Source organism: Amphibalanus amphitrite, unplaced genomic scaffold, assembly GCF_019059575.1.
Source record: "Amphibalanus amphitrite isolate SeventyFive unplaced genomic scaffold, NRLGWU_Aamphi_draft 001701F_arrow, whole genome shotgun sequence".
In the NCBI taxonomy this organism is placed as follows: Eukaryota; Metazoa; Arthropoda; class Thecostraca; order Balanomorpha; family Balanidae; genus Amphibalanus; species Amphibalanus amphitrite.
This window is the reverse complement of record NW_024883194.1, coordinates 1-122,320: the sequence shown is the minus strand read 5'-3', so window position 1 is coordinate 122,320 and position 122,320 is coordinate 1. Positions and strand designations below refer to the sequence as shown.

The 122,320-nt window shown below is 54.1% G+C and overlaps 3 protein-coding genes across 8 annotated transcripts; 2 read left to right on the top strand and 1 right to left on the bottom strand.

The window, feature by feature from the left end:
* The first annotated feature begins 4,376 nt into the window (after positions 1–4,376).
* Positions 4,377–5,790, top strand: LOC122374721. The gene is made up of 3 exons (XM_043353645.1): positions 4,377–4,534; positions 4,758–4,847; positions 5,166–5,790. Exons 1-3 carry the CDS (start codon positions 4,472–4,474, stop codon positions 5,613–5,615), a joined length of 603 nt encoding a protein of 200 aa, XP_043209580.1. The 5' UTR covers positions 4,377–4,471; the 3' UTR covers positions 5,616–5,790.
* A 15,027-nt stretch (positions 5,791–20,817) lies between these two features.
* Positions 20,818–80,469, top strand: LOC122374719 (semaphorin-1A-like). Of its 3 annotated transcripts, XM_043353642.1 has the most exons (17): positions 20,867–21,089; positions 32,489–32,661; positions 60,822–60,918; positions 63,744–63,858; positions 65,526–65,636; positions 66,188–66,278; positions 67,164–67,268; positions 71,670–71,758; positions 72,704–72,845; positions 74,216–74,647; positions 75,300–75,668; positions 76,601–76,645; positions 76,938–77,129; positions 77,443–77,544; positions 78,042–78,264; positions 78,438–78,900; positions 79,125–80,469. In XM_043353642.1, exons 2-16 carry the CDS (start codon positions 32,547–32,549, stop codon positions 78,604–78,606), a joined length of 2,397 nt encoding a protein of 798 aa, XP_043209577.1. In that variant the 5' UTR covers positions 20,867–21,089; positions 32,489–32,546; the 3' UTR covers positions 78,607–78,900; positions 79,125–80,469. The 3 variants fall into 3 exon arrangements, with proteins under 3 accessions (XP_043209578.1, XP_043209577.1, XP_043209579.1); XM_043353643.1 differs by lacking the exon at positions 76,938–77,129 and having other exon boundaries at positions 20,818–21,089; XM_043353644.1 differs by lacking the exons at positions 76,938–77,129; positions 77,443–77,544 and having other exon boundaries at positions 20,868–21,089.
* A 401-nt stretch (positions 80,470–80,870) lies between these two features.
* On the bottom strand, positions 80,871–116,973 carry LOC122374718 (semaphorin-1A-like). 4 transcript variants are annotated; one of them, XM_043353638.1, is made up of 15 exons: positions 116,804–116,973; positions 102,075–102,171; positions 99,801–99,915; positions 93,393–93,503; positions 92,859–92,949; positions 90,806–90,916; positions 86,228–86,316; positions 85,602–85,743; positions 84,790–85,221; positions 84,238–84,606; positions 83,798–83,839; positions 83,468–83,581; positions 83,037–83,120; positions 82,324–82,558; positions 80,871–82,102 (listed from the first exon to the last, which is right to left on the bottom strand). In XM_043353638.1, exons 1-15 carry the CDS (start codon positions 116,904–116,906, stop codon positions 81,946–81,948), a joined length of 2,292 nt encoding a protein of 763 aa, XP_043209573.1. In that variant the 5' UTR covers positions 116,907–116,973; the 3' UTR covers positions 80,871–81,945. The 4 variants fall into 4 exon arrangements, with proteins under 4 accessions (XP_043209573.1, XP_043209574.1, XP_043209575.1 ...); XM_043353639.1 differs by lacking the exon at positions 83,037–83,120; XM_043353640.1 differs by lacking the exon at positions 83,468–83,581.
* Between the last annotated feature and the right edge of the window lie 5,347 nt (positions 116,974–122,320).

The window sequence follows — 122,320 nt, the reverse complement described above, 5'->3', positions numbered from 1 at the left end:
GGGGGGGGGCAAAAAATAGCCCCCCCCCCCCACCAGGTCGCGTTATAAACAGACCCCACCAGGGCGCGGGTTAAAGGGTCAATGCCGTATAGAAATATACAAACAATGATGTTGAAATCATTCGATTAACTAATTATATCTGATATTGCATAATAAAACATTTATGGAGAAACACAGGCTCCAGGGCTCTTACAAAATTTCGTCAAACAGACGACGCTAATAAAGCGCATTGTTTAAAGTCAAATGCCAGTCCAGTGCAGAGTATGTCCAGTGATCATAATACGACCGCACGTCATATGAAGCCTAACCATTGCATATGTATATGTATAAAGAAATAAGCAACCGACCATTAGCTTTAGCGGTTGGCCCCTTCTTACTCGTAGTCCTGATTGCGCCTTTCAGTGGCCAGCATGCGTACAATTGGGATGGTTGGGGCAGGTTAGGGCCTCAGGCATGTCTAAGTCGTTCATACAATTTGCACATTGGGCAGCCTTATACTGAATGTCAATAACGTCGCTCCTAGAACAAGAATGTGAGCTCTAACAAGCGTTAAAATTTGTAAGAAGGTGTCCCTGCGATGTAAATGTAAACGGCGTCGGGCACTGGCGTCACGGCCCGACCCGGCCCTCCCGGCCCCGAGAGCGGCGTGTCGCCGAGGCCGGTCCTATCCTCACCTCTGTCCTGTTAGTCCGCGTGACCCCGTGAACCCGGCCTCTGTGACCGAGCAGCAGTGTGCCATCATCGCTGCGACTCGGAGTGCTCATCCCAGCACGACCGGCGCGTGAATCTACCTCTACCACAGTCGCGATCGGAGGCCCGGCAGTGTCCGGCCCGGCTCTGTCAGTGTGCCATGACCGTGACCGTGACCGGTCTGGGTCAGGGGCCTCTCGATCCGTCCCCGCTGACATCAGGGGCGCTAACTGGCCGGGCCGGTGACAGCGGCGCCGGATGGGCGGCGCCTCTCAGTGCAGCCGGCGACTCCTTAGCGGGCGCCGGCGCCCGCGGCCGTCACTCAGGGGCGCCGCACCTGTGCCGATCTCGGGGCGCCGTGCGGTCAGGGCTGACCGGTGCTGCCTGGTTGACCGCGCGGGGGCACCCATGGGGCGGCGCCGCGCCGAGGGGCCAACGAGACACGACGGAGCGCCGTGAGGAGGCGTGGGACCGAATGGGGCTGAGTGGACGGGCTTTGTGAGTGGATTGCAGGGAACCATAGTGGGTCAACGGGCGCTGTGTCGCGTATATCTACCAGCAGGGTTCCTTTAACGAGCAATACATTGGCACGTGCCCCAGTTCTCATGCTTATCTTGGGGATCGATTTCCTACATCATGAAGCCCTTCATGGCATTATCATAAAAACTAGTTTCTTTTGATTGGATCGCAAAAGCCGAGATTCATTCTATAACTAGGACATGGGTCAAAATACCGAGCGAGAGGATGGTCAGCCGAGCCAGGTGGTGACATGTTGGTGCGACCTGACGCTACTGAACGCCTCGGTGCAGTGGTTGTGACTTGTGAGCGGTCCCCAAACCGGCTCGCTCCCGTCCGTGTCCGCGCCGTATCTGTTTTTTCGTCTTCTCAGTAATGATCGGTGCAGCTCGTGTGCCGCCTGCCTGCTCCGCTCAACGCCGAGCTGGCAGGACTGGCTGACGGTGGACGACGGTGTAGAAGGCAGTAGGCACAGAACACCACATCGGTAGGTATGATATCGGGTAAACTCCCTTCCATTCCACATCATTTCAATGTGTGCGGTAGAGCGCTGCAACACAGTAACAACTGATGATTAAAAATTGAACATAAATCACAAAAGATGAGCTTTAATGCAAAAGTGTGCACAAGCAGATTGTGGTTTAATTAAGGTAACAAATGCGGTACAACGATCGGACTTGGCCTCCTATCAGTACCGACGGCGTGCGGGCGCCTAACTGGTAGACTGTGCCGCAGGTAACTGAATAACCGGGCTGGAACAGTGGCGACACGAGGCTTTATCAGAGCTATTGGCACCGGTTCCTTTAAAGGGAGATTATGACCTTTTTCCACAAAATCTGAGTTAGGACCATTTTCTGACAAAACACAACAAGTTATAATGTAAATTAAAACCATTTTGCTCAATTCGGTACCTTGCCGCAAATATCTCAACTTGAAGTCACGTTAGCGGGGAGCGCTGAAAATGACCGTTGAATAAGTACTTACATCACTTTTTGGTACTTGCATGTAATTTTGTAAAATGAGCGTATTCCTCACATTTGATCTTCATCACATCTAGTTAGTTAATGGTCGTCTATAGTGCCTTCAAAAGATATTAATGGTTTGGGGGTGGTTTATGTCTAAATTTACGCAACTATTTTTCCTGTTCATCATCTGTCGCCATATGCTGCTATTTTAGTAGCAACGACTCAATTTTGAATCGGTCCCGCCGACTGCACAATAAAAGAAGATAGATACAACACTTTTGCGGCATCACTGAAAAACTTATGCTGTACTGTTATCAAAATTCTCATAACACCGTTCGACAAACCTGAAGTATTTTTGAAATAAATATGCTTGTATTTTTCGCTTCAGGCTCTGAGGCCAAAATAATGAATTTCGTAGTCGCAATCGCAAGATTTGGCTGCGTTTCTGGCGCATGCCGTTCATTTGTGGCGCTTGGAAACAAAGAAGAGTAGGCACTATGTACCCCCGAATTAGAATCTAATTAATTCTAAACCGAATTAACTCTAATTCAAATTAGAATCCTTACAACCAAGCAACGACAAGGCGATAACATAAACAAAAACCCAAGCGTCGCTGTTTGAAACAAAAGCGCCATATACTGCGACTTTTTTATAGAGAAGGACAACGCATTTCAGTGGGTGTTACAAGTACTGCAAGTACTGCTTCTTTTTTGCAAAAATAAAAACCTTTTTCACATACGAAAATGTGCTGGGAAATTTTCATATTTTATAGAAACTACAGTAGAAATAGTATAGATGTCGAGTAATTTTTATTTAAGAAACAAGAAAGCTCATTATCTCCCTTTAATACATGTTTTCTTATAAGTGCTTTGGTGTTAGACTGTGCCCCAGAGGCTTATCGGACGAGTACCTTCATGGTATCGAGCCGTGCCACAGACTACATACGGGGCGTTATGTGTATGTACCGGGTGGCCCAAAAAAAAAACGTTCCGAACTTTGGAGGCCTATATCTCAAATTTGAGTGCAAATAACGAGCCAAAATTTTCATCAAGTTTGCGTCACTTCTTTGCGCATTGGTATGCCAAATTATAACACTGTACCATCATTTTCAAGCCAGCAATCTTATGTTGAATCAAGTAAGACGTTTTTGCTTTTTTTGCCGTTGTTGAACGGAAGTAATGATTGGCTTAGACGTACCCTGTTAAAAAAAAATACAAAAAATATAAATAGAACGGCTTGAATGATACCAGCACGTTTGTTGCTATTTTATATATTTTTGTCACACTTATGTGCCAAATATTCAAATACTAAGCCAAAGTTGTGTTAATGGATGCCATTCGTTTCACCACAAGTCCTGTTTCGAGGCGAAGGAGTGGCACGGTGCATGGGTTACTGCTGATCGCCCTCCTTCAAGAAGATCAAATAGTAAATCGACCGAATAAGGAAAAAAGCTAGAGGGAATGTGTTACCCTGAGGCCTGAACCACCAATGAGACTAGTTGCCAGTAGCAGTCATGGCTGTAGGCCGTGGTGCCGAGATGGAAGTGGCCCATTCACTCACATTTTTGGTAAACATCAGAGCAAAAAAGTGATTTTTACATGGCATGCTAGAAACACGAACCATTTAAAAAGTAATTGACCGAATAACATAAAAATCATACCATTCACTGCAAATATATTTCGCATTGCCTATTGGAAGTTTCAATGTTGCATCTTTATCACTTTCTGAGAAATATTGATTTAAAATTGGGAACGTTTTTTCTGGGCCACCCGGTATGTACATGCATGGAACGGGCGTCTATGGATACAAACGCTGTACCTTTACATCTTGAAGTCTGAAGATGGGACTGGCCCTAAACTGTTTTCTGGCTTTCTTTTGGATTAGTTTAGGCAGTCTATGTTCAGGCGTAAGTCCAGGTTTATCTTTATGAGACACGATCGTATTTCACTTATTTCTATTTTTATCAAATAGATGCTCAGTCGATTATCCCAAGCGGCTCACATTATAAGATAAGTTTGATTTCATGTCTTTTTAGGCTGAGGCCCAAACATATATCCTACCAATAAAACAATGCCGCATCGTAAAATCAGCAAACCTGTCGTCTTGTAGCCACACAGTCTCGTTTATTGCACAACAAAGAAAACGTAGGCGTGGAAACTGCCACGCCTCTGCAAAACAAACATTGTCAACCAACAGGACTGGTTTCTTATCTTGCATTTTCGAACTCGTCTCCAGAAGTGACCACGTTTCGGATTGGTGGATGCGTTGGGTGTGCCTCTAGTCTGTTCATATAAAACGAGATGGGAAGAGAAACGCATCATCGTGAAGGCAAGCGCATCGCAACAAGCAAGATGAAGTGCGTGGTAAGTACAGCCAACATCGGCTTCTTTACTCTTCGTCTCACCTCAGTCTAAAAAATTTCAACAGCAATTATAGTTTTGATTGCAGAAGCTGCATCGCATAAGGAAGGTAAAAACATTATAAATGTAAGAGTGCTCCTTCAATTTGCTTCCCGTGAGGTAGGTCAATGGCCAATGTCAATGCATTTCACTCATTTTGACGCATCCGTTCGTTTCCTCTTTCCAGGTTCTGTTGCTAGCTGTGGTTTCGTGCGCTTCGGCGTACGTTATCCTCAACCCATACTCCTACTACAGCGGCGTCAGCCCCTACATCTGGGTAAGCATGTCGCATCCAGCCTATAAAAGTACCTACTCGCATATTATTTATTGTGTCATGGGGATCTTTACGGCGCTTCATAGCCGTAGTTCTACTGCTATCACAAAAGAGGATAATAGGGTAATAGTGTTGCACACAATTATTGATAAACATTCAATGAATAAACTTTTTAAGCTGCGTGCTGCAGAATACTAATATTGAGGGGACTTGCACGTTTTCATGGTTCATATACCAAATGTCAGACGTTAGTAAATAAAAGACATTCATTGCATCCAGAGACAAGGCTTATTTAAAGACTAATCTATCTTTCACTTTCAGAGGAAGAAGCGGTCTGCCCCTGAGGCCCCGGCCGAAGACCAGCAGGCTGATCCCGCTCTGTTCTACAAGAGATACGTTGGCTACCCCTACTCTTCGTACATCCACTACCTGAAGAAGCGCGAGGCCCCGGCCGAAGACCAGCAGGCTGATCCTGCTCTGTTCTACAAGAGCTACGTTGGCTACCCCTACTCTTCGTACGTTCATTACCTGAAGAAGCGTGAGGCCCCGGCTGAAGACCAGCAGGCCGATGCAGCCATGTTCTACAGGTCGTACCGCTACCCGGCCTTCGGCTACACCTACCCCGGGGTGCGCATTCTGAAGAAGCGCGCTGCTGATCCCGAGAAGGAGGAGGAGGATGAGAAGAAGAAGGTCGTCTACATCAACGCCATGCCATACAGCTCTCTCGGCTACCCGTTCTACAGCTACGCTCCTTACATCTACAAGAAGTAATCGACAATCACAGGCAGCACCGATCATTGCACGAGCCCATGCCGACAAATGCTGACTTCTTCCGATTGAATTCTGGTCCGAAAGTTGTACGTCATACTGTATGTGGATGTCCATCGGACACAGGATCGTATGATGGTGATGGTGACGGCAACAGCAATACATAATTGCAAGCAAACGTACCTTTTATTCGGCTTCATAGCAGCAGCATATTAGTATTCTGAACTCCGATAGACAATAGCCGATAGACAATAGTGTTTTAATCGATCATACTATCTGATAATATGACAAAGGAGGCATATAAGCAATTAGCGCAACACTAGCTGATAGCTTCTTAGAGATACACTGAACCTAATTTGACCAAATCTGCACCTAATCTGCACCAAATGTGCACTAAATGTGTACCAGATGGCCGTCGTGAAAACGGCTAATAGCCGTTTTCGCCGGATACCCCGTCGTGAAAACGGCTACTATATATCAGTGTTTTGGCTTGTTCACAATTTGGGCTTTGGCCACCGGTTACCAAGTCAAATCAGGCTCATTTTTGTTCATTCTCTCTGGAATAGATGCTTTACATACCCGAGGGTACCAAACTCGTACTTCGATTTTTTCAGATCTAAGGCTTGGGGTTGTCCTGGTCACGGAAATTTTATATCATGCATCGGTCACGTGACACATGTTTTATGGTTCACTTAGGCAATCAACTTCAATATTGGTGTCGCCTGTGTCATTTGAGGCTATTTTCAGCTGAATATGCATAGCTACGGTCAAGTGACGGTCAGGTAAAAATGGTCAAATTTTTAAGCTGAAAATTTTTCAACAAACAAAAAAATGTGTATCACATGCAGCTTGTACTCAGGAACGCTATGGTGTAATTTGTTTTGGTGTACGATGCCGAAACCGCACTGAAAAAGTGGATTTGGAATTTGTCATAAAGGGGAAATACCTATTAACTATACACACAGAAAAATATTAACACCGTTAGCGGTGTAATTGCACAGTACATATCTGAGCACTTGAGGAAAGTTAATTTAGTCCCTTCCCCGCTTAAATTACTCGCGCTTCTAAATGAACACCAGGAAGAAGGTAATAGAACACTGTTAGGAGGGTTGGGTGTTTTGCTACATGTAGTAAAACACCCAACCCTCCTAACAGTGTTCTATTACCTTCTTCCTGGTGTTCATTTAGAAGCGCGAGTAATTTAAGCGGGGAATGGACTAAATTAACTTTCCTCAAGTGCTCAGATATGTACTGTGCAATTACACCGCTAACGGTGTCAATATTTTTATGTGTGTACAAAGCGTATAACTTAGCTATTTTTGAAGATATCGGGGTAAAACTTCCTGTCAGTAGATTATCGGTATGTGTTCATCCATAGACCATGGGTATATAGTGGTCTATGGTTCATCACATATCTTCCGTTTTTTTTTTCTTCGAAGATTCAAACACTTACCCCGCGTTCTGAGTCTCTCGGACGACGAAGATTCTACGTCATCCGGCCAATCCCGTTCCATAACCACATCCAAGATTCTTCAAGTCTCAAGATAACTGCAGCTGACATTGAACGGGATTGGCCGAACGACGTAGAATCTTCGTCGTCCGAGAGACTCCGAGCGCGGGGTTAGAGGGGAAAAAATAAAAATGTACTTTTTTAGTTCTTTTATTTATAAGTTTCAAAATTTTCAAAACTTAATGACTTCGTGACGGCAGCTTCATAGCACTGTGTATTCGGAATCCTCTCATGACAAGAAATTAGATCTAGCGTAAAAACTGAGTTCTTGAGAGCGATTGCCGTAGTTCAATGTTTCACATCAAAATCGGCCAAACCTGACATAACTCTGACATCATTTCCAGCCGACGTTTGGTAGCTACGAAGTTTTCATTGAGACAAAAGGTGTGGAATGGATCCAGCCAAAGGTACTGCAAGTTTCTTTCGTGTTGATACGTGCAGGGGCTTAGAAGATATTGGAGAAAAACGGGAGTTGGGCTTTGGATAGTCCCCCCTTTCCCAGTGGGCGCAGGTCAAGAGCAAAAGAACTTTGCTGACAATATTTTCGTACCTACGGATATTCATTATACCCATAATGGTCAGGAAAAGCACTGTTTGTGGCTATCACGATACGATCGTGACATATTTAAAGGGAGTGTGCCACCTTCCAATGATTTCCCATTTTATTTTTCCTAGGATAAGAAGCTTCTGTTTTTACCTAATATCGCAAAAAAAAAATCAAAAATGGGCCTGGAATAGTGCTTCTTTCGCCTAAAAGTTCATCGGTTTTTCGATATGTATAACAACAGTAGTGGGCTGACCTGCAAACAGGCGTCGGCAACAATCGCGAATGCGGCGCACATGTGACAATAAGCAAAGGTCATTATAGAGTTACGACGTACGGGAATGAGTTATCAGCTGTCTTATCGTAGACAACACAATGTCGAACTTAAACTGTAAGCCTGCATTGGTATTGTTTCTTTAATTTGGCTGTCGAACATTAATCTATGGTTTGAAATATGATTTTATGTAAAATAATTTACATGAAACAGCCGTCTCTTACAGGGTGGGGCAGCATAATCGGGAATGCTTTTTGGTCTCTGATCATGAGTAGGCATGGCATTATTTTTATAAATTATATTATGGCAATGAAACGCCCAAAAGTTGTGCATCATCTGACATGACTACATCCATGAGCATGCAACTTCCTGGAAAAGAGCAGCAAAATAGTTCGACGGTGCTCCAAGTGCTTTGCGCGCGCCCATAGACACTAATGTTAAACAAGTAAAACAAGAACATTTTGTTTAAAACCCTGCAATTCCACGTAAAGGTTGCTGGGCAGGTCAACGTGTTATCACGGACGATAAGGATTGTGTGGGGATACTTAGGACAACAGGTTAACGTAATCGTCGTAAAATAACTCTTAGCAGAGGACATACAAGATGACTCACTTGAATATAAGGAAGAAGCACTTGAGCATATTAAAAAGAAACAATGTTCAAAACTTCAGCGACAAAAAATCTTATCACCGACTGGAATACGATAAAAAAGAATGGCATGCCATATAGGGGATTGTATCGAGAATATTCCAGCGGTCATGCAAAGTAAACATCCTGTTGGGGTGATGGACCTATGGGTGGTCTTCAAGGGAGGTGCACGTGGTGCACCCTACTTCATCGAGCCCGGATAAAATGAGCACCTCTGGTAAATACAACCGCACTCTGGCAGACTCACGTGGAGCCGTCGGAAGAGAGGATCACTGACGGTCCAAATCACGTCTTACGAGGACTCTGTCCGTGCTGGTACTGCAGTGAGGACGACATGTTATTGTGTAGGGCACCTCCACCTGAGATGAACCAAAAACTTCTGGTCCTTCAACTCCGCCGATTTAAATCCGACCAAATTCTTTACATGGAGCGTTTTTTGGTAGAAGTTTAATGAACAACTTATCATTAGTAAAAACAGTCTTCAGTGCAAGGTACGAAGCTGATGGGCGATCATGGACAAGCAGGAGGTTGCACGTGCATGCGCGTGCTTTTGGACCCGCCTTGAGAAGGTCATCGACGCCGAGGGCGGTCAAATAGGATGAGGGATAGGTAAAAGGTGACCGATTGATAGGATGTTGCTAAAATAGTGCTTGGAGCTATATTTTTAGATTCATGACCAAATAATCCCGTTTGATATTTATTCCCGATTATGCTGCCCCACCCTGTAAGTTATGACCTCATCTCACCACACGAAAGTGGCAGAAATGACAATGATCAGCTGACGCATTTTTCTTGGCCGAAGTCAGAGCGCGCGGCCCGACGCACCACCACCGCACCACAAAGTACGAGCAGAAGCCACCTAACAGGCGTGTTCGAAACCGCAGGAGATGATGATGAACGGGTTTATCGAAACTTGATTGGATGAGCCTATCGGTAATAGCGATTTTAGTGTGTGCACTGTGCATTTATTGTTCATAACTTCATAGTGGTGTGAAATGTGGTTGGGGTACGACCGACAACCCGTCGGGCAAATTTCGCACTGGGGTACTCAAAATTTGAAGAATTTAAGACGTTTCCATGAGTTTTGAAGGTATGGATAAGTTCTAAAAATTCGGTTCTCATTATCCGGGTCATTAACTCCATATGGCCCAGGAAAGCTGGCACACTACCTTTAATGATCGTTGACGGGAAGGGAATATGTAATGAAATATAACTGAACTTCTCGCGAGTACCACTATCAAAATATAAAAAAAATTGCAGAAAATGAACACGACTTCACGTTGTGTCAGTTGGTCATGCAGATCATCAAGGGCCTTCGAGCTATTTTTGTTGAAAATCATATGACATGCATGCACGTCGTAGGCTACTGCAGTAAGACAAGGGCCGTGCACTGTATACTTACAGAGTAGGTACACTGGTCATTTCATAGGTAAGTTCGCCAGAGCTCATCAAGTGTCAAATGCTCTCTATATCGACATTTTTGTCTGTGATGACTCACAACTTATTAACAGCTGTAACATCGAGAAATCAACTGCTGATTGCTTCTTAGCCCAACGGTTGTTTTCAACAGCTAAAACACTATTTGTTACAATTGTTTCTTTGGAAAAATTGATGCTTTTTCGAAAGTTACTCAACCCAGCAGCTGAGAAGACCTTGAAGTTGAATCTTGAGGTCACAGGTAGGGTCAAGGTCAGGTGGAGCATCCGAAATTGGACTTTCAGCATTATGGGCTTTAGGACCTCGTGCTGACTGCTCGGCATCTCTCGTCATTAACTCTATCAAAATCGTGCGGAATCCTTCATCACAGTGCTACTCGAGTGTCAGGCTCATCTAAAATCAACTAAGCGTATGTCAGGTAAAACAGGTAAGGGATCTTTCCCCGTAAAGACATCATCCGTTCCTTCTTATAACTGCCCTATTATAAAACCGAAGAATATGTTTGCTTGCAATTATGTATTGCCGTCACCATCACCATCATACGATCCTGTGTCCGATGGACATCCACATACAGTATGACGTACAACTTTCGGATCAGAATTCAATCGGAAGAAGTCAGCATCTGTAGGTATGGGTTCGCGCAATGATCGGTGCTACTTGTGATCGTCGATTACTTCTTGTAGATGTAGGGAGCGTAGCTGTAGAACGGGTAGCCGAGAGAGCTGTAGGGCATGGCGTTGATGTAGACGACCTTCTTCTTCTCATCCTCCTCCTCCTTCTCGGGATCAGCAGCGCGCTTCTTTAGAATGCGCACCCCGGGGTAGGTGAAGCCGAAGGCCGGGTAGCGGTACGACCTGTACAACATGGCTGCATCGGCCTGCTGGTCTTCAGCCGGGGCCTCACGTTTCTTCAGGTAATGAACGTACGAAGAGTAGGGGTAGCCAACGTAGCTCTTGTAGAACAGAGCGGGATCAGCCTGCTGGTCTTCGGCCGGGGCCTCGCGCTTCTTCAGGTAGTGGATGTACGAAGAGTAGGGGTAGCCAAAGTAGCTCTTGTAGAGCAGGGCGGGGTCCGCCTGCTGGTCTTCGGCCGGGGCCTCGGGGGCAGACCGCTTCTTCCTCTGAAAGTGAAAGAAAGCATTGCATGGATAAACTTTGCCTGTGGATGCATTGAATCATTGGTGTTTACGAAATGCATCTTAGGAACATTTGGTAAAAACCAGAAAAAAACGCACAAATTATCTCAAAAGTAGTATCCTGCATTACGCAGCCTACGTTACAGAACGATTAAACAATATGTATTTACTTGTTATGCAGCACTTGTTACGAAATTTATTTTGTGAGACCAGTAGCATAACGGCTATAATTACAACGTGATAGGTAGGTAACCAGATATGTTTAAATAATTTGCAAGTCTCTTATAGACTGAAGGCGTCATGCTTACCCAGATGTAGGGGCTGACGCCGCTGTAGTAGGAGTATGGGTTGAGGATGACGTATGCCGAAGCGCACGAAACCACAGCCAGCAACAGAACCTGGAAAGGGGAAACGAACAGATGCGTCAAAATTAGGGAACTTCGCATTTATATAGCGCACGGAAAACAAAATGGAGGAGCAGTTAAGCTTAGCTTATGCCTTTATACTCTCGATGCAAAGCAACTTCTTCAATTGAAACTAAAAACACTGAAAATTAATAAAGGCTAAGCTTGGACAAAGAGCATCAAAGAGGCCGATGTTGGCTGTACTTACCACGCACTTCATCCTGCTTGTTGCGATGTGCTTGCCTTCACGATGATGCGTTTCTATTCTCATCTCGTTATATATGAATGCAAGAGAGGCACACCCAACGCATCCACCAATCCGAAACGTGGTCTCTCCTGGAGACGAGTTCGAAAATGCAAGATAAGAAACCAGTCCTGTTGGTAGACACTGTTTGTTTTGCAGAGGCGTGGCAGTTTCCACGCATATGTCTTCTTCGTTGCGCAATAGGCGAGATTGTTTCGGCGTGAGATGACGGGTTTGCTGATTTTACGATTGATTGTCTTATTGGTGTTATATTCGGCCGGGGAATACATATGCAATGCGCGGCCTCGACTTTGGACATGAAAGCAAACTAATCATGTGTTGATCGCTTGGCACCATCAACAGAAGCCGGCGCTATCCCACACCCAGACTCTGACTCTACTGACGCCTCCCACACCCAGACTCTGACTCTACTGACGCCTCCCACACCCAGACTCTGACTCTACTGACGCCTCCCACAACCAGAGTCTGACTCTACCGACACCTCCCACACCCAGACTCTGACTATACCGACACCTCCCACACCCAGACTCTGACTCTACCGACACCTCACACACCCAGACTGGCTGTTGGTACGGACAACTCTGTGCTGCAGTCCGGCTGTTGGTACGGACATCTCTGTGCTGTGGTCCGGCTGTTGGTACAGACAGCTCTGTGCTGTGGTCCGGCTGTTGGTACGGACAACTCTGTGCTGTGGTCCGGCTGTTGGTTACAGACAGCTCTGTGCTGTGGTCAGACTGGTCTGACAGCGAGCGCTGACCACTGCCCGCCTTACTGGCTCGTGCACACCGGGGATTGAGGCCCGATTGCGGCACGGCGGTTCGCTGTATAAGGCGTGGTGCAACCGCCATTGTGCATTGAATCGAGTAAGTGTTCCTGATAACTACAACACCGCCAACATGCTATGTCTAGAAGTAAACAATCTGCTGAGGAGAAAAGTGCCACCTGTGCCTGGCACGGAGCGGTGATCACGTCAAATACATGTGACTCCTAGCTCGAACGTATTTTTCTTGTTTTGTCCATTGCCACTTATAGGTCAGCTCGCCTTACATAAAGCATATCATGATTATATAATTATATGTATTCATACGCAGTCTGGAAGGATACAACAGATGCGGATACGACAGCAGAGCCCTTGTGTGTCATGAACTGATGCCTATCTTATACGGTCTCTGTAAGTGTCTGCAACATTGCAAGGAGTCATGTGTGACTGTCTCCTTACTGTATTCCGTGCTTAGCTCCTCCGGCTGTCAGCACTTTAACAGATTCACTTGCCATTGCGCTTTTTGCTTATTTCCATCGCGTCCCGAGCAGTCTGAATCCTTTTCTGGTCCACCTGTCACACCGTGTGCCTGTTTCCGGTGACTGTGTGTCTGTGTGTCAGGGTCAGAGTCGGGGCGGATCCTATAGTCGGTCTCCTTATCAGTGGTGCCGCCGTCACGACTGGGCACGGTCTGATGAATGACTGTAGGTGCTGCACTGCTGTGGATAACAAGGCATCACCACCTCCTTCCGATTCTGTCTGTGTGTCTGTCTGCGTGTCTGTGTGTCTGTCTGTCTGTGTGTCTGTGTGTCTGTCTGTCTGTGTCTGTCTGTCTGTCTGTCTGTCTGTCTGTCTGTCTGTCTGTCTGTCTGTCTGTCTGTCTGTCTGTCTGTCTGTCTGTCTGTCTGTCTGTCTGGTGTAGGCTCGTGCTGAACTACAGGGCAGTTGAAAAAAAACAGCAAAGGTCTAAACAACACAAAACAAAGGCTTTTGGTTTGGGACAGGTAACGCTATCCCATTGTCCTTTCAAATTTTCAGATATAGTGTAGCTGTGCCATATTGGGCATCTGGTATGCATGTGCAAACACGTATCTTTTCCTCTTGCTTCAGTATTTTGATGGTTAATGAGAATGCTGGTAGCATTTGTCCATTGCCAGAACGATGCTTAACCCGCGACCGCCTGGGGGGGTCGGATCCGACCCCCCCTCCGTTTTTCTTGAATAACTCATAAACCGCTTGCGCTATCAACTTGAAACTTCGCATACCTTCTCCCCCATCAATTTGACGTCTCCTGTGCAATTTTTAAGAAAAAAATTTCACAAATTTTTGAGATATATTGATTTTAGTGATGTAACTACATGGCGTTTTCAGTCAAAAAATGGTAAATGTTTAAAAAATCGCCAAAAATCGAGGTTTTAAGCAAATTGCAAATTAAGGATATGAAAAAACGCAGCTCAACGAGTTCTTTAAAATGGCTATCTCGGATTTTCCATAAAATGCGTTTTTCACCCCTAAAAATTCAAAAAACTATATTTTTTGGAAAACAGCTAATAAAATCCAAAATTTTGGGATTTTCCAAAAAACCGGAATATATGTTATAGAGCTCTATTAGAACATTAGATGTCCCAAATTTCAACTTTCTATCTTGATTTTTTACCCCCAAATTGTAAAAAATAGCTCCAACATGCATAGGGCATGGTGACGTCATAAGCATTTTCGCGAATTAGAGGCACTTCTGAACATCGCATGTGAAAACAAATGGCACCACTAGATTCCTGGGACAAAGCTCGTCTAGAAAAGTGCATTTTTATGTCAAAAATAAAAAGTTGAAAAATTGACTTTTTTCTTAGCCCTCGTTTAGTTATGTATGGAATAAACGATTTTTTATGCCTTCAATGCACACTTATCACCAGCACAGTGACTTGGGGTCACATATAACCATTACCATCGGATTTGGCGTGAAAAATAAGCCATAAAACATGTGTCGCACGCCCATGTAGCAGAAAGTGAAAACCGTGACCTTTCGTGACCTGACCTGACCTTGACCCGTACTTAGTATGACCCCTATACGCACATGGTACCTTCACTAGGTCTTTGAGGTCATTTGTGGTGAGTTTCGAGCAGCAGCTATCGATTCCGCTGTCCGTAAGCCTAATCATGCAAAACCCCTGAATTGGACCTTTGACCTGACCTTGACCCGAAAGTTGACCTCAATCTTAAAATCTTAAGAGTGCTTTGGGAAGGTCTCGTAGAAACCTTTCGAACGCCGCCTCGCGGGGCTCGATACGACCATTGGTTCTCGAGATAACAGGGGGGGGGGGTCGGATCCGACCCCCCCCCCAGGCTGATGTGGGTACGGAAATAGCCCAGGCGGTGCCGGGTTAAAAAAGCAAGCGATGTGCTAAGCGACAACAGCAACCTTTAAGGCCCAACTTTTCTACCGGCGCCTAATGATTCGAAAAAAAGAGTTGATTTCAGTTCGCCTTTAAAAAGAAGAAAAAGTAATCAACAATTATTTGACTTTATGTGCTTACAAATGAGACAGATGGAGATTTGGTTACCATAGTGTTGTACATACTTCACAGTTCTTCATCGTATCACTTTGAAACGTATATAGGTACGCGCAAACACGACACGTGTCGCGTCCGCAATGTGTATTTTGCTATAGCATTCAAGTATAAATAAATGACATAAGTGTAGGAGCCGAGGAGGGAGAAGTCACCGCTTCCCTTTTTTTTATTAGAACACTATAGTTATTTCAAAACATTCCCGTTTCCTAAAAAGAAAAAGAAAACACTGCCTACTCGTATATGCAGAGTCAGCACTGAGAGCTAAGCATAAGACTGCAAATATGCTTAGCCGAGATGAGTTTTATTTATACAAAATAATACTTTTGAACGGCCTCCTCACTTTTCCCGATGCCGGTGTTGGATAGCCCGATCAGGGAACTACCTTGTGACCCAATTTTATTGACCTAGGTCAAACCGATGACGTCACAGGTCAGGTCAAAGGTCTCACCGTTTACAGGCATTTCAAGAAATGCGTTGTAACATCGAGTAAAATGCATTTCATTGAAAATCATCGATGGGGAAATGTTCTTCAAACACATATTTTGCTATTTGAGGTCACTGATTCCAGGTCAGGTCACAGAGGTCAGGTCACTGAGGGGTACAATATGAAAATATCATGTGATGCATGTATTATGGTCCATTTTATGTCAAATACGATTATGTGGGTCAGGCAGCCTTTGGGGTCAGTTTAGATTATGTTCTGGTGAAGGTCAGGTCAAGGTCAGGTCAAGGTCAGGTCAAGGTCAGGTCAAGGTCAGGTCAAGGTCAGGGCAAGGTCAGGTCAAGGTCAGGTCAAGGTCAGGTCAAATTAGGTCAAATTTCAAAGTTGATATTTTTGCATAAAATGGGTATTGATTCGATGCAGCTCGTCACGGGGAGTTCAATGGTGGTCTTTGTTTTGCCCTACGTGGTCTAGAATCGCTAAAAATTGAGTTAAAAAATTTAACGTCATCATTTTGAACAATTTGTTCGCTATAACATGGCCAAAAAACGAGATATCGATCTAAAATTTGGTATGTATATAGAAGAGCGCAGGGACTATCACATATATTCTGTTTTTTGTTTTTCAAAATTCGGTAGTTTTGTTGGATGGTTTGAGTTTTTCTAAAAAAATCAATTTTTTGAATTTTGGGGGTCAAAAATGCAAAATTTTGAAATAAGATAGCAGTTTTGTAGCGCCGCTTTTTGTCTACTACACCATATTAAGAACTTTGAAATTGCTTGGTAACTGTAGATTTGGTGAGCGTTTCAAGATTGCATGTTTTTTGCTCATTTTTGCTCGAACATGACCTCAGTTTGACCTCAATAACTCCTGACCTAAAGTGACCTAAGACTTGAAATTTGGTATAAAGGTGTCAAATTGATGCCCGGGAAGGTACTGAAAATTTGGCGGCGCTGCGCGTTGCCGTTTTCTTGATATGCAGGAAAAACCACAAGGGCGAGAGTTAAGTGTGAAGACGCAAGTACGATATTTAGTAATTGGTATCTTATTTTTATACAATTTTGAGTCATGTGGAATACGGTCATGTCATAGGCCTCTGTTCTGTCAGTTCGTCATCGTCCGTATTATCTTTATTTGCTTATTTACTCATGCATCTTCTTGTGCATGCATCTCCAAACATTACAACCGGCTGAATCACATTGATAAATGTTCAGTATTAGAGCACTTTGCATGGCTTTGATTTGTAAATCGTCTTGAATCGGACCTGTTAAATCGTTGTTAGTTTACATTGCAAATTTACATGAATAAGTAGTTCCCTAATCAAGAACGCTGCAAAGCATGCTGAATCTGATTGCTGATCTATGCTGAATAATGTTTGACGTCGTATCTCCAAATTGCATTTAAATATTGACGAAGCGCCACAACAACAGCAGACAATTCCAAGATCTCTCAATATATAGTTTCAAGGACGCGGTGGCAGAAGTGAAACCCGGCATCGTTTTCAGATGCGATCATCGTGCTATATACAACGGGCCTCGGCTGGAGATCGGCGTGAAACCGCCTGGGGCAAAATCTCAGCTGGTAAGGTGGGCTGGTTGGGGTGGTCTGTTGTGTTGGATAGTGGCTATACCGTATAGATAACTTTGAAGTTTGAGGCTCTGGTGTCCTACTTATTCATCACTACCTACTATAACTGCAGTTAAAAAGTGCAAGGCAAGTGGTGCACTTTGTAAGAACTGAAGTTTTTTTTTGTCAGCCAACCGATAACCATTGGTCGTAAAATGAGAGCGCAATGACTGCCAGGGATCATCGCGATAATTTGGGCGTTCCACGGCGACATGCGTTTGATGCAGTAGCGGGACATGGAACTGTGGTAAATGGTGATCACCGACACTTCGTGTGAAAGAGCCAAAACGCGTCGTCATTCTGTAAGGGCAGTCGTAGTTGTCTGTTTGGAACAGTGTCGCTGAATGACCAGTGAAATGTCAGCAACCAAGGTGGCCGACTGATGGTAGATGACCAATCACTGCAAAGATCACCAGATGTAGTGACGAAGTGACATCCCCGACAGAACGTGTGACATATTTGAGCGACGAAATGACGTTACTTAGTGACCCTGAGTGACGCCAATGTCTGATGGACCGGTTGAGACTGATGTCGGAAAGTGGCCCTATGTTTTGAATGAAATGATAAGCGCATTCATGGCCATTTAGGAAGATAAAAATTCATTTACGTCCCTCAATGGTGTGCCACCGGTCTGAGGACACTCTTTTTCCATACAATACCACAGCGTGCCATGCACTGAAGCTGTGTTATTTACAATTTGCATGAAAAAACACAAAAACACTGACCATTTGCACACTACCTAAGTTTCCTGCTAATTAGCGGAGGAGTTACGGGGTGCCAACATGAGCGGCCAGCTCCGGACACTGGCAAATGAAATAGACTACTTAGTAGTTCCTTTACAGCGACATTGTGCATATGTACAGAAAAGGACAGACAGGACGGGACTGGGGCAGGACGGGACTGGGACAGGACGGGACTGGGACAGGACGGGACTGGGACAGGACGGGACTGGGACAGGACGGGACTGGGACAGGACGGCGCTTATAGCGTGACATCCACCCGAAGGGGAGGGGTGGTGAACGGCAGTGCAGTTCTGCGGGACACTGTAGTTGGCGTGAGCGAGGCCGCCGCAGTGTCTATTGATACCGCCTCCTCGTGACAGTGACACCGTTCCCCGTACAGACCGCTGTCCGAATCGAAACAAATATTTCCTGGACGGCTCGACATCGTACCAGGTAAATAGAGATGTTCTGTCATTTTTATTGCTGCGTTGCTAGCCGCCGTGTATCGTTCTTCCCTGTATAGTTGTACGTCTTTCCTTCCTGAAGAAGTGGCGAAGAGTGTCACCGATTGCAGTGCTGAACTAGAGTGTCAAATAATGATGCATTATTGATTAAGTCATAATTCCGTTAATTAGTGATTGTTCCCAGCTGTCGGAGCAATCTATCAGTCACCGAAGTTGGAAAAGTCACTATTGGCTAATTTCGGAGGGTGGATTGACCGCCATGCTGTCTGACGTTGGTGGATGATGCTCTTTCGCCGACATGCCTATAACAAAGAATCGTTTGTGGCTAGAGGGACATCCAGTGCTGGTCAGAACTCCGGTGACGTGTTTTATCACTTATTCCCGAGGATAATGGTCTAGTCACATCCGTGAGTGCTGCATCAGAGCACTGTAGCGGGACTGACGCTCTGACGCCCCTGGACTGACGCAACTGATGCCGCCGTCCGTTCCGGTAGTCAAGTGGCTTCTCTCCGTACTGACTTGTGGGCAACAGCCACACAGCATGCAGGGATATCCGTGACGTCATCAGTGGGACTGACCGCGAGTGTATGAAAGAAGATGAAAAGTTCGATGCTATCTACCATACAATACAATTATGCAGTATATGCCATTACTCTAGCATGTTATACTATCATTATTGTTGAAAAATTGCCGCTCATGACCTAACATGACCGAAGCGGTAGGAAGTTGAATATTGAACGCAATCCAAAATAGGAAAAATAGAATTGAAAATTAGAAATTGTTTAGTATAAGGAGGTGACGAATGAAGATACCGAAGTAAGCATGAACAAGCTGTGTTGACTGTTGATGCCTCAAATTCTTATTTTTGCTATCATTTAAGGACGACGTCATGATAGCATACTGGCCGACCTAGTTTTCCGGGTAAACATTTTAACGTCGGCTCTACTTTTCTTCACATCACGCCACATAGTTCATCATCACGCAATTGTGCAGTAGAGCCTGGTGATATTTCGATTTTGTAGGCCTTTCGTGTCATGGTGCTTAACATGCGCCTGCAACGAGGCACATTCCTGTAGTTATCTTTTAGGCAATAAAAAGTAATCACTAAAGGGCATTATTGTTTAAAATGAACGTCTAAATGATGACAAAAGCAAAAATGTAATTCAGAGTGTGTGATATTAAGAATGTAAAGTAAACATCAATACTCATTGTTCATCAAGCGCACCTACCTATTATAGTTATACCTATACTTTTGACCCGCGCCTCTAACAATTGGCGCCCCCGTGCACGAAGAGCATATGATAAATAAAACAGCTCGATCACCGATGATGGGGATGTTTCCGCTGGCCTCGTGTCCGAATAGCTAGCGGCAAAACAGCTAGTGCCATTTAAGCTAGTACGTTTGAGCTAGTGCTACAAAAGAGCTAGTGATCTAAAAGCTATTGTTAAAATAGCTAGTAACTTATAAGAGGTAGTCCCAAGGAGAGCTAGTGGTACAAAGAGTTAGAGCACATTTTCTCACAGAAGACATCATAGGCAGGCAGGAGTTTCTTCGCGGAGTTGGATACAACATTTCGATGAACTTTTGAAATCCGAACGTTTGAAATCTGAATAAAATCTGAGTCGTGTGTTTCTGTCTTTTTTAGTATTACGGCCTTTTTAGTGACCGATCTGATCTGAACTGAACTTTGCTTATAAAATCCCGAAGAGGTGCAGTGTGAGCCGATCTACTAGCCCTTTACAACACTAGTCATTTTGCTCCTAGCTGTTTTGTAGGACTAGTTACAATCGCACTAGCTATTTTGTGGCACTAGCCCAAATGAGCTAGCTCAAACAACACTAGCTCTTTTGTGGGTATGTATAAACATAAACAATCTTTTTTTTTCAAAAACGAAAAATAATATTGAATTTATGCTACCGCATAAGTCGTTTTTTGTTTGTGTTCATTATCAGTTTGCATTTCGTTTTTATTCATCTCATTCATTTTTTAGTATCCTCAAGGTTCGGCTAGCAAGACTGAACCTTGAAAGGAAAAAAAATGATGTACGAAGCAAATGCATGAACTTAGCGAATTGAAGAATGCGAGTGTGAGCACGGATTATTCGAAACGATGGAACATCATCACATCCATGAAACTCATGTCTCAGTGCGTGATCAAATCGCCCAGAAGCACTCATGTTCCATGCTCTAGTAGACGACGGTGTTCCCGGCCTGTCTGATATCCATGAATCTCTGCGTCATATAGCTAGTGCTGTAGCTTTGGTTATTGCTCTTTTAGTGAGCGCTTAAGTCTAGTGGCCGGTCCCGGTGTTAAGAGTAAATACTCGTCAGTCCCCACGCTGAAGTAACTACCGTGGTCCGTAATGCAGCCCTGGGAGAGGGCGGGACCGTCGCTCGGCGCCGGCCCGGCGGCGCTGCGGACCGCGGCCGGTCGGCGGCTCGCGTGCGGACTCCAGTGCCGATCCGGCTGTCCGTGGGGGAGGGTTGTGCATGTGACGGACCGGTGAGTTTCGCGACTCGAGGGACTGGTGATTGCGCAGTGAAGGATCAGAGGCCTAGGAGAGAACTCTGCTCGTACGGACTTTGGTGTTGTTATTTGCAACGTAGTAGAGAGACGTTTTTAGTTAAGAATCGTCTTGAGAACACAAGTTTGTCATCTACAAGGAGCCTCATCAGGTGGGTTTTTGGCGCCTATGCCTGTTGCAGAAATGCTGCGGCATGTAATTATATCTCGTTGTTTATAATGTAGTGCATGATTTAAGTATTGCCCCCCCCAAAAAAAAACTCATCTTGCATAAATTTGCATGCCAGTTGCTCATAAACTTCTATGCTGCAAACCATGGCATATACGGAGGTCTATGGAATGATGGACGGAGAAGATAACGTTATTTGAGTTTGTGGTCAACGTTGTTATCAACGGTGCATTATCAAATATATGTTTGCTGTTGGTTAAGTGTTAGTCATTCATATGCACTATGCATGTGCTGCTACTTTTGATAAAGCTGGTGAAATTACAACTCATATCTGCGTAATGTCTTCCACGATTAATGTGCTGCAACTCGTTGGTCGTAACAATAAATAAATAAACTTGCACCTAATTAAGTAAAGCGCACGAGCCCATACTTAAATGTCAGCGTTTCATAAAATGGCGAAATTCTATTGCATCTTTGCAGTCTGTGCTATTCAATGTCGCCGACCTATTCAGCTCTGGTCCGTGCCCAGAGCTAGTGGGCGGGGTCTGCCGCTATCTTGCACAAGCCGGGCTTGCCCTGGCGCCGATAGGGGCGACCCACGGGAGCTGGGGAGGGATGGGGGAGGACTCAGCGCCACCCTGTCTGTATCTGCTTCCCTGATCCCCTGCTGAGCCGAGAGGAGGGGCCGAGTTTCAAGTATTATGACGGGACAGCAATCTTCTGCAGGCACGTGAGCCGTGATAGACAATCTCCTACGATATAAGGATGGATGCACCGTGATTGTGCCAATCAACGACCATGGCATGAAGGTGATCCGACAGAGCAACCTATCGACACGAGTCATGTGCATTATGCACTTTAAGTGCATGATGTGTCTAAAATTCCGAAAATATGATGCATGGATAACTGCAATATGGTATCGCTAGGTTATTTGATACTGTCAATGACGCATTATTCACAGACTCGATGATCACATGGCCCTTATGATACAGGACCATATGATAAGTGTGCCTTTAAATGTCCTTTGTAGAGACTGCTTTGCGGTTCTGCTCCGAACGTTAGAAGATTTATATGTGCAATTGTCTACCTCATTAATTATGGACACATTTGTCACTTATGTAATGGACTGGTGGTTATCGCAATTGAAGCGCAGTGATCCATCAAGCAGCGCTATCAATCTTGATGAACCCGGAGAAATTGAATGTTACGCAAGATACTCTTGCATGTGCAACAGCTCGTATTGAAATTCACAAAAATATAATTGCTAAGAAGTGTAGTAGTAGTACCTCTAATGGGTTCCGTTTCTCAACAATCGCGTGTCTTCTCCAAAGTGGCAGTATGTTCTATGATTGTGGGGGATTTTATCTGTGCTCGGCACACCACAATGGTCCGCAAGCCAGCACAATGGCCGCTGGAATTCCAAAAGTACATCCGCGATAGAAGTGCCCGATAGAAGTGCGATAGAAGTGCACCCGCCCGGATCGTGCAGTGATGAGAAACAGGTCTCAGCATATGATCTCCTCTACGAAAATCCTCTCCATTCAATTTATTTCGTTTTAAAATCTAATTTGAGTCTCGTTCCTATTCAGCATGGATTACAAAATGCATGCCCGCGGAAATAATGAAACATCGCTACCCATTGCCTTACCGCGGCAAATTCTGTCCGTTCCACTGTCCCTTCTGCGCAGATGGGTCTCCTCTCTATATACATTATGCAGTCCATCCCACCCCGCCCATGGACAGATGGGTTTCCCGTCAGTCCCACCTCCTCCATTGCTTGGTAGACGGGTCCTCTGCCCACCAGTTAAAGCTGATCACGTCGCCTCGGATGGGGTCAAACTGATCGGCGCTGGCGTCTGTCTGGGAGCCGCTACACAATGCATACGCCGGTCCGGAGAGGCTGCTGAATACGGTGCGTCCTCACTAACCAACGGAATCCCGCGACCCGTGCCACCCGCGCCGTGCCAGCCCACACCGAGCCAACCTTTCTGGGAGCCAGTGGCCGCGCGCGCTGACACAATCCATTATTGATGACAATAAATCACCGCGATCGGGCGATCTTGCGCCGACGGCAATCGGTGACAATATGCACGTGGAACGCTCCCGATTTGGCCACATATATGCTGCAGCAGCTTCGCGCGATGTGTGCTTCTACATGGAACCGGCTCCGGTGGTTTTGTCGAACACTGGATGGGTTTTATGCTTCGTCGAAGGTTATCGTTTTTTTTTTTTTGGTATTCAGAGTATGATGTCCCAATGGTTTTCCGGGCACCCCCAATGGTTTTGTCCCTCAATAACTCTGCTTGAGGAAAATAATTGTTCTGCAGTAGTTCACTACTAAAACTAAAACAATTACGCAATTTACAAGGCATGAAATAAAGATGTAAAGAAAAGAAAATTTAGATTTAAGAAGAAGGGCGAAAAAAAAAACGTTAAGTTGCAAAGATGGTGTGGGTCCGTCGTACACGGGTGTCGGACCCTTAGAGCTGCTGGCGCGTACCCTTTACAAGCCGGCAGGGGGCTCCAGAGACCGGCGACGGGCCCTCAGAGGCCGGCAAAGGGTCATCAGAGGCCGGTGGTATGTACCTTCAGAAACCCTGTGGGGTCATCTTTAGAGACCGGAACGGGCTCAGGCGCTGATGGGGCCCTCAGAGTCGCCGGTGTGGGGCCTTCAAATGTCACCGGTGGCAGGGTGGCCGTCACATGCGCACTTGTGGGGCCTTCAGAAGCTACGATGTTGGGCCCTCAGAGCCGCCGATATAGGGCCTTAAGAGGCACTAGTGTGGGGCCCTCAGATATGGCAATGTGGGGCCCTCGGACTGGAGGCGCCGGTGTGGGGGCTCTCAGAGACACTGGTTTAGGGCCATCACAGGCGCGCGTTGGGCCCTCAGAACTGCTGTTACGGAACGGATCCTTCATAGGCCGACAAGAAGATATCAAGAGGTCACCGGTGCCTTCAGGAGCCTTGTGGGGTTCTCAGAGACTGGCATGGTGCGCTCAGACGCCGCTGGGACCCTCCGTGTCACCTGTGTGGGGCCGTCAGGGTCGCTGGTAACTGTCAAGGGCCCTCAGAACCGCCCATGTAGGGTTTTTAAAGGCATTGGTATAGGGCCTCAGAGTTAGGGGTGTGGGGCCCTCAGAGACGCCGGTGTGGCGCTCAGGGGCGCCGGTGAGGGCCCTCACAGTCGCCGTTATAGGGGCCCTCAGAGAAATGGGTGTGGGGCCATTACAGGCGGGTGTGCAGCTCCTAGAGCTGGCCCCCTAGAGGCCGGTTAAGACCCCCAGAGGCCGGCAAGTGGCCCTCAGAGGCTGGCTTGGGGCCCTTATGGAGATCTTAACCCTTGCATGTGTAGGGGGGGAGGTCGGATGGACCCCCCCCATGGTTTTTCGCGAATAACTCGCGAAAAAAGCGGCCGATCGCGACGAAACTTTCAGTACCCTCTCATTGATCAATTTTACACCTACCCTGAAAATTTCATGACCCTGACCCAAATGACCTTTGACCTGTGACCTCTTTTCTGAGACCATGTTTGGCCGGAATCGCGATTTCGCGTATGTCGGCTCGCACTAGCCGCGTGTTTGCAAGCTTTTCGTGGTTTCAAACGTTCAAACATGTGATTTGATGTTACTCCCGTGTGTGTCAAGGTCACCTGAAGGTCAGGTCAGGTCATTGACCTTTGGTGACCTCGGGTGACCTCGGGTCACTTTTTCGAGTTTTACATGTTTCTAGGCTAGTTTTTGGAGCTGAATTCGAATTTAGCAACCATTTGAACATTTACGAAGTAGTTTTGGTGACTTCGTAACATGTTACGAAGCTGTCAGAGGCGGTTGACACGTACTACGAATACCCGTCACGACGCCTTCTGGTTGACCTGACCTGACCTGAACCGACCTGGTCTAAATGCTTCAAGACATCATCTGTGATCAAAACTAACACGATATTCGTGATCAGCACCCCGAAAAACCCCTTAGCGGCCACACTTTACGACTTTCTAACAGGTCCCGATTTTCCCGACTTTGGGTCATTGACCTGACCTGGAAGGTCAACCAATGACCTAGGACCTTAAAATTGGGTATCATCGGCTTCCTCTCGTCACGGGCAACACGCTCGTTTTTTCCGCGAAGCTCTAGCTCGATCAGGGGCCAAACGGCAAGGGGGGGGTCCAACCGACCCCCCCCCCCCTACACATTAGAAGCTGGCAAACGCCGCACACATGCGAGGGTTAATGTTAGTACTTTTGGGCCCATGAGGTGTTCTTACGAGCCCTGTGGGGCCCTTCTGAGTCCAAATATAGCCAACGTGGACCCTCAGTGGCCAATTGGCACCGCAGTGCCCCTCAGGCCCGAATAATCCGATGGGCCCCTGATCCTGATGGGGCGGGGGGGGGGGGGGGGCTCACGGGCCCACCTGGGTACGCCACTGAGGAAAATCGTAAACCCATAAATATCGAATTGCAATCACCTGTTATTTTTTTCAGCGATTATTGTGATCGTCTGATAAACGCCAGAGCCTCGTAGCTATACCGTTGCCTCCCGCGCAATGTCCGCCCCTGCGGACCGCAGGGGCTGCTGCACCGGTGCTAATCGCGGTCATCGGTTTCTATCACCTTATTACAGAGGTGTCGGGGCTGCTGCCGAGCTGCCGGCAAATGTACGCGTTTTTTTCGGAAAGATGTTTAGGTATGTAATGAGGTAGCCAAGTACTAGGACGAGCAGAATGATTTTGAAGAACGTTCAACCTTTGGGAAATATTAGTGGAAATCCCGGGATTATCAGTACCTTATGGGGATACACAACCATGCCTTGTAGGTACGGTTGTGCCCCATGGCAAAGCTACAATCTTTCACCCGGTGCAGGGGTTGAGCACCCCCAACCATTTTGAAAAATCGACACCCCTGATGTGAACGGTTATCTCCCAATTAAAAGAGTCCTCGTGCGTCACTGTGGCCAGCTGGCTTGACCACTGCTGACGTCACATGTATGTAACGGTGGTTTAGTTTGAGTTATTATATAGTAACTGCGCGTATATCTGCATAGACTAGGAACAGCGGTGGACGGTCTCTCGAAGGCCCCTCGCCTTGGAGGACATAGGCGGCGGAACGGGGAGGACACCGGGGCACCGTGCCCCCCTTTGATTTAGGCATTTTAACACCAGTAAAACGCCTTTTGGGCGAAGAACGAGCGAGCGAGATAGTGAGCCCTGCACGTGCGGAAGGGCGAGAGGGTGCTTCCAACGGGCTTGCGCAAAGCACCCTTCTAACCGGTCGCTAGCGGTGTGCCAAATTTGAACGCAATCGGCCCAGCCGTTCCTGATATCTGGAAGCGGCATTCTGCACGTGCGCACGTGCAAACGGGGTCCAAAATGACTTTTGCACGGCACCCTACTCACTGGTCCCCAACCGTGTACCAAATTTGAGCGCAATCGGCCCAGCCGTTCTCGAGATCTGGAAACGCCCCCTGCACGTGCGCACGTGCAGTAGCACCCTAATCGCAACACATGGGAATGCATTGCCTGGTAGGTGCCTACCTGTATGCCAAGTTTCAGCGAAATCGCCCCAGTAATTACCGAGTTACTGAAATGGGAACAAATTTGTCACCTCTTATTGTTGTATTTTGCACGTGCACTGGGGGTGACCCACATGCATCGAGAGTATCCTGTTTTGGGTAGAAGGGATGCTGCTACCCTACAAAAATTACCGCAAGTCAATCGCCCAAGCGGCTGCTGAGATATGAGCCTCTCAAAATCACTACTTTTGCAAAACAGCTTGAACACCCTTGACTTTTCACGTGGCACGTGCCACGACCGTCACTGAGATGCATCAAAAGTAGTCAATTACGGGGTAGAAGGGATGGGGCTACCCAACAAAAAAGACCGCAGGCCAATCGGTCCAGCGGTTGCTGAGATATAAGCCTCTCAAAAGCGTTACAGGCCGGGCCGGGCCGGGCCGGGCCGGGCCGCTCATACTGAGATTTTTCCGTTATATTGAAAAGACTCACTTCGCTCGCTGCGCTCGCTCGCTCGTAATTAGCCCTATGGGCGTTGCAGGGAAAGAATGGAACCAAATGTCGGCAGTGCCCCCCCTTAACTGAAGGTGTTCCGCCACTACTAATGGAGGACCGGCGGACGGGATAACAGGGGATGGGGGGAGGGGGGGGGGGCTGTAAGAGAGCCGTGATTGTTGCCGACACCGCCAGTAGCTAGATTAGGCAGCTGGCTGCTCGGCTGCCACTAACCGTGTTTACATAGGGTTCCCTTAATCTTCCCCTATTTGTCTCTTAAATGTCCCTTATAAAGGAATCCTCTGTCTCCTTTACCTCGCTTCACTACAAATATGGCGCAACTAAGTCATTCTAGAAGCAGTTTGCAATTTTTACTTACCTTTAGGGCTCTCCCAAATAGCTTCCAGACTAGACACTGAGGTAAAAGTGATAGCACATGAAAGCTCAAAGCAAGAAAAATCAGAAAACTATCTGGCATTTATCATACTTTAAACGGCTGAGCTATTATTCAAGTAGGTGTAATCACATCCACGGCAATATCAGAACACCGCACCTGTCGAATTTCTGCCTTGACTTTCTGCAGTTTATGCGTTAATGCCACTTAAAAATCCTCAGTCGGCGCACGTGCGCTTGTCGAGTCGGGGACCACCAGTCGGACGATTCGGAACTGCCGGCCAATCAGCACGCCGCTTTTGTGATGTGGTAGTTTGAGAACCACTGGATATGGTAGCGTAGCAGCTTTTGGAAAGGCGCTACGCTACCAAATCCTCCCCTATTTGTCGCTTAAAGAGGGAATTGAAGGGCAGGATAAAAATACTTCAAAATATGAATTGTTGAATTTCGAGTATTAAATAAGCCCAATTTATATTGTTTACAGCATAAACGATGCTTTGTATGCTTCTAACAACAATAGCGCCCATAGCAACGTTACACGCGATCGCTATGATGCCTAAAATTCGATCTGAAAATAAGGGAGAAATAGGGGAAGATTAAGGGAACCCTATGTAAACACGGCTACTGTCGACGATGAGTCGGTGGTTTTGTGTGACACGTGCCTGAGTTAACGTCCAGAGGCCGTGCTACCTCCTGGCCTTCGAGGCCGCTGGTTACCGTGCTAAGTAACCGTGAGTGCGGGCCAGCTCAGCGAGGGTTGACCAAGAGATGAGGCAACTACTGCCTGCTGCCGATACTGGGTCTGTTCATCGTCGTGTTCATAGTAGATGGGTACGAGCAAGGCAAACAAGCGACTGGTTAACAGAGAGCAGGGCCCGTCAGCGGTGTGCGAGCAGAATATTCATGCTCTGGGCGGGGGAGGGGAGAGGCGCTGGCGTGTGCTGCTGTGTGTATGCAGCTCCCGTAGCCGGCGAGCTCTGCCGCGGATGGCTCGGGCCGTGTCCGGTAGCCGGTCGGACCTTCACTGCAGACAAACACGCAAACAATTACACCGCGGGCAGCGCGCGCCAACAAGGCTCAGTGGCGCCCGGCTAAGCACGGGATCGATGCCCTTATCGACCCAGCGGGTGCAGCCGGCACTCATGGCAGACAAATTTAAACAGCCCTCCGGCCGGCTTCAACCTGGCCTGTCTTTAATTAACCGCCAGGGGTAGATTTACGATAATGTATTGGGGAATGGTCGACACGAAATGCAGACTGTACAGCGGCGGCGAGTCATCCGATCAACAATGCGCCGCTCCCTCCCCCGCCGGCCGGCCGGGCGGACGCCGCCACTCGACTGGCCGTGAGCGAGTAACCGCCGGTCCACGGCCCACCAACGGGCACGTTGGACAACCACGGCACACCTGTGCAACCGTTTCCTGTTTTTGGTCTCTACAGACCGTAACGAGGCATTGTCATTTGTTGAACAGTGCCGGGCAAGCAGCGGGCACGGCAGTTGTGACTCACTATTTGCAGCTGTCTTTTGGCGCCGGCACATGCTCTGCTATTCGCCCTCCCCTCGATAGGCATCGGACGCAAACAACAATGAAACCGCCAGCAGAACAAACCTATCGGCCTGCCAGATCGGACTAACGGCGGAAGGAACAATAACCAACTGGCCACGGGTCTGTAGATAGGTGCACCATCCGTCCATTCATGTTTCAGCTCCGTCAGCAGGCACCCTTTCGCTAGGCAAAAGCAGATACTTTTGCTGAAATTTCGGAATCGAGATCTTCACAGGAAGGAGGCATCGTTGGTTGTCAAGAGCGGTACCTGCATACCATGGTTCTGTGATAATACCGTGGCAGGAACTGGATGGAATGTCATGAACGGGCGCGCCCCTTTCGTGCAAAGCAGAGGCAGAGCGCTATTTATATCCCTGCCGAAAGTAGCGTCAATTTTCACCGTAAGTATGTGTTCGTGCTTAGCTTACTGGCCTCCTGGCAGATACATCTTTCCACTGCAAGGTGCTTTCGAGTTTTATATGTAAATACCACTGTTTCCTGTTCTCTGCAAAAAGTATCATTTTCGTTTCTCCGAACGCCGAAGATCCACCTTTGCTTCCGTTCGTGATCGACGCCCCGTTGTCGTGAACGGCGGCTTAGTAGCCGTCGTCATGGGGGCTGTCCCCCCATACCTCACCCGTGGCGCATGCCCAGACTCCTGACACTGTGCGGATCTGCGCAGAGCGCCAAAATTATCCGGGACATCAGTGTTTGGTGTCGCATCAGAGCCCCGTTTACCTGGCTGTCTGCAGTGGCGTCGCAGCGTTGTCGCTCGTCCAAAAACCGATTACCGTGTCGCAACTGAGCGGGCAGAACAAATGGCGTGCAGCCTTGGCCATGTATCTGATGTATAGTGCAGCTCCAGGTATAGCAGCCAACGTTAGCACATTCCATGGGTCTTTTTCACAGAAGTTGGTTGGTAATCCTTTTGTTGTTATCGCCCGGCTGAGCGCAGGAATGTTTCCATTGTAAGCGTCGTGCGCTGTTAAGCTATCCACTTGGATCACTGGGCAGAAGTACACGGGTCGGGACCGGAAACGGTGTTCGCGAGGTGTCGCTAACCGGAAAACGCGTCCAGCACGCCATGGACAGCGCTGGTCACAACGGAGGACGATCATTTCTCGAAGAACGGCAGCACATCAAGGACGGCAATCAGGTTCGAGGTCCATCACAGACACCGTGGTTAATGACGCATCCCTGTGCGCTGGTCACCTCACTCATCAACGGCGTCTTCAAGGCGAACGGGCTAATTAAAGACTATTTGTTTTCGTTCGCTCTTCGAATCTCAAAACCTGATCAGTGGATGCGCCATTTCATATTCCTGGATCAGGTTTTTAAGAATCGTCTGTTTGTAAACATGTATCGCAACGTTAAGCAGATACAAAACATGACAGCAGTTTGCTTAGAACGTTCAAATAGTTTGTTGTTTCCTGCATCGAGAGAAGGAGCTTTCCTCCAATAAGACTTCATGGCTAAGTTAGCTTACCAGACCTGTTGTGTGACAGACGGCAGCAATGCGACGTCCGAGCCTCGGTGATCCGGGTGATGTTGGTACTTGGTTGGTACTACTGCGGTGCTGCGATTCCGAATAGTCCTTTCTTGTCTACAGTCGGGTCTCCGCAGCGTGGGTGAACGCAATCGACATCCCGACAAACTTGGAATGAGGACATCCACCAGCATAGTTGCTCTCTTCTAAACCGCCAGGGGCCGGCAGAACTTTGAGATGTATGTGTGCGTTGGCCAAGATCGCCAACTATTTTCCGCGGCTGTCTCCGTCAATATATGAGATTGGCTTGGGAGCTGCGAGCTACCAGCCGCCAGCGTCGTCCTTGTGGAGTGGAGGCCCTGCTCAAACGGTATGCGCCTGCTCACGGTAATTACGCGCACGTCCAAACTGTCCGATCGACAATGACTGAGAGGATATAAAGGAATTCGCCCAGGAGCGTCCATTGTCCAATGGCCATATCGCCGGCGCAGTCACCAGACCAGTGATTAGAGTTGTATGTGGTCTCTCCGTAGCCTTTGTCAGATGATATCCATCCAGTTCGCTGAAGGCCATCCAGTTGGGCCGGCCCGGCCACTCGGCTCCGACCAGCCCCGTATATTATTGATATTTACCGACAGGCCGCTCGGAGCGGCCACAGGTGGTATCATTAGACGCCGGTCGGCCGTTCAGAACCAATCACCCACTCGATCGGTGTCGGGCGGTTTCCGCTATTGTAGCGTCGGACGCGGCCCGCCGCACCGGCCGGTCAGCGGCAGAGGTCCAGGGCTGTGGCGGGCCGACGGGTCCGCCACGAGGTCACCCCGTCCGGCACGGCAGCAGAGGCGCGGACTCCACTTTCACCGCTCGGACCTTCGCGGGCACCACAAGTGCTGGTGTGGACCGAGGACCAGGGACGAACACGGGAGATGGCAAGCGGTAGCGACACGTAGGCCTCCACTGCAACGGCGACTGGAGGTAATAGGCTGAGGCTAGGTTTTCGTCGGACACCGCTTCCATTGACGCATCAACAAGATGGTTCTTGTGATGATGGAATTGCTAAAATACTTAAGAGGGTTATTGCAATAATGTAAATAATATGACAATTAGTACAAATCAAATGCGTTCAAAAACACACAAAGCTTTCGGTTTCAGCAGTCTTGTTCACTGTGACATAATGTGTAATCGGTACAAATATTCGCCGTAACCGTCTAGAGCTCTTGAAAATAACAATCAAGCAGAAGATCGAGCTTACTTCTTGGAGCAAACCGTTCTAAATGTGTAGCATCTTTTCAATGATATCGCAGTTCAAACTTAATGGGATTGAGTTAGCTGAATGGGGTGGGCAAATGCGTGAAGGAGTCGTCTCAATGATGGCCATCAGCTCAGAACAATGCTCTGCAGATGACTTGGGGAATAGGTAGCTCAACACTATTCCTCAGCCGTGGAGCTGAAAGATATTTAGCAATTTATATGGAGAGAAACGAACTGTATTCAGTAACGGGGAACAATCTACTGTCTAATGGCTACCAACACAATGTGCAAACTGCAAGAACTTTATTTTACAGAGGCTGATTCAAATGGATTCAATTACCTGGTTGATATAAATAACATGTAAACAGATTGCTGTCGAGATAAAAGATTTAGGCCAGGTGCCCGATGGATATCTGGGGCACTGATATCAACGTCTCGGGATTTTAAATGCTCTGAAGTAGAACGACTAAACGATAGCTATCATTGAAATGTTTGGCTTTCAATAAAGTGGGACACACAATCTGACAATAGATCGTATTTCCAAAGTGCTTTTAAACGTTTCTCCTTCTGACCGTTCGCGAGAAATGGTTATGGTCTTTGACCTGCATACTAAAGTGTCAGCAGCATTATTTTGTTGGCGCCGATGTCGTGTAGTTAGGTAATTAGACGACAGTGACCTAATGTTTATGTTTGTCTGTGTTCCAGGGCATGTCTCGCTGGTCGGCGGAGTCTCGCCAGTCCAGCGTCCGCTCCCTCCTGAACCATGGCCGACCTTCTGCGCGCCCGTCTGCCTCCCCTGCTGCTGGTGGTCTGCCTGCTGTCCTCCGCTGCTGCCTGGCAGGAGGACCTGGTGGCGCGCAACCCCAACACCACTCTAGGTGAGTACAGGACAATCCCATCTCTGCCGCCCTCGAGTTAGCTCCGCCCGCACCTTCAGAGTGGAGCCCGGACCTTTGCCATGGCACGCCCGGACTGGGACATGGGCAGCTATAGAGTGGACATGGCGGACACGGGCGGACACGGGTGGACACGGGCGGACACGGGTGGAGTCCCGACCCAGGTCACGTGCGGCCAGTCCTCTGAGCGAGACAGACCTGAGACCACCCGGCCAGTGACGGGCTCGGTCATCGCCAGCGTTCCGCCGCCGACTGACCGAGCTTCGAGGCCCAGCTCTATACCTCTGCGGAATAAAAGTGACCCATAATAGAAGGCCTGCTCGAAGTCGCCGTCCGTTAGGCCATAAATGTGCCGCGGAAAGTGGATTATTTAATGTCAACCGAAGCGATGAGGAAGAACGGCTGCATCTTTTCCGGTGATGTAGACAAAGTGTCTTTCCTTGTTGATCAGACACTAGTTGTAATGTGCAAATAAGGATGAAGCTCGTATTCCAGTAGAGTGTAGTATGGCGGTCGTGTCGGACATTGTATGGGTGCACTGTCCTGTACGACAGACAGAACAGGGCTGAGTGAGCATTCGGTATCGCCCCGGTACAGGTGGTGTCGACTTTCCGGGGCTGGTAAACAACGCGGCAACAAACACAAAAACAACACGTGCCGCACCAATTCGCAAAACTACCCAGCACCACGACATTGTCCGCGATGGTCATGCACATCCATCAGGATCGTGCCATGATTGTCGCAGCGTTCGTGCAGCGTCACATTAAGCCTAATCTCCACGGGCCCGATCATCAGGTGCCGACCGGTTTGCCAAGGTTCAGCTGGACTCTGGCTCCTGGCTCCGCCTGGCCAGGTGGCTCCTCGGAGTGGTTCGATGGGTGGCCGCGCTCCGTCACCCCGCCGTCGGGCGTGCCCTCATGTTTAGTGCATACGACCTGTCACGGGCGGCAATTCCCGGACCATGTTCTGATCGAGTCTGTGGACAGTTCCCGCAGCCAGCCGACGGTAAAAGCCTTGCTGATGTTGATCGGCCTGTCCGGTGGGTGGCTGTGACTTACCCTTCGGCTGGGCACTCCCCGTTCGCTGAAAGACTCCGCCACGGTGAGGTGGCTATCGACTATCGAGGCGTCCCCGTAAGATGTGCAGTCTGAACTACCTGGGACGTCCACTGCTACGCTCATCGATCCACAGCACGTCTGCCCATCGGCGGCCGGTTGGGACGCTTGAGATTGTGGGTAACGTCACGGGAACCGTCAAGCAGTGCCTCCGTCTGGGACCGTAGCGCCGCCTCGGGCCTCACAGGCGATCAACGTCTCTGAACAGTCGCATTACTGCCAATCAGTCATTGAGACGGACGGGCGGGCGGCGGACAGCGTGGCTACTGCGAGTGGCCAATCAAAACGGGATGTGACAGCTGAACATGTGACCGGACACGGTGCGCACAGACAGCAGAGTGATCACACTCGGCCAGGGCCGCTGTAAGAGGAGGTATGTGGGTCAGTCCTCAGCGGCTGAATCACCTGCCGGGGGCAGTTTGACAGGTCGCCGCGCCGGTCAGCTTCGAGCGATCGACAGACTGACGCGGCAGCATATCGGAGAAATCCGGACTTACCCAGACCTGCTGAAGGCATGCTGAGTATTCCCCCTATCAGTAAATATTTATTCCGACCCTCTAGAGCTAGGGGCGCCGGGTATTTCACCCACCACCTGTATGTGATAAACACTGAGATAATTATGATAATAGCATCGGTGACTCAAGCAATGCACCATGAGCGCGCTGTATGTAGATGTTGAACGTAATGCCGATCGCCTTGCAATGACAGTTTTGCTGATCATTTCGCCACTCTCCCTTCGCCTCATGCCCTGCATCATCCAGCGCTGTGTGTCGTATGCAACCATTAAGAGCATTATGGGTTGAAGGTCATGTTTGCCCATTCTCTGGTGTGGGAAAGTGCTGACCTTCGATTCGCCATTAAACACACCGCCTTGCAGCCCACGGCGTATGACATAATCTCTGCCGAACATATATCTTCTTGTAAGGAGAATCAAAGCGGTCGTGTCGCCGCCAATGACTCACAGTCGATTGCCCACTCCCCTCTCGTTCTGTTACGTCATAGGTCCATTGGTGAGAGCCATCAGCGGGGGAGCACTCTGGCGCCGTGCATGCTAATGGCCGCGGAGCGTGGCACGTAAAAAGTGCTCTAAGGAGTCGTGTCCATACTCCAGCGAACGAAGACGTCAGCCTTCCTGGAATAGCGGCTCGGTCATCTCCAGTGAATGGTCTGAACCGGCCTCCCGGTACGGATCGCGTTCACCTGTGTCTGGAGCGGTAACTCCTGGCCATCTCCCTCTGCTGAGCTACGTACTCCTTGCAGCCCTCACAGTCCCTCGCTGGGCCTAACGTTCCCGCTGACCCTTTAGTGCTCCCTTCCAGATCCCCCAAGGTATCTCAGGAGGGGAGCGTTCAGGGTGCTCTGCTGGTGCTCCCAGACCCGCTCTGGGACACGAATTCTCGGACCTGGGTGCGGCGCTCCCTCCCGCCCTTCCCTTCAATTGAAACGTGTCCTCACTCCATGCCCCATCCTGAGCTGTTCTTCACTCTCCAGTGTAAGACAGCTCGTATAAGTTGACCTCCACATCGTCCCACCAAGATGGGTCATCAGATCTTTATCTACGTTGCCTCAGGAGAGCTATCAAGGTCGATAATATTCGGTAAGAAAGGGTTCCCAATCCTTTTGCATTGCCGCTAGGTGATGGTGGGGTGCCCCTAAAACTCGATGCAAAACCGTTTGACATCGAACCCCGTGACACAATTTCCATGATGTAGCACCTCCTGCCCTCCCCTCCAGGCTCCAACACCTACTCGCCATTCATCTGCGCAACAATTGTCGGCGCGGCCTAAATTTGGCGCGGCCGGCGCCGCGCTGGCAGCAGTGTCGCGGCGGTGATGGGGCCACTCCGCCCCCTGCAGTGGCTTCAGTGATTCTGCAGGATAGCCTTACGCTCCACACCGACAGAGGCAGAGGTCCCCTGTTCGGAGATGTTCCGGGGCGCCGCTTCAAGCGGCGGGTAGTGGTCTACAACAGTGTCGCGCCGCCTCTTACTAACAACGCCGGAGCATCAGATGCAGGGGCGAGGTGGTTAGCAGGAGGGCCGCCCCGATGGCCGCTGATTGCAGGGAGGTTTGTGTGCTCGCCCTGCACAGGTGCTGTGCATAATGAGCTGCTCATACCACCCACCCAGGCGTGTTATCAGTTCGGCCGGCCATCCCGATGCATACATTACACCAGCGCGAGCAACAGCAGCCAGTCGTTCCGGGACGACTTCATTTGCAGTAGAGCACGGGCCTTCGGGCGCGGTTTGATCTACCTAGCGGACGAGCCACTATACCGGCCCATTAACCCAGTGCCGCTGGTTTCCGGGCACCGGGGCCGGGGCCGACCGGAGCGCTCGTGCCCAGAGCTCCGGCCTCGACCGAGATCGCGGCGCCGCTCGGCGAGCGCCCGAGTGTCGGCGGACCCCGCGGTCCCCGGCGGAGGCGACCCCGCCCGACCGAGCTGGTCTGGATGCCTCTGAGCACCTCTGAGCACCTCTGAGCACCCCTGAGCGCCCCTGAGCGCCCCCGGTCGTCTTTGGAACGCCGGTGGATCCCGTCGGACGCTGCAGACGGCGGGCCGTCCTCCGGGCGCTGATCGTGGCCAGATAGACCGGCCAGGGGACACCATCTCGTCGTGGCGGCGGCGGCGGCTGACAGGGTAGAGCCGATAGCCCGACGGGTGCCAGAAGGATGAAGTCAGCGGTGATGCCGCTCTACACGCCAAACTGATGAGATTGAGTGATAGTGACGATAAGTTACCGCCTTCATCAGAGTTCAATGGAGTTAGGTGCCTTCCGTAAAGGGCGATGATTTTGGACACGAGGGAGCCGATGGTTTGTCTCGTAATATGTTTCTGAAGACGGCATGACCTAACGTTTGTTCCGCGATGTTTCCTCTGTCAAATGTAATCCCCTATCTCCAAGCAACGTTAAATAATGGTTCACTGCATTAACCCGCGCCCGGCTGGGGGTCCTGGATTTCCACGCCCTGCTGGGGGGGGGGGGTGTTTGAACACCCCCCTTCTAACTCGGCTCCTGGGCCACGTAGCGATACGCGGAAGGCGGCGTTCGAAAGAGCGTCAAAAATAATGACGAAATCACTTCGGTCAATTTTTTGGTCAGGTCAAAGGTCAGGTCACCAGAGGTCATTGAAGGCAAAATTTCGCCGATTTCCAGGTCGAATGTCGAAAATTTCCAAGAAGCCAACGCATAACTCGGGAACCAATAGAGCTACAGCGCTGCGGAAAAGCGCATTGGATAGCCCTATTAACGCCCTTTCTGATTAATTCTCTCAGATTTGACCTAGCGTCAACGGTTTTGCCTGCAGGGGGCAAAAACTGCAAAAATAGCCGAATTTTTCGGAAACAGTTTTTCTGCAATAACTTTTGACCCAAGCCTTGTACGAGTTTACTTTTACCTGCATCGTGTTCCTCTCGTCAAGACGCATCGAATGAACTATAACTTGACCTTGAAAGGTCAACTTGAAAATTTGACCTCAGGTCAAGGTCATGACCTGACCTGAAAGGGTCATGTTGCATATCAGTCGATCCGTATCGTCGAGCTGAACACATCTAAGGCGTTTTCATCGCTCTAGCATGCCTCTATCAAAAGTTATTTGCGAAAAACTGTTCGATACCATTCGTGACCTAAGATGACCTCAGGGCATGAACAGGGGTCACGGACACCAATTTCATGTTCAGTGTGTCTAAACCACTTGTAATTCAGTGTTTGGGAGTGTTTATAATGTCTTTCGTCCAAAAGAGGCGCATTTCAATTTTCTCCCATTGACTTATAATGGGGAGGTCGCAAAATTGACCTGACCTTAGGTCATCGATATCAAAATTCTGAGATATACATTTTGTACATGCTATTGCTCTTAGCAATCGCTGAAAGTTTCAAAGCGATCGGTCACTCGGTGTAGCTATGACAGACATTGAAACTTTTTATGAGGTGAGGTCACTTCAAGTGACCTGGTGACCTGACCTTGAATGACCTTGGTCTGAAATTTTCACAACACGTGTAGAATTGATGTATGATAAGGTGTACCAAAAACGGCGGCGCTCCGCGCCGCCGTTTTTGAGATATTCGCGAAAAACCACAAGGGGGGGGGGGGTGTTCAAACACCCCCCCCCCAGCAGGGCGCGGGTTAACAATGAACCTGTTCCATGAAACGTATGCCGAGCGTAAACCATTTTCCGTAGCTCGTTATGCCAAGTTAAGCCCATTTTTGTTAAGTCCGTGTTGTCGTCGATGCATGTTGATTGTACCCGTCAGACGATATTTGGCCAGCGCCATTTTGTTGAACAGACACGGTGCTGCTGATACTGTTCGTGTTCATGTATTGTGTTCTTGCTCGTGTTCATGTCCAGTTTTATGCAGCCTGTACTCGATATCGTGGTCGGCTTTTTATGGTCACCATATAGGGACAGCAAAAAGTTTTCGTTATGAAGTTCTCGTGTCCGTCGCATGACCACACATCGCTGCCCCCCATTGTTTAACAGTGTCCTCACGTTACTTTGCATGAGACCCTATCAAGATCAGCGCTCGAATACCCCATGCGCTTTGTCCTGATTCATCGAAGAAGGTATGGGCATGATCTGCTAAATGCTAATGCAAAAAATAGCACCGAACCATTTTTGGACGGTAATGAATTCATAAACGTCGCGTTACAAGTCAACAGTGCGGCTGGCGGCAACTCAATCACGAAACCAATCGGAATCAATCACTTCAGCTGTTTTCCTGAAGGAAATTTAATGACGTCTGATTTAAAGACATCAATTAATTCAAGTCGTAATCAATTGCAAAACGAATGACACTGTCTCCATAAGATCATTTTAACAAAGCCTGTCAGGTAGTCGTTGCTGTAGCGATTTTACATTCGGGCAACTGGACCCGTTTGAATAGTATCGGAGCGATCAAAAAGAGAGCACAAACAGGAAAACACCTCGACGCACATAACCTTTCGGCCTTGTGACGTCACTGGCCGTCTGAGCCTTGTGACAGCAGTGGACCGCAGTGGACGGCCGGCGCGTCCGACCGTCCATTCATCCAGAGGGAGCGGCGACACGCAGCGTCGCGGCACTGACCTTGCAGCCGCCAGAGACGGCAGAGATAAGGACGCCGCAGGAGCGCCAGGAATGGCACTGGTTCCGGCGCGGTCGGCGCACGCAGCTCGCCGGCCCCAAATGAGACAGCCGTCGACGCTAACCGCAAATCTTTGAACGCTTTTAAGTGAAAAGTCGCACTCTTTGTGTTTTTCTTGAGAGGCCTTTGTAGCGAGTTATTTCATGGCAGTAATTTTCCTCATGGTTATACTGCGTATAACTGTGAGTCAATAGCACATAAGTAGTTCACGACACGCGGAGCGCTCAACGAGAGGTGAATCAACTGCGTGCCGTCCGGGAAATTTTCGATTTTTTGCGCTCTTTGTAGTTTGTAGATGCCGCTCGGACTTGCTTTATCGAGGAATGAGCAGCTGCCTGCATTCGATCACCAGACAGAACTCGAATCAATGCGCAGTGAGCACAGAATAGCTTTTGCTTGCAGCGCCTGTTCATGTTGAAAACGCATTGTACTTTTTTTCATGAATCCCCAAAAGCCAGCCCTCTTTGCAAACGCTATGTCGGAGTCCCGTCACAGTCCGATTGAGCGTGATCTGTATTAAGCTTGCGCGGATTTCATGGCTTCGATGACCTCGGTGATCTCTGCTCACTGGGTCGGGTCGTCTCTGGTTCCTGTTCCGGGCCGGGGTCAAGGGTCACGTTACAGTGCACCCGCTGCCGGGGCCACGAGGGCAGCTGTCGGTCTCAGCACTCAGCAGTCGGGCGCTCGCACGGCGCTATATTTAGACGGTAAGCACTAGAAATTACGTGCGATATTCATAATAGGTATAATGTCGCAATCGTTTGGTCCCTTTTTGCAGCTTGGTAAAAAAGCACTGTCATTATATTTTTATTTTGCCATTTACCACAAAATTACGTTTTTAATGGTTTCAGCTACGTTATATGTATGTGATGCACACCTTCTATGCAAATCCTGGCTGACAAATCCCATTGATTCTACTTCCGACTCCTGTAAAGCGAATTCCGACAAATGTGCATACACTTACATGTGCAAATTCGTTCCGAGCAGTGGTTTCCAATTCAAATCCAATCCAATCCGAGGGTGTCACAAGGTTACCCTCATGAATGCACAGCGCAGTGCATGATCATGATTGTGCTCAAGGTTTCTGGCGCTCATTCTGACGCAACAAGACAGTCAGTAGACGTCTCGCAAACGCAATTGATAACCTGACGGGGTGACCGCTCGTTGCGCCGGGCCGGCCCTCTTCACTGGGATTTCTACACGACTGCGGAAATGTGACGCAATGTCTCTGACAGCCCAGACCTTGGCACACCCGAGCCGGCGAGCAGTGTTGCAAGGCCCAACACGATCTAGCGGCATACGGTGAGAGACACATTGACACTTATTTGTGCCGCTTTTGCATAATCTGCAGTGATTCGGTAGATCTCTAAAACCCAGGTGGGTATAAGCATTTCTAAGAAGCCTGTTCCAATGCACAGATGGACCTTTGTGGGGATCCGTCATAGAAGATACACATCATCTGGTGGAAGCGCTGCAAGTGGAATACTGAATGGATGACACTGCCGTCTATCCGACACCTTACATAACCTCTGCCCATCTGCAGTCTCCACGCCTGTCGCGTCTGCTGCCTGTCGTTTGTGGAGCCTTCATCGTCAATTGTATGTTGGCTGTGCTGTTTTACAGATGACTTCCTCTGTAATTATACCACCCACAATACCGCTCCGTCAGGACGCATGGAGCCTAGTCAAGAGATCTGTTGCCCCGTGCACCTCCCTTGTGTGGCGGCAGCACGACGACTGGTCACTGGTCCTGTCACTGGTCCTGATCATCAGTGACCAGCGGACCATCCTGGCTAGATGGGTAGGGGTGCAGGGTTGTGAGTGAGCCGATATCTCTTAGAACCGATCACTGCGACCCTGGATCTCTGACGAATGTACTGCAGAGGCGGCTCTGGCCGGACCAAGAAGCTCTGAGGGTCGCGCTGGCGACAGAGGACAGGAGTCTGCTGTGCAGGACCTCCGTAATGAACCGTGTTATCGCTGATCGAGAGTGCGTGTCCTTCTGCGCGCGCAGTTACTCTGATAACCGCACCGCGGAGCAGTGTGTAATGTTCGCCGTTCGGCGTTCACGCATAAACACTGCGAGTGCTCAGAGCAGTCACACGGCTCACAAACTCTGTACACTCGCCACCTCCTGCAAACAAAACGACAGGCGGCAGGATTGCAGCGGCAGCCGTCACAGGTTGCGAGAGCGGCTGTAAATCGTGCGCGGCCGATTGGTGTGTCAGATGAGATGGACCGCGCGAGACGGTGCGCAGCGAGTCCTGTGTGTTGGCCGTCATTGCTGCGCGGTCAGCCGGCGACCGACCTGTTCTTGCAGAGACGGTCCGGCAACCGGCCGACACTCTGCTCCGATTCAGCTCGATAGGCCGTGCACTGCAGTGTGCACTGCAGTGTGCACTGAGACGGTATCCGTCCGGAAATGACCCGCACGCGGCCGCCGTCACCGTGAGATAGTCTGTTGGTTTTTGGCAGTAGCGTCTGTTCTGGCTGTAGTAACTCGCCGACGTGATCGGAGCATCGCTGGTAGTCACGTCCTCTCTGTTGGGATGACGAGAGTGAGGCTGCAGTGCCATGATGACGCCCTCGAGAACCGGTTGGAGTGCCGCCGCGCTGCAAATGAAAGGGAGAATGGCCGCGCCAGGAGAATGCACGATGACCTAACACTAACGGATGGCAGACTCCGTTATGCCCGCAAGGCAGTCATGCATTGCGGCACAGTATCGAAACAGGCGCCGTGCGCTCCGGCACAGTATCGGTACGGACGTCTTCTACGCATCGCTTTGATGAAACCTACCATCAGACTGTTTGCTCGTGATAGGGCTATAAAAAGTTTTAGTCGCTGAATCTCGCAGGTCAGCTGATGTTTGTTCTGCAGATATGCTGGGGTGGTTTTTCAAGATGTGCAATTGACTTTATCGTGCAATTGACTCATAAAGCTCACCCACTTGCTCGTGTTTTTAGGAGGCCTCACTGCGATATGATAGTTAGATTGCAAAGAGTACTCGATGCATTTCGTCACCTTTGTGGACACGCTAACACGAAGAGGAAAATTATGACGGAGAAATATTTCTATTTGTTGGAACATTTATCTATAAGCATATGCACAACCATGGCACAATGTTTTTGGTCCACACCACGAATGCATGCACCCGGTCACTGAATACGTAAACAGGAAAAGAGGATATTAAGATCAGGATTCTATCTAAAAATAGCAGAATATTTTTTAACTCCGAGTATATGAATGATGCTGTCACGCGATGTTACGATAACAAAGCGTGCATTGTCTAAGAAAACATCGGATCCTGACTTCCTGAACTGTAGTCCTGTAAGTGACACAATAAGGAGGTGTTAGTCTGGCTGGGTACCGGTCACCTTGGTGTTGTGAGTCGTCACGAGCTGCCGTGAGCCGTGACCACCGGGCTTAGGCCACTGCCGGCAGTCGCCCGCTCGGCAAGGTCCGCTTGGTGAGGTCCGCTTGGCAGGATCGCTCGGCAGTCTGTTGACGTGCGTCCCTGACAAGCGCTGTCGGGAACAGCCAAGCGCCGCAGCTCAGGTGCTGAGCACTGCAGCTCGCGCCGAAAACAAAGCCGTCAGACGGAGCGCCGCCCACGTCGCTGCCGGGGAGAGGTCAGCAGCCGTGACCTCGGGCTGGTGACACGGTGGTGCAGCTCTACCGCCGCCGGTCAGACGGTCAGACGGACAGACGGACCGCGCGTCGGGTGGGACACGGCGGCGCTGCCCGCGGCCATCAAGGCCATCGGGCTAAGCGCCTGATGGATCTGCCCCACACTTGTGACGGCTCTTCATGCATGTATAGTGAGGATGATTAATGACATCGGATGACATCCTCTCCCTAGCAGCCGCCGCCATACCACAGCTCGGAGACGCGCGGATAAACAGAGCCCACTAATGGACGTCTGCAGAGGCTCCGGAACGTCCCCCGAGAGGAACAGGGCCTTATTGTTCATGGAAGGGCATTAGCCAGCCCAACAGACCCTCATTAAATGTAAGCTGAAACCTGTTGGTGCAAAGAAACGACGTTGTCTTATGGAGAATGCATGCCAGTAAACACGCGAAAGTGTATGAGAGCTTGTTGCACAGCCCTCTGACAGCCGTAATTTCCATCAGCCCCTTGACAAGAGCTAATTAACTCGGAAATATCGTTCAGTTGACACATCTCGTATCGAATGTTTGGTTAGCAGGAGCGTTCCGTCAATGGATAAATTGTTTGCAGATGTTGCAACCAGGGTTCAGTGCTCCGCTGGGTCTGTCAAGTGTCCCATTCATCGCTGAGTGACAGTCACAGTGACAGTACGCTGACTCCATTCTCTGGGGGCAGCGGACGGGGTCGTCAGTTCAACAGTCTGCCCGCGCCGCGGTCAACAGGGTTCTGAGAAAGACACAGACCTGGGTTCGGGAGGTGGTAGGTGTCCGGTCCGGCCCCGACCAACCGACCAACCGACCGCCCACCGACCCACCAACCAACAGACCGACCCAGGTAGTCACAGAACGGCCCCGGTCGGTGCGTCGGACCGGCAAAGAGACGGTGCGTCACGTGCGACGCACCACAACAATCCGGCTCCAATTGTTACTTAATTATTCATTACTAGCGACCCCACTGATCGCAGTAATCGCTGACAATGAGAAAATGACTCATAATGCAGTAGGGGAACAGGACCTAATCGGGCGTGTTACCCCCAGGACGTTTAGCCCGCAGCTAAGCGTGGAGCCATCGTCGGCAGTAGGTCATGTCCTTGCATAGAAGATGGCCTGCTCAGCTCATTCAGAAGCCTTGCGAATTTATCGTCCTTAATGGGCTGTGTTGATGGGTTGATGAAGCGACTGCCAGTCCTTCTGTTGCGTTGGGCAATATTGTAGCCCAAATATGGTGCTTTTGTCATGACCAGGCATTATGTATGATCACTATGCAGTCAGCCTGTTACAATGAAATACGAGCATGTACTCTGCTGGTAATTGCTGTTCGATTCATTCGAGGCTCGGGAGTGAATCAGCCAAAAAGCATTTGGTAATCATGGTTAGAGCACGGTGGCGCCGGCAGACCGCGTCGGACGGCTCAGGACTGGACAGTGAACTGGACAGACTGGACAGTGAACTGGACAGTGGACTGGACAGTGGACTGGACAGTGACCCCTCCCCGGTCCCGGCTCCGCCCCTCGTCACCCGGCTACTTACCGGGCCTTGTCGGCCGCGTCTCGCTCCTGATTACAGCGGCCCGCTGAAAAATGATCCCTTTTAGGTTCTCTAGCCTGGCAGGGTTTTTACCTGGCCTTTTTCGGCGGCTCCATCAGCTCATAGGTGTGTAATTGGGCAGGGTGGCGAGGTTTGAGTGGCGCCAGGCCGCTGTCCTATAACGGCGTCTCTCTCAGGAGACTGGTCAGAACGGCGCCCACTATCTCAGCGAATAGCCACAGGACGGTCGTGGTGACGGCACTAGTGGAGACACATTACCGCGGAGCATCAAACAAACGAGAACGGGAAGAATCACTTTAACGCCGCTATTGGCATTTGTCACCATCATTTCCTCATCTGATCTAGTCTTTTCCTCGCGACTAAATGTTTTCCTTTATCAGCGAGCATGAGTGTGTGAGTCGCAGTACAAATACAGGTGCTACTTCTGCGTCTATCATTCCTGCACTACGAAGCCCATACTTATGTCACTGCCTCGAAGACCTCAGAGCTGCTATCGACATCTCACTTATTTCCGCTGATATGTGATACATGAGGACTTAGGAGCGTCCTTGATGTCGTGTGCCCATTGCACAGCATGGCTCCGCCGTATCTGCATCCTATAGATAGCGTATCGTGTTCTTATAGGTGCCTTAGTCACTTTGTCCTGCCCGTTTACACAACCCTCCTGTGGCACAATCGAGGTCTTTACGTCTATCAAGTGTTTGTTGAATAGGCCTGACTGTTTTATAGATGACCCTCGATGGTGCATCATCCATGTCGACTGTCGAGTGCGTCGCTCCTGTCATCATTGCTCTTTTTATCAATTAATATGTTCTCCACGTATCTCTGATACCTACGTTTAAAGCTCGTGACTGTCATGGTCGGCTTATCGAACCCTCTCAGTGACTCACAGTCATGCCTATAGGCACTAAGAAATGAACTGTCATTTCTAGCAATCCATAGCTGGGAGGCAGTGTGGATTATGGAGCCCTTTTATTCCTTTAACACCTCCTCCGGTACTGCATTTTTGCATTTGTCCTCTCTCCGGAAAGAAGCTGCCCAGGATCACGAGGCGGTTCTTCGGGCCTGGCCGCGGCTGTCGAAGGCGTGCAGCGGTCCGAAGTCAGTAACCCCTTCTGGCCCCTGCTCCGTGTTCGAACACCGGTATCCGTTCTGCTCGTTACGGCACAAATCAACCGGCCGGCGCCGCGGTCGGGTACAAAAAGTGGCCCCGGTGGCGGCGGCGGCGACAGCCTCTGTCCTCAGGCCATCCGTCACATGGCACTGGAATGTCCGGGGAGCGATTCCCTTTGGACCTCCGGTGAACAGGCAAACAACAGAAACATGACAAGCTTCAGCTCATGTTGCTGGTTTGACATGATGCTGGGCGCAGGTAAAACAACTTACAGGTTACTATGACAAAGCACTGATCATTTCATACACATAGCTATTCAGCGAAAGCATAAACATTGTTTGTTCTAATTACTTTTATTTCTTAAAAATCACAACTTGCAGAAAATGAAGAATTTCCTCGCAAGAGTCTTGTGATGTAGCTATGGTAACCCCGTTCATTTATTTGAATATATCTCTTTTTTCTTTCCGGATATGCCGTCTGGACGCTGACATTTGGGGCCGCTATTGGGTTGGACTTGGGACGCATTTATCCGAGCCATATATACTGACAGAGACAGCCAATTCCGTCTCGCAGTCCCGGCCTAAGGCCCCCTAAGCCTCGCTCATATACGTTATTATATCGCGATCTCCGTATAATTTTGTCGACTGGAACCTTTCCAGGGTGACATCCTGGTCCGTTCGGCGATGGGTCGCTGGCGGCTGGGCCGGGGACTGCAGCGAGTTTGATGGACGTATTTGTTGATCAGTCGATGGAGGTAGAGGGGGTGTGATGGGCAGGGAGAGGGGAGAGACCACCAGCAGCTGCCGCTGCTCGTCAGGGATCCGTCCATATGGGGAACTGACGGGTGTGTCGCTCCCCTTTCCATCGGGAATAATTGTGCCTCTCAGGCGAGGGGGCGGTTCGAGCACCAGACATCACGGCACAGCTGCACTCATGGTGTGCAAAAGCCGTTGGTGCCTTTAATTACCTCGTTTGTTAATTCATTTTTGTGATAGCTGGCTTTTGCATTGCACTCCTAAGTTCAACCACTGAAAACCCTTTTCAATTAAAAGGATTCATTCAAGACTGACAAATTTTGCGAAAAGCAATTAGATAACAAGCTAATTTGGTATGAAACCACGAGAAGGACGATGGTACTGAAGTGAACGCTAGCGTTTCCCCAGAAGCTGCCCGGCGTTTTGTCCTTGCCGAGTGCCCGATCTGCCACGGACGGTGGTCAGTTGACCGATGAACACCACTCTCAGCGCTGACTTTAACTCGGCGTGTCGCCGGTCAGGGTCACGCGGAGCTCCGTACCGGCGGTGGCGGCGCCTCCAGCTGCGGCCTCTCGGCGCGCACCTCTTCTCGTTCGTCCCGCACCGAAAGTGGCGCGGCTGTTGCGCCATAAGTGGCGCAGCATCCATCAGCAGCTCGCGCGGCCTGTCGGCGGCGCGGCTGTCGGGAGCAGCGGCCGACACCTCCCGACATGTGCCGACACCAAGGCCGCGGCAGCCGAGACGGACGGTAGCCGCCGACCGTGGTAATTAACCTGATGAAACGGTCGTCATCGATCCCCAGACAGAAAGACCACTGATTATGGTGTAGATTAGTATGGTGCGCGGGAAGTTTGGTGCCGACGTGATCCGGGCTTGTAAGCTGACCCTGTGTCCGCGGATGCAACACATCCTATACGAAGGCGGTTGGACGCGCGGCCTAACCGCGCTGTTGAGATGGAGACTGCACGGCTGTCTCAGTTCTCAGGACTTGCCTGACAACTTGTTCAGCGAGAGAACCCGCTACCGATCGGTTATGTTACCAAACTACTGTGCGGCAGACGTGAAAAAGGCATACCGAACAACGTTGCTATCTGGTTTCTCGGCAGATACACGAAAAGAAGTCACGCTGTGCCAGTTGCCACATTTCTGGACTCGGCTGCGAGTTTTCTGAGAGCGGCGAACGATCAATCACAGTGTATTAGTGGCCGCAGACCAGCAACCGGCTGCAAATGACATAATCCGGTTCCTATTCCGCGCCTCTGAGCGGGTCAGTGCAGCACTGCAGACGCGTGGAGCGTGAGGGGACCGCGTTTTGACGGCAGCCCTGCTGAAGAGCCCAATAACAGGTCGTTAGGTAGCTTCAGCTCGTCACGAGGCCGCTTTTTTCGCCGCCGCCCGGCCGGCCGTGCCCGTCCGTCTGAGCACGTAACGCCGTAAACAGCGCTCCGCTGAGCGGTCCACGACGCGAGCCACGCGCAGATACGGCCGACGACGCGCGCCCCTCCCTCCCCTAGCCAAATACACAGTGCGGTCCATGGCGTGCCCGGCTGATGGACACGCCGACCGCCGCGCTGCAGCGGCGGAACTGCGCGCGCCGGCCGGTCATCGTCAGGGCGTCACTGTCGGTGCTGCAACTCAGAGTGACCTGTGGTGCCGTCAGCAGGCACGCTGCACTGGGTGAGAGACCGGGATCAAACGCCGCGCGGCGCCGCTCTCCGGCCGGGACGCAGCAGAGGGTTTATCGAGTGGCCCTGACGAGCGAGGTCGACCGCCGCTCGCCCATTCAAGCCGGCCAAACACAGACCTGAGCGATGTTCATGTCACGACTGTTGGTTTTAACATTAGTGGTGTGAATGTGATTGTCACTCAGCATAACGAAGCTCGAGTGACACTGACAGGATTGTGACGTGTTCCGACACACGACACACGACACACCTTTAGTGATCTCACCGCACGTCGGGACTGCTCAGCTTCACAACAGAGACGACCACCGCCTTAGCCCTCTCCATTCCGCGGAAACAGCCGCTTCGCACCACGCTCTGACCCAGTAGCCTCTTCAAGTGGGTGTCGCCGGCGGCGCGCCACTGTCTGAGCAGGCGGGTGATTATTGGAACACGGGCCATTAGTGCGCCGTGTGCGTTTTATTAGCGGCGCTAATCTGGGCCGGAGGTGGCCGTCGGGAGAGCGATGGGCGCCGGACGCGCCGCGGCCTCTCGTCCGTCACCGACTGAGCGATGGCCGACGGTGGCATACAATCGCAGCCGCCGCGCCAGGAATGCAGCCTCACGCACCGCGGGCCGCGAATGGCACAAACGCGCCCGGCTTGTATGCAGCCAGCGACACTCAGTAAAACACGCTTTATACAGCCGTGTTGTCGGGACTGCTCAGCTTCACAACAGAGACGACCACGCTGAAAGCACATTCACTAGAGGTCGTTAGTGATTACGAAAGGTGGGCGGTGTCGGGTGGCAGCTTTACGCTCCTGTCGGCCGGCCTCACGCGGCGCCGCGGTGGTGCCCGCCGCCCTGCGGCCCGGCCCGGCGCTGGCCGGGCCCTCGCCCGGTCCAGGGGTGCGGTCTGACAGCCGTGGGGGCGGAACTGACGTTCGATGCCGTTCAGCTATTGTCCGCGCTGGCGGCCGGCAGCCGGCGCGGTCGGTTCCCCCACCGCCGGCGGAGCACCCTCCGACTGACCCGAATCTGTCACTCCGGCTCGGCTCCAATCGGCTGTCCTGGGAACCGGATCGGCCGGGCCGCAATCGACGGTGATCGGAGGCTCCTGTCGATCCCGGCCGCATCCGCGTGCGCCGGCCTGCGCTGTGAGGCGTTGCTGACATTTTTCCTATGCGTTCCTGTCCTGCAATGTTCTCTATGCTATCGACGTCATCCAGAGCCCCTCCCCTTACTGTGCGCGATGTCAATCGTTTTCCCCACCCCACCCGCATCCTCTCTCGGACCACCCTCAGGCCCCGTCCCCCAGGACCCTCGGCGCTCGTTATTCCTCTTCTGATGACCCCCTGTCGAGCCACCTCCGTTGTTTCTAAATCCTTTCTCCGGACGCTCCCCTCTCCCTCCACTTTGGTGATCCGTGCGGCGACTCTCCGGCTTCCAAGAGTGGCTGAAGAGGCCGCGTGCTGAAGGGGACCGCCCCTACATAGTAGCTCGAGGGCCACAGAAGAGGCTCTTCTGAGCCGCAGCGCCCCACCGCCCGCACAGCTGACGGGGCCACAGTCCAAGATAGCCCCAGTCGCAAGCTATACGGCTGTGACACACTCACAGTCCGGGAGGAGGGAGATGAGCGAACTGCTGCATACTCATCTCATCCCTTGCGTGTGGAGAGAGGTCCGAGCGACCACTTCGATATGTCAGTTGAGTGGAGCTCCTTTCTCCTCGCCTCTCCTTCTGCCCTGCGGGTCGGCTAGTTAGAGGGGTCCGAGCGACAGCCCGCTGCGACCGCCGTCGGCCCTGCAGGTATCCTGGCTAGAGGGGTCCGAGAGGCAGTCTGCTGCGGGCTCTCATGCCCTGCAGGTCTGTCAGTGAGAGGGGTTCGAGCTGCCGCCCGCTGCGCCCGCTGTCGGCCGCTGACAGGCCCGACAGGTGGGCTGCGCCCGTGAGCAGCGGCCCAGTTTGTTTTCAGTCTGCGGGGCCTTGATGTCACCCGCACCGCAGACACTAATTGGCCGGCAGCGCGGCGGGATAGCTCGAGACCGGCTGTAACAGCGGTGAGGCAGCGCGCACACGGCTCAAACGAGCTGAGACTGGACTGGACTGGAGTGGACTGGACTGGGATAGGCTGAGCTAAGCTGCTGTGAGTCACCTGGACTGCGCTGCACACCGATGTGCCCAGGCCTCAGTGCGACAAGGGGAGAATTGCGTCTTACGTCGCCGGTCGCCGTTTCCTCTCTGCCTACACGGTAATCGGACCCTTCACCGGGGATTTGCACGCAGATCGGTACTCGTTACAGCTCGCTATCCGATTACGCTCGTGTCACTGCCCTGCACATCGCGCGTACGCCTCAGGGTACGAGTATGTGCTCGCTGACACGAAGCGGCCCGGCTGAGCCAGTCTTTGATGTGTGCTTTGACCGCTGCGCGGTGCGGCGCATTACCTACACTGACTGACTGGCGTGCAAGCTCGAGGTGATCGTGAGGTTCGAGTTTCGTGAGGGAATCTTCACCGACCTGGTGCCATGAAGATGGGAGGACATAAGTGGACACGGTTGTTTGGATTGGTTGCTGCCCAAGTTAGCCGCTTTGAGTTAACCCACGGTGTCAGTTAACCAGTGCCGGTCCACCATGCTCTTCTCGTCCATCAGCAATCTAATAGTCTGGCAGCGCGGTGATTCGCTGTGGTCAGCCGCCGCCGCCGGTGCTCGTTTACTTGTATACCGGGTGCTGAAGGCAGGCTCTGTTTTTACCCATCCGCTGACGGTGCCGGCGTTTTTAGCACGGTGCCGCCGGAGGAGCGGTGATGACGGGACCGCTCGGCCTGTCGGCAATCATCAGCCGACCAGCTACGGCCACTGGGGCTGCGAGGGGTCACCACGGACAGAGGTCATTAGGGGGTAGAGGTCATTACGGGTCAGAGGGTGCCGGGAAAGAAAACCATTGAGAAGGAATGAGGATGCAGATTGCAGAGTTCACCAGTGGACGAAAATCGCGGGGGAAAACAGGGAAGGATATGTATAGTTAATGGGACCGAAGTCAGAGGTCACCAGTGCCCAAGGGGCCTGAAAATCGACGCGTCTTTTGTGAATGCCACGAAGGATAAACATTAATTATAATGCTGGCTGTCACGGCCAAACAAGAACAATTGACCCCGTTGCCCAGCATTTTAAACGTAACCACATAATCGGACAGCTTGGGCAATATGGGTAACGAACATCCCGATTCCCTAATGTTTTAATGTGCTCTGAAATGCCTGCGCTGACGTAGACAATGAGCTAATGACCCTTCAGTAACCTTAAAGGACTCACCTAATGTCACCAGAGTTCAAGTTCACTCACCGCAGAGTAATTGACCTTTGACACTGGATGGAGCATGTCGCGTGGTCGGATCTGGGCCGACGACACCCACGCGCCAAAATGGTTAGCTAGGACTGACCTGCCAATTGCCATGGCAGAGCGGTCCGCCCGTGGGCCAAGCCAAATGTCGGGCCGGAAATCTACGGTCCCCGTGAAAACAGTGCCGTCCAGAACTGTTACCAATTCGTCTAACTCTTACCCTGCTAGTGATGGATTCAGCGGCCGCTTTGTCTCGCCAGACACCGCCGACCTTTAGCAGCCGGCTGACCGCAGTCTGCACGGCGGCAGGGCCGGGGTCGGACACTGCTCGCCTTTACTAGGTTAGGAAAAGAGACACTGGTGACCGGAAGGTCAAACCGACTGGCCCACACCCACACACCCGCCCGAAGTTTGGAGGAGGCTGGGCTGCGACTGCACCCGATGAGGCGCTCTTTCTGCATTTTTAATTTCCCGGGATTAAAGTTTTGTCGATCATCAGTGATCAGTCACCGTCGACCTGAGGATGAACCACAGCTGACAGCGCCGATCTAACCTCACCAGTCACCACCCCGCACCGTCTCCGTCTCCGTCTCTGTCCCTGCCTATCTGTGTCTCTGTCTATCTGTGTCTCTGTCTATCTGTGTCTCCGTCTCCGTCTCCGTCTCTTCTCTGCATATCCCTCTCTGTTTCTGTTCTCCGTCTCCGTCTCCGTCTCCGTCTCCGTCTCCGTCTCCGTCTCCGTCTCCGTCTCCGTCTCCATCTCCGTCTCCGTGTCCGTGTCCGTGTCCGTCTCCATCTCCCCGTGTGGCCGGCCGAGCGGAGGCTGGGCCGGTGCTCTCGGCTCGCACCTCTGACCCTCGCTAACCGCAGCTCTCCTGATGGGCCCATCATTCCCTGCGTGCGGCGGTCGCGGTGCGGCGCAGGGCCTGACTGACCGCCGGGGCGCCGTCTGGGGCGCCCCCGGGCGCCGCGGAGGCCGTGCGCCGTGCCGAGGACACCTGCGGTCGCCTGTCGACCGGTTCACGTGCCGTTCTCACGGCCGGATTACGGGCGCCGCCGGCCAGCGGTTAGACTCCCACGCGCCGCTGGAAATTCTCACGGTGGACGCTCGTGGCCGCCGCTGGGGGGGGGGGGAGGGGGAGAGTGACTGGGAGGGGACAAGGGAGGGGCTGAACTTCGGAGGTTAGGGTGAGTTCGGCAGATAAAGACGAGGGAGTAGTTAAAAACTTGTAAAGTGTGTTGGTAGATTTATGTACAATGCAAGTGTTCCATAGTATGCATAGTGTATGCATAATTAAATACACGTAAATGCGAGTAAACGCTATAAAGTGGCACGACCTTCATAGCAACACGTGCGCTTCTAACCATCTACCGGTGCTTGAGCCGATGGTTGTGACCTTGTCGTTCCAGCGAACCACCTATACGGTATTTGTATGCCCGCTCTGACCCTGATGACTGTTTGTTCAACGGTGCTGTAAACGGGCAGAGGTAAAAGCGACACGGGCGCAGAGGAGACGAGACTGAATCAGACATAGATATTTATCCATCGCGTCGGATTCCGTGCCTGTCACCAGTGTCCATTCCGTCTCTGTCCGTCTCCGTCCGTCTCTGTCCCGTCTCTGTCCGTCTCCGTCCCGTCTTTCATCTGCTTGGCTCTCAGTCACCCTCAGTTTGTGTCGGCCTCTCTACACAGACGCTGTGGTTACCACTGCCATGTTATCCGTCCACAAAGCCGTCCTGGGCGGGCACTGAGCCCCAGCTATCAGTCACCGGCGGTTTTTCCACGGAGGATCAGGTGTGCAGAGCTGACAGGGCGCGGCTGGGGTCTCCGGGGAGTCGGGGACACCGGTCCGACTACCCTCCTCCCTCCCTCCCTCTTCTCACGCCGGACGGTGGGATAGGTGAGCGACGGCGGTATCGACACATGTGCCAAAGGCGCTCTTCAGCGGGCCTCCGCACACTGTGGTGGGCTTATTCAGAGTCTGGGCACCGCTCAGCTCCCGAGCGGGTTCTGGCCCAGCGACATTTAAGGGCCAGCCAGTCGCGGGCCGCCTGTATCCATGTCACAATGGCTGCGCCGACCAGCCGTCCCAGTCGGCTCAGAACGGCCCGCGCCATAAGCCGGTGGAGAGCACCTGCACGCTTTGAAGCCAGCTGCATGGGGAATAAGCGCTAAGGCGCATGATGGATGCCTCATTTTGGATTCAAAGACATGAATATTGGATGCGACCTCTTGCAATACAATTCCAAATGCTTTATGACGCAGTTTGGTGTGGAAAGGTGGCGACTCAGCATAACAACTTTAGAATGAGCTTTTCGGCAGACGTAGCGATTAAGACATGAATCAGGCTTGACACAGACAAACACCTTCAGGTGCCCATGGCTGTCGCGTGTTCCACGGTTTGTGTAAATTTGTGACTCTTTCACCTCTGTTGGTTTGGTGTTGCAGCTGGGGAAAGCACTGCAGGTCTGTTCATCATCCACTCTATGCCAGAAATTACGCCTCCTCTAATTATTTTGCACCCCTGCTGATGGCCATACTACAGCCCCCCCCCCCCCCCCCGTCTCCCATTTTCGGTCATACTTCACCTTGTAGCCATTCGTATCCGACCGTGCTGTGGGATTATACCAGCCCCTTTCCAGCCATACTGCATGGCCGTACCCTCCCCTTCTAGACCATACTGCACGGTCGCACAGCGTGCAGCCGGTGTGGCACCTTCACAAACGGACCGCCGGTCGCCAGCGCGGTCCGCCGCGGCCCAATTATCCTCCGCCGACTTCACGTGCAGGTCACGTTTTCACACGTGCTCGCGTTACTTCGTATGCACGTGCCGGGGCGCAGACCAAACATGATTAGCATGCTGATCTAGTGAGCTGCCTCCAATGCGCCACCGGTCCTGAGACCGGGCAGGGCCAGGGCAGGGCAGGGCAGGGTCAGGAGCCATCCAGACCGGCTAGCTGCGGCGCCCAGCGGCCGGTAAAATACAGACCAGTGCCCGCTGCGCCGGCGGCTGACGGGCGCAGTGCTCCCAGCTCGTTTGTTGGGTAACTTGCAGCGCTCCCGCCTCGTCGGCTGGTGGGTGGCGGATGGAGAGAGAAGACCACCTCCTATCAACGCTCGGATTGCTCGAGGTTGACGCCGGCTAACTACCACGATAGTTAGGAGACTCGGGTTGGGCTGTGTCAGCACCTGCTGAACCAGTGGCCCGTCCAGACTGCCAAAACTCGGGACAGCCAAGTCGGCATCTCGGGGAGGCTGGCTTCTCGCTAACAAAAAAAAAACTTTCTGTTTGTTTCCATGGCGATATGTGACTTTGCATCACACACATTTTATGGCAGCCATGCATGAATTTTAATAGTTCCGCCATTAAGACAACAGCGAAGACCAATGTTCCGGTCACCTCTTGTATAAATCACATCTGATAACAACTTCTATTGACAATTGACCAATAACCGACAACCGATGGCCAATGACCAGCGACCGATGGCTGGTCCCAATCCTCCAATTATAGCCCATCAAAGTGGACCGCAGAACGTGCCGTTGGTGGCCGGAACACCGACCGGTAATTGTCGGGGAGTGGCGCTTTGCGTGGCGGTCCCGGCCACTTAACGCCACGAGGAGGTCTTTGTTGGGCAGCTGACCGGACGGTGGAGCCCAGGTCACGAAGCTGTGCTGTCTGTCCTTGTAAGCGCTCACCCCTGTACTGTAGTCTGTAAGAGTAGAAAAGTGTATAGAAGTGAACACGGTGACAGTTTAGATGCGATCGTCTTGTAACAAACTTCGCTAAAAAGCCCGTTTACGAGATGTAATTTTGCTAAAGCAACTTTTAATTATCACCCTTTAGGCAGCTCTGATTTACTGCATAACGTGAATGTAACTCATTTTAACTCCCGACAGAGGTTCACTGTTCCCGGAAGTTTGTCCATTTGGCTATGTTTAGGGGCGTGTCCGCTATGGAGCCGGTCGATTGGTCCATTTGTCTGCACCCCTCCGTTACGGGAGCGGGGGGGGGGTGCAGTCCAGGGGGTCGTCAGGGGCCCCGCGGGGGTCCCGACACGACCAGTCAACTGCCGCCGCCGGCGCCCGTTCCTATCGATTCGCCGCATGTCGGTAGGGGCGGACCGTGATCCAGTGGGGGTTCGTGCCCTCGTGAGTCTGACTAACCCCTCTGACGGGCCTGCCGCTCGATATGGCTCGTGAGTCAGCCAGCAGCAGCGGGCGGCGGGCACACAACGATCAGAACCTGTCCACCGCCTGTCGGTTCTGCACCGATGTGATCGCCACAATCTGAGGAGCGGTCGCCAGAAACGGACACAGGGAGCTCTAAGGGCGGTACGAGTGGACCCGCTAACGTCTCGACAGGCCATGAGCGAGGCAGAAAACGGACTACTTGTGAGGCTTGCAAATAACAACTGCTTGTGCTAAATAAAGGGATGAACAGTGCGGAGTAATGGGAACCAATCCTATGGACATTTTCGCCGGATTCCCGCTACCACAGCCTCTCTAACCGCTGCTGATTCGGCAGATCGCCACTGCCATAGCAGATTTATCCAAACATAGCCCTTCCGACAAACATAGCCCCGGCGAGAAGCTGCCCACCTGCACTGCCAAGTACCAGATTTCTCAGATTTGCCGATAGCTGACGTAACCCTCGGAGCGGTAGTGATAGTTTTCACTGACGCAACGCGAGTGTTCCTCGCCGAGGGAGCAGTGAGAGGCTGTGTGCGGAGCTCCTGCCGACACCAGGCCACCATTAGACAGATAGGGATCGCGGCCCGGGAGCCCCAGAGGTGTGCCGTGTTCCGGGCCAGGCCGCCGGTACCCGGTACCTCCTGCTGAGACCGCCGTTCTATCTGTCCGTCGCCGCACGTCATCATTAGGCCGTCCCGGTGGGCGCGTTTCGTCATAATTCCTGTCGGCGAGTCTGGTGTGTGGTTGAACACACTGATCTACATTGATTCACCGTCAGACACGTATATTTAGTTATTTCACGTCCATCTTCCTGACAGCTCGACCTCGGCTGTGCTGGTGTAGACAGCTGCACGGCTGATCGGTGCCCGACTGAAGGAGGAAGGTGATTATTTGGACGAACCTGCCGGGACTGGGGCGCGACCCAGATTGCCGCTCAGGCCTGTAAACCCGAACTGCGCTCTATTGCTGCCTGAGTTATACTCTCTTTTGCTACCCGAGTCCCTGACATGGTGATTGAAGTGTAAGATCGTACCTGCTTCAATCCAAAGATCAATCATTTGCCGTTTACTTCCACCGGAGGGAGCCCTGGACTACCGTTCGGCTCAAACACTCTGCATTGATTGAGCCGGTGCTGAATAGGCTGCCCAGCGGCGTACAAACTTTAGTGCGTTCAACTTCAAGGCTTGCTTCGAGGTCACTCGAGGTCAACCGATTGGCTCTTTGAGTTCAGCATGACTGCAGTACCGGCTTCCGATGAATGAAGGACAGTCCGACCTCGCACCACGGCTCCCCCGCAGCCGACACTGCGCCACGACGCTTATTGAGTCATTTCGACGGACCGCAGTCACGCCGCTACGCTGTTAGAGGGTTACTGGGACTCCTCTGGTAGGGTTCTGCGACTCGTCTCGTCGGTCACCGTGCCATGACATGCACGACTCCCCGCTGAGTATCAGTATGTCCAACGTACGGCCCTCTTCCGGAAAACCTCCGGCTGCGGGGCGGCCGGGGCCCACGGGAGGCAATCACTCCGCGCTGATCTGACGTCTGGGGCAAGGTCTGACCCCAGTCCGTGCCCCCGCCCGTGACCTCGCGACCTCGGCTGCCGGCGGAGGCTAATGGAGGTTCGCCCGGCCCGTGCCAACGCAGCCCTCCGCCGTCGGCATCGACTACCCAAATAAACAGACGGGCCGCTTTGACTACGGCGGCGGGCCGCCCGGCCGGCCCCCTGCTCATGGAAGGCACGGTCGGCAACCGGGTCCGACTGGGGCTGACTTGACCGAAACGGCCTGATCAGAGCGAGCCATCCTGATCGAAATGACATTACGGGCTACGCGATTAGGACCCTCTAAAGTCCATCACAGAAAAGGAAACTGCATGCAAAGGAACGGAAAATAAACTAATAAGAGGGAATGGAAGGTGAAACTATTTGCGGCAGCTCGACTACCGCAGAAGCTATTCACAGCTCGGACGATTAAGGTTGTGTGGATGTGTGTCAAGGTCATAACTCGTCCCTTGGCTCTGGTTCATTTATGGTGTATGCCTTTAATTACACCTATTTACGCTACATGACCACCATATGTTGCCAATACATCGATATAGCCACCGGCAGTACAGCAGCTGTGATAGGCGCTGATGGAGTGAAGTGTCCAGCGGCCCATTATTCGATAAAATACTAACCTCGGGAATGGATTTTAACGTGCGTAACTTCAGGCCGCCATCACGTGCAGGTCATTTTTCTCCCGACCAATGTTCCATAACTGTACCATTCTCGCGTTTAAAGATAACCTTATTGGTTTAAGATAGTGGCGCCAGAAACCTTGTTGATACTTGTCCAGATGCTGTCGAGATAACGGGGCCATTAACTTGCTTGTACGGCTTCATTTGAGCGAGTCTTGGTCGTACCATAACTTGTGTGATATTAATGATCTTCCACCGCCTAGCTTGTTAACCCGCGCCCCGTTGGGCTCTGCCGAGCAACGCGCCCGGTGGGGGGGGGGGGCCATTTTGGCCCCCCCCCCCCTAAGATCTCGAGAACCACGCAACATAGCGACAAGCGGTAAACGGCGTTGGATAGCCCCAACGGGGAACTACCTTGTGACCCAATTTTATCGACCTAGGTCAAACCGATGACGTCACAGGTCAGGTCAAAGGTCCAATTTTCACCGTTTACAGGCACTTCAAGAAATGCGTTGTAAAATCGAGTAAAATGCATTTCATTGAAAATCATCGATGGGGAAATGTTCTTCAAACACATATTTTGCTATTTGAGGTCACTGATACCAGGTCAGGTCACAGAGGTCAGGTCACGGGGGGGTCACAATATGAAAGTGTCGTGTGATACATGTTTTATGGTCCATTTTACATGATAAATGCGATTATATGGGTCAGGCAGCCTTTGGGGCCAGCTTAGATCACGTTTTGGTCAAGGTCAGGTCAAGGTCAGGTCAAGGTCAGGTCAAATTAGGTCAAATTTCAAAGTTAATATTTTTGCATAAAATGGGTATCGAATCGATGCAGCTCGTCACGGGGAGTTCAATGGTGGTCTTTGTTTTGCCGTACGTGGTCTAGAATTGCTAAAAATTGAGTTCAAAAATTTGACGTCATTGTTTTTGAACAGTTTTTTCGCTATAACTTGGCCAAAAAACGAGATATCGATCTGAAATTTGGTATGTATATAGAAGGGCGCTGGGACTATCACATATATTCCGGTTTTTTTCGAAATTCGGAAAATTTTTGGATTTTTTCAAAGTTTTTCTAAAAAAATCAATTTTTTGAATTTTTTTGGGTCAAAAACCAAAAATTTTGAAAATCCGAGATAGCAGTTTTGTAGCGCCGCTTTTTGTCTACTAGACCATATAAAGAACTTTGAAATTGCTTGATAACTGTAGATTTGGTGAGCGTTTCAAGATTGCATGTTTTTTGCTCATTTTTGCTCGAACATGACCTCAGTTTGACCTCAATAACTCCTGACCTAAGGTGACCTAAGACTTGAAATTTGGTGTGAAGGTGTCAAATTGATGCCCGGGAAGGTACTGAAAATTTGGCGGCGCTGCGCGCCGCCGTTTTCTTGCTATTCAGGAAAAACTACAGGGGGGGGGGGCCAAAATGGCCCCCCCCCAACGGGGCGAGGGTTAAATGGGTCCAGTCTTAGCCGTGTGTACTTATCAGCTTCAGCCTTATCAATTTCATCGCTCTTATGGGTATCACGGAATTTCATTTAACGAAATGGACAGCCGGAATAGTAGCGGAATTGCAAGACCTGCAAGATGAAACGCCCAAACCCTGCGCTGGCAGTTTTACCCAAGATTAGTTACTTTATTAATAGTTTTACCCACATTTGAGCTGTCAGGAAATAGGTACCTGATGTTTTTATACATACCTACCACTCTGATAATATCTCCACCAGTCCTTCATCAAAGATGACAACGTGTCTAATGAATCGTCTTTGGCTTTGCCACCACGACCTATCCAACCAGCGCGGAGCGGAGTGGAGCGGCACTGCTAGAATGGAGGCTGACTTATAATGATCGAGCTTCTGTCTATCCATCTAATAGAGAGCGCATATAATTTCCTAGATAATTCGTCAGTCTGGTCATGCTGGTCAGTGGTCAGTCATCTTCAGACACCACGCCCTCGACCTGTCCGCAGTTCGGCCATGCATTCAGACGGCCGGCCGCCGCCCGGTGGACCGAGGAAAACTGCCGTCGCCCACGCCAACCGGTGCCCACATCGCGCTCTGATTCTCATGCACAGCGGTACTTACTGCATTCCTGTGGTGGCATGTGCACTGCATGCTTTCTAATACATACACAAAATCGTTCAAACAATCCATTATTCTCGCAATAAAGAAACCGCGGCCATGTCATGGTGCACAAATCAAGGCTTTTGTGTAGCCTGCAAGTGAAAAGTCTCGTGAGAATTCCCCGGATTCGTGGGTAGTGTCCACGTCTGTCGTGGTGTCTATTTTGACACCAGACGCTTTTGGCTGCATGGCGAAGGCGAGCGCTACCAATAAACCTGTTATCAGGGGACACCTGACCGCCCATCAAACCATCCTTTCCTCCTCTATCCTCGGCCCATGAACGGGCCATCAGAGGGCACCTGGGCCGGTCCGTCATTGGCGGCCGAGCGCCAACATAAAAGGTGCCGCGTGGCCACCCCAAACCGGGTCAGGCGGACCCGTTCCCATGGCTGCAACCCGGTCAGGGTCGGAGAGCGGCCGGCGGGACGGGGCGGCCGGTGAGATGGCTGCCCCGCGGGGCTGGTCCTCGGCGGCCCCTCACCCTGCCACTCCCTGTATAGGTGCTCGGTCCGTCCCCGCCTGTTGTGCTGGACAAGAGCCCCCTGCCAGCTCCATGAGCCGTGCGCGGTGAGCGGTGACGTCAGCGCTGTCACAGTGACACACACCTGGTGACAGCTGACATCCCCTCCCCCTCCGGGAGGGGCCGGCCGACGTCAGGGCTCATCTCTCATTCATTGACGGGCTGGTAGACAGCGGGGCGCCTTCTCGGCTAACCAGCAATCTATCCGTCTAGCCTGCAGCTGTATCCAACTGGTAACATACCCACCCATGCATTGAAACCACATTTGTAATGCAAAACAGAACCGGCCCCATTAGTTCTATTCAAAGGCAGGCAGACACCCGTTGATGTGTTCGAGGAAGGCCTCTCTGTGTTAATTTGCCGACGTGTATGAGTTTCAGGGACTAAATTCCACTGTGTAAATATGACCGTGCCGACCTCTTCTGACGGCGTTCTGTCTGGTCCTGCCGCCGGCTGCGATAGGAGGGGCTGGGTCGAGGTCTGCGCCTACCCCCAGGACAGGACCACTCCTGACATCTCGCCGGCCTTTCCGACCTGATTAGCCGGTGTCCGTGGCAGGTGCCCACCGCCGGACACTGCCCGTCCCCGCCGGTAATCACAGTCCTGGCGTCAAATACCGGCGTAAATATACTCCGCTGAACGCAGCCGGCGGCCGCCGAACGCACGCCAGTGTTATGAAACGCGCGCTATTAACGCGATTTATGCCCGGTTTAATGCGTTTTAAATCTGTTAAAGCGTCGATACATTTCGGTAATTGTGCCTATTATGCAAGTTTGACTAATGCGATGATGGTCTGATTTCAGATGAGGAGAGCGTTCTGAAGTTTTCCGGCAATCTCTCGCACAACGATCACTTCAAATTACTGGAGCGGGACGGCAATTCACTTCTAATCGGCGCCAGGTAAGAGGCTTTAGGACGGTGAAGGCGCCGTCTATGGCTGGCTCAGACACTGGATTGTGTAAATATCCCCAGGTGTAACGTTTAAATGCTTAACAACACTCTAATAAAAAGGTGAACCAATATCCACCATGGATGTTACCAAATATTGTAAAATGCATACTAAAGTTTTCTTTAAGTATGGTTCGTGTGAGTTTCGTCATAATCGTTTTACTGACTTTGCCTCATTCACCGTACTGCTATGTTTTCACCACATTTATTTATTTGTTTTGCTTCGGTTTCTTGTATAGCGGCTTAGCAGTCACGAGGTGCCGTGCTGAACGCTTCCCGGATCTGTCGGGCTTCCATCGAACACCTGTTCGGTGTAATCACGCGGCGCTCGTGGAATGTGCGGTCTAGCGGCTCTGTATGACGCGGAATGGCGCCGCGGGAGGCTCCTGATGGCATGGGTCACCGAGAGGTCACCGCCGGACACGCTTCACCGCGTCTGCTGTACCGCGTGTGAACGGCACGTTTCTGAGACAGCTGTCGTCAACTAGCTGTCGTTCTTCGGTTTTCTCGATGAATCGATCGCTTCTTGGGTTATCCTACAGTTTCCCCTCAGTCATACGCGAATTGCTCTCGGTCGAAGCTATATGAATCTGTCGCTTCTTGGTTCTTCCACAGCCGTCACGGGCCGCGGTTGTCCATCGGTTTCATTTTTCGGTCATCGCGCGGGCGGTCTCTCGACTGTCTCTCGGTCTCGGTCTTACTGGGATCAAGTGATGTGTCGCACAACGACAGCCCAAAGGCTGGTCGGGCCGGACTGGTCGGTGCACTCAGCCATCTCGTGCTGACTCCTCTCCGACCAGGATTATCATACACAGCGGCACGCCACGAGCCAGCTTTTAGCGGCGCACCCAGCCCGGGCGCTAAGACTGAGCTTAGCGGGCCAGCCCGAGAAAACACGAGATGAGCCCGCTGTCGGCCGGAGGACCAGCTCGGTGAGCAGCGTCTGGCGTGGGCCTACATTCTGCATTGGTGCTCAGTAGACCGTCCATGGCAGCATGCTCTATGGCATGGGACTCCGTTCCAAAGCCCCACGCGGGCACCGCCGGAGCACCGCAGCATCACCCTGCGTGTCACCATGTGCGTGTGCGTGTGGCGTGTGCACGCACCGTTTGGTGGTGATGATGCAGTCTGGAATGGGGAGAGGAAGGAACAATGGACTGAGAGGTCGTCCGATTGCCCTCTTCCGGTCCGCTCGGTATTGGGCGCGCTGATTGGTGCCACTGATGGACCAGAGCCGCTCCCGTCAGACACGGCGGTGGGAATGGGAAAGGGCGGGATGATGGAGGGAGGGATATAGGGTGGGGATCAAAATCCAAAGAGATATGAAGCCGAAACGGCCGCGCTTAAAAATCCTTGGAAGGGTTGTCGCGCAATCCGGGCAAGTCTATACTAACGCGCGTTTTTGTGTGTTCAACGTCTTTGTTCAGCGTCTCATTCATTTGTCAAGAACCTTGTTACTTAATTTGTTCATGCTGATTTAATTTGAACATAACTTCACATAACACGACTCTTGCCAACGTTCATCATGCATGTTTTGGTTGCAATTTGCATGCATTCTCTGTGCAAGAGTATACGGGGAGCAGAGGCAGAGGACCACGCTTATGTTGTCGACCACCGGGTCAGCGGGTTTACCAGCGTTGACGTGTAATCACTTCTGTATTGAGTGCTTCATCTACTGCAGAACACCGCCGCAGTAATTGCCGGCCTGATGTATTTGTTAATTTTCCTACTGAGTCATTATTGAGATGGGAGCTATAACTCTGCAGCACTGCCGGCCGCCGGACCTGACATATCTCCATCGTTACACGCGGTAATCGCCCGGGGGCGTTCGGGCCAGCTCCAGGGGCGTGTCCCGACCTCGTGGGCGGCGGCCTCTCTCTTCTGGGCCGCCCTTCTACCGACTGGCGCCCGCTACTCATTGCCATTTGGGCGTCCGGTGTAATCAATCAGCTGTCGGACCCCGAATCTCGCCCGGCCGCTGTCAGTCAGTGCCGTCCGAGCGTCTCCGTCGGGTCTCTGGCCAGCTCACCGGTCCCCCAGCCGGAGACCGGTGTGGTCCGGACCAGCGGCGGACCGGTCCAACCGGTCCGGCGGTGCCGCCGCTCAGCGCCCGCTCAATGCTAGCCGGTCGGCTTTTTTCGCGTGGCGACTGGCCGCGCGCGGCGCCGGCCTGAGCAGGCCCCTGGCGCGTGGCGCCGGACTTACATGAAGTAATCTTGACTGGACTTACCCAAGGGTTCCGTGGGGCTGGACTAGCCCAGGGGGCTGAGGTATTGGGATAACTCGGGGTCCAGGATGACTGGATGATTAGAGCGATCTTCTGAGGTGAGAACACGAGGGCAACGTCTAAGTCGGGGCCCTTGGGACTGAATTGAACGGCGTCCGTGCGCGGTCCAGCCTGACCTACGGACCAGTACCCGTCAGTAACCTGACTGCAGTCCCCCAAGACCACATCTTCGGGGACACTAATACCATGCAGAAGCCCAATGCGCATATGCAAGCATTTATTGTTGGCGATGTATAATGAATGAGCCAGTAAATCTGTCCTAACAAATATGGCGCTCGATAGCCTAGTTGAGCTAAAGCGCTCAACTAGAAACCTTGGCTCAGCCAAATAGACATCCTCGGAGCAAGATAGGTATATGCCAGATCGTGTTTCTTTGTTTCCTTCCTGCAGACCCGTGAGTGTTGGACTATCTGTTGCATGTATTTAGTTCCATCAAACGCAAAACAAGCAGTTCTTAAAATGTCTGACACAGCGCCGTCTTCCCCCACAGGAACATCGTGTTCAACATCAGTCTGACGGACCTGACGGAGCGGCGCGACGAGCGACTCGAGTGGCACTCGGATCCACAGGACGTCCAGCTCTGCATCATGAAGGGACTCGACGAGGTAATGCATCACGCGACCCCTAACCTCTACATCTAACTGCGACTCAAAAGTTCACCCGTACGCACTGAATCCCTGCAGTTTGTCATTTTTCTATAAACAATCGATAATGCGTATATGCTCTACCATCTAAACGAGCAGTGACCACTGGAGTTTGAAGTTTGAACTGTATCCTTCTGAGCTCGGAGGTCGGGGTCAGTGTTTCCGCCGATATGCCAATGACCTTTCTCCACAGTCCACGCTCACTGTGACCGATGGTCCGTGAGTCCTCACCCTCTGATCGGTCGGTGTTCCCGGACCATCGCGTCGGTCCCATGGTCCCAGAGCCGGCGGCAGTCCTCTCAGCGCGTCCAGGGGAACCGTCCGCTCGGGCTGCGTCCGCTCATCCTGTGCACAGCGGACGTCCTGTCGGCTGCCCCGGCATGGCTCGGCACCGCGCTCCGCCGATCCGTAGTGCCGCCTGCGAGGTCCTGGAGGTCACCGCCTCACTCCTCGCCATCTCTGGCTTTGTTTGATCCCTCTCAGTATCGGCGTTTTTGCTCGTAACTGGTCCATAGTGCGTTATTTCATTTCCTCGTCGCCAGCGGTGTTTTACAGGGTCGTAAATAACGCCCCTTTACGGAGGGGACGGCCGTGGGCAATGGCCGGGGGAGAGCCGCTTCGCCAGCTCGGTGCGTACCTGCGCCGCTTTACCTGCCGCTTTACTGCCGGTTCTTGTTAGTCTGCAGCCGCCATGGGAGGTCGGCACTGCGCCAGGTCGGGCTCTGGGGCAGGTCGGTCAGTCACTCCGTGCTCTATTGATCAGGTCTGCTGCTGTGTATGCTGCTGCGCCTGCAGTAAAACCTCGTGAAGTCGTCCATCTGAAGGGCCAGGGGTCCAGGTTTGTCGAGATCGTGCCCTGTTGCGGTCTCAGTGTGTCCGGAAATAGCGTCCTGTCTGTTTACCAGCCGGCTATTGGGCCAAGTCTGCGTGTTGAGCGTGCAGTCTTCGAGTGATCGGAGTACTGGCAGGCTCTACTAAAACAGACATACAGATCCTAAACCGAGCTGCCATGGACCCTGGCAGTGACCTTTTGAGCTCCCCAGCTCCCTTTCCTTCCGAATTGGCTCCCTGACCGCATTCTTAATTCTCTGGGCCTCCAGTCTCTTGATCCCTTGCTGGGTCTCCACATTGCATACTGCCCGATTCCTCTGCAGCTCTTATACCCTCTCGTTCAGCCCCGCTCTTCATGACCGCGTGTCAATACTCCTGGCCTGCTGCAGCCACTGACGATATTAGGCACAACACTGCGGCACAGCGGGCGGCCAGTGCCGCAGCAGGCCAGCGTGCGTGTCAGTGTCACTAGCGGCGTGTCAGTGTCGCTGGACAAACGATACCATTCACGGCGACGGCAGGCTTTGTTTCGACACATTGTTGGTTCGCTGCACCACATGGCAGCGGGACATTGAGCCCTGCATTGTACGTCAGCACCTTCTATAGTGTTCGGTTGTGTGCTCGTTTGCCGTATTGTATCGACCACGTCATGTGTGTGGCCTCATGCCGACGTGCCTGATGTATCGCTGACATATAGACACACGAGCTGCTGCTTCTATATGTCTCGTGAATTTTTGAAAGTCCACTTTGCTGTGTATTGTGTTTCACGCTTCTCCGCTCTTGTTTTCACCCTGCAGGAGGCGTGCCACAACTACATCCGTGTGCTGGCCAAGCGGGGAGACGAAGAGCTGTTCGTGTGTGGCACCAACTCCTACAAGCCGCGATGCCGCAACTATAAAAAGAACCCGGTATGTGTTTGGGCTGCTATAGAATATAATGACGTGGCATCATCTCGCTATCGTTTACTACATCCGTCGATCCGCGTTTTGATTATTCAGTATCAATAAATCAGTATTTAGTACTTTTCATATTTACTTTAATGCCCTAGTGTGTCTGGGTGCACGGTTGTCGGTCCACTGGTGACCGCAGTGGGTTGGCTCCATGCGGCCTCCCGCTCGTGGCGCGGCAGCGGAGGCCAATGTCTGACCTCGCAGATAGCACGAGCCGTGTTTACTCTCCCAGCTGCAAACCGCGTCTCTGTGGGCCTCAGTTTGGGGCACTTCTGCGTACGGAGGCATGCCAGTCCCCGGGGGCCGGTTCGGTTCGGCGGAGATGAGATACCGGCGTTATACGGGCGATCCATGCCGCTTCAGCGTACTGTTTTCACTTCTGCTAGCGCTGAGAATGTGTCAGTGTGAGTGTAGCAGTGTGACATGCAGGGTTTATATTTGTCTCTGTTAGTCTACCTGTGTGCCCTTAACTACCCCGGTCCGGTACTAACGATGCTGTATCTCTCCAGGAGCTGGGTTACGTTCCCGACGGCACAGAGCGGGACGCTCGAGGCATCTGTCCGTACAGTCCAAAACACAACAGCACCGTCACATTTGTCGGTAAGTTCCACACACACTCACACACACTCTCTCTCTCTCTCTCTCTCTCTCTCTCTCTCTCTCTCTCTCTCTCTCTCTCTCTCTCTCTCTCTCTCCTCTCTCTCTCTCTCTCTCTCTCTCTCTCTCTCTCCTCTCTCTCTCTCTCTCTCTCTCTCTCTCTCCCTCCCCCTCTCCCTCTCCCTCTCCCTCTCCCTCTCCCTCTCCCTCTCCCTCTCCCTCTCCCTCTCCCTCTCCCTCTCCCTCTCCCTCTTCCTCTCCCTCTCCCTCTCCCTCTCCCTCTCCCTCTCCCTCTCCCTCTCCCTCTCCCTCTCCCTCTCCCTCTCCCTCTCCCTCTCCTTCTCCCTCTCCCTCTCCCTCCCCCTCCCCCTCCCCCTCCCCCTCCCCCTCCCCCTCCCCCGTGTCTCTATCTTTGACCCTGGAGACTCGGCCAGTGTCGCCAGCCGGCTCTCCAAAGACACCGACTCAACTCCCGGTTCACCTCTCTCAGAGACACTTTCTCTCCGCGGCGCAATAAGCGCTAATCTGAGTCGCCGGGCCCCTCGGTATCCCGCCGCGGATCTGCAAGCCATGCTCATGTCATTGCGGCACGGCGCTCGAGAGCGATGGACACAGAGGCATGCGGCCACTTGCGTTGTTGATCGGCTCTGTTGCGCAAAGCGTCGGCCTTTCTCGCTATTATCATCATTTGTTTCGTGATTGAGCTGTTGGTTTTTACTTTCGTTTGTTCTTTTTGACTGGTAGGTAGCTAATGTTTACGACTTACGATGGCTTTCAGCTAAGGGGCTATGATTGCAACCTCAGAGCTACGATTGCAATCGTTGCTCTGAGGCTATGCTCAAGTGGCTGCTGCTTTGCGTTCTGACGGATCATTTGTGCACGTTTCAGACGGTGAGCTGTTTTCTGGCACGGTGGCCGATTTTGCCGGCTCCGATCCACTCATCTATCGCCATCCGCTGCGCACCGAACAGTCGGAGCTCAAGCAACTCAATGGTAAGCCCAGTCTATGGTGTATATCAACACAAATCACCTGTTTCTTAATCTTGCACGTATATAATAACGGCTCCTCTGCATGCCTACATCACGTCACCAATAATCGTCCTGTCCCAGAGAACCCACCGAGCAATTTATGAAGGTCATAATTTATGGAGCACCTCGCACCTGGACCTACGGTCATAGTCAACATGTGACCAGCAGACTGCACTGTCGCTTCATCGACCAACGCCGTCGACATCGATTTGTTGCACCGGCATCAATGTTCACGCCTCCGCTTGACACGACTCGCCGAGTTTTTTCCCTCGCTGGCGTGAATCGACGTGCGACTGATTTGTTGTGCCGTGTGTATTAGCACCTGAGCGCGCCAGATTTACCTGGCGATTCGTCGGAACTGGCGGCGCGCCGGTATGTCGGCCTGATCCCCATCACGGATTCGAGCGCCGATGCGGCCCGAGCGGCGCTCGTCGTCGGCGGCGCTCGCGATGACGTCTGGAGTCCACCGCGGGGGCCGGGGGCTGCGCAAAAACCCTGTGTCGTGTCGACCATCAGAATGGCAGGCATGCTGCGCATTTTACCGCTCAGACGACCCGCACACGCGAATGTCCGGAACTGCCTCGGTGGCGTCCCCCGGCACTGCTCGGCTCTGGGAATGCTGATGAATAGCCAAATTCCCCTCCACAAGCTGCACGCATCCACTGAAGCAGCTGGAGGGTAAATTTTCGGTGCAAGGTTTTTACAGAGGCGTATCGATACCCATTTTGCACGGCACGCACAGTGGGGATTCCTAAAAAGGAGCTGAGGTTTCCGGCGATATGGATCAGGTCGCGCACTGCCCACTGCCCACCTACACACGCCCTTGCATGAATGCATATAGCACATGCAAAAATGTCGCGTAGGAGTGCACACCATCTACGCCGGCCTCTTGGGGCATACGTGCCGGTGATACCCGTGTACCGCTATAGCCCCGTACCGTCTGTGCTCGTGTACCACTGTACCCCAGTACCCTCTGTACTCGTGTACCACTGTACCCGTGTACCGTCCAGTGCCGTGATGTGCCAGCAGCTGCAGTAAATAACGGGCCCAACAAACCGAGTCCGGCAACAGAATACCTGCGCGGCCACCGACCATCCACACAAACAGATTTATCACCAGAAATGAACTGGGGAAATGAGCCCATAAATTAGAGGATGTAATGGCTCATACGCTCCTAAAGTGGAACATTCCCACGGGCTTATTCGAGCCAGATGCAATCATGGCCCACATTCTTCTTAGCCTTCCCACATGAAAGGTCGCAGTAGAGATATAGTGAAGTTAAGGGCGGGTGGCGCTGATACGGCGTTTGGTTTACTGTTATAGTGTTATGGTCTTTTCGGTCGAGCGAAACTGCGCGATAACGAATGCTTAGCGATAAATATGTCGGATGCTCCAGATAAAGCTCCCTTTACCGTCTACCTCTACCATCTTCTATCTTGCCGTCTACCTTCTACCGTCCACCGTCTACCATCTACCATCTACTATCTAACCGTTTACCGTCTACCATCACACCGTCTGCCATCTACCTCTGCCGTATTCCGTCACCATTTATTATCTAACCGCCTACCATCCACCGTTCACCGTTCACACCACGATTTTATGTTCACATCCACCGTTCACCTTCGTACCGTCGTACCGTTCATGGTCAGTCCAGTCTCGGGTTTACCCAGAACGTGTGTCTGCCGGCTAAATCGGCTGAGGTACATAGAACAGTAGAAGGTCATCGGTAGGAGCCGTCCCATGCACGTGCCCCACTTCAAAGGACGGCGGCGGAGGCACGTGCCACGGTGCCGGCCGCCCGTGACCCGTGGGACGGCACGTGGATAGGGTGTGGTATATCATGCGGACCGTCTAAGAGGGCTTGACGAGGGGCATCTTCACAGTACTGATCGCCATCACCGTTTACACTTTTACAGTTATGGACGGGGTGACGTCAACGATGATTCGCTACTGACGCTCTGCCTTTGTGCCGAATCGGAACCGTTCTTCTGACGTTATTGCACCTGAAAATTTGATTTGCAATTTGTGTATGATTGCGCGCAACAATACTGAGTGCATTGGGCTAGTTGTATCTGTTTACTGCTATACCCGAATTCATTTGTCCCGACTTTGACATCAGCTTTTGCCTTTTCAAAGGCGCAAAGGATATGAGATCTCACCGCAGAGGAAAGACCGTTATAAGCCGATTTAGCCGGCTGGGATCAGGGTCACGATCCGTTACACTGGGACAGTGTCTTGTCTATGGTCTGCAGTTCAGTCGCTACTACACCACCACAGTACCACAAACACTCATCGCTCGGCAAGATTGAAACCCTCCCCTGCTTGGTCCGCGCCACCGCGGCATGCCATATGGAGCTCGTCCGAGCGAGTGATTAACTAAGTGCCGCCGATGAGGGACGATGTTTGCCGTCTGTGGTCCGATGACGCCATTACACCATCAGCCGGCCCCACATTCCGACGCTGACCGCCCTGTGAAAAACGCCACTGCGACGCGCCACTTCTATTCATCGCTGCGCCGCCGCGCTCGTTGGAGGCCGCTGCAGCATAAACGGCCGTCTATTGAAGTGAATAAAACAGGCCTTTCACCACGGTCATGCCATGTTGCTTTAGTCGACTGCGGTGATCGCCGAACGTTTGTCTGCTGCGGCCACTCAGTCGGCAGTCCAAAATGATCCTGAACTTCACTAAAACGATCCTTCCTTTTTCTTTTGCAGTTCGCTGATCAACCTTGCAATTTGTCTTAATTTCCATTTTCGATGGACATGTTTTGCTACTTTTTCATTTAAGCATAAGTTGAGCCATTTGTCATGCATTTTTCATTAACACATCTTTAGCGTATCCATTTTCTTCCGTTTAGCGCTGCTGGCGTTCCCGAGGGCGGAGGCGGGGCGGGATGGGAGGCGGCTCTGGCGGTCGGCGGAAGGTGCGGGTGTCTGCCGCCTGTTTACACTCCCGTCCGTGTAAACGGCTGACGGTAGCCGGCGTGGCTATATCGGGCTCAGTAGGGGTAAACAGTGTCTGCCAGCCCCCAGGCGGAGCTACCCCGACGGGCGAGCTCGGCTACTATTACCGATGACGGATAGTCGTCCGCCGCCGCCTCCAACGCCCACCGTATTCACACGTAATGCGTGTATTGACGCCAGCGTCACTCGCGATTTATTTTTGTCCATTGTCATTTCATCGGACCGCGACAAAGGACGATCGACATTGATCGTGGTAGATGATCGTCGACGGCTTTGTGCGACTGGGGCAGGGGCCACATGCAGACCTGGGGAGACGGTGCGAGCCGTTGGCGGCGGTCTAATGTCTAAGGACGGTAACTCTCGGAACTCGCCACACAATTTCGCTGTAATATCGCAGAGGAGCGGGAAATACGGTGGGAGCCGCCACCTGCCGGTGCGAGCGGCGGAGGCCGGTCGTAAGTAGCGCTCCGTCTCAGGTGCGCGGCTGCTGTCCGTCCTCTCGACCCGGCCGACCGACACGTGACAGCGGATGTCGCCATCCACTAATTCCGGCCGCGCAGGCTGTCGATCGGACAACTTCATCATCTCGGTTTGTGTCGCTCGCCGGCACGGCGTGGTAGTTTGATCGGCATTGTCTTCGGATCCGCAGCGCGCTGTGTCGGACATTCCATTTGACTAAGCCTCGGAACCGGACTGGGAATCACGTGTATTGCTGTGACACGCTCAGTCGCAACAATTACGAGGATTTCAATTGATTCAACATACCTGTATTATCTCTCATATTTATCATTGCATTATGCAAAATCAGTGCTTAACTGTATTTGAAACTTGTTTTAATTAACTCACGAACCACAAAGCTTGTGCAATTACTTACATTTGATGGAGACCGTCAAAATGCGGCGCTTGTAACTGCATATTGCATAGCACGTATACGCTCTGGACAGAGACAATGCGGCTCACGATCCTTCCAGCCGTCCGTGTGTTAGAGATTACCTACTAGCGAGGCCGTCTCCTACCCCCGCCAGCCGTTTTCCCGCCGTGTGATGACGTGGATGACGTGTTGACGCGGATGACGTGATGCGGCACCGACAATGGCGGCCGCCGTGCCGTCCTGTTTTCCTCCCAGCCGTCGACAGGCGGACTCGACTCCGACCAGCCCGCCAAGGACGCACACTCGGCCAGTCGCAAAATGCTGTTGTATTTGGCTCCGTACATAGGCCAACTATGTGTTATGAAAGTGAACGGCGGGGCTTTTTTGCGCCCGGCTGGTTGGCGTGAGGAGCAGCTGGATACTGCGACCACAAAACTCGGAAACAATGCTCGCGGTGGTCGCCTTTTGCGTTCGTATCGAGCGCCATGTCCGCTGGCGTGATGGTTGAGCCCATGTCCTGTTCGTTTTCAGCTCCGAGTTTCGTGGGTTCGATGGAGTACGGAGACCACGTGTACTTCTTCTTCCGAGAGACGGCCGTCGAGTACATCAACTGCGGAAAGGTATGTCCGAATTTGTGGTCATGTCAGGAGGCACGGCAGCCGTTGCCTGCCTGCAGTATGCATACGGTCCGCCCTGCCCGTGCCAGCAGCAGCCTGGCTCCATAAAAATGCACCCCACTTCGCCAAAGTCCCTGCCGGCACATGTGGGGATGGGTCACGTGATGGTACCGGACCCGACATTGCTGAAATTCCGGAATCGCGGCCAGGCAGGCATGTACTCCACCGGCCAGGCTTGTAGCGCCCGCCCTTGGTCTGCCCATAAAGGAGCTCAAGCGCTGCGCTCAGCGCAACTTCTGTCGAAAACCGAACGCTTCCATCGGCTGTCAGTCTCAACACGGCACGCTCAAATAGAAGTTGAATCAATCACAGGTCGTTCACAGTCGTTTTTTGTGATGCCGAGCTGACAGGCGGGTGCGTTCGTGTCAACGGTTCCGATGTGACTGGGTTACAAAGTGAAGGGACCTATGGGCGAGACAGATATAGGACGGAATGGACGAAACGGGTCAGAAATATGACTGGACTGACTGAACGGAACGGGACGGTCACAGGAGAGGACGGACACAAGGGGGACAGGACGGGACTGGGACAGGACGGGGCGGGGACAGGACGGGCCACGGACGGGCCCGTCCACCACTGCACGGTTGCCACGCTCGCTCGCCCGTCTGCCCACCTGTCACCGGTCACCCGTCACGAGCCGAGGCACGGATTACCCAACACGAACCGGTCAGCCCTGCAGCCATCTGCCCAAAAATAGCCGTCCGTCAGAGACTTGTCACACCGTCTCACGTTACTGACTCACATTCAGCCTCGCCTGTCACGACTGATGTGCATTAGAGACCAGGTCACGTGCGGCGGCCGACCGGCGCAAAGATCTTGCTGCTAGTCCCGCCTTATAACGCTGACCATTTGATCACGTGATCACCCTGCCATGTGCCTTCTCCACAGAGGGTCTACTCCCGCGTGGCTCGCGTCTGCAAGAAGGACCAGGGCGGCTCGTACAAGCACAGGTACAGCTGGACGTCATTCCTGAAGTCGCGGCTCAACTGCTCGATCCCGGGGGACTATCCCTTCTACTTCGACGAAATCCGTGAGTGGAGCCATTCTACAGTTTGTCGTGACCGGTCTTGATTAGCATCAGAGGAAAATGGGGACCGGCCCGCAGTGCTAGACTTGCAAGGTATCATTAGGGGCTCAATGCTGGTGGTCATGATGCTTATGTAAGGTAATTGAATGGATGTAATGGAATACTGATATCAAAACTGCCATACACATTTTAGAAAAGGGGTTGTTCCGACATCTAGTCAGTATGTTATTGCTGATTTAATTCACATCAATGTTAAGAAACGATCATTTCTTCTCATTATTACAAGAACTATGTCCTAAATGATGTTCCGTGATGACCATTTCTATCAATAGGTAACCTAAGTTATGAAGCTATAAGCGTTGCGAACCGCAGTTATTGCTGATGTTTTTGTGATCAAGACCATCTCATCAACATCCGTTTATGTAACACGCTCGTAGGCTCTCCAAGCAGATCAATAACGGCTGAAGTTGCGATGTCACCATCGTCGTGTGGCAACTGGGCATTGAGCGCGCCGCAGCGAATTTCCATCAGCATCACCGTTCTAGCCCATCTGCCGTCTCGCTGAGTCGGCCTCCATGCACTTTGTCTTATCACCGGCCTTTTAAAACCGCATTGGAGTCGGCGTTAAATTTGCATTCAGCCGTCCAAACTTTTGGCGTAAAGTTTCGTCCCGAGCGTGCGGGCAGTGAGTAATGCATCAATAAAGGACAATGAATAATTTAACAGCTGCGACTCATGGAGCCCCGTCAGGCAGCGACCCAGCAAAGCGGGTCCGCTCTGTCCCGGTGATCACATCAGCGACCCGGTCCGAGCGGGACAATTGCGGCCCCATAAAACCATCTTCCTGTTCCTCGTCTTCCTAAGAGGAAATAGAGTTCCGCGCGACCGCCAGAAAAGTCTTACACTCCGTGGGAAACGAGCACACGGGGCCGTTATGTCGGGACTCGCTCAGAACTAAAGCTCCCATGGGCTGCAGCCTCTTCTGCTAAGTCGTCTGGACGGGAGGACGAGCCTGCTAAATTAAATACCCATCCGTTCTCCGGTATGCGCTCGCTGTGAGACGCCCGACAGAGGGGCTGACGGCTGGCGCCAGTGGAGCTCTCGTGGCACTCACTCGTTAGCGTCGTGTTTATTTTCACCTCTGCAGTCGGCGTCACCTCGGTGCCGAGCAGAGATGGTCGGCAGTGCGCTAAATACCGGCGGGGAGGGGGTGAGTCTGCGGCAATGTGTTGGGCATCACACGGAGCCCCCGGGTAAACATTGACGCCATCCGAGATACCGGTAGGTGACATGTGACCCTTCGGTGCCTCCTGAGCGGCGCGGGCCGTCCGACTCCATGACTGACCGCTCCGTGTCCCCTTGTTCGTCGTCAGAGTCGATTTCGACGGTGCAAAGCGGCGTGTACGGCGGCCGACCCGAGGAGGTGCTCTACGCCGTCTTCACCACGCCCGTCAACAGCATCCCCGGCTCGGCCATCTGCGCCTTCCGCATGACCGACCTGGTCGACACGTTCGCCGGCGCCTTCAAGCACCAGGAGGACATGAACTCCAACTGGCTACCGCTCAAGAACTCGCAGGTACCCAGTCCGCGTCCGGGCCTGTGCGTCAACGACTCTCGCCAGCTGTCGGACGCGCACCTCAACTTCATCCAGTCGCACCCGCTGATGGACGGCGCCGTGCCGTCGCTGCACGGCCGGCCGCTGCTGGCGCGCACCAGCCTGCGGCACCGCTTCACCAAGATCGCAGTGGACCCGCAGGTGCGGGCTGCCGACGGAACACTCTACGATGTGCTCTTCATCGGAACAGGTGAGCGCTCGGACACTGTCCTGGGGTCTGTGGGCTGCTCTGTAACCGGAGATACCCGGCAGACATCAGTGGGATAGATCTCCGACTGTCTTCAGCTCATAACCACCGTGGGAATTGCGGTCAGCGGTCGTGCCTTCCCACCAACACACGCTCCGCTAGCTCCGGCGTTAACCCGCGGGACACGTGCAGGGGGCGGTCCCCGCGCCGTTGCGGGGTGGACGGTTGTTCCAAGTGTGCTGCAGCCGCGCTGCTACATGTCCCCTTCCCGCAGCGCTAGCCGGCCTCGGCCACTGCCAGGTGCGGCGACAGAAATAATGCACCGTCCAGATTTAGACGCTATCTTGAGCGGCGTGATAGTGTTTTGGTGTCACGTACGCGGCAGGGTGCTGCAGAGCCGAGCCGGCATTAGTGGCTGCCGCTGTGTGCAGTTACTGCAAATGGCATTCAATGTGTTCAGTCTACTGTGCACTACTGTTCATGGGTAGTGAGATACTGTGAGCTGTTGCTGACGGAGTGCCGTGGCAGCTATGTTACGCTTACCAACCAGCTGTCATCACTGCCTGCCGTTTCGATGGATGTCCGTAACCAGTCCCAACCGTCCCTCTGCCGTCTGTCTCGCCTGGGGTTCCTGATGTCCCTCTTCCTCCGTCAGACAACGGCCGGGTGCTGAAGGCGGTGAACGCCGCCTCTGGCTCCGGCACGGTGCGCGCCGAGCCCGTGCTCATCGAGGAGCTCGAGGTGCTGGCCAGCGGCGCGGCCATCACCAACCTGCTGGTCTCGCGCCAGCCGGACGCGCCGCCGCGCCTGATCGTCGTCACCGATGACGAGGTGCGCGCGCTGCCGCTGCACCGGTGCGGCGACAAGGCGTTGCGCTGCGCCGACTGCGTGCGCCTGCAGGACCCGTACTGCGGCTGGGAGGCGGCCGGTCAGCGGTGCGCGCCCGTCGACTCGCCCGCCTGGCCCGAGGGCGTGGCCGTGGTGCAGAACGTCAGTCACGGTGTCCATCCGCACTGCGCTGAAGGTGAGTATCGGCAGAGGACGTCTGCTCCCCGTTCCCCTCCGCTGATGAATGAGCCCCCTGCTCCGCCGAGTGGGCGATGTATAATACACAGGACAGACACACATACTAACGGCTGATCGTGACGGACGGCTCACACATGGCTGGCGAGATGTCCACACAAACTGACCGCCGACTGGTCGGGCTGCTCACTGCGCTCTGCGCGCGGAGCGCGCACATAACCACGATCAGAATCAGGCCACCGCTACCGCATACCTCGAGTACCGGCACAAAGGGACGTTATCACATTCTCATGGCGATACCATGCGAGATGTTGGGCTGAACAGTGAACAGCATGTAGTTTGTGTGTCTCCCGAAACTTTCACGCACGTACTTACTCACGGTATGTGGGACACGCTATGTTATCGCACACAGCGAGAGTGATGTGAACATTGTTGCCTAGCAAGGCCTGTGACAAAACGTGCAACTATCCGCTTCATATAAGTATGCTGAGAAATGCTGCTGTTTTAACCAGGAAAACAAGTCATGCGTGTGAACTCTGAGAACGTCACAAAGGGCATCGTCTCACATTGTGTCGCCGTTGTTCTCTGGTCAAATGACTGAAGCATTTGTTGAATATTTGGCTGTTTTAGAGACTCGTTTATCGTTAATTGTCCGGTAATTATATAATCTGAATCGTCTGAAGTCATAATTATTCATCTGACCAGACATGTTCGTCGTATCATTATTATTGATATATTCCGAGCCGCTGTAACGTTTATATAAAACAGGCTGGCTCATCCGTATTGGGTAATATTTACATAATACCAGCGGTCACTGCCCGCTTCCGCATTTAGATAAACATGCTGTTATCCGTGAATGCAATTAGTCAACTGTAAATGTAATAAGTGTAATGTTATCAATTTGACTTTATCTTACAATGCTCTCTTTTTCAGACGACGCCCGATACGAGGAGGAGCTGTACTTCGCCACTATTCCCAGTGAGTCCTCTTTACATATTTCTGGTGGTTGTGTGTTTCCTTTATGCATTGTTTCGGGTAGTAGCCAGTTTGCACATCACGTCTTTCGTCTGTTTCGACATAGATGTCCTTTTCTTATCTCGGACTGGTCACCCTTTACACGCAGTTTTGTTACACGCGGGACACCAGCACCGTTTTATTCGCACTGCCGGGCACGCTGCTGCTCCACGTGCCTGCTTGTCTGTCTGTCTGCGCGCACTGTCTGTGTGTCGGCTGTGTCTGTAGCGGCGGTGTGTCTGTCTGCTTGTTGTAGCTCCTCCCAGCACGGCGTCCAGTCCTCCGGAACCATGTGTCTGCGGCTCCGGGTCGGCTCCGGCCGGATCCGGGCAGGACTCCGACTCTGGAACCAGTACCGATGCAGATACCGATACAGACACAGATACAGATACCGATACTGACGAGGATATCGATACTGACAACGACACGAGCATCGTTGAACTGCTAGGTCAGTAAGAACAGTTGACATTTTCTGCAATCTACAAAGCCTTTGGCCAGTAAATTCTCAGTAGATTTATTGTGCTTGCATGTTGAATATTTTATTTGATTAGACGTTTTGCATCGTTCGGTATATTAATTTCAAACAAAAGTCATGGTCATCATAATACTGACGAACGATAATTCACTCACATCTACCATTAGTTTCACGGAATTAATTTTGCTTTAAGGGCGGAATATTTTAATCGCATCGACAGCGATAAGAAAAACGTCGAATTAAATGAAAGACGTTAATGAATAACGCATCGATGGTGTTTTCGCAGAAACGAAAAATGACAGAGAACTGTACAGTGCGGTTGACGAGACTGGGAAGGTGTATGACATCCTTGAACGCTCGAAGTCGTACACCCTCGGGCAGGCGACAGGTAAGGGTGATGTCCCGCCAGCCGAGCCGCCTCTATTGCTGCAGTGCTAGTCATGGTGGTGGGTCTTGTCCCGTCTAAACAAACAGATCGTATATTGCTGCTTCATAGGCAGGTGAAGCCCACAAGGTGAATGGGATCACACACGGGCTTTGGAAAAGACTTGGATGCTTCTATTTGCCTGATCTATGAGATTGCTCTTGGGAACTTAGCAGCTTTCGAAACAATCTTCTTTGCCACTATCATCCGTTCTAGTTTGCGCTTTTGAATGACTAGTTTGGATTCCTACCCATACTGGTCGCATATTACGTTTAATTTTTGGTCTTCTTTCTTTATCAATCATGAACTAATTCTGCTTCACAAAGGCAAAGGCTTACGTGGTTTACGTGGTGCCGTCAAGGACCCCTTTAGGTTGTCACCTCGTATGAATCCCCTGTCTCCGAACCGGCCCACCTCGAGCTGTCTCCTCTGACAAGTGCTCTCGCTCTCTCCCGTTCCAGAGTCTCGCGAGCAGGATTCGTCGGACGCCGTCTACTCGGCCAAGACGCTGGCAGTGGCCGTGACCACCACCTGCCTACTGGCCATGGTGATCGGGTTCATGGCCGGTTGGCTCTTCTCTCGACGCTGGACGCGCAACCAGCAGCGAACGAAGTACTACGAGACGGACTCGACGTGCCTCAAACAGGCCGATACCGTGGCCCTCCCCGTCAAAACAGACAACAGGTCAGAGAGTCACGCACCGCAATGCATTTTTTTTTAAATTTTGCATCCCCGCTAGCACAAGGCTATAGCTGGGGGGACCGGTTTGCGCTTGTTAGATATATGCTCTGTTTAATCCAATGGCTGTTCATGGCTCATGCAAACAATCAGGATCTAATGAATGCCTTCTTCCACAGGGGCGACATCGCGCAAACGCAGCCGAACCCCGAGCCTACCAGCTTCGTGGGCAACAACGGCAAGCAGATCAATATTGTAGTGAACCAGACTAAGCCCACTCTGGACAGAAAAACAGAAATAGAGCCTGGCTACGATACGTTGCAAAAGAAGCGGAGTGCATATTTGTAGTGTATGTGTTTCATGATGAACTGAGTCGCCGCGTCTCGTGGAAAAGGTCAACGCACGCGGTGAAGGGTCGTGGAACTAAGACGAGGTCAGACCCGCCGCGGCGCCAGTGAATTGATGCGGGCCCGCGGCGCCAGTGAATGACCTCGACCTCGAGGCGTGTGACCCGGCGGTGTCGCTCCGGGGCCCTATGGACGGGTCGCGAGCCGTGACCAGGGCCCGTGCGAGCGGATGGCAAAGTCGCATCCCGTGCGGTTTTGGACGCAGCAGCTCTCCTTGCGACACATCCGCGGAAAGGTACGGGTTACTCTTGAGGCAGTTGTTTGCCCCGCACACACTTGTGTGAATGAAATTTTTCAGCCGAACTACCACGTCAAGGCTGAGAATATAGCATATATAAATGTGCAATTTTTTCATACTGACCTTTAGTGTGCCGTTTAGTTTAGTGTCACGATTTTTTGGCATTTGCGATTTGTCCCGTCAATGGACTTGGCTGACGACACGTTTGCTGTATGTTACAGGCCAGTATAAGCTCCTCGTGGTCGGCTCTCTCGGCCGGCACCGCTGTGAGCCCCCGGAATCATCGCATCAGAAGGACAGCAGCAGTCACCCATCGGTGACCTCATCGGGGACAGAGTCTGATCACCAGAGGTCACTTCATGTTCGGGTATCAGTCAGCCCAACGAAGGTCGGGTCAAAGGGGTTGACCTGACCTGGTTTGGGTCGCGCCACCGACGAGTTGCGTCTTTCGGCTCGATAGGATAGGTGGCATCGCGACTCAGTCGAACGTGATACTTTTGATTTAGAGATTATTTAGACGCTATGTGATGTGCTACGGTCATTGATTATATGTACCTATGTGAAAGCTTATATTATGTCGATTTTTGATCGTGTTTCGATCCGCAGCTCGCCCCTTTCCTTTGAAGTGCGCTTTTCTTATCATGCTCGTCCTTGTCCGTCCTCTGGCAGATGTGTTCTGTTTCACTTATAGACGTAGATACTCGTACAATCGTGAGACCGGTTTCACCATGCGCTGAAATTTTCACCGTTCCTTTGCCGGGTCCCCATGAGTGTGCCTACATATGTGTAAGCGCAGTGCTGACTCCGAAAGCATTGCGAACTCTGTCCAGTCGGGTGCATATGGAAAGGTGTTGTCTGAAAAATGTTGCGTGCCCAGACGGTCGTCGATCGGCTTATTTGATCGCCTTCTATGCCCATCGAGTTCTCGGTAATTGTGCAATCCGTGAAGCCGCATTGAAGAACAACAAAATATTTCCACTGCTTGCATTAAACTCACCCGAATGTACGGTCGAAAGAACGTAATCACCGCCTGTTCCGTTTACATATTTCCGTGTAAAGAACACACGTCATTGTTTGTTGCGGCTATGGCGTCGAGGTTGGAAAGTCCATATCCTTTCATTCTGGACACGTGATGGATGTCGGCCGTCGTCAGCCGTCACTGACCACTTTATACTTCACCACGCTCCACGGCCGGCGAGACAAGGCCCGAGCCGGGGCGTGGTTTCTCAGGGAGGATGCGTGGACGTGCGTGCGTGCGTGCGTGCGTGCGTGCCGCTGTGGGACGGTGCGTGCGATAAGGAAGGTTGCTAGTGTCCGTCTTCACGCGTGTGTATTGTGTTCGTAGTTTAGCACGACCCTGCTTGCTCACGCTGCAGCGTTTAAGCTTTCATTCGCGCTCCACGCAGCTCGGGATGTGACTGCAACATTTTGGAGGAGGGACATTGTACTGGATGGCGACTATCCGCGACTCGTGCGGAATCGTGCATTTGTTTTGGCTGTGATACGCTTATTTTGTATTCATGATACTGTGTCATGACACTGCAATATATTGTGATGTGCTGCTGATTACAACTTTCCTAGGTGTCTGAAAGGAAACTCCGATCGACAGGAAAACACTCCGACTTGTAAATGCATTGCATACGTTCCGTGTCAAATCCACTAGCTAGTAAGCCGGTATACCATCGCAATCATCAGTGGATATTTCGACAAACTAATTGCCTCCGAATGCATCGAAAACCATAAATCACCTTGCGAAAATTAGCGTCCCTGCCAAATGTTTGTCGAATCCACCCTTTCCATAGAGACGTTGGTGTACCTAAGCCTCTTACAAACGTAAGGCTTTACTGGTAGTAAATGCTAAATCGATGGGCGATGGAGTTATTGCAAAACTTGGTCTGAGGCAATACGAGAAGTTCAAACATGGTCATCATGAACTCCGCATAGACGGGTGAACTTTCATAATAGGCTTTTGTCGGTATTACACATTTATATTGATGTTTCACGTTATTTACACAATACACAATACATACAGCACTATGTCTGACAATAATTGACGGTAAAATGCGCTCGGTCTGAAACTCGTACCAGTCACTCATCACTCTCTGCAGTCTATCGTTCGGCATTAACACTCGCTCTACATACATGTCAAGGCACAGGTCTGATCACCTGTATCGGTCGGACCGCGGAGCGGAGGTCGGAGGTATGCTCCGGACGCAGCCACACGCAGTACGCCGATTGTAAATGACGTCATCGGATCGAAACGCAGCAAAGCCGTCACAAAAATGGTCAATTTGCACACAATATTGCGCTAAAACAAATAAATAGCCCTAAAACCCGATACCGAGCTTTGTTTCCACATTATTATCCTATCTTCAGGAATCTGTCAAAACCGAGCCAAAAGGCCAAAAAATGATGATAGTCAACGCGAGTCGGCGGGAGAAAAAAAAGGACAATGCATTCAGCCCAATAGAAGGGCGCCTCGAATCGCGCACGCCACAGACACCCTATCGTCACACTTCTACGTCACGCAGCATACTGTCACCACAACAGAGCATCACGGACATACCTGGCCCCACGCCGGCGTCGGAGCCACGGACTGAATGAGGTGAGATGACAGCGGCGGGATGATGGGCATGATTAACGCGAGATGGACATGGATTACACGCGGCATAATCTCCAATGGCACACGACCGCACTCCGCGCGCGCGCACGACTCCTCGACGAGCTAGACAATAAAGATCTCTTCGGCGGACACCAACACGATCAACAATAACAACATGGCCTCGGTCGCGCTATCCACATTTGTACAGAACTCGTAATGCAGCTGCAGTGTGCGTCGTTCACCACTCCTGGCCGTGCCGGTCGGCGCGGCGCTAGGCCGCGCCACCCCTGGTGGCCGGCAGCTGAAGCTCGAGTGTCGCCAGTTCCCGCCGGCGGCGCCACAGCCCGCCCACCAATAGCGTCTACTGCACTGCGCTGGCGGACCGGCCGCTCTAGTTCCACAGTTCACCGCTAGGGGCGCTGCGCTGCCGGCGGCGCGCACTACAAGTACATTTTGCGCACTTTCTGCAGCGGCTTGTTGTCGGCGGCCGAGTTGGCGTTCTTGCCGTTGCTGTTTTTGGTCTGGTTGACCACCAAGTTGATCTGTTTGCTGAGCAGCACCGACGGAGGTTCGGTGTTCAAGAAGTTCTGGTCACACCTGAGCAGGAAACGAAACAGTCAGTGGAGCGTTCAGAAACCAATTCACCAATCATTTACCGGGATATGATTTCATTGCTATGTCCGCTACCACAAACAAACAATAGACATGTGTCACCTCAAAGAACACATCCGGAGTTACAATGAACAACAGCACACGATGCTTGTTGTTACAATCGCTACAATCACGAGGAAAGGGGCCTAATTGCGTGGTCAGCTCACCTGTTATCAGGCTTGCCCTGGGCGGCCGCCGTCTCTAGCTGTTTCATCTTGGACTGGTGATCCAGGTGCGGTGTCTCGTAGTATGGTTCATTGCGCATTCGCCAGCAGCGCCGAGAGAAGAGCCAACCGGCCAGGAACCCGATCACCATGGCCAGTAGGCAGGTGGTGACGACGGCCACGGCCAGCGTCTCGGCCGAGTACACGGCCGGCTCCACACCGGTCACAAACTGGGACTCTGTCGACAAGGGAACGGACGGGTGTGACACAGTGACAGGGGAACGGGTGCGTCACGCAGTGACAGGTCACTCGGCGTTACTGCGGTCAGTGACGGACAGAGAACGTCACCAACCATCGTGACGGGACGGCAGTGACGACCGGACAGCCGGCGACAAACGACAAACATTAAGATCTTGGGTTAAGGGCGCCACAACCCAAAACGATGCAGATTATGACCATCTCATCATGAAACGAAATAAAAAAGACGCTAAATTGAAAATAAGCACAACTAAGGCAAATGTGCAGGATCAAACGGTTACATGTGAGCGTGCACTAGCTAGTGCAGCCAATTACCATGCGCATGCTTTCTAAACATCGCGACCGAGCCGGTCTCGAGATACCATCGCTCAGCCGTTGCGCTGCGGCGGAGCACACGATATCTAACATAGCCCCAGCCGGAGCGGGCGGCCCCACAGTAGAAGGGAGGGAACACTTACCAGCGCCCGGGTACGACGCCTTCGGCTGCTCCAGAATGTCCAATACCTTATGGCCTCGCTCCAGCGCGTTATACCGACCTCGTTCTGTAACGGACCGACCACAGAGCCCTTCAGTAAACCACTTTTATAGCAAAATTAGAGCACGGAAAAACAGAAAATACTCAATTTTCGACTTTTGTAACCTTATTCCCTTTTTGCAAACGGTATCATGGTTTTCATCGTCATTGTAGCTTCGATACTGAAGCCATTATCAGCTATAAATGAATCAGATAGTCTAAATCCTTTGCATAAAAGTAAAGTGGAAATATTCTGATGTGTAGACGATTTAGAAAAAAGGACGAACAAAGGCAGCAACCAGCAAGTGTGTTGACCAAGTGTAACGATGTGATTTGCGGAGCTGTGACTTCCCGACGCTCTCGAGTCTTACTGACCTAGCCGGACGTCTGAGTCCGAGTCCGAGTCGCTGTCCTGTCCGGAGCCGGCCGGAGCCGACCCGGAGCCGCAGACACACGGTTCCGGAGGACTGGACGCCGTGCTGGGAGGAGCTACAACAAGCAGACAGACACACCGCCGCTACAGACACAGCCGACTCGCACAGACACACAGGCAGGCAGGCGGACGAACACAAAACAGTAGCGTGCCGGCAGTGCAGATAAATAATATAGCGGCAGTGCAACGTAAACAAAACAAAAAGTGCCGAATACAAGCAACAAAACAAAATGCACAAATGCATCAAGCAGTTTCTTTGAATTAATACTTACTCGTTGCCTCCTGGTAGAGAATTTTCGGCTCCCGATCTGGACCTGTAAAACGAAGAAATCCATGTTAGGAAACGTTGTAATCAGTCAATGTCGCTTCGCATCATTATGGTCGCTTTATTCAACTCAGCAGTAACACGAGTCGACACACTTTCTGCCATCCCCATAAAAACGCCGTGGCTTAGTTAAACAGCCTCAGCTTCCTGAATTTCGCCGCAGTTTTGATGCAACGCCTTGCGTCCGACATCTGACACAAGAGCCAGTTAAGCGTGTTGCAGAGAAGGAATTATGCCGGAACTTTATCATCTTAACTGAAACAAACGACCACGCACGCCACTCGGCAGAGTGGTCGGCAAACAAACTCAGCGAGGCCACCGCTCGCCGCCAGTCGCCACTCGTCGGGCGGTGGCGGGGGCGGGGGCGGGGGCGGGGAGGGTACTCACTGGGCGGACAGTGCGGATGGACGCCGTGACTGACGTTCTGCACCACGGCCACGCCCTCGGGCCAGGCGGGCGAGTCGACGGGCGCGCACCGCTGACCGGCCGCCTCCCAGCCGCAGTACGGGTCCTGCAGGCGCACGCAGTCGGCACAGCGCAACGCCTTGTCGCCGCAACGGTGCAGCGGCAGCGCGCGCACCTCGTCATCGGTGACGACGATCAGGCGCGGCGGCGCGTCCGGCTGGCGCGAGACCAGCAGGTTGGTGATGGCCGCGCCGCTGGCCAGCACCTCGAGCTCCTCGATGAGCACGGGCTCGGCGCGCACGGTGCCGGAGCCAGAGGCGGCGTTCACCGCCTTCAGCACCCGGCCGTTGTCTGACGGAGAAGACGCGAGTTAGTCCTGATGTCATTAGCCATCCCCAGAGGGCCATGCGGAAAGTAAAGCTAACTATGGCCTCATCGTTGCATAATTTAATGTTCATTTCAATAAAACAAAATCCTTCTTGCAACGTTTCCACTACTTTTATGACAGTATGTGCCGGTAAAACCTCCACTTACCTGTTCCGATGAAGAGCACGTCGTAGAGTGTTCCGTCGGCAGCCTGCACCTGCGGGTCCACGGCAATCTTGGTGAAGCGGTGCCGCAGGCTGGTGCGCGCCAGCAGCGGCCGGCCGTGCAGCGACGGCACGGCACCATCCATCAGCGGGTGCGACTGGATGAAGTTGAGGTGCGCGTCCGACAGCTGGCGAGAGTCGTTGACGCACAGGCCCGGACGCGGACTGGGCACCTGCGAGTTCTTGAGCGGCAGCCAGTTGGAGTTCATGTCCTCCTGGTGCTTGAAGGCGCCGGCGAACGTGTCGACCAGGTCGGCCATGCGGAAGGCGCAGATGGCCGAGCCGGGGATGCTGTTGACGGGCGTGGTGAAGACGGCGTAGAGTACCTCCTCGGGCCGGCCGCCGTACACGCCGCTCTGCACCGTCGAAATCGACTCTGACGACGAACGGGGACACGGAGCGGTCAGCCACGAGGAGCCACACGGCCAGCGCTGCTCCGATCACGGCGGAGGTCGAGGTCACCTCTGAGGGATATCTCACGGCGCGTGGGCAGCCAGACAGCCGCCCGGGCCGAGCAGGTGGGATGTGACGCCCCGAATGAGCCCCAATAACGGTGCAGAGCATTAAAACTGGACACCGTGTATAACTTCACAGAAATCATGACTAACAGGCTGAGCCGGCAGCCTTATCCGTCTTTATCAATCAGCTCTGCTGACTTAACGAACAATAACAAACCAAATGGCACCCAGCAACTGACGTGCCGCTTGTGTTAGCGAGTCAAAACAGTAACATTTGGTCGTTGGAGTAGGTACTTACGAATTTCATCAAAGTAGAACGGATATTCTCCGGGGATGGAGCAGTTGAGGCGAGACTTGAGGAACGACGTCCACTTGTTCTTGTACTTGTAAGGACCGCCTCTGTCCTTCTTACATACTCGTGCCACCCGAGAGTAGGACCTCTGTGAGTACAAAACACACTGCAGATTAGACCACGGGCGGCGCAGTAAGCGACGGAGCTCCGAAGGCCAACCACAAACGCAGGCATTTGTGAGAACAAGATCTCTAATCCCAAGGCCATAAAAGCCGACAGTCCCGTTTAAGATAGGCTGCCAGATTGTATCTTGCATTCGTCAGGAAACATGACAATGATATTTCTGTCGGCAGTCGCCAGATAGCCGGCCGGCATGATCGTTCTGATCTTACCGACCGCAGTGTTTAACCAGTGCTTTATCTCAGTACGAGCACCGAGCAGCACCGCAGCACCAAACTCGGCAGCGGGGGCCCGCCGCATAGCTCACGTATGTCGCCCGTCTCAAGATCAATGTCGAGCCAATACCGAACCAAAACGGTCCCGCTAATCGTGTTTGATCTCCAGGCTGCAGTCCAGCCCCGCCAGAGCCGTCACGACATTGAGCGCCGGGTAATGCAAACGCACAGACGTACCTTTCCGCAGTTGATGTACTCGACGGCCGTCTCTCGGAAGAAGAAGTACACGTGGTCGCCGTAGTCCATCGAGCCCACGAAACTTGGAGCTGAAAACAAACAGGAGACACTGTCAGACCGGCACGACCAGTGCTGGAAGGATACCAGCGTTAGGGGTACATAATCACCCAGGGCCGGCTCTGCAGAGTGACTCATGCTCAATTGCTCAGCACTCATTATCACAGTTTTCCGGTGTTCCACTTACTGTGGGTGGGGTGGATAGCGTCACCTGTAACCACAGGGCCGGGTAGGGTCGAGGTCGCTAATACGAGAGACACATGCCCGTTCATCCCGGACCGAAAGGTCGGCCAGCCAGCCTAGCTGCAGCCGGCACCGTCCGCCAATAGATGTTCCTTCTGGACTCGGAACCCATTAGTTGCACCCCGTGTGAGTGATGATCCGCACCAAGTGGCGGTCAGCGGCCGGTCGAACCGACAGTTGTACCATCATAGACGGTACCGTAGCGCGAGTCAAACACAGCACATCAAGAGACGTGCAGTCAGTACTTCTGGCCACGGGGCAAAACCCAGGGAGCACAGTGGCTGATGGGAAGAAGCAGGGGAAGAATCCGCACCCCCAGACGGCGACTACCGACCACCGACCATCACTGCCCGATCAGCAGACCATCGGTCATCCGTCGGTCCGACGCCGTCCGCCAGCACCGCCGTCAATCGCGCTCATTACGGGCCAATGGCGCTGCTCAATGCCCGGCCTGCCGTCGATCATGAGCGGTAAATGGCTGCCATCAGCGGCAGCGACGGCGGCGCGTCACCCGTCGGGGGGCGTGTTTACCCAGGCGTCCCTGTCCGTCTCAATATAGCGGCAGCTCTACACTGCCATTTGCCGGTACGGGAGCAGGTAAACAGGCGTCGCACGCCCCCACCCGCTGGGAGCGCGCCGGTTCACCCCGGCCGCCGCGGCCCTGATTGTTTTTCTTTTCCCCAGCGCCAAAAACAGCTTTTCTGTGCCCAGTGACTGAACCGCACGGGGTCGGCTGAGCACTTGGCTCCCACTGGGCCAGCCGTAGCTCCGTGATGCCGAAGCGACAGGCGAGGAAGCGGGCACACCACGCAACCCTTCGGTGGGTTCGCCGCGGCGGGTCGTCCGTCACCAGCCCCAGAGAACATTCAAACGGTTCCTCTGGCCAGACGGCTGTCAGTCAGCCCCGGGAGTGCGCTGTCTCCCCGCCCCTGTCCTCAGCCGGGGCAGCTGTTCAGCTGTTCCTCCCCAAACAGTGCCGAGTCGCGGCGAGTTCGAGTGCTTCCACTCCAAACAGAGGAGACGTCGGCGGCCGGCCAGTGACGAGAAGAGAGGCAGGCCGTTCGTGGCGGACAGACATACGGGGGTCTAAGCCACGTGTGCAACGTGCCCCACGAGCCGCACGTGCCAGCGACAGGCGGTAGTGCGCGAACCGTTGGACGCATCCAGAAGCACAGCGACAGGCGATACGGCAGGAGCGGATAGATCAGCCGTGGCCTGGCCCAGTAACTAAATTTACGAGTGGAACCAACTTCCCATCAAAACCGCTCTCGGAAATTGCCTTCATGTCAGTGGGCAATGGCATAGTCCATCCACTTGACCACTCAGCTCTGCAAGTACCGTCCCATGTCAAGTCGCGGCGGGAACGACGCGGCCCTGTCCCCGACCCAGTCCCTGTCCCTGTCCCACCGTCCCACCAGTGGCGGCGGAAGCGGGGGGGCAGCGGGGGCACGGCGCCCCCCCATCTTCCAGGGTGGGGGGGCAAACATATCTTTTTGCCCCCCCAAAATTGTTATCGACGAAGTACCACAATACTTCCATACTACCTACGTCAGGAACATATGCCAGTTTGGCTGAGTACCTTTTTATTAAGTTGATATAGCGAGTAACTTGGATTGATAATAGCCGTTTTCACGACGGGCTATCCGGCGAGCTAGTCCGTGACGGACTATTTCCACCAAACGCCCTCCACACATAATGCTCAGAAATCAAGCAGAGCTATCTACGAGCTACCGGTAACCGAAGTCTGGAAGAGTAGGACGGAACGCGAGTGGCCCGGCAGGCGGCACGGACGTCACGAAAGTGCGTCTGAGCGTGCCACAGGCCTTTCCCCGCGACTCTGCCAGACGCCAGCCGGCATAGGCGCGTGAGCCGGGGGGCAGCATGGGGGCAGCCTGCCCCCACAACTCTGGGGCCGTGGGGGTCTCTGCCCCCGCAAAGTTTCAAAGGGCCAGGAACCGTCGGGGCAGCTTGTCCTCCCCATATTAGCGGCCGAGGGCCTCAAAGAAAAGCTGAATGGAAGACAATACCTATTTAAGTAAAAAAAATCCCCCTCTGTACGGGGACCCGCAGTTGCTATTGTACACGAACCCCAACTCTAGCCGTCTGTCCTTTCCAGTAACAACCGATAACATTGATATCGACTGCCGGTCCCTGCACAAGAGCAGCTGAGGTTTTCTGTGCGTGCCCTCTGACAGCTTACCGTTGTTCCCTGTGAGGGTGCTGGGACAATTTACTCAGGGTCGCTGTACAGTAGCAACTGCGGGTCCCCGTACCTGACTTGACAGCTCATGTGTGGAAGCTTTAAACGTTTATTCCAGGTTACCAAAAAGGTAGTTTCTTGACTCAGATGAGACTAATTATCTCACTTATTTGCAAATGTTTTATTTTTTATTTTTGTTGTAAAGGCCAAGAGGTGAAAAATAAGTGGCCTAAAACCGGTGAGAAAACTAGATTTGGGGGTACCCTAGGTTCCGGGAAGGATCAGGTGTGCCCCCCCATCCCAAAATACCTTCCGCCGCCACTGCGTCCCACCGAACCATGTCGCCGGTCGCGCAGCTCGGGCGTCTAACCGGCCCGAGTCGGAGGCTATTGCCGCCCAGACGGACGATTTATGGACCCACTTGTCTAGTGCGCCGCAGTTGGCCCAGTGAGCGATGGTCCCACTACCCAGCCGGCAAAATAAGGAACGGCCGAACAGACACCAGAAAATACGGCGCTCACTCAATAAAACGTCTAATTTACGAGAAACTGTTCGCTAATTTTGAGCCATCGCTGATATGACAGCTTTGAGTAGGTACATAACTGATTGCTCGCTAATGCTCTCGTTAATAGGTTTTCCGAAAACCAGGAAAATATCGCGCCTTCATTTCTCGGAAGTTGTCTCTCGTCGACAAAAACCGGTATTCTCAGAGCCCTTATCAGCGGTGTTCATTCTCTTTATCACGAGTGTTCAGTCGCCTCCACTCAGCAGGGATTCGGGCGCCGACCAGTCCCCCTGCCCGCCGCACCTGAAACCTGTTTCTGACGAGGCAAACGCCAACCAAAACAAGCCACATGTAGCTAAGCAGGCGTGACGACGCTGGTATAAGTCGGGTGTTGCTGGTGCACAAGTCCGGTCATTTAAAGCCGCGCCGCGATACAGCCGGTAATGCACCGGAACAGGCCAATCCAGCGCTGTTGCATGTCGATCGCCGTGTAAAAACGCGGCCAGCGCGCCTGCCGAGCGGCCGTATCGGGCCCAGGTCTGTGAGCAGCGCTCCCGGATCCCGGCTGCGGCTCCGGCTACCTCACGGCACCGGGCACGCCACGGGCTGTGCCACACAACAATCCAAACACACAGACACAGTCCGCCGCCCAGGGAGACGGCAGCTTTGTCCCGCCACCGAGCACGGATCTGGGGCGGGACATCCTGAAACCGGAACAAACGGCTGCCGTTTCAACTGGTTATTGGGCCACAAATCTGTACTGCGCACGTAGAGCCGATCTAAAAACCCGAACCGGAGCCGCTGCCACTGAAATGTGACTCAGACGTGCTCAAAACACACCAGGGCCATCCGGTATTAAAGTTACGATCCTAGTTCCATCGTATGCAACAATATGCAGTCAACGAGGAAATTCAAAACCGTTCAGAGGTCTGACCAGATCGCTTTTCGTAACAGCGCAGAGCACGAACATCTGACCGAGGGCACCACGAGTCACAGGTCAGAGTCGACCGTCACATGACGGCCAGTCACATGGAGCGCCACGGCCGAGCTCGTGACGCTCCGTAAGTATTGGAAGCCCGCACAATGGTCTGCCGAGCCTCACAATGGACCGTCAGTCGGCCGCCGCGGTGGGAGGGAGGAGAGGGAGGGCGGCACGAGCCTGTCGCCGCTACCGGAGCAGCGGTCTTGAGCCGCCTGATGGACCATCAAGGCCGGCGGACCCTCCCCATCCGTCTATGGACCTGGAGACGGCGCTGGCCGGCACGGCGTGGCCGCAGCGACCGCAGTGCACCGTCAGTCACAGCGCCCCGTCCCCTCGCCGGTCGGCCCGGCCGGCCGCAGACGCAGACGCAGACGCATTAGCACTTTGTTACCGCTACCTGGCCAGTCCAGCGGGCGCCAGACCGGCTGGGTGCGATGGCGCCCGATAGTAGAAGACGCTAACTCCGACCGAAGTAGGCCCCGAATCTCTCACCGGTCACCGCGCTGAGTGCCCTAAACACGGTACCAAGATGGGGTCAGATGGGCGTCTGGCCGGCCAAGAGCCAGGAATTGTCCGAGGACGGGTACTCACCGTTGAGCTGTTTGAGCTCGAGTTTGTCGGTCCTCAGCGGCCGCTTGTCTCGGTAGATGAGAGGGTCGGAACTGGCCAGGTCAGCCACGGTTCCGGCGTACGTTTCTCCGTCTGGAAAAACACAGTATCGAGTCAGAAAGTTTACAATTACCTAACTGCCAATGATTATCACTCTACCATAAGCAATGATACGACCGTATGTCTGCTCGATCATCATAATAGGATTACGAAATCAGTGAGCTAAAAATAAACAGGATATACTGCTATAAAGTAAACAGTCAGTACAGAAGGCACTGCACTTCCTGGAACTGCACGTCTGGCGTTCTGGCACTTCTGGCTACGTTTCGATGTTTATTTGTGGCCCAGCGCCATTCCGCTGGTCGCCCAGTGACTCGCCATGTTTCACGTGCGTCTGTGTATCAGAGTTCAGTCGACGGCATCTCCGCCAGACACACACACAAACACACGGACTGCTGTGGCCGTTCGCTGGCGAATGTCCGCCAACCTAAACAGGGCGGCACGCACGGCACGGCGCGCACGTGCCACGACCACCGCGCCGCCCGCCGTTACACGTACCGCAGTACAACCGCTGCCGCAAAAACGGCGGCCGCTCGCTCCCTAAGCTGACGGCTGTTGGCGGTGGTCGGTGGTCGGTCCGCGGTCGGACGGCGCGGTGGTCGGCAGGCCCGGCCCGGCCTGACGCGAGGGCAGTGACCGGCGCCGCCGCCGGCCCGGTTTGTAGTTAGCGCCGCGCCATTAGGTCAGCGCGCGCGGACGCCGGTTACTGATGGTGCTGCCGCGCCCCCGGTGTGACCGATGACCCCGCGGACACAGGAAAAACGGCGGACGTAACGCGCTGACAATGGGCGCCCGTTCCGTGGCGGTCCGTCGGCCGGCTGGTCACAATCGGCTTCGAATGACTCTGACAGCGGCGGCCACCAATCACCCACAGGGCGCGATATTTCCAGTCGGCGGTGGATGCCGGCAATCGAACCGATAGCGTCTGCAGCTCCGTCTGCAGCTCCGTCCGCCGCCCGCCGCCCGCCGCCCGCTGCCCCGCGCCCCGCGAGACCGGTTCAAACTGTCCGCGCGCGTGGGCCCGCACAATGCCCAGCCGGGGCACTGAAAAAGGCGGCCTCGGCCACCGAACAAACAACAGCTCCATTTGTTCCCAGTCAACACCCCGACGCGCCCACTCGGCCACACAATTTACACCGGCCGGGACCGGCCGGGGCCGCGGGCATGGATGGAAGGCTGTTAGGCGCGGAGGCCGGTTCACGGTTCGGTGAGGTCGGCCCAGACCGGCCTCTCATATCTGTCGCACGGCGCAATGTCTGCTTAATCCCGCATGTCGATGTTCACTGAATGCTGTCATGTGCCATGACTATCAACAATGAACATCGGACAATCGTTCCAGCATCCCTCCCATGTTTGACCGGCCACCAGGGCGGGTCAGCGCGCCTGCCAGCCGGCCGTCAATCCCCGTCATCCATCTGGCTTTTCCTCTGCGCAGGTATTTCCTGCTCTCCGCGGATGACGCATGGCTCGCCTGGCGCGGTCGGCCGGCTCCGCTCTGGAGGTGACTCGAGCGCGGCCAGGTCGCGGCGGTCACCGGTCGGTGGACGGTGGGCCTCATCAGGAGGTCCGGTCACGTGCGGGCCCGGTCGCACCGCCGCGCCGGTCACAGCCGATGACGCCGAGAGACGCGACGGTCTGAGAGTGGGACCGGTCGGCCGGTCCGACGGCGGCCGATCGGCAGGGACAGAGCCGCGGTCAGCGAGGGGACAGAGTGGTCAGTGAGGGGGACAGAGCACCGCCAGGGGACAGAGCGGTCAGCGAGGGGGACAGAGCGCCGCCAGGGACAGAGTGGTCAGCGAGGGGACAGAGTGGTCAGCGAGGGGACAGAGCGCCGCCAGGGGACAGAGTGGTCAGCGAGGGGGACAGAGCGCCGCCAGGGGACAGAGCCGCGGTCAGCGCGGGGGACAGAGCGCCGCCAGGGGACAGAGTGGTCAGCGAGGGGGACAGAGCGCCGCCAGGGGACAAACGTACTCACCGACGAACGTGACGGTACTGTTGTGGTTGGGGTCGTACGGGCAGAGGCCGCGACCGTCCCGCTGGCCTCCCTTGGGCAGGTAGCCGACGTCCTGAAACATGTCATCACCGCGTCACGACACGGCTCCAAACTACCCTCGCCGGCCCGTTTCGGAGGGAGGTCACACGAGACCCACGTCCTTCTAACACGCACACACGGGGTCGGGCCGCGGTGAAGGAACAAATATTTCAGTGCCAGGCAGAGAGCGCCCAGCCGGCGCCGCGGCCCAAATTTTTGTCCCGCCGCTCCACAGGGCACAGACACTCGCTCCATTTATCACAGAGTCGTTTGTGGGCCCGATCCCGGCCGCTCCGTTCCCTAATGGCGTTTTAACTGTGGATTTCCGGAGACGTCTGAAATTAAATGTTAGCGACAGAAGCCGGAAAAACGTCCCAAATGACATCTGGTCTCCCACAGAAATCGAGGAAACAAGCGGTGGCGCTACATAAAAGCACAGTTACGTTAACTAGAAGCCAGCGTGAGGCGCATTCGTACCGGGTGCTTCTGGTAGTGGCGGCACTTGGGCTTGTAGGAGTTGGTGCCACATACGAACAGCTGGTCGTCCCCCCGCTTGGCCAGCACACGGATGTAGTTGTGGCACGCCTCCTGCGGGAACAGATACATGGTGAGATAGGGCCCTTGAAGAACAACACACGGCGTAAAGTGCTGTTCGGTGTCGTCTCAGTGCTGCAGGGTTGTGCTCGACTCATGAGTCGAGTCAGAAATTTGACTCAACTCTCGACGCAAATGAGTCAGATTTGAGTCGAGTCGGATAAAAGGTTGAGCTGTTGAATTGAGTCAGAGTTGAGTCGGACAAAAATATTAAGGCGTTGAGTTGAGTCAGAGTTGAGTCAGTAAAATAGCTTTTGACATTGAGTTGAATCAAACATTTAGGAACATGAGTCAGCTGACTCAACTTTCTAGAAACTATATATATAACTAGAGGGACAGCATTACGCGCAGCGTAATAAATCAAGTTTCATTGCAATCGGCCCAGTAGCGGCCGAGTTATGGCCAGAATAAATTTGGCGTCTCCTCCTGGCCGGCGGTGCCCTGTTCCGGTATTCATTGCCAAAGGTCAGTGACCTTCCGGCTTTAAAGGGATTATCAGGGTTTAAAAATTGAAAGGAATCGGCATAAATTTCCAATCAATGAACTCCCCAGACTCTGCCGATTCTAAATATATGCATAAAATGTAAATCGGTACCAAAATTTGCGAGATATAGCCGTTTCAAAATTGACAAAATTGTACTTACTCACGCAAAACAAGTACTTGGGCGGCCAAGTTGGCCCATCACTAAAATGTAAACAAAGAGCAGCCTTGGGAAATTTCGCCAAGGCCGCCGCACCGCACTGTCGATTTCCACAAGACGGGCCTTGTCTGTTTTGTTTTTGTCTGTTGTTTTTAGGGCCTTGCAACAAGATTTCAGTGCTTGGCATTGAATTTGGATATGAACAAATTGAAGATTTGCTTTTCAATAAGACAGCAAGAGTTATCAACATTGCCAAAGTTATTATTTTGATTTGAGTGTGATTTGAATAGCTTGAGCTTGTTTGCTGATCATCAAATCTTGATTAATATCATTTAAATGTCAACAATTTTCAAGGGTAAATTTGAGTGTTTTATTTCAATAAATTGAAATGTAAGTGCATCAGGCACAAGAGCTAAGTTTCAATCTGATTATTTTGTCAAGAGTGGTCAATCTAATGTAACGTCTTGCGAGAAAGCTTACCTAAGTGACTGAAGAAAGCGCTACCTACAGTTTTTCAAGATCTATGTTGATCTGTTTTTTCGAACAACAGGTTGTACAACATGATGTTGTGACATGACCTCTGTGTCCTGTACGTCTCCCCTGCTGCTGCAGCAGAGCCCCGGCTTCAACTATAGTTTGTTATGGGTGGGCTCTCCGTGAACATCTTGGTGCGTTTCTACATATTGCTGCTGTGAAAGGACGGTACATGAAAAAATATGTAACTTGTATGTTTTTTATTGCCCTGGTACCTACTTCATGTATATTTTTGTTGTTTATGAGTGATAAATGAATATATTTTGAGGAAAATTGAGGCATTTCAGTTTTAGTTTGTGGAACAGAACAGAAGAAGCTGCTGAGTGCGGATCATGCTTCAATTGAGAGAATCATCCTCAGTTATCTACATATAGGATAGGCATGCTTTGTAAGCTCCTTGCATTTTGCCAGCTTCTACTTGCTAGTCAAAGTTGTAAGAAGGGTTAGGGAGAACAATTGGTACACATGCCACCATGTGCAATCACCAAACGAATGAACGTGAGGGCCAAGTCCTTCACACAGCATGGATGCTTATAGGTACTGCACTAATGTATAATGTTCATTATGTTCATATTAGCAACTCACCCAGGCAGCCTGCCTTGTGGTATTTCTGAGTTTAAGATTTTGTAAGACTCACACTAATCATAAGGTAAATTATATTGATATGTATGGATGAACAATGTGCAAAGGGGTCGCACGTGCCTGCTCAGTGCTCAGCCATGGACGCACGTGCCTTCTCAACAATGGGCGTGCTTGCAGACATCTCCATGGACGAACAATGTGCAAAGGGGGGGGGGGCGTGCCTCCGCGGCCGCCTGTTGGCTCAGCCGCTGCTGCTGCTTGGCGCCGCTGCTGAGCGCTGCCGGAGACGCCGCTCGCTGCCGGAGCTGCCGGAACAGTCACCGGAGCTGCCGCCCGCTGCCGGAGCTGCGGGAGCCGGGCCCGCCGCTCATCTGTCAGGACCGCCGACGGCAGCACGCCCGTCTGTCAGGGTCTGTCAGTGCCGGCAGTGGACGCGCGCGGGTGCGGGCCGGGTACGGACGCGCGCGGGTGCGCGCCAGGTACGGGTGCGCGCCGGCTATGGACGCGCGCGCGCTTGCGTGCCGACGATGGGCGCGCGCGCGTGTATGCCGACCATGGCTGCCGCCCGCTGCCGGAGCTGCGGGAGCCGGGCCCGCCGCTCATCTGTCAGGACCGCCGACGGCAGCACGCCCGTCTGTCAGGGTCTGTCAGTGCCGGCAGTGGACGCGCGCGGGTGCGGGCCGGGTACGGACGCGCGCGGGTGCGCGCCGGTACGTGCCGGGTACGAACTCGCTTGGGTGCGCCCCGGCTGTGGACGCGCGCGGGTGCGCGCCGGGTACGGACGGGGCGTGCTCGCCGGGTAAGGACGCGGCGCGCGCTTGCGTGCCGACGATGGGCGCGCGCGCGTGCATGCCGGCCATGGCCGCGCGCGTGCGCCCCAGCCATGGACGCGCGCTAATGCGCGCCGGCGATGGGCACGCACGTGCCTGCTCGGCAATGGATGAGCGACGAGCGTGCCTTCTCGGAAATGAGTATACATGCAGACATTTCATGGATGAACGCTTTCAATATGTTCAATGTGTTGAGACGGATCTGAGTAAACTGGAGAGAAACTAGGATAGTTTTAGTCCTGCTCAACTAGTTCTGCCAATAAGTACAAACACCACCTTGCTGCCAACTGCTTACCAAATACCGCATCTGTTGTACCCTTGCATGATGCATATGTACATACAGAAAAAATACAGTCTGTTGAAATCTGAAAACATACACTGCTGAGCACTGTGGATGAATCTGTATGAACCCGGTGGGCGTGGCTCAGCGAAACCTTCTGGCCCAGGTTATAATTGACAGTGAATTAGGAATCAATCCTTGCGAAGAGAAAATAGATCATTGTGCTTTAGATGAGCATAATGAAGAAGCGTTCCTGAAGTTGAGTTAGTGACTTTCCATCATCCATGCCAGATGGCCAAAACACACCATTTCAATACTGTCCCAAAAATATATTTCAAAACACTTATTGCATGGCTATACACACCAGCCTACTCAGTCACCACACTCAAACCAAGGCCATATAAGGGTAGTAGTATAGCAGGCGTCACACTTGTTTTTTTGCAACCATGAACGAACGAAGAGAGGCGCTGTAGGTTAGGTTTGGTTTGGTAAGGTTTGGTGAGAAAGCATCTCTGGGTATAGCGCATCTCCTTGGTTGCAAAAAGAAGTGTGACGCCTGCTTTATGACTACCCATATAAGTAGACTCAAACACAGTCTACTGATACAAACGTCACTGGTCTCAAGTCTGCGCTCAATGCACCAGATGTACACTACTCACAATACGTCAGGACTCAACGTCAGCCACCAATTTTCTACATCAAAATTCACATCAGGTTTTCAAAGTAACAATGTATGTGCCACTTCTGTACTTTGTGCTACAAACACAGAATAAATGATATCAGTCAGCAATGCATTGCTCATTGTCAGCCAAAGTCTGCAAAGTCAGTCCGCAGGCTTTACAAGTAAGTGCAAAGTCTGCGGAGATCAGTTGCTTTACACACCACCAATATCATGCTGCAATGTGCTCAAAACATGCCTATACACCAACAACAAAGCACAACCATGAAGCACCACTGATAACACTTAACCTCAAAGCACACAACATGATAATTTATTTATTTTGAGTACCTACAGAAACAGAATGTCTCAAGGCCACTTGTGCTCACTCCGAAATCTGCCAGTCGCTCAGCCTTGAACATTGACATTATTTCATCTGAAATCTATAATCTTCACTTGATCAAAGTTGATCTGCGTCATACATCTTACAACGGATGTCTCGAATTATTGGTAACGTTCAGCACTTAGCATTAAAAATGATAGGTAACTTTGATTCAACACTAGTTCCATCCAAGCTTCTTCATTGCTTGAGCTATATCACTTTCAAGTTTAATTACTTGAACTAAGACATTCTTGAATTACACTCGGGATGAGCTTAGTTTGAACGCACACAACACAATTTTTTAATTTGAATTATTTTGATAACCCACAGGATATCTAGAATGAGAAGCTGAGAAGAATGAGAAGAAGGTTGTGTTCGTTGTGTTACGGACCTATGCTATATTTCCCTATTTTGTCTTGGGAAAATATAATGGAGCATGTAATCCATTATATTTTCCCTAGATCCATTATATTTTCCCTAGAAATATTTAGAAAAGTCTCCGCTAGTGTAAACCCTATGGGCGTTTAGAGATGGACCACCAAGTACTCGCAAGTTTACGCGGCTGGCAGCCGCGAAAACTTTGGAGGCCCACCATTGGAAAATTAGGCAATTTTGAGACGAATGATTTTGGATTGGGGCTTCAGTCACCTTCTTCTACACGTTTCACTGAGTAAGTCCGAAATTTTGGAAAAAACCCTGATAATACCTTTAATTTCACTCATTTTGCAACGAAGAAACTGAGCCTACGGCGCGTGCTCTCTGCTCGGCGCCGGCCGCGGCCCAAAATCCCGCAAAGATGCGCCCGCCACGTGCAAACCACCGAACCCACCCCCACCAAAATTTAATACAACAAACAGATGCACGCGTCCGACTTGCGCCCAAAATTCCACCCCCGCAGCCCGCACCGTTCCGGAGCAATAGCCCGCCAAGCGTGACTGACGCGTTACATACATACATACATACATACGTACAGACGTTTTGATTTTTATATATGTAACTAGAGGGACAGCATTACGCGCAGCGTAAAGAGGGACAGCATTACGTGCAGCGTAATAAATCAAGTTTCAATAAAATCGGCCCAGTAGCGGCCGAGTTATGGCCAGAATAAATTTGGCGTCTCCTCCTGGCCGGCGGTGCTCTGTTCCGGTATCCATTGCCAAAGGTCAGTGACCTGCCGGCTCTGATTTCCCTCAGTTTTGCAGCGAAGAAACTGAGCCTACGGCGCGTGCCGTCTGCTCGGCGCCAGCCGCGGCCCAAAATGCTACAAAGATGCGCCCGCCACGTGCAAACCGGCGAGCGCACCCCCACCAAAATTTAATACGACAAACAGATGCACGCGTCCGACTTGAGCCCAAAATTCCACCCCCGTAGCCCGCACCGTTCCGGAGCAATAGCCCGCCAAGCGTGACTGACGCGTTACATACATACATACGTACAGACATTTTGATTTTTATATATGTAAATATATATATATATATATATATATATATATATATATATATATATATACATATATATATAAGCTTTTCATACCCCCCGCTTAACAACTTATCCCTGGCTCTGCTGCCGGATTTTTTTCACCCCCCCCCCGCTCAACAACTTCTTTATCTGAGTCAATTTTGAGTCAACTCACTTGACTCAACAAAAAATTTGAGTCAGGTTTGAGTCGACTCATATTTTCATTGAGCCGCTTGAGTCATGAGTCGAGTCAAGGGAAAAAATTCAGCTCCTTGTTTGAGTCAGAGTTGAGTCAGGGCTTTCTGAAGTTGAATGATGAGTCGAGTCGGCAAATTTTTTTGAGTCGAGCACAACCCTGCAGTGCTGACCTGTGACGAGAGTGATGTCCATCCCGGACCCTAAGGGACTGATAGCTTATCGTACGCCGAACACGTTACATAATACAGTACCGAGCTGTCATCGCGCGACCTCGGACGGCACTCTCCCTAGTGAAACTCTATCGACAGCCGACATTCCCTTAAGCGATCGATGACTCCCAGGTTCCGGCGCGGCGATTACGTTAATGTTCCGATGAACGGTGAATGGTGGACACGTCCTGCATTTTGAATGTAGCTCGGAGCGTGGCTATTCCCCAGGGTGACCAGCTCAGCCGGCTTACGCGGTAGGAGAGGGGGACGGGACGGTTCGCTCCCCAAGGTAGTAGGTACCCCGCCTCCGGCTTAGGCGCTCGATCAAAGTTACAGAGACCTCTGGTCAAGTTAGAAAGGCATTCACTGCATACTTCAGAAACATTGCCGGCTATTCTACAAAGAATGTTTAACGTCCATTAGTGCTGAAAGCCTGAGCCTCTCGAGGGATACGAAAGTGCATACCGCTGCCAAGTGTACGAATAATGTGTCTGTATGTGTCTGTCCGACGTGCATTACCTCGTCGAGTCCCTTCATGATGCAGAGCTGGACGTCCTGCGGCTCCGAGTGCCACTCGAGTCGCTCATCGCGCCGCTCCGTCAGGTCCGTCAGACTGATGTTGAACACGATGTTCCTGTGGGGGAACGACGGCGCGTAAGACGTGTGAATGATACTACACGGGTTGCTTGACAGAGTTACATCCTACTTCCTGTCTCTCAAACTGAGCTACGTATCCCCCCTCCCCAAATACACACAAACAGCCGGTATCTAAGGAGTGCAGAGTGCGTGGCGCCGCGACCATCCTCTCCTATCTCATCAGCCCTCTGCGCCCGGTGGTCACGTGCACCGGTCCGTGCACAGTCTGACACGCGGCACGCTCGGGCCGCCTCCTCCTGGTTAGCCGCTCCAGTGCAGGCGACCGACAGCCAGCGCACGGCGATTGTTCCGGTCCGTCCGCGTCGCTCGGTCAGCGAGCACGGACGGACCACGGAGCAGCACTGGGACACACAGACAACTGGGTGGGACAGTGCAGACAGGAAGTCACCGCCGTGGCCGCTGCTGTCGAGTTACTGCCGTGCAGCGCTCCATTGTCCCGTAGTGTAGCTGATTGCAACACAATCAACACAACACAATGCAGTCGCATTGTGGCCGAAGCGTCTCGTTCCAAACCATGCTCACGACCTTCTGGGTCCAGACAGGGCGGGGTCGCGACCTTCTGAGGTTCGGCCGGGGCGGGTCGAACCGGAGCCGAGCTCCGTGTCCGTGACCGCTGTTGTTGGTGACTGTTTGGGCGGCTCTACCGTGGCCTGACGCTCCATTCATTGTCTAGCGTCCAGTATGAGGCCGCAGATACCCACGTCTATATCGGCGGTGGGCGATAACCGTCGGCCGTTCCGCGGGCATCAGCATACGCCGGCCGCCGGACGTTCCTCCATTATCGCCCGACGCGCCGACAAATCGCGTCGTTATCGACGCCCATCGGTGCCGACACGGCCGATCGCGGCCAGGGGCGGGCTGCGGTCGCTGGGGCCGCCCCCAGCTCCGGCCGAGCGGTGTGGGAGTCGGGAGCAGCTCTAAACGGTCAGCCGTTACCTCGCCGGCTGCCGAGAACCGTTTGGGAATGAGGCCCAACGTGAAATATCGCCGGCCGGCCCGCCCGATCGGCGGGTCAACCGCTATCTGTCTGAAAATAGATCGCTTCTCTGAATAGTTAGTCGGGCGAGCGACAATGACACACCCCGCCCAGGAGAAATCAGACAGATATTTAAGTCGGGAACGGCCGAGTGTCCGCGCCGGCTGCAGAAATTATCGGAGCAATCTCAGGTAATCTGCACCCATTTCACAGGCGAAAGTTCGGTTGTGCATTGGGATCAGCGTTATGAAATACCATACACGATGACGGCACCGTTCCAATCTGACAGGATCGGCACGCCTCACGATCAGAGTCGAGTGAGATCACGGCATTCAGTACGATCCGCGCTGAATAATAGGCATCCGATATGGGAAAGGTTCAGACACCATCGGCCAGCACCGTCGAAATAGTCCCGTGTAAAGTTCGGCAGGACAGTTAGTATAGTTGACTGCGCTATTACCCACGATGTCCTGTTTCAGCAGCTTACTGCGCTATATTCCAGTGCCATTCCAGTACGGATGATAGGAAATATGATCAGAGCTGCGCTTATGCAGACAGGACAGGTGCTCCGAGAAGAGGTGCGCCGTCTCACAAGAGCTGATCCCCGCGCAGTGTTCCAGCGGACGATCCATCAGACACCATGTCCAGGTAGACAGAGCCACCGGTGGTAATGTCCTGACCATGCACCCGTCCCGCCGCCGGCCGTGGGCCTTCCCGGCTCCCGGACTGACCACCACACGGCCACTGGCAGCCGATGGATCGACGAGCCGCCATGGCCAGTCTCTGGGCCCGTGAACGGAGCACCAGAACCATTCGGCGCGCGGCTGCCGCCGGCGTGTGTGAGCTCTTTCTTATAAACCACGGTACCGAGCACCGAGTGCCGAGCATTGAACACCAAACACTGAACAGAGCACCGCACACTCAGCATGGAACATCGAACGCTGAGCGCTGAGCACAGAACAAAGAGCGCTCAGCACCGATTACTGAGCAATGAGCACTGAATGTTGAACGCCGAGCGCTGAGCAGTGAGCAAAGAGCAAAGAGCACAGAGCACCGAGCACTGATCACCAAGCACTGAACACAGAGCACAGAACACAGAGCACAGAACACAGAGCACAGAACACAGAGCGCAGAACACAGAGCACAGAGCGCCGACTCACCTGGCGCCGATGAGCAGCGAGCTGCCGTCGTTCTCCAGCAGTCGGAAGTGGTCCTTATGCGAGACGTTACCGGCGAACCTCAGCATGCTCCGCTCATCTGCAAAGGAGGATCAACCCGTCAGATCAGACAAATCACCGCAACAGCCGGCCGGTCGCCTGACAACACACCGAGGGTGACCGAAAACGGAGCGCCGTTCCGCCACAGCCGCCGCCACACAGGGCTGCTGAGCAATCATATCAGACAGATCTTGTTTGCCAACTCGAGCTTATAAGCCGCCGATCCGTCATGCATGCAGCCGCACGGCTTTGCCGACATGCGGACGGGACCCGTTCCACGTTATATGAGTCTGGCGTTGACTTTTTTTGCGCCTGAGCAGGGGCTTTTGGGCTATTCGCGTACACGAGGGGCGATGACCGAGTACACTTGTGTCATTCACGGCGAATCAGCGACGAGCGCGCGGGAAAACCGGGCGCACGCCACGCGGCCAGGACACTAATCGCTACAGAGCTGAGCGGAGACGGGAAGTCACCCGTCAAGCAATCGCACGCGTCCGAGGCAGGAAATCGGCGCAGGAGGGCTACACGAGTGGCAGGTGGGAGCTGCCACCGTCCGGTGACAACCGCACGGTTTCAGTCATCACCACACAACCGCTGTCCCGACAGACACGGCAGCTCGCGCCCGCTGCAGCGGACGGGGCCGGCTCCCCTGGGAACGCTCACACTGCGGGATATTTCAGTCCTCTCTCGCCGCGCGCTGCACGCCTCGACGGCTCGTGCAGCGGCCAGCTGCCGGCCCGAGGTGCCCCGTTCAATTAGCATTCACCGGAGAACTGCGGCGCGCACAGAAGGCGGACGGGCCAGCACGTCCAGCCGAGTGGGAAGATGGGCGCTGCAAATGCGCCTTTGAGCCGAACCGACCAGCCAGTTGAAAGTGGCGTTTAACCTTGGAAACGGCAGCAGCAAAACAGCGCCTGGCGGCGACGGTGACGCAAACACGCCAGCAAAAAGGCCCAATCGGGAAGCGGACACCCTGTTACAGCCGACAACACGGCGGATTGAATCGACGACACCCGGCCCTCATAAGCGAACACCGTGTTTCCGGAAACCGTACACGATGCGCACTTCCTTCGCCGGTGTGTTCAGGTGCCGTGACGGCGTCTGCGCCGTATAATACCGAGGGTCTCAGCCCCGCCGGCGGCGGCTGCAAGGCCAGGTGTGTGAATCCGTGGCAGATCACCTCCATCATTCACACCCTCTCCACGCGGCAGGGCAGCTGTTCGGAGCAGCGCAGTCCAAACCTGCACCAGCTCCTATACCAGCCGCCCGGGTGCTTGATCGTACAGAGCCGCTCCCAGTCCAGCGGGCTCCTACGGTCGGCGAGCTGCCCCAGTCGTATAACCATCGGAACGACCGGCCGCCACCGGTCCTCCCCGGGGCGAACGGAGGCGCCGGTCCGGCCCGTTACACCATCCCGCCGCGTTCGCCTCCCCCGTCGAGCGACTGACCGATAGCAACCGACAGCGTAAATTGGCGCTGCGGCGATTCCGGCGCGCACGCGGCGACGGTGATTAGTTTCCCGGCGAGGTCCCCGCGCGGCTGATGGCATACTTACCAGCGAGCGGTGCGCGTGTAATCGCATACGATGGCGTTAATAGTAACAGCACGACATGGAGTGATTCTCGGCCGATAGCCGGAACACCTGCCGTCGCTGGTAGGCGTCGTTCAGATTGGTGCTATTGTTATCGGTCAGCTCTGAAGCTGTGAGATGCCGGCACGCATACCGCGACCCACGCTCCATCTCAGCGCAAACCGTCTCAATTAGGCTCGTCCGCTCGGGCCGCACCTCTCATTGACGCAGGCACTGCTCGAACAAATCCGTCCGTCAGCCGCGCCCGCAGCCCCCAGTCCCGCTCCGCCGCGCCTTTGTGTTCTCTCGGCGCGCGTGCAGCCCTCGTCTGACGTCACCGCGGCCGGCGGCATGCAAATCCGCGCTGGGAGGCCGCAGTTCTGGGTACGACCACCTTTCGCCAGGTGCATTCGGTCTGTCTGGTCGCGCTGAGCCCTCAGCCGAGGCCGGGTTCGCTGAACAGACTGTAACCGGTTTGCGAGCGGCCGCTGAGCACTGCTCGGCGCGGGACTCTCCGCTCTCCGTACGGCGGACAGCCCCGCCGGTCAGTGATGGTCAGCGTTGGTCACCGCTCTGGTCGACCCGGCCCGTCGGTCACCGTCGCAGATATGCATCAGGTGACCTCAGAGGGGGAGAGTGTGAGACAGTGAGAGCTGACTGACCGGGGAGCCCCTGCGCGCGCCATGACCTACAACAGGAACTGCTGGATCCGGTGATCACGAACGGAGAGTTGCACCACCGTCCCAGTTCGGTCCCCCAGTTCCGACCCATTTATTCCCGGACACGCGTTTCCGTTTGGCACAGTCCCCGATCAATTCGACTTTGTCGATCCGTCATCCCTGACACCGGCCCCTCGTTCCACCCAGCTGGGCAGCTGCAGCCCCGCGGGACGGGGGGGGGGGATGTTCAATTGGTCGGCTGCAGACCGCGGGCCACCTGACCCGGCGAATCACCCGGCACGCGCCACCAGCGCCGCCACAATGCCGTGTTGCAGCGGCGTCAACAGGGCGTCATTCGGCCTGCCGCCGCAGAGAACAATAGCGCGGTGCTGCGGACGGGCGACCAGCAGCCCGTCAGCCGTGTGGCAGAGCCCGGAAAGTGGTGTGTCGGGCCGGTGACACAGCTGGGCCGCGGATGATAATGGCCCGATAAACCGACGAATAATTACTCCCGTGGCAGTTGCGGCAGACAGGAACAACGGAAATATGACGGGACTAAAATGAAATGTTATAAATGTCAAACTCCACACCTGGTTCTATCTAACTGACAAGAATAAAAATGACTTGTCATGCCATGTTCAAATGAAACTTTTTCCTCTTTTCAGTTTTTACTATGTCCGACTCGGTAGCTGAATCTTTCAACCCATCACAGCAGAACCGGCAGCCGCCGCCCCTCGGTCCAATGGCTGTCCGGTGACATCCGGCCAGCCGGCCCTCACCTCAGCGCGCCGAACGAACTGAAGTGGCTTTTTGTCGTCTGTTTGCACTCTCGTCCCCGGTCGCGTCGTGGGAGGGGGCGGTTGAGTGGCCCCGTTTGGTGGCCGGATATCGGTCACGCCCCGTGCCCCCGCGCGCGGACAACAGCCATCCTCCCCTCTCTCTTTTTCAAAACCCCACAGACCCACCTCTCCCCCTCTCCCTCCCTCTCTCTCTCTCTCTCTCTCTCTCTCTCTCTCTCTCTCTCTCTCTCTCTCTCTCTCTCTCTTTTTTTTTCTCTCTTTCTTTCAGCTGCAGCGAAGGTCAAAACGGGCGTTAGCTCACGAGTCACGGGTACACAGCAGAGGTAAACTCGACCCAGGGCGTTCCGTGAACGACCAGTCAACCAAACCACCACCAAGACACACCTCTGCCGGTCACGATAAGGTCGGCGCACACGGGCGTTCCACAGAGGAAGTGGCGCCGCACTGCCAACACCTCCGGAGAGACCACACCGAGCGCCCAATATCCGCCGGAATACGCCGGAATAGGTGACGGGGAGCCGGGATAGGCACCCGGCGGGGCTGTGTGTGCATGAGAGATGACCTTATACAAAACATACAGCCATGACGCGTGGGCGGACGCCGGACAGCGATGTCACCTCCGATACCGGTGCGGCATATGTGCGGACAGGCGACCGATCCGGACCGATCCAGGTCATCCCGGTCAGCCCACCGCCGCGGACCGGTCCGCCCGGCCAGGTAAGGCACGACGATACCGCGAGACCGGTCAGTCCCGGGTGGTCACCGGTCATCACTGACGGACGACAGACAGACAGAGGTTATTGGTGGTCGGCAGGGGTCACTGCCACTGGACGTCCACGGAGGTCTCATGAGGTCACTGCCGGTCACCGCAGTAGTCAGAGATGATGTCAGTCACCTGACAAGATCTCCATGGAGGCAGCACCACATGAGAGACGGTGCAAGACGTGAGCAGGGGAAAACGGTCATCGTCTCGCCGGTTCACACTAGGTCGTGAGATGAGGAAATTAGCGTGCGTCATCTCGCGTCATCTCACGTCATCAGCCGCCATCCGGGCGCCGCGGGACATGGCACTTAGAATCGGGACACGGTACTTAGAGCCGGGACACGGCCTGCGAGTTATCTCGAACACGGCGTGCTATCAGGGTGGGTCGGCCGTGTTATCTCGGAGGGACGGTTCGGGGCCCGGCGCTGACGCCGGTAGAGAGTAGGACTGTCTGATTTGGACGCCGGCGGCGGGCGCTGGGGTCCGGGGATGCTGACCTGGCGAGTGTCCCATCAGTCTCCATGGCGCTGGTCGGAGCTCCGCAGGCTGCCGCTGCCGGTCACTGCACAGGAATGCAGCACAGAATCAATTACGGCCGGCACGGCGAGGAGCGCGGTGATGTCGGCAGGCTGAGGTCCGCGCGGCGCCCTCTCCCCATCTGTGTGCCCAGACGGCCGCCGCCGGCGCGGTGGTACGTCTGACGCCGCGCTGCGCGCCCGCTCGGCTCATGTTTCCCACTGACACGCCGGTGGCCGCAAGACGTGCGCGGAATGAGGCACCGCGAGCCGGTAAACAGGAACCGGCGTCGGAGCGGCGCGCTCCCCGCGACATCGGCAGGCGGGAGCCGCGGCTGGAGGGACGACAGGAGACACCACGGAGCAGCCGCACACACGTGCAGCTTCACCTGTGCTTCACATCAGCCGAGCGTCCCTCGGGCGGAGACCGGCGCCTCGTGATGAATCGACGGGCTCAAATGGCACGCACTGTCAAAACAAACAAGGTACGCATGGCCAATGCGTGTAACTATGTAGCTTTGAATCCATCTCGCAGATAGCGCGTCCCCAACGAATTTGAATTTCAAAACTCGGACCGGGTCGCCGTCGACGCGTCCCGCCCTCGGGTAGGAGTGATGACCGAGTGAGTCGAACGGCCGGGGTAATTTGTGTCACGGCGATGTCGGGCCGTGTCCCGTAGGCTCGCTGGCGGCTGTGTCACTGCGGTGGTCGCGCCCAGCTGAGAAACACGGCGAATCTGATGGGCCGCCATTACAGACCGAGCCGGCAGCGCCGCCCGAGGGGGCTGCCGCACCGGTTCGACACGCGATCAGCGGCGGCGCGGAGATCGCTGCGGTCGGGTCAGACGTGCAGGGCCGCAGCTGCACCGGCCGGCTGTCTGACGGTGCGGCGGAGCTGACACGTCTTGTTCGGGCCGAGTGACGCCGTCGGCTCGGGTGGCCGCCCTGAGACAGAGGCCCGTCCGGGCACCGAGCACCGACAATGGATGTCGTCCGATCGTATCGGACGGCGCGGTGCACCGCCGACGCCTCGCGACGCGCGACCGAGGGCGTCTATCGTCCGGACGGCCCGTCAGGTCACAGTGGTTGACAATCTCATCGCAGCAGTGCCGAAAGGTTAGGTCACAGACCGGTGCGGGGTCGTCACGAGGTAGCACTCCCGTCTCCCGCCCCGCTTCCCGCCCAGTCCGGTCCGGTCCGTGTCCAGTGCAGATTGCGGCGACCCTCGGACATTTCCGCCGGCTCGTTCCCACCGGAGACAGATGGCGGTGTCTCACGAGACGCGGCGCCGAGTTCCCACACGGACAGCGCATACGGCTGTAAGTCATTACATTACCGACCAACTGTACCCGGAGCGGCCGGCTCTCGGAACACAAACAACAAACACCGGAGAGAGCCACAGTCTGTTCTGTTCGCCGATAATGGCACAGCCGCTCCATCAACTCGGGCCGAATACCGGACAAATGCTGGGAACAGGCTCTGAAAGAGGCCGTCAAACTTATTGACCTTTCCGGCGTGTTTATTGGAGTCGTTGACAGAGATGGATGACGCCGCGGCCGGCGGTCGGCCGGGCGAGATGACGCCGATAGATCCGATCGATGCATGTTTGGGACTCACGCCACAATTGGCCGCTGGCGGCGCCCCGGCCGACGTCAAAACAGGCCTCCGGAACAAGCCCGCTGACGCCCCGACCCCCGATTTATGACGCTAATTTTGTCCACCCGAAAAATAGCTCCTCTCGGGGGTCGGCTTGGAAAAACAGACTGTCCCGCATCCGGCGACGGTTGGTCGTCGGCAGCGGCGGTGGCGGGAGCGACGGAAGCCCCGCGGCGATTCGACGCGCATGGCGGCTCTCCGGGTGCACGTGGCTCGGTCGTTACTCATCTGCGGCGGAGGAGGCCGGTGACAGCGGGCACGTGGCCGCCCCTGCGCCCTCCGTCCGCGCTCCGGCAGCTGCAGCCGCCCGACAGCTGCCCGGTCGACCGAGACGCCCCTCCATCACCACCCCATGTTCCGCGGCAGGAGACACGCCAATCCCAGCGGCGGATCGTACCGATAAGCAGACGTCGGACCGATTCAGCCACCCCCTCCAGTGTTCCTAAAGGAGCGTCTTCCTCCTCAGGATGCTTTTGAGTACCCTCCTCCACGTGGGCCGATTTCCATAGGTCGGTTGACCTCGACGGGCGGTCCCAGGGGTGACCGAGCCCAAGAAACAATCGGTTGCCGTGGTATTTGTCCCGGCTCAGGAGGGTGGTTACGGGGAGACGGAGAGCGGAGTTTTTGTCGGCCAGCCTGTTACGGCCAGTGATTTATGTAGTGCGGCTCGGGTACGCGGGGCAGACCGAGAGAGGGGCGAGCTGCAGGAGGTATGTGCTACACCGCGGCCGGGGGACGGAGGGACAGCCGCGCCAGCCGGCTCCACATGCTCCGCACATGTTTGCTCGTCCCATTCCTCAGCAGTGTTGGCTGCTCCGAGGACAAGCCGAAAGCAAACAGAGCCCGGGCTGGAGCGTCGCCACATTCATGGCCACTAGTCGGCAGAGCGGGACAGAATGTCCCGACACCAGGACAGCGTAGTTCCCGGGCCGTCCCCGTCCGCGTGCGTCTGAACGCTGTTATCGTGCCCAACAGCCGGCGGCGTTTGTGCAGTGGGAGCCGCCCGAGGCCGCCCCGACCCAACTCAGACACGACATTGGCCTGTCAACACGCCAGCCGAGCCGAAACCCGTCATCGGTCGGCAAAAACAGGCGACGCGACACGCCGCGCCCGCTACTGTTGGCGGTGGTCGGGCCGACATGGGCTGACGCCGACTGTCCGCCCCGCGCCGGGCTCAGAGCGCCGCGTCCCACGGCGGAGAGTGACGGGGCGACTGTGGCTGCTGGGCGGCGGTCAGAGATCGGAGGGCGGCGGCGATGGCGGTGGTCACGCGACTGACTGAGTCATCCACCGCTCCCCACTCGGCTGCCCACTGTTCTAGCCCACGGCCCATCAGCGCCTGTCAGCGGCTGTCGGCAGGGCGCTCACCACCGAACTGGGGAGGGCGCCGCGGCTCCAGCTGGCCCGTCTCCGTCGGCACAAAGTGCCAGTCACAGCTGGCGGAGCGGCGCCTTGCACATGTTCTGCACGTGCAGTCTGGTGCAGCGGCTACGTGCAGTCTCTGACGCAGCCACCTCCCATGCCACTCGCGAGAGGTGCCGTTATATCTTGTCCCGCGCCATTAGCGTCAGAGGACAATAGTGCTGACCTCCAGAGAGGAGTGGTTCGAAGTGCGCTCACTAGAGATGTCAATCAGATACCAACTTTTTGGTATACCGATACCAAACCGATACCAACTTGGTATTTGGTATTTTAATCGTAATGTGTTTGGTATTTTGTTGGTATCATAAGCCCTCACTAATGTATAAGAGGCTAATAAATCGGTAAAAAGTTGGTATTTCCCTCAGTTTCCCAAGTTGGTTTGGTTTCGGTATTTTCCCGTGGTTTTGGTTGGTATTTGGTTTGGTATCGGTATTCCGATTTTCCGTAATTGACATCACTAGCGCTCACGTCTCCCGGCCATTGTCGTAATCGCGCCGCGAGGACCTGACAATAGGACAACGCTGCTGCCATCCGTCCATCCGTCCGTCTGTCTATCGTGCTGGGCGTCCGCAGTCCACATGCGGAAGACAGCGGCGCGAGCCATCACTAACCAGGTGCGCGCGGTGCGTGAGCAGCGCCGCTGACGTCATGTGTGCAGCGCCGCGCACGATGCGGCCCACCGTTTTCCTGTCGGCTGTCGGTTCCACTTTCCGCGAACGGCCGGCCGTGATTCCGGCCGACTCCACCCTCAGTCGAGGTCAGCTCCGCCGGCGCGGCGTGCAGACTCACACGGACCGGGCTATACGGCGGCGAGGGCGTGCAAAAGCTCACACGGAAAGGACTATAGCAGCGAGTACGGCTAACCGGACCTGGCAGCGGCGAGACTGTCCTTGATTGGCGGTCGGCGGGGTCACGGCGGGTCACGGCGGGTCACAGGTCTTCCCAGCGGTCCAGCCGCGGGCGCGTGCCGGCTCCACACCTCTGCCGGCGGGGCTCGGGTGCGACACGGAGCGTGTGACTCTCACACGCCGCTTTGTTACGGCTGAGCGGAGCTCACCGCAGACGGACGCCGCTCGGTTTCGGCGGCGGTCAGCCGTCACGTCTTGAGTCACAGAGGGTCACGGTCAGTCGGGGAGGGAGCGGGACGGACGGAGACCACGCTCACGGGACACGCTTCGGTGGGTGGCGCCGGACCTCCGTGCGAACAGAGAGCGGACACAAAGAACCGGACCACCGTCCGAACATTGAGCAGCTGCAGCGCTCCACAACTGACAGCAAGGCGTCACTCTGCTAAACACTGGTGGTCTCCAAGGAGTCGATTTCAAGGAAGGGAGGGGAGAGGTCTGATGAATCAACCATGCAAAGTGGTCCATCCTCTGCCGTGTCCCGGGGGAGAGGGGTCAGAGACCGCCTGACGCCCATGTCCGGACCCTCCCGGAGGAGGTCCGACCCCGATCAGCAGCGATGAGACACCACCAGACCGCTCGGATACGGGCTCGTGCAGCCGGTCACAACCGGCCACAGTACGAGTCCCGTGCAATAGCCGCAGCCTGATAGTATCGCCGTCCGCGGTTTGCAGGCAGGTTTTGGTCCTGGCTTGGTCACGAGCCGCGTGCGTGAGGGCGCTCCATTCGTCAGCCGAGTTTGACAGAAAGACGGCCAGCCGGCTTCATCGGCGACACCAGCATCGACAAAGCCGATTTCCGGCGGTACGGCCGGTTTCAGATCGATCGGACCAACATTTGAGGTCTGATCCGTGCAGCAAACGCCGCCATTTGACCGTAATACCGCCGGTGCCTCCCCACACAACGATACAATGGAGTTTTAGCTGAGCGTCTGGCCGCCAACGAGCGTTCAAGTTCAAAGACACTGCGCGGGGAGGGCAGCCCTGATACCATCTCAGGAAGCTGGCCAACGACGAAGGACAGCACCCAGCCGTGGCGACCCGTCACCCGTCACAGTGTCACTGACCGTCACAGCGTCACGAAACGTCACACACCTCCCAATCGGGGTTGCTGCCCCGGTCAACACTGCAGCCCAAAAAACGGCCCAGCGAGCAGTGCAGTGACCTATCGTCATACGACTGAATGCCCCTGTCGGACGCATACGCAGACTAAAACACCGGTGAATAGTAACCCGGCTCATCGTAAACCACCTCCCTCAATGTCACGCCGGGATAACTCACCGGCTGCCCGGAAAAAACGCCCGCTGAACGGCTGAGCCATGAGACGGCCGCGGTATTGATATGGAAATGTGTCGGTACCGGAGCGGACCCGGGCGGGGCCAGTGCAGGGGGTGGTCTAAGCCGACAGCAGTCGCGTGCTCAGCGGCGCTTGTGGCGGTCAGTCACCTGCAGGAGGCCGTCTAGCCACGTCCCACGAACATCCGACCGCGCACTGCACGCACGACAGCTTTATGCGTGCCAGGATAAAACTAACCAAAATCGTGGATTTAATTCAGTGTATGCTCTAAGTACGAGACCACAAGTTACATCAGGAGAAAGCGGGGAGCAGAAGCACAGGTGATCTCACTGGGAGTCTGTCACGCCATAAGACGGTGCGTCACGGGGCGTGTAACGTGACACCCGTGACAGCCACCCACAGCGGCGGTAGCGTCACACCGCATCTCCGGCCATCTCCGCGACCGCAGAGAGGGAGGAGAGGAAGGGAGAGGGGAAGGAGGCTAAATGGGCGGAGATATGGAGAGGGGAAGATCAGTCACTCGGGCGGTCTGGCGAGCGGCCAGCGGTGGACGGGGGAGAGGCGGCGATACAGCTGGCCCGTTGCACCCTCTCCCCTCACCCTTCTCACATCCTGCGGCAGCCGCACGCAATGTGTCACCGTGACGGGAACAGCCGACGGGCCCGACGAGCCTCACTTGTCACCGGTGCGGCACATAGGCTTGTCTCCGGAGCCGTCAGCACCGACCACAGTTCTGGGGAGACGCGAACAGCACCCTTTACGAGGCCATCAAATTAGTGGCGACGCGGCGCAGCGCGCTAAGCAACGCCGGCCGACAGTGCTGCCTGCAGCGGGACTGGAACGGCGGCGGTCCACTGACGCCCCAATCCGCGGCAAATGGCGCAATCCAGCGTTGCAGCTCACACCAACCGAGCCAGTCACAGCTGCAGGGTTCGAGAGAGACGGCCGGTCGCCGGAAAATGTAGGTTTGTTGAGGAGCGGCCAAATAGAGCGGAGAATGTTTGATCAACGCCGCAGACCGACAGTCGGAATCCCAATGGCTTCGGCAGCGGACCCGCAATACAGGGAATCGGTACACAACCTCCCCAGAGACGACGCGCGGCCGGCCACGTCGCTCGGCTGACCAATTGAAACGGCCCTGAGGCGGATCATTCCCGGTGAAATGGTCACTCGGGCCGGCCGCGTGGGCAGCGGACAGCTGCGTCGTACGTGCCCGGGTCGTTCAGTGTCTGCAGTAGCCACCTCCGACCTGCCCCGCACGTCAGCTGAAGTCGTCCCACCGCTGACCTACCGCTGACGGCCATCAGCAGCAGAAGTCAGCAGCAGTCAGCGCCCACAGACCGCCTACCGAGCGAGAGACCCGGTCAGTCCGTCCGGCCGTGACCCGCCTGCACCGCTCGTGCCGACCCCATGTGTGACCCCACCGCCGGACGCCGCGCCGGTGGCTGCGGGAGGCGGACCGCGCCGCCCACCGCCTCCGAGCGCCGATAGGATGGACCCGTGTCGTGACGACCGCTCACGCACGGCCAGCCTCCACCGGAGAGAGGCGCCCTGTGGCCGCAGCGAGCGCAGGCCACGCACAAAAACACAGCACCGCAAAAAGGAGGCGCGCGGGCTGCTGGCCAGTCGGGTCACCGGACAAAGGACCGGAGAGTGCACATACAGAGGGTATCGGCGGGCCGCCAGCAGCGCGGGGAGGGGATGCAGTCGGTGAGCGGGTCCCGCAGCAGTCAGCGTGCGCCCGGCCCGCGGCGGAGGGGTGAGCCAGCACTCCTGCAGCCACGGCCGCACGCAGCGCGCTTCATATTCAACCGGAGCCATCAGCGCGAAACAACGGCCGGGTCCGTGCAGCGTCATCACGCCAAATCGCCACACTCAGTCACCGACTGGGGGAGTGGGGGCCGTGCGGCGCAGTCGAATCACTCATCGGTCCTCGCTCCTGCCCCCTCCCGGCCGCATAAAAACCGGATCACCGGCACAGCAGTGGTCCGGCCTGCGCTCACCGATGGAGCCACGGGACTAGCAGAGAGCGAGCAGCAAACGAACAGGCCCCGACGGTCGTGTTTGGTCTGACCTTCTGGCCAGTTTATGGCTGGCACTTACCGCGCCTCCGCTCCGCCCGACGGCCGCGCCGGTGGCGCCAAATTTAGCTCTCTCGGGCGGCGGCAGCACGCCAGCATTGTTCATGTGAGCCCATCCGATGAGTAGATCTGGCCCGGTCGCGGTGAGCCGCGCCGCACGCCGGACCAGTCCCAGAGCCTCAGAACAGGGTGGGTCGGCCCGGTGATCTCCGGCGAGTCACCGACACGGGTCTCCCAAATCGGCTCAGCTCCCCACCTCCGCGCGGTTCACCGTTAGCGCCCGTGGCTGACACTCCCAGCAGGGTGATAAGGCCCGGGCCGGACCGCTAATCTGAGATCTCCATCGTCCGCCGGCCACGTCACCTCATCTCGTGCCGGCCGGACCGTTCACCCTCGTCTCGGTGCACCGGACATTAAGCTGGCCCGGCAGCGCAGCGGATTTTCCTCACAGACGGAAACTTGCCGCGGGTTGCATAAAGGGAGTGGGTTACTACCGCTCAGGTAGATACACGGCACGAGAGCCGAATTCGGCCGGTCGAGACCGATGGCTCTGCTGAGATGGGTGGAACTGACCCTGTATGGAGCGAAGAGCCGGTCATAGAGCCGGCTGTGGAAGCCAGACGCAGCCGTCTCCATGTCATCCACCACATGGCACATCGGCCCGCGGCCCCATGACCCTTCCAACGGACTCCACCGTCACGACAAAGGACGGGCACGCAGCGGACAGCGATGGCGGCGTGACGCGTTCTCAGCACTGTACGGAGCACACACCGGCGCCCAGCGCCAGAGGACAAATATGTTGTTTTGGCGCGCGGCGACACGGCGCGTCGGCGCCTGAATGACGGCGGAATGACACGCGGAATGCCGTCTGGTCCGGCCGGGTGCGCGATGAGCCGCCTATCAAACGGTGTATACAGCCGGGCGCGGCCGGGGTGCCTCCGACAACACGCTCGCACGCCGGCAGCACAATACATCGCGACGCCATCGGTGCGCGGCTGGCATTCTAATCCGCCAGCCGGTGCCAGCGCGAGCCCGCAGTCCTCTGGCACGGCACGGAGCGCGTGACACCCGACGGCGGGGTGCAGTGGAGGACAATGCGCGCCCGCCGGCACCCGGCTCTGGCTCGGCTCCAAAGCCCTAGATCAGCTCCAGTTCCCACGGGGAGGGTCGGGTCGGGCCGACCCCTCCGATCACTGCCCCCGGTCAGCTCAGCCTACGGGGCCGTGACCGGGTCGCGGAGAGAGCTCAGACGTCGATGTCGGCTATTCCAGAGACGCGATGAATTTTCGTCGACGAGGCCCGCCGGCCGCAGCGCCGATCTCATCTGCGATTGCAGTCCCTCCGTTTGGCAATCCATTGCCGCCGCTAGCGCCGGCCGTCCCATTCTCCATAAGTTAGTTGGGTCGAGTTTGCCCGCTCATAATAGCGGAATATAAATGAGATTTTTCCTTCGACGAGCTTGCAGAATACATATCGTCGGCGCCGACGTCTGGAAATCTGGAACATGTCGTTTGCCTCAATGGACGCCCTGATTTGGGATTCATGCTCTGTTCGCTCCGCGTCGAGGCGTCCAAGAATGAAAGTGCAGCCGAAAGAAATTCAGGCCGGTGGAGCTACAATGCAGAGGCGGCAGAACGTCGATATTTCTGCGCTCTCCTATGCTTAACACATAATATAACAATACAATAATAACAAAATATAAAGCGCGAACAGATTATATCGGCGCACATTCCAGGCAAGAGACCTCAGTTATCGCGTGGCACGTGGTGGCCGTCCTCACCCCACCCCTAACCCCTACCCCTCCGGGTCTGATGGGTCCGATGGCCGCGCCACGATAGCGTCTCCTCGCTGACTGCTATCCCGACCACTCGGTAAACACATTCGCAAGCCAAAACAGACGGACGGTCCGACCAACCACTCCAGACCGTGCCACGTTCCTCCTGCGAACGGCGGCACGTGACTGGTCATTGGTCACTGTCCGGTCACCCACCGGTCAACACCCGGTCATTGCTCGGTCATTGTTGGGTCACCGCTCTGCTCGCTGTGTACTGTGTAGGTACTGTGTGTAGCATCAGTGCCGGCCTCTGATGATAGACAGACAGGCCGTCGACTGCTCCAGTCTCCGGCGCCTGCTGGTGGGTGCCGCGGAGAGCGCTGACCCCAAATTAGGGAGCGGACGACTAGGGCGCCGACAAATCACCGGTGACGTCAGTGACGAGCCGACCAATGAGCGGCGCCGGCCGGTGCACGGAGACAGGCGGCAAGTTCCCACGGCACAGCGCGTTCTCCCGGCCGCCGCCCGACAATTACACGGCTATTTCTACGAAGCAGTCTGTGCCATTGTCCCGGTCAGCCGGTGGGTACCGAGGCGGGGGAGAGGGAGTGCAGTTCCAGCAGAAAAACCGGCCGATAAAATTGCAGCACCCGATCAGTGCAGCCGCAATACCTGGGCGTGACCAATGGCCCACTGATTGGTGTCGAGACAATGGAAATACTCATACGGGATAATTTACGAGTAACCGTGAATTAATTACGGTTAGCACAACTTCAGCTCACTTCTGCGGGGAGAAAGTACTGCCGGTAAGCGCAATGGTCACTGACAGCCATCATCCCTGGGCCCAGCTCCGTTGGCGACGTTGCACGCAACGATATTGTGCAAGCCTGAAGTTCATCGCGCAGGCCAAAAAGATGGCACGGTAAAAATGGGATGACCTCAATGTGTCTGCTTGTTCCGGATATCACATCATTCCTAATCGGGCGAAATCTCCTCTGCGTGGAGGCATTTCACGACGTGCAAGGAACTGCCGGTTCACAGGTGGTGCAGTGTGCAGTGTGCACAGACGAGTCCCGCCATTCGGACCGACTACCGGTCGTTCTGTGGCCTGCACAGCTGGTGATCGGGTCAGACTGGTAGTTACACACACGGCGGCTCGCACAGACACCTGTGTGTCGTGCCAGAACGGATGTCACCTGTACCACCAGTCGCGCGAGGCTGCAGGTACTCACCGAGTGGGACGTATCGCCGGGGCGTCAGGTCCTCCTGCCAGAGGGCGGAGGCCGCGGACAGACCGGCCAGCACCAGCAGACAGCTCAGTGACGGGACCGCCATGGCGCGGCGGGCGGGCAGACACGGGAGATCGAGCTGTGGTGCGGAGACGGTCTAGCAGCGCATCACTGAAACATACAGAAGCACGGTCATGCACGGTCCGCGGTAAAGACGGCCGGTCACACGAGCCGAGAGATTGATAAGTTAGTGATGAAGCATTCATCGATAATCATGTCTGACTCATAGCTAGCCTGTCCTGTTCTGTTCCTCATGGAAACAATGATTCGTCAGCCACCCCGCTCCTAATCCCCAAGATGCTGTCAGTGTCAGACCCGTTTAGAAGGCAGGCGCCACCTTCAGACACTTTCCGCAGTCGCAGTCTGTCCGGGGAGTCCCAGTCTGTCGCCTGGCGCCGCGCTCTGCATGCTGTTTCCGGATAAAACCCCGATCAGCCATCGCCTATCGGTTTTCCGCCGGCAGCTCGGCGGCAGCTCGAGCGACGGCCAGTCGGCTTCCGCAGCTCTGGCGCCGGTGGGGGCAGCAAGTCTAGACTCCAGCCTCTGGTACACGAAATCTGTCGGCGGGCCGCGTCCCGATCACCTCTGAATGTCGGCCAGTGGTGTCGGCCACTGGTGTCGGGCGAGGTGCCAGAGGTGTCCGTCTGCACGCGCCCGGCCCGGCGCCGCTCGTGCTCGCCCGGACACCGTCCATCACGCCTGCACGGGCGCCCCTCCGCGTGCACCGTGCACCCACTGTGCGTGTATACACAGACAGTAAGTGTGCGTGCAGCCAGCAGTAGGCCATACCGTTCGTTAGCCCGTCACGCGCCCGGCGGGTCAGACGGGTACAAAAACGACGGCCTGATGACGCACGGCTCCGCCCACCGAAGTGGTGTGATAATTCAACCGCGCCAGGCCATAACTAGCAGATATATAACAGTAGGCTGCAATCGACAGCGACTCGGACAGTACACGCAGCGAGGTTTGACCTCCGCTGTTTAGGCTCAGACATAAGCCCCGCTCGCGGGGTCACCGCTCTATCCGGGAAGAGAGGAGCGGGTAGAGACTAGAGACCCCGACCGACCGCCGGCCACCTGCGACCGCCGCAGGATGTCCGATCAGACCACAACAGCTCCCGTAATAACACATGCGGGGCCGTGAGAATACACCGGCCACAGTCTGGCCCGCGACAGGTGCAGTGCGCACCGTGTAGCGCCGCAATCGGCACCAACAGGGGTTCCTGTTGTGGCGAAACCCCATCCCGAATACACCTGCCGGTGGAGCCAGCCGAGCCCCGGCCCGCCGTACTCAAACACAGCCCTCGTGCTCCCGGGCGCCGAGGTCTCCGAGGTCGGGGTGCACTACTCCAAGCCTCGCCTCAGCTCATCCTGTCGACATTGTTTCAGGCTAATTAAATTCCCTCGAGATCCTCATAACGCTGCGTCAAAGTTACTCACTTGGAAAACTTGGGCCACGCCATTGTCTTCGTAGTAATTAGCAAGACGGCGTGACCGTGAGCGATAGCTTTGTTAAAACAAAGCACACGAGAAACCCAGCGACCAAGGCAACAAACATCCCCGCGACCGGCCGGGTCCGCGGCGCCGGGCCGAGCGGGCAGCGCATCTCATAATCAGAGCCGTCCGTGGCAGTGGCAAACAGCCTCACGGTCGACAACAGACCGTCCGCTCCGTCCCTTCTCCGTGCCTGCACCTGGCGAGCCAGGTTTTTAGCCGCGGCGAAAGGGGGAGGGTCGCTGCCGATAGGAGATGGTCGGTGATTTTCTGCCCTCCCTTCCCGCTAATCGCGCGGACGGGCAGGTAGAAAAACAAGTGCCCGCGCCCGGGGCGCCCTGGCGATGGGCGCCCGACCAGCCACGCTCCGGCCGCAGGGCACCGGCCGGAGATGAGGGACCGGCGCTCGCGACCGGCCTGAGTCACAGCCCCAGAGGTCAGCGTGGTAGAACGGAGTTTGGATCCACGACCCGGCACCAGACGCCATTGGTGTCGCAGATATCGCTGAATAAAACGGGACGTATGAATCTCTGAATAAAATGAGACTTATGAATCGCTGAACGACGGGCTTTACCTGCCGACAAGCTGCTACCCAGCGAACGACGACAGCCGCCCCCCGCAGCATCCTCTGGGAACACTGACCCCATCTCTCTCCCACACTGATTATTTACACTCCTGTCTGCGGGCACAGGAGGAGCCGTGTGCACCGGAGGGTATATCTCCGCGTCCGTCAGCGCCAGGTGGAGCCTGTCCCGTCGATCCGCCCCACCGTCCCGTCCCGGGAGACCGGGAACCGTGAAGGTGCCCCGTCACCGCCTCAATGGGACGGTCACGTCCAGAGAGCATTTTCTTGGTCCCCAGGCAGCCGGCTGTGAGGGCCACGGAGCACAGCGGGGGAGAGTGTGACAGGAGAGGAGAGAAGAGGAGAGGGTCCCGCGGAGCAGGAGATGAGAGAGCCTCAGAGAGGCATAGTACGAGGTTCTGAGGGGCGGCGCTTTGTGAGACGGAGCTCAAAGACCAAGGGTGCAAGAAAGCGACGACCGGGCGCGAGGTCTTTTGTGCATGTTTGATGGTAGGGGTTGGCCGGTCACAGACGGCGCATGGTTTGCCACGTGGCCCGACGAGGGGCCGGACGACCATGGAAATCGGATCTATCTGAAGGCCAGAGGGACCAGCCCAATCAGAGATGCCGAGGTCCCGCAGTCTGAGAGACAGACAGTCTTCCAAACAGAATGCAAAGTATTGCAACAAATTATGCATAAATAGGTACCTAATTGGTTGTTCATGTCACGTAGATGTTGCAGCTATAATTCAACCCGAGGTGAATGTAAATATTGATCATTTCGTGTAAAACGGCATTAACAAGGCTAAGTGACGTTACTTGTTACGTTGCTCATTAACATAACTAGTAGTACGTAACAATACTAATTAAAACTTAACCGATACACGGAAGGTATTCACAAGTCTGCTGTGGTACTCGCTAGAATGTTCCTAGAATTAATTAAGCTTGGTACATTTCAGTAAATATGATAACAACCGATCCATAAATAAGCGATGCTCGTTTGCCAGACAGCGTGACAGCACAAACCACAAAACAAAGAAGCTTTATTAGGAAAGATAATTGCTACGGGCCGATCGGTTATCTGTGGATATTTCTGAACGGTAAACCGCAGTCAATCTTCGGCCATCGGTCGATCGGTTGCGGAGGGAAGCTGGACTGAGCTCGGGACCACAGCAGTTATCAGTTAGTCGCCCTGCGGTATAGGCACTTCCCTGGAACCGCACATAGCGTACGACAAAATCCCCGATTAGCCTGCAGCGCCGGCAGCGTTGTCCACCGCGTGGTTACTGCCGCCATGACCGCTCGGCCACCCATGGGAACCCCAAAGCAATCGGTGATACAAAAAGCGGCTGCATGCGGGCGCTGCGGTGCGAGTTTCCTCGATAGTGTGCGGGCCGGCCGCGGGTGCGTGCCGCCCCGGTCCCTCGCGGTGGGTGTGGCCGGGCGGCGGCTCACGCCCCAGACAAACCGCACACAGTCGTGCCGGCCTGCACCGCTAATCAGTGCGCACGGCAGCACCGCAGCAGCGCTCGAGTCCAGTGTTTGACGCTCGGAGCGGCCAGCCCCCAGCTGACAGATGACTCGGGGGTGAGAGCGCCGGCCCAGCCTGTCGACAGCCTCTCCCACGGAACGGCAGACACGCAGCAGTGCCCAGATCGTAGTCCGACCAGTCGACAGGCCCAATCAATCTCAGCGACGCTGCGACGTTACGGCGAATCGGCGCGTGTGACTACGTGTGTGACTCACAGCGGAGTCGGTCCGTCGGCACGTCCGGAGTCGGAGTCACGCCGTGACCCCTGACCTGAGGTTACGCTGAGTCACGGTCACACCGCGGGTGAGTGACCGCCGACCGCCGCCGGGTCGGGCCGTGAGAAGTGGCGCCCCGGGAGCTGTTATTAGGCCCGCATCGGGCGGCCGGCGCCCGCCGAGCGCACCGAATCCGGTGTGAATCTGCATTCAGAGGTGATCGTGCCGGTTATAGGCAGGAAGCGGGCGGTGGTTGAGCCCAGGTGGAGGCCGGGCGCCGGTCGTGAGGCGCCCTGGACCGCTGCGGCTGCCGCCCGGCCGGGGGCCATAAGCGGCCATCAGACGTCGGCGGGGCGGCCGGCGCTAACTTAGGACGGCCGCTGTTTCGATCTGACGGCCGTCCATGGGCGCTCAAGTGCCGGCCGCGGGCGCCGTTCAATGGCCACATCGATTGCACGTCGGGAAGCGCTATAGCGCCGCCTGTCAACAGAGTAGCCCTGCCCGCGGTCAGCGGCGCGCTGCCAGCACAATTGGACGCTAATGGGGCCGTTCAACCGCCCGACTCACCCCCAGGCGTGCACGCCGCTCCTCCCGCCAGTTCCGTTAGGTTTCCACGGCTACCGGAGCAGTTAAGTGCAGAATTTTGACGGTATTCCGTGCACATCGCACAGTATTGTGGCGCGTCATTTCCCGGTTATCTGTTATGGATCTCATGAACTGGTCCGCACAACCGGCCACATGGGAAGCGGGTCATTCTCAGAGAGACGGTAGGCGATCCAGATGGCCCAATGCGCTACCTGTTCACCTAGCTCGGCTTGGGGCGTACCTACCGAAGGAATACCGTGGCGGACCGATGGCGTACCGGTGGCGTGCGGTACCGGTGGCGTACTGAGTTACCACGACAGTCATGAGCGGAGTGCACGGCGCTGCCCGCCAGCGTCTGACCAGTGACCGGGGCTGCTCCGTCGGCTAACTGTACCGGTCGCCGGCGGCCGGGCCGGCTACCGGTCAGCTCCGGAGACCGGCCGCACCTTCAGCCGCGGTCCGAGGACTCTGAGGCTGCCGAGGCCGGTACCGGGGTGTGGCCGCCGCTGTCGTGACGGGATCGTGCAGCGCGCGAGCCGGCTGGGTGCTAGCAGAACGCCTCCGGGGCGGTGCCGAGATGGCCGATACGGTCCGCGGCCGCCCGCTACGGGCACAAATTGGAGCTGCCCAAAGGAGAGAGACAAAGCCGGCTGCGGCTGCACTGGCGCCCATCCATCAGTGACGCCGCCTCGAGAGCGGCGGAATGTCCGGATCGGGGAGGCGATCATGCACTCCACTGGTCCGAGTACAGCGACCAGTGACGGTAGCGGAGTGATAATTTGTCGCGCCATTGAACTGTGCCCATTAGAGAATAAATTGGCGAGTGGAAACGCCCTGTTTCGTCCATCGGGCCCGCATAGTTTCAGCAGCAGAGTTCTGTACATGTAATGATACAGAAAGGTATATTATCTAACCACGGCGATTCATAAATTCGATACTTGAGAAAGACCCGAAAAACGGAGCCTATCTTCTGTTATTCTGTAACTCCAATCTCGGCCCAGGAGGCTCAGCAAACACAGGCGACCCAATTTCACAAACACGGACCTCTCCCGCGCGTCTGGTCCCCCACCCCTC

Excerpts from the sequence above, each read along its gene's own strand:
- LOC122374718 (XM_043353638.1), bottom strand. The coding sequence starts at position 116,906 with ATGGCGGTCCCGTCACTGAGCTGTCTGCTGGTGCTGGCCGGTCTGTCC. Across the intron at positions 92,950-93,392 it reads GCCACTACCAGAAGCACCCG|GACGTCGGCTACCTGCCCAA; the intron begins GTACGAATGCGC and ends GACATGTTTCAG. Across the intron at positions 82,103-82,323 it reads CAGGGCAAGCCTGATAACAG|GTGTGACCAGAACTTCTTGA; the intron begins GTGAGCTGACCA and ends TTTCCTGCTCAG.
- LOC122374719 (XM_043353642.1), top strand. The coding sequence starts at position 32,547 with ATGGCCGACCTTCTGCGCGCCCGTCTGCCTCCCCTGCTGCTGGTGGTC. Across the intron at positions 60,919-63,743 it reads TCACTTCTAATCGGCGCCAG|GAACATCGTGTTCAACATCA; the intron begins GTAAGAGGCTTT and ends CTTCCCCCACAG. Across the intron at positions 75,669-76,600 it reads CCATCCGCACTGCGCTGAAG|ACGACGCCCGATACGAGGAG; the intron begins GTGAGTATCGGC and ends TCTCTTTTTCAG.
- LOC122374721 (XM_043353645.1), top strand. The coding sequence starts at position 4,472 with ATGGGAAGAGAAACGCATCATCGTGAAGGCAAGCGCATCGCAACAAGC. Across the intron at positions 4,535-4,757 it reads CAAGCAAGATGAAGTGCGTG|GTTCTGTTGCTAGCTGTGGT; the intron begins GTAAGTACAGCC and ends TCCTCTTTCCAG. Across the intron at positions 4,848-5,165 it reads GCGTCAGCCCCTACATCTGG|AGGAAGAAGCGGTCTGCCCC; the intron begins GTAAGCATGTCG and ends TTTCACTTTCAG.